General features: G+C 42.5%; 6 protein-coding genes, 1 long non-coding RNA gene and 4 other non-coding genes across 17 annotated transcripts in view; 7 read left to right on the top strand and 4 right to left on the bottom strand.

Annotated features, from left to right (window-relative positions):
- EPB41 (erythrocyte membrane protein band 4.1) overlaps positions 1 to 25,991 on the bottom strand; it is a 158,874-nt gene extending 132,883 nt beyond the window's left edge. Inside the window, exon 1 of one of the 3 annotated variants that reach the window (XM_039334341.1) lies at positions 25,748 to 25,991. The gene's annotated coding sequence lies outside the window, so the exon portion shown is untranslated. The remainder of the gene's footprint in view (positions 1 to 25,747) is intronic. The other 2 variants (XM_039334344.1, XM_039334329.1) reach the window with 2 other exon arrangements.
- Positions 25,992 to 44,802: 18,811 nt separating this feature from the next.
- Positions 44,803 to 59,015, bottom strand: LOC120304135 (CCN family member 2-like). The gene is made up of 2 exons (XM_039334313.1): positions 58,084 to 59,015; positions 44,803 to 47,065 (listed from the first exon to the last, which is right to left on the bottom strand). Exons 1-2 carry the CDS (start codon positions 58,336 to 58,338, stop codon positions 46,754 to 46,756), a joined length of 567 nt encoding a protein of 188 aa, XP_039190247.1. The 5' UTR covers positions 58,339 to 59,015; the 3' UTR covers positions 44,803 to 46,753.
- Positions 59,016 to 88,365: 29,350 nt separating this feature from the next.
- On the bottom strand, positions 88,366 to 93,343 carry LOC120304136. The gene is made up of 2 exons (XR_005555640.1): positions 93,184 to 93,343; positions 88,366 to 88,735 (listed from the first exon to the last, which is right to left on the bottom strand). It is a non-coding gene; the product is annotated as an uncharacterized LOC120304136 (long non-coding RNA).
- A 191-nt stretch (positions 93,344 to 93,534) lies between these two features.
- Positions 93,535 to 111,217, top strand: LOC120304134 (tRNA selenocysteine 1 associated protein 1). Of its 4 annotated transcripts, none has more exons than XM_039334311.1 (13): positions 93,535 to 93,670; positions 95,806 to 95,903; positions 96,936 to 97,035; positions 97,654 to 97,706; positions 99,924 to 100,055; positions 101,671 to 101,790; positions 102,740 to 102,902; positions 103,051 to 103,084; positions 104,086 to 106,607; positions 108,089 to 108,169; positions 109,506 to 109,594; positions 110,598 to 110,682; positions 111,045 to 111,217. In XM_039334311.1, the coding sequence occupies exons 1-9, from the start codon at positions 93,644 to 93,646 to the stop codon at positions 104,217 to 104,219; spliced, it is 861 nt and encodes a 286-aa protein (XP_039190245.1). In that variant the 5' UTR covers positions 93,535 to 93,643; the 3' UTR covers positions 104,220 to 106,607; positions 108,089 to 108,169; positions 109,506 to 109,594; positions 110,598 to 110,682; positions 111,045 to 111,217. The 4 variants fall into 4 exon arrangements, with proteins under 4 accessions (XP_039190245.1, XP_039190244.1, XP_039190243.1 ...); XM_039334310.1 differs by having other exon boundaries at positions 104,068 to 106,506; XM_039334309.1 differs by having other exon boundaries at positions 104,068 to 106,607.
- On the top strand, positions 107,566 to 107,707 carry LOC120304153. Its single transcript, XR_005555651.1, has one exon. It is a non-coding gene; the product is annotated as a small nucleolar RNA SNORA16B/SNORA16A family (small nucleolar RNA).
- Positions 108,808 to 108,940, top strand: LOC120304147. Its single transcript, XR_005555645.1, has one exon. It is a non-coding gene; the product is annotated as a small nucleolar RNA SNORA44 (small nucleolar RNA).
- On the top strand, positions 110,796 to 110,868 carry LOC120304149. The gene has a single exon (XR_005555647.1). It is a non-coding gene; the product is annotated as a small nucleolar RNA SNORD99 (small nucleolar RNA).
- A 2,579-nt stretch (positions 111,218 to 113,796) lies between the features above and the next one.
- Positions 113,797 to 119,473, top strand: RAB42 (RAB42, member RAS oncogene family). Its single transcript, XM_039334306.1, has 2 exons — positions 113,797 to 114,204; positions 118,195 to 119,473. The coding sequence occupies exons 1-2, from the start codon at positions 113,939 to 113,941 to the stop codon at positions 118,610 to 118,612; spliced, it is 684 nt and encodes a 227-aa protein (XP_039190240.1). The 5' UTR covers positions 113,797 to 113,938; the 3' UTR covers positions 118,613 to 119,473.
- A 1,957-nt stretch (positions 119,474 to 121,430) lies between these two features.
- LOC120304133 (ras-related protein Rab-39B-like) lies at positions 121,431 to 125,231 on the top strand. Its single transcript, XM_039334307.1, has 2 exons — positions 121,431 to 121,906; positions 124,185 to 125,231. Exons 1-2 carry the CDS (start codon positions 121,686 to 121,688, stop codon positions 124,606 to 124,608), a joined length of 645 nt encoding a protein of 214 aa, XP_039190241.1. The 5' UTR covers positions 121,431 to 121,685; the 3' UTR covers positions 124,609 to 125,231.
- An 8,251-nt stretch (positions 125,232 to 133,482) lies between these two features.
- TAF12 (TATA-box binding protein associated factor 12) lies at positions 133,483 to 140,244 on the bottom strand. 2 transcript variants are annotated; one of them, XM_039334304.1, is made up of 7 exons: positions 140,113 to 140,220; positions 138,946 to 139,038; positions 137,419 to 137,670; positions 137,002 to 137,079; positions 136,691 to 136,805; positions 135,419 to 135,507; positions 133,483 to 134,667 (listed from the first exon to the last, which is right to left on the bottom strand). In XM_039334304.1, the coding sequence occupies exons 2-7, from the start codon at positions 139,012 to 139,014 to the stop codon at positions 134,632 to 134,634; spliced, it is 639 nt and encodes a 212-aa protein (XP_039190238.1). In that variant the 5' UTR covers positions 139,015 to 139,038; positions 140,113 to 140,220; the 3' UTR covers positions 133,483 to 134,631. The 2 variants fall into 2 exon arrangements, with proteins under 2 accessions (XP_039190238.1, XP_039190239.1); XM_039334305.1 differs by lacking the exon at positions 138,946 to 139,038 and having other exon boundaries at positions 140,113 to 140,244.
- A 1,201-nt stretch (positions 140,245 to 141,445) lies between these two features.
- LOC120304148 lies at positions 141,446 to 141,586 on the top strand. The gene has a single exon (XR_005555646.1). It is a non-coding gene; the product is annotated as a U11 spliceosomal RNA (small nuclear RNA).
- The last annotated feature ends 1,666 nt before the right edge of the window (positions 141,587 to 143,252 follow it).

The raw sequence follows: 143,252 nt of genomic DNA, 5'->3' as shown, positions 1-143,252 counted from the left end.
GGCGTGGTAACCTCCAACGCAGCTGGTCAATGTGCCTGCGGAGCACACGACTGTCTTCCAGGGCCACTTCATATGAGAGCAGCCCTGACATCTTGTGAACCACAGCTACCACCCACAGTGCCCCTGGTCCATAGTTGCATGCTCAAATCAGATCACCCACTTGCAAGTGCCTCGGTGGCTTAGGCTGCTGCACTTGTGAAGCAATCCTGTCTGGATGTAAGCGATCCAGCTTCGTGATCAACAGGCGCCTCCATCTTAGCTCAGCTGGGTTTTTGCCTGTAGAAGTGCAGGGCGTTGTACGTTGGCAGAGGAGGAAGTCTGCCAACCTGTGATGCCAATTGCATCTTTAAGGATTCCTTTGTTGTGCGAACCATGTGTTCCACTTGGCCATTAGAGGCCAGGTGAAAAGGAGCTGATGTGGCATGCCTAATCATATTTGCCCTCAGAAAGGACTGAAACTCTGAGGATGTAAATTGAGCCCCATTGTCTGAGACTATGTCATCTGGGAGCCCATGCATTGCAAAGATGCCTCTCAGCACCTGGATGGTCCTGGCAATAGTCATAGTGGACACTGGAACAACTTCTAGCCACTTGGAGTGACTGTCCACAACAATGAGGGAGAGTTGTCCCTGAAAGGGGCCAGCAAAGTCGATATGAATCCTCGACCAAAGGGCTTGTGTGGTCTCCCATCTATGTACAGGAGCAGGTGGCATTTCTGGCCTTGACTGCTGGCAAATGTGACACCTGTGGACCTGGGCCTCAATGTCTTTATCGAGTCCAGGCCACCAGAGGTAGCTACGCATGAATGCCTTCATCTGGACTATACCCAGATGTTCCTCATGCAGAGAATCAAGGACTCTAGTCTTCAGTGAGGTCAGGATTACTACCCTGCTTTCCCACAGGACACAACTCTTAAAGGTGGATAACTTCGTGCTTCCTTTTCCAGAAACTCTGGAAGTTAGAGCCAGGACACGTGTCAGGCCATCTTATGAGCACCCATTTCAACACGTGGCTCAATGTGTTATCAGTAGCTGTTTCTGCAGCAACATCCCCTGCATTGAGGGGAGACTCTGGCAAATCCTGGATAGACAGGATGTGGTTGGCCAGTGCAGGATCTGACTCTAATAGCTGTAGAAACAACCTACTAAGGCCGTCAGCGTGGCCCATTTCCTTCCTTCCAGGCAATAGTCGTAAGCAGAGAGGAATATTGACCACCTCAACATTCTAGGAGAGATGATTTGGGGTGTCTGCTTGTTCGTAGTGAACAACCCCAGAAACGGCTTGTGGTCAGTAAAGACCATAAAATGGCGGCCATACAAAAAGTCATGAGACTTCTTGATGCCAGCCACAATGGCCAATGCCTCCCTATATATTTGTGCGTAATTGCGTTCTGCAGCAGAAAGAGTCCTGGAGTAATAGGCTATAGGGACTGAGCATCAGCACTGAGATGATTTAACACAGCTCCAATTCCATATGGGGATGCGTCACATGCGATGCTGACTGGCAACTGCTCATTAAAAAGAGCCAACACCGCATTTGAGGACAACAATGCTTTAACTGCAGCAAAACTCCTCTTGTGGACATTTGTCCACTTCCATGGGGCCTGTTTGTTCAAGAGCTGGTGTAACGGCTCTCCACTGCGGCCTTGTGGGGGAGGAAAGCATGGTACAAACTAAGGCGTCCCAGGAAGGCTTGAAGCTCTCCCTTCGTCTTGGGACTGAGAGCCTGCTGAATTGCTTTGAGCTTGGATTCAGCAGGATGAATGCCTTCGGCATCTATATGAAACCCCAGGAATTCTGTGGAAGTGACTCTAATTTTGCATTTCTCCTGTTTGAGCTTCAACTCTGCTTCGCAGAAACGCTGCAAGACAGCCCAGAGCCTGTCAGCAAGGTTTTTGACTGATTCCCCAGCTATGAGGAAATCATTGAAATATGGGCATACACCCAGAATGTTGCGGAACGTGTGCTCTATCATGCTCTGAAAAATGCCGAACCTTCCCACCTTGAAAGCCCCCCGGTGGGTTACAATGGTTTGGGCCTCTGCCATAGCATCGTCCACCGGCAGCTGCTGGTAGGTCTGTGCCAAATCTAATTTGGCAAAAATGCAATCTCTCTGTAGTGAAGCCAAGATGTGGCTGACTACAGGCACTGGATAGGAGTGCTGCTGGGGAGCTTTGTTTAGCGTGCATTTATAGTCGCCACAAATGCGGACTTCTCCGTTGGCCTTAAGTGGTGTGACAATGGGAGTTTCCCATGGACTGCTGTTCACCAGCTCCAAAATGCCTTGCTGCAACAGTTTGTCCAGCTCTGCATTGATTCTCTGCTTCAAGGCAAAAGGCACCCGACAAGGCTTAATCATAATCGGTGCTATCTTAGGGTCAAGCCGGAGAGAAATTGGGGCCCCTTTGTATGCCCCCAATTCAGAGCTGAAAACATTAGCAAACTCTCTACACACCGCCGAAAGGCTCGCAGTTTGCAAACTGTTTAACCCAGTCACCTGAATTCCCAAAGCATAAAACCAATCAAGCCCAATTAAGTTAGTGTGGTTGCCCTTGACAACTACGACATCCAACGGGCCCTTGAAGTTCCTGAACTGCACCCTGAGTGTGGCCTCCCACTTGACGCTGACCTGGGAATTCTGGAAGTCTGTTAAAATGAGGTTCGATGGCCTGAGCTTAACTTGTTGGCCACTTTTACAACAAATCTGCTTGAGTGTGCTTTGGGAGATTATTGATAGAGCTGAACCCATGTCCAACTCCATGTTGGACGGAACCTCTTGCAACTTGACTTCGAGGTGTAGCTTCTCCTTGAATGGGTGATGGGCACCTGTCCTAAATGCACTCCTCCTACTCACGCAAAAACCTGCCCTGTTCTGACTGGGAACCCCAGTACCTTTCCGAGGCAACTCTTCCGATGAATGTTCTTTTCTGTGACCCAAACAAACAGCGGTGATGTGGCCCTGCTTGCCACACACCTGGCAAGTTGCAGTGCGAAACCGGCAGTCGGCCCGTTTGTGCTGGCCTCCACACCCGAAACACCGAGAGAAGGGAACTGCCTTGTCAGGTTGCCATTGAGGCCTTCTTTCTGGAGGTTGCTATAACCGATTGACTTCATAATCCAAGTCGGAGTCTTCAACCCTCTCAGCGTCCTCTTGGTGGACATTGTCCAAGCAAGGAGGGTTCTTGGAGAGCCACAAGGCCTTAACAGCTCCTCCGGCTACTTCTTCAGCCGTTATCTCCATCAACGTGTCTTGAAAAGAGACAGTCTCTTTAACAAAGATCTTCTGTTGAAGTTTTTGGCTCCTCAGACCACAAACTAAATGATCCCATAGCCATTCTTCAAGGTCCTTGAATTTGCATGGCCATGCAGCTTGGCAAAGAGTGGCTATGAAGTTGGCGGTGGATTCACCAGGACACTGGTCTCGCTGTTCAAAAGCGTGTCACCAAGCGATCACTGAAAGCTTTGGCTCAAAATGTTCCTTGAGCATTTTTTTTAGTTCTCGTATGCAATGGACTCAAGCAGCGCCAGTGCAACCAAGTTTTCTGCGATGTCAAATGTTGCTTGACTGCAAACACACAGCAGCATCGCAACCTTCAATCTGTCTTCCCGAACTTGGTTGACTCGCAGGTAGTTCTCAACCCTCGTGACGTAGGAGATCCACCTCTCTGGATGAGCGACGTCAAATTCTGAGAGTCAACCTATCTTCACCATGGTGAGTCTTTGGCGGCCTTTTCAATACCTCGTGCTGTACAGGCTTCCAACAGAGTTCCAGGGTGGTTCCTTGAAGCACTCTCCTCCAGCGTTTTCGTACTGGCAGGATAGTGAGTGTAGGTTGGACCGCCGTTCCCCGTAGTGACTCAGCTTGTCGAATTGCAGCAGCACAATCCCACCTTCGTCGCCAATGTTCTATTTATTGCTTGGTTCAGCATTGAAGAGGCAGCAGTACTAAACAGGTACTTCTTTATTGAAGGTCAAAACAGAAACTAACAAACATGGCACCGCCGCTATTTAAACATTCAGCTTTGGGCAGTGTCAGCCAATGAATGTACTGTATTCTCCCACTCAAATGCATACTAATCAACGTTGCAGACAGCAAGTCTGGCTAGCAGGCCACGTGGTCTGCTAACGGTCCTTGCACGGACCTCTGCAACTGTTCCATAAGTTTAACACAATACATTACAACCTGGATTCAAAGTTCCGACGGTTGGGCCCCCTCTGTGGTCATGCAGCTGGGCACTCGGCAATAGCAATGTCAATGTCCCCTAGTTACATGACCTCATTTAATTATGGTTTGACTGAAAACCAGAACTCTCATTTTTGGCAAAGCCCTGCCCTTAGTGAACCATTGGTTTGTTTAATACCATCGCGGCATCACTTTTACAATTGCTGCATTCGCTTAACAACTATGACAAAAAAGGTCATAAAATCAGATCACTCACCTAGATGACCTGTTTTATGATGATTACAACACACACACAACCAGAACAGGCAGGCTTTATTTTGGTTATATGTCAAGGATTACTTGTACTAGAAAGGCTCTCAAGTTTCCAACTATAGTTATAGCTTGCAGAACTTGTTGGATACCCTGTTCTCATGTTTAATTCTTTTTGATTTTGTTTTTCTGTATTTAAAATTTTGCATCTGTGTTTTATTGGTTGGGAACAATTTATATGCCTAGTGTTTTATAGAATCAACAGCAGATGCCATCCCAAAGAGAGGAGCACAATGTAAGGATTCAATTCTGCTTGTGCTCTTTAAAAGCCTCAAGTGCCCCTGCAAAAGTTTGCTACCAAACATTTGATGTTTTACAAGAAGATTAGTAATTAGATGATTTCGGAGCAATCATATTAACTATACTTAATTTAAATTTTATGTAAACGTCAAGGCAAATTAATTAACTGTCACTTTCATTCAGTTGTGTTGGATTTTGCTTTCTCCTAGGCTACCAAGGTGTATTTCTTACCCCACAAAAAATCCTACTGTATGCAAAACAGGATCCCCTTTTGCAACCTTTTGACAAGGAAACTCAATGGGGAAGCCAGATTCACTTAACAACCATGTTACTAGCTTAACAACTGCAGTGATTGACTTAACAACTGTGGCAAGAAAGGTCGTAAAATGGGGCAAAATTCACTTAACAGATGTTTCACTTAACAACATAAATTTTGGGATCAATTCTAGTCGTAACTCGAGGACTACCTGTACAGATTCAGCTTTGCTTACAGGTAGTCCTCAAACTTACAACCATTTGTTTAGCGATCATTTGGAGCTACAACGGTACTGAAGAAAAGTGACTTATGGCCAGTCCTCACACTTACAGCCCTGGCAGTATCCCTACGGTCACATGTTCATCATTCAGGCACTTGGCAACCAGCATGGATTTACGACACTTGCAACATCTTGGTGTCATATGACCAACATCTGTGACCTTCCCAGACAGCTTCTGACACGCAAAGCCATTGGGGGAAATCAAACTCACTTAACAACAGTGTGATTCACTTAACAACTGCAGTGATTCATTGAACAACTATGGCAAAAATGAGGCATGACTCACTTAAACATCTTGATTAGCAACAGAAATTCTGATCCCCATTGTGGTCATATGTTGAGGACTAGCTGCAGATATGCCAGGCTGTTTGTAACAGTCGGAGAAGGAGGAAAGCAATGCTCAGCAATTTTTATCTTTGAAGGGTGGCTCTAGGGTTTCTCTGGAGGCATTGATGTAAAGAGACAGGATGCTCCTGCCTCATTTTTTTTCCAGTTAAAAGGAGCTTTTAAATATAGATAGTCCTCAATTTATGACTACAATCGAGAGCGGAATTTGAATGGTCACTAAATGAACTTTTTAAAGTGGAGGATTATCTGTACTGCTCACAATGCTACAATCAAAGCGCCGCCTGGGTGCAAGCCAAGCTTCAACTGCATTGCCACAGGTGCCATTTTGCCTTCTAATTTTTTTATTATACCTCCTCAATTAGCTCTAAGAGTTCAAGTGCTCTGGAAAAATTGAAATGATCCCATGCACACAACTGTCTACTGCTCAGACAAGTTGAGATTCTCTGAAGATCAAACAGCTTGAAACTCACCAACACACACATTAAGCTAGGAGAGGACAGAAATTGCTGAGAATTTATAGCGAGAAACCAACAATATCTCCTTGAGAAAAGGATTAGGCTTAGTGCCACCCAGCCACGCAAACAAATCTGCTGTTTGCTCCTTTCTTTTGGCTGTTCTGAAAGGCAGACTTGGAAGTCAATCCAGGAAGTTTGCTGAACTCTGAAAATGGACAACAGGCAAACAACACTCCTAGCTGGAGAGTCAGTCTTTCAGGTTCCACAGTGTGTGAAAACACCCCCAAATCCATTGCAAACAAGGAAACTGGAGCCGGTTTTCAACCTGCTGCCAACTGGCAAAGGCCAGCCTTGAATTTATCAGCCAGCAGTGGGGAAAAAAATAATTTAAGGACGGGGTGTGATGCAAGGCAGCCAAATGCAAACAGGGAATTGTGCATTCATACAGTAATTGGAAAATGTATTTTCTGGAAGGCATTTGATTATTCCTTCCCAACAGGCCGATCTTAGCAGCTGTTCTATCAAGCAAATCCAGCCTAAGGTGTTCATATACCCTGCTGAGAATCAAGCATTGCTCTAAATCGGTGTTTTTCAACCTTGGCAACTTTAAGACACAGGGAGATTAAGTTGCATGCGGGCTGGGGAATTCTGGGAGTTGAAGTCCACCTATCTTAAAGCTGTGAAGGTTGAAAAACACTGCCCTAAACAAAATAATACTATGCTGCTAATTGTAGCATGGTAATTTGGGTTTCTCTCATAAGCAGTTTCCTGTGTACAGGTAGTCCTCGACTTACAACAATTGGGACCAAAATTTCTGTTGCTAAGCAAGATGGTTGATAAAAGAGCCACACTCAAGTTTACAGCCTTTTTGCCACAGTTGTGAAGCGAATCAATGCAGTTGTTAAGTGAATCAAGCAAATTTGGCTTTCCCTCTCAAGTTTGCTTGTCGGAAGCTGACTGGGAAAGTCACAAATGGCGATCACATACTCTGGGAAGCTGCAACCCTTGTAAATGCATGCTAGTTGCCAATGCCCGAATTTTGATTCCATGATCATGGGGATGCTGCAAAGGTGAGGACCAGGCATAAGTCACTTTTCTCACTGCTGCTATAATTTCAAACAGCCGCTAAATGTTTGGTTGTAATTTCTGTAATGCATAGTAGCAGCTACAGGGCTCCATTTACAATGGACTAATTGGGGCTACCAAGTCATTATTTGACTATAAATTTCACAACATACCACAATAAGAGCAAATGTCACAAATCCTTGACAGTGACCATCCAAATCATAGAACATAGAATAATAGGGTTGGAAGGGACCTTGGAAGTCTTCTAGTCCAACCCGCTGTTCAAGCAGAAGACCTTATACTTCATCTTTAATCATCAAATATAGAAAACCCCAATTCTGCCTTCTCTGGATTCTGCCATAAGAGGGAGAGAAGGGGGAGAACAAAGGGGCTTTATGGCCCTCACTTCCTTCAGTATACTTCTAAGGATTGAATGTGTTTATTGCAACCTCAAAGAGTTTGAATGTAGTTAGCACCAAAGAACCTTACCATAACAAAGGGGGCTATTTACCTTTCATGTAGTTTATCTGAAGTCTCCATCCAGACGGAAGAAAGGAACAAAGGGGTGGAATTGTGATACCTGAAACTATCACTGGAAGGGGGGGTGATTGGGTGGGACTGCTGGGGAACCCCTTAAAACCTTGAATGGGAGAGCTTGGACCCCAAGTCCTGTCTAGCACACCTGCAACCACTTCTTCTTAATAAAGGATTCCTGTTGGAAGAATTATTCCAAGAGTTCTGTCTTCTTAAGATGCACAGTGGGGTGGGTCCTTACATTAGACAGGACTTGCAAAATTAATCCACCTGGAAGGGAGACCCTTGCCGGGGGATTTTGCAAAAATTTACCATGTCAGACAATTGAGCAAGAGAGGGGGAAAACTCCCTGGAAAGAGAGCCGCTGACCAAATTGGAACCTTGTCAGATGTTGGGATCCGAGAGGTCAGATTCCTCAGGAGAAGAAGTGGTGGAGACATGGGACCACAAGCCTCACTGGTCAATGGGCGTTGGAAGGAAAAGTGAGTGGGGAAAGGAATCAAGAAAGGTGACCCTGAGACGGGGGACCAAGCAAGCAGAATGGAAGCAGGAGATGGAGAAATCCCTGCACGCAAGTGAAGAGGGAGGAAGCTGGGCACCGTACTCAGACTGGATCCTAGAGAAAGCTATTGACCTGATGAAGAGAACTCTCAGCTCCCTAAGAGAGGAGAATCCTGAGTCCTACGGCCGCCCCAGCTCCTGGAGCCGCAAAGGGAGAGACACCGAGGGGGACGTGGAACCTGCAACCCCGGGGACATCTACTGATCCAGTAGTCCCCACCCCCTACCGGACCACAGATGGCAATCTGGATGGAAGACACTACCACCAACAACGGAGGCACTGATCCATTCCAAGACGTCCACCGTTGGAGGTGAAATTCAAAGGGGAGCCATCACCCTCAGACAGATGGACAAACGGAACGGTGCCATTCAGTACTTGAGCAATATTTGAGATGTTTTTTAAATTTCCAACAGAGTGATTGGACGGACTTACTTCCTTTTGCAGAAGTTGCCTACAATAATGCAGTCCACTCCAGCACAGACTACACTCCTTTTCAAATAGCCAACGGTCAAAGTTTCAACCCTATGCCAGAGTTAACGCCAAACGAACCAACGATCCCTTCACTGAAAGAATGGATGGAAAAACTACAAAACACCTGGCCAATAGTTAGAAAAGCACTAGATGAAGCTAGGCAGGCATACAAAGCACAAGCCGATAAAAAAAAGGGTTGAGCCTACACCATTCATTATAGGAGAAATGGTGTACTTATCTACAAAATACCTAAAGTCCCTATAGCCCTGTAAAAAACATGGACCAAAATATATAGGACCTTTTCCAATTAAAAGAATCATAAATCCAGTAACAGTAGAATTAGAATTACCCAAAAATCTCAGGCAAATACACCCAATTTTTCATTGCAGCTTGCTGAAAAGAGAGCATCAGTCACCTCTACGGCCAAAAATCCCCCCCCACCACCTCCAATCATGGTGGAGGGTGAACAACACTTCGAAATAAAGGAAATGCTTGATTCTAGGAGATATCATGGAGCAACTCAGTACCTAGTTGCCTGGAAACACCTCCCTCTCTCACAAAACGAGTGGGTCCATAAACGTCATGTCAGAGCCCCGAAGCTATTGAAGAAGTTTCACACAGAGTATCCTAACAAGCCTGACTAAGTTTTATACCTGTTTTGTTTTCTTTCAGGTGGATCTCTCTTATTTTTAAGAGGGGCCGGATGTTAGAATCCAATTATATTTCATCTTTAATCATCAAATATAGAAAACCCCAATTCTGCCTTCTGTGGATTCTGCCATAAGAGGGAGAGAAGGGGGAGAACAAAGGGGCTTTATGGCCCTCACTTCCTTCAGTATACTTCTAAGGAATTGAATGTGTTTATTGCAACCTCAAAGAGTTTGAATGTAGTTAGCACCAAAGAACCTTACCATAACAAAGGGGGCTATTTACCTTTCATGTAGTTTATTTGAAGTCTCCATCCAGACGGAAGAAAGGAACAAAGGGGTGGAATTGTGATACCTGAAACTATCACTGGAAGGGGGGGTGATTGGGTGGGACTGCTGGGGAACCCCTTAAAACCTTGAATGGGAGAGCTTGGACCCCAAGTCCTGTCTAGCACGCCTGCAACCACTTCTTCTTAATAAAGGATTCCTGTTGGAAGAATTATTCCAAGAGTTCTGTCTTCTTAAGATGCAAAGTGGGGTGGGTCCTTACAATTTTAGACAAATGGTTGGCCAATTCTTCCTAAAAACCTCCAGCAATGGACTACCCACAACTTCTGGAGGCAAGCTGTTCCACTGGTGAATTGTTCTCACTGTTAGGAAATTTCTCCTTAGTTCTAGTTTGGTTCTCTCCTCATTGCTTCTTGTCCTGCCTTCAGGTGCTTTGGAGAATAGCTTGGCTCCGTCTTCTTTATGTCAGCCCCTGAGATATTGGAACATTGCTATCATGTCACCCCTCGTCCTTCTCTTCATTAAACTAGACCTACCCAATTCCAGCAACTGTTCTTCATACAGTCTCCAGTCTCCTAATCATCATTGGTCTTCTCTGCACTCTTTCCAGGGTCTCAACATCTTCTTTGAATTGTGGGGCCCAGAACTATACAAGCGTGCAGTATAAAGCAGTACTATTACCACCATCACCAGATGGATTCGTAGCTGGCTGACCGGCCGTACTCAGCGTGTGGTCCTCAATGGAACTGCATCTACATGGAGGGAAGTGTGTAGTGGGATGCCCCAGGGCTCTGTTCTGGGCCCAGTGCTCTTCAACATCTTCATCAACAATTTGTACGAGGGGATAGATGGGGAATTCATCAAATTTGTGGATGACCCCAAGCTGGCAGGAATAACCAACACTCCAGAAGACAGGCTTATGATACAGGAGGACCTGGACAGACTTGAACACTGGGCGCTATCTAGCAAAATGAAATTCAATGGTGAAAAAAGTAAGGTTCTACATTTAGGCAAGAAAAACCAAATGTACAGGTATAGTATAGGGGGCACCATGCTCAATAGTAACTGTGTAACTGTGAGAGGCATCTCGGAGTCCTAGTGGACAATCACTTAAATATGAGCCAGCAGTGTGCTGCAGCTGCCAAAAAAGCAAACACAGTGCTGGGGTACATTAATAGAAGAATAGAATCAAGATTACGTGAAGTATTAATACCACTTTACAATGACTTGGTAAGGCCACACTTGGAATACTGCATCCAGTTTTGGTCACGATAATGTAAAAAAGATGCTGAGACTCTAGAAAGAGTACAGAGAAGAGCAACAAAGATGATTAGGAGACTGGAGGCTAAAACATATAAGGAATGGTTGCTGGAATTGGGTATGTCTAGTTTAACGAAGAGAATGACGAGGGGGGACATGATAGCAGCGTTCCAGTATCTCAGGCGCTGCCACAAAGAAGAGGGAGTCAAGCTATTTTCCAAAACACCTGAAGGCAGGACAAGAAGCAATGGGTGGAAACTAATCAAGGAGAGAAACAACCTAGAACTAAGGAGAAACTTCCTGACAGTGAGAACAATTAATCAGTGGAACAGCCTGCCTCCAGAAGCAGTGAATGCTCCAACACTGGAAGTTTTTAAGAGACTGGACAGCCATTTATCCGAAATGGTGTAGGGTTTCCTGCCTGAGCAGGGGGTTGGACTCGATGACCTCCAAGGTCCCTTCCAACTTTATTATTATTATTATTATTATCGATCATCGCACAGTCAGCCAGATGTTCAGACTGGATTTGGCATTTTGTCTACCTATCGAGTCCTTACCCAGGACCTGGGATAGGCAGATGTGGATGTTTGATGGTATTACAGGTATCGTCGCAGGATGGAAGCAGTTCCTAAGAAGGCCGCCTTTTGCAATTGACTAATAGCGAATTTGTCAATGCCAATGGTGTTCAAGTGGTGCTCCAGTTGTTTTGGGATTGCGCCCAAGGAGCTATGACTATTGGTACTACCCTTGCTTGCTTTTGCCACAGTCTTTCTATTTCTATTTGTAGGTCTTTGTATTTTGTTATCTTCTCCAGTTCTTTCTCTTCTATTCTGCTATCTCCAGGCACTGCCACGTCCACTATCCCGACTTTTTTGTCTTTCTTATCGACAATTGTGAAGTCTGGGGTGTTATGTTGCAGGTGCTTGTCTGTTTGAATTCTGAAGTCCCAGAGCAGTTTAATTTTATCATTTTCTATGACTTTCTCTATTTTATGATCCCACCAGTTTTTGCTTACAGGCAAATGATATTTTTTGCAGATCTTCCAATGCACCATTGTTGCTACTTTGTCATGCCGCTGCTTGTAATCAGTCTGTGCAATCTTATTATTATTATTATTATTATTATTATTATTATTATTATTATTATTATTATTATTATTATTATACACTCGGTCTTTCTCAGATATCCCAAGGTCACCTAGCAAGCAGAAGCTCACATTCAAAACAGAACAGGCTGGGAAAATAATGCACAGAAAGATGTTAAGAGGAAAAGGATTTGCAAAAGAGTGCACCCCTCGGGGAAGACTGCCAAAGAACGTGTTCCCCTGTGGAAAAGGCTTGTTAAAAAGTTTAGGCCTTTTAGACACAGATTTTTAAAAAAGTTTGCAAATAGACACTGGGCTGAGATTAAGCTTGGTATGACCAAGTCTTTCTCTTTAATGATCTTCCACCCATTGTTTCTGGTCCTCCACTCAGGTTCTTTGGAGAACAGGTTCTTCTCTGTGACAGTCCTTCAAGCACTAGAAGACTGCTATCATATCACCCCCAGTCCTTCTCCGTTAGACTAGACCAATGGTTCTCAACCTTCCCAATGTCGCAACCCCAACCATGTGGTCGTAAGTCGAGGACTACCTGTATTTCCCAGTGGATGGGCCAGGAGGAGGCGCACACACTCTGCCTCCTCTCCTGCGCCTCGGCCCAGGAGCGCCGCGCATGTGTGGTGCTGCTCCCTGCGCCGGCCGAGGCGTAGCTGGCAAGTGGCAGCGACAGCGCAGGCCGACCACCGGCTCGGCCACCAGCTGGCCCAGCCCAAGGGAGGTAAGCCACCCACCGGGCCCCACGCACACCAGCAACCCATTCTGCACCCGCCGCTGCCCCGCTAGCCTTACCTTGGCCACCGCACACTTGGTGTGGCAGCAGGCAGGCCCAGGCGCTCCTGGGCGGCTATGGCACACGGCAGCGAGGGCGCAGGGACCACCGGCTGGGCCACCAGCTGGCCCAGCCCAAGGGAGGTAAGGCACCCGCCGGGCCCCACGCACGCCACCAACCCTCCCTGCGCCCGCCGGCCTCCCACCTCCCACCCCTGGCCCTCTTTTACTTACTTTTAGTAGTTGCTCAGCAGGGAGGGAAGCTTTCCAGAAAGTTCGCCTTGCAGCACCGTTTGCAGACTGAGGCTTTTGGCGGGCTCAGCAGGGCAGAGACAGCCTGGACAATTCCTATTGGCTTTTGAAAGCCAATAGAATTAGACTCTATTCAAGAGAGTCTATTCTATTGGCTTTCGAAAGCCAATAGATTCTATTGGCTTTCGAACGCCAATAGAATAGAGTCTCTTGAATAGAGTCTATTCTATTGGCTTTCAAAAGCCAACAGAATAAGAGGGAGTAGCACAGCTAAAGAAAAGGGGGAAAAATGGTGGACAGCCTTGTTTGGCAACCCCCGTGAAATGGTCGTTCGACCCCAAATGGGGTCACGACCCATAGGTTGAGAACCGCTGGACTAGACATATCTAGTTACCTCAATCATTCATCCTATGGTTTAGCCCAGTGGTTCTTAACCTGGGCGATATTGCCCCCCAGGGGCGATTTCATTTTTCAGGGGGGCAATGGAACGAAAAGGGGCAACACGGCAAAGGAACAAAAAGGGGGCGATATGGGGGCGATGGAGCAAGAAGTTTTGGGGACACTTTTGAGACTTTTTTGTACAGTGAATCGCTGTATATCTGTCGTACAAAAAAATCAGATCGCTCACTATTAGTGGATTCAATTGTGTTTTCAAATGTTCCTCCAGCTAGCTTCAGTACAGAACGCCGTACACATGTGAAGACGCATCGCTTATCTTCATGCGCATTGCGCAGCAGCCTCTACCCATACAGTGGCCCACCATTGGCCAGAATATGGGAGATATGGGGAAAAGACTGGAAATAAATTATTTGCATCAATATGTCCTGATGACAATTTTAAAGAAAACAAAAAAGTGTTTGCATAAATTGAAGAATTATTTCCTATGTTGTGATTGAGAGGTTATGTTGGGGGAGGGGGGTGATGACTGCCCCAGAGGTTGTTGGGTGTGAGTCCCTCCTCTTGAGGTTGGATTCAAGGGTTCAGTCGGGCTTGTTGTTGACATACCTGCTTCCCAGCTATGTGACAACAGCCCTGTCCGAGCTGCTGGAGGGGGTAGCCGGGTTGGCGGTGGAATTCCCCAGGCTTATGGTGCTGGGGGATTTCAATCTGCCATCACTCGGCAAATCCTCCGGTGTGGCTCAGGAGTTCATGGCTTCCATGACAACCATGGACCTGACCCAGATAATTCAGGGTCCGACCCATAGGGGAGGACACACGCTCGACTTGGTATTCCTCTCGGGGCAGTGGAGACGTGATTTCGATTTAAGGAGTATAGTTACTTCTCCCTTGTCATGGTCGGATCACTTCCTGTTGAGGTTAGATTTCTCGGTCCTACCTCCCCACCACAGGGAGGTGGAACTGATTAGGTGGTTCCACCCCAGGCGTTTAATGGACCCGGAGGGGTTCCAAATAGCGCTTGGGGGTTTTCCTGATTCCCTCTTCCACGAACTGGCTGAGTCCTTGGTTGCTGCTTGGAATAAGGCGGTATCAGGGGCGTTAGACCGGATCGTGCCTTTGCGACCTCTCCGTGATTATGGATCCCGGAAGGCACCTTGGTTTACCGAGGAGCTACGGGAGATGAAATGTCAGAAGAGACGTCTAGAGCGATGCTGGAGGGCTAGTAACTCCGAATCCGACCGGACACTTTTAAGAGCCTATATTAGGACTTATTTAGTGGCGATACGAGCGGCAAAATGTTCGCATTTTTCCGCACTTATTGCGTCTGCAGAATCTCGCCCCGCCGCCCTGTTTAGGGTGACCCGTTCCCTACTTAATGTTCAGGAAGCTGGGGAGCCCTTACAGGGTAGGGCAGAGGAATTTGTGCAGTTTCTATCAGACAAAATCGCTCCGATTTGGACAGACCTAGACTCCGATTGGGCAGGGCCTTCTGAGATGACTGGGGCAGGTCTCAGCCCAGTTTTATGGGATGAATTTGAGTCTGTGACTGCTGAGGATGTTGACAGAGCGGTGGGAGCAATGAGCGCCTCCACTTGTTTATTGGACCTGTGTCCTTCCTGGTTGATCTCGGCTGCCAAGGAGGTGACACGAAGCTGGCTCCAGGTGTTGATCAATGCTTCGTTGAGGGAGGGGTCTTTCCCGCAATCCTTGAAGGAAGCGGTTGTGAGGCCCCTTCTCAAGAAGCATACCCTGGACCCGCTTAACTTAAATAACTTCCGTCCAGTCTCCAATCTCCCCTTTTTGGGGAAGGTTGTAGAGAGAGTGGTGGCGCTCCAGCTCCGATGGTCTCTGGATGAAGCGGATTATCTAGACCTTTTCAATCTGGCTTCAGGCCCGGCTTCAGCACAGAAACTGCTTTGGTTGCGCTGATGGATGATCTCTGGCGGGCCCGAGACAGGGGTTATTCCTCTGTCTTGGTGCTACTTGACCTCTCAGCGGCTTTTGATACCATCGATCATGGTATCCTTTTGCAACAACTTGAAGGGGTGGGAGTGGGAGGCACCATTTTATGGTGGTTCTCCTCCTACCTCTCTGGCCGGTCGCAATCGGTATTGGTGGGAGGGCAGAGATCAACCCCGAGGCCCCTTGAATGCGGCGTGCCGCAGGGGTCGGTCCTCTCCCCCCTATTTAACATTTACATGAAGCCGCTGGGTAAGATCATCAGGCAGCACGGGGTGAGGTTTCATCAGTATGCTGATGATACCCAGCTATGTATCTCCTCCCCGAGCTCTCTCAGTGAAGCGGCTGATGTGATGGGCCATTGCCTTGAAGCCGTGAGGGTCTGAATGGGGGTTAACAGACTCAGGCTCAATCCTGACAAGACCGAGTGGCTTTGGATGTTGCCTCCCAAGGATCATGTTGACTGTCCAGTGTTGACTCTAGCGGGGGGAAATATACCCTCTTCGGAGTGGGTTCGCAACTTGGGTGTCCTCCTTGATCCACAGCTGAATTTGGAACATCATTTGACGGCTGTGGCTGGGAGGACCTTTGCACAAGTTCGTCTGTTGCACCAGTTGCGACCCTATCTGGACCGGGAGGCTCTCCTTACAGTCACTCATGCCCTTGTCACCTCACGTTTGGACTACTGCAATGCGCTCTACATGGGGCTACCCTTGAAAAGTATTCGGAGACTACAGTTGGTCCAGAATGCAGCCGCGCGAGTGATAGTGGGTGCTCCTTGATACACCCACGTTATACCCATCCTCCGTGAGCTGCACTGGTTGCCTATTGGTCTCCGGGTCCAATTCAAGGTGCTGGTTATTACCTTTAAAGCTCTATATGGCTCAGGGCCAGGCTATTTGCGAGACCGCCTACTACCTCATAGTTCCCTTCGTCCGGTTAGATCCCACAGGCTGGGCCTCCTTCAGGTCCCGTCAGCCAAGCAATGCCATTTGGTGGGGCCGCGGAGGAGGGCTTTCTCTGTGATGGCACCCACGTTTTGGAACCAGCTCCCCCCGGAGATTAGGACCGCTCCCACCCTGTTGGTTTTCCGTACGCTGCTTAAGACCTGGCTTTTCCGGCAGTCCTGGGGTTTATAAAATCTGACCCCTGGATGACTGTTATTGTACTGTTTGTTTTGTCATGTTTTATGTTGTTTTTATTGTTAGCCGCCCAGAGTCCTGCGGGAGTGGGGCGGTTTATAAATTTTAAAAATAAATAAATAAATGACAACTTCCTCATTGGGTCAAGGGGGCGATTCGTTCAAAAAGGTTAAGAACCACTGGTTTAGCCTACACATCTCTTATCATCTCTGTTGCTCTTCTCTGCACTCTTTCTAGGGTCTCAACATCTGTTTGGCATCATGGTGAGCAGAACTGGATGCAGTGTTCCAAGTGTACAGAAACTCACCAGTGCAATAAAAAGCAGTACTATCACTTGACGTGATCTTGAAACTGTCCCTCTGTTGATGCAACCTAGGACTGCACCCATACTCAAGAAGCTGCATATGTTTCTTCAAAGCTTTGTTTGGGATTGCAAAATCCTTCTAAAATCACATTTGTAATGCAACTAAATGGGAGGAAAAATTATTAAGATCTTGAAATTAAATTAAATGCACAGCAATGATTTACGTTAATGGTATTTGGTTTCGATTGCAGCAAACTAAAGCCTGATTCCATTTTGTCCCAAGTCTCTGTTCTTGGCTCTATCTGCTTTTAATGACAGTTCCTAGCAGACCAGTTCAAGACTGCACAATAATGCTCAGCAGGAGAGTAAGGAGTGCCCAAGAATTTTTCTAAAAGCTTTTTTGCCCCAAGGAAGAGAAGAGTTTTGCAGGATCCAATCTGGGTCAGTCAGCCAGGACCAGAGGTTTAGTCTTCTGAGCTTTTGGACTCATGCTGGAGCCCATCCTCAGGGAACTTCTCTCTCATTCTGGTGAGAGAATTTCCTAGAAATCGATTTGATCCCGCAACAATATCCTGCGACACATATATCTGCCTTCATTCAGAAGAGAATTTAACAGGACAGAATAACAGACCTTGAAGGTCATCTAGTCCAACCCCTTGCTCATACAGGAGACCCTGTGGTATTCCAGACAAATGGTTGTCCAGTCCTTAAGGTTAATATTCTGAGTTTAGAGAAAAGACAGATTGCAGAAAGCATCTTTTCCAGCCTATCCATAAGGAGTCCAGGAGAAAAACAGCAATTGTACTGAAGTAAGAAAAATCACATTTGATCCACAACGCTAAATTCCTGATTTAGTCTGAGGCTCATCCTAAGCTCATGTGTTCTACTTCTTTTTATTGCAACCATTCAATTGTGCGTGGCTGTTTAGGCTATCCCACTGATTTCACAAGGACTTTTATACACACTGATTTGGGGCTTTTCCTGTAACTAATTAACTTGTTCCACTCGATTGGCCCAGTGAGTCACTTGTCAGCTTTTACCACATAAAAAAGCTACAGTAAAAGCAGCCTCAGAGCAGTTGCCAAACCTCTACTGAATATATTTTGCCAAAACAAGAAAATAAAAACGATCAATGGTTATATGGATTCATTCTCTTAACAGAACTAATGCACATAAAACAGGAACTGAGAAATATTTGGCTTAAAGGAACATGTACGCCTGATAGTTTTACTGCTCGTTTTAACACAGATTTGGAGTTCAGGGAATGTAAATAAATAAATATAACAACAACAACAACAGTTGGAAGGGACCTTGGAGGTCATCTAATCCAATCTCCTGCTCAGGCAGGAAACCCTATACCATTTTGGACAAATGGTTGTCCAGTCTCTTAAAAACTTCCAGTGTTGGTGCATTCACTGCTTCTGGAGGCAGGTTGTTCCACTGATTGATTTTTCTACCTGTCAGGAAATTTCTCCTTAGTTCTAGGTTGCTTCTTTTTTTGATTAGTTTCCCTCCATTGTTTCAAGTGCTTTGGATAATAGCTTGACTCCCTCTTGTTTGTGGCAACCCCTGAGGGTTTTTTTTAACACTCAGATCTAGAATGCAGGCTTGCTAATCTCCAACCAAGTGTCCTAGCCACACAAGCCATTATGTTATTATTTTATTCTATAATAATAAAACTTAACAATGGCTATATTGTTAATGGCAGGTATTAAACCTCTAAAAATGACTTATTTACTTTCTGAAACAAAAAGTCCCTGACAGCTGAGATTTTTGAGCTGAAATATGCTGAATTTCCTTTAAATAATTTATTTACATTCTAGGATTATCTGTTTCATTTTCTTGCAATTAAACTACAAACTAACTCTATTAGTATCTTGTTATAATGTTGCCTTTCAGCTTTGGTAGTCATAATACAGCTTATTTATAGCATTGACTGATACAGAGTATACCAATATAACAAAAGCAAGATATAACATTGGACATTTGAACAAAATTAAAATAGATAAACTGCTATTTAGAGAGAGAAAAATTGTATTAATTGGTTAACATAGCGTAAATTTGGACTGTACTAAGTTTTGCCTCTGGGCTCCAGACCTCCAATGTTGTTGTTGTGGTAGTGTATCTCAGGGGTGTCCAACCTTGGGAACTTTTAAGTTCGGTGGACTTCAACTCCCATAATTTCCTAGCCAGCCATGCTGATTGAAGAATTCTGGGAGTTGAAATCCACAAGTCATAAAGTTGTCAGGTTGGACATCTCTAGTTGCATCAACAGTGCAAATTAAAATGCTTACAAGCCCCTAAATTGCAATACAGTCAGATATGGAGTTCTGAAAAGCCTTTAAGATCTGACTCTGATCCCAGATTCAGCAGATCCCCATCCTTATGGTCTATGAGTGGCTTTTGATACAAGCCTTAGGATATAGGGCAGCGGTGGCGAACCTATGGCACGCATGCCAGAGGCAGCACTCTGGCATGTGTGCTGTTGCCCCAGCAGAGTTTGCCAGAGTAGCGAGCACATGGTGTTTGGAAGTGACAGGGCAGGAACTGAGCGAGCATGCAATGTTGGCCCCCTGGGGATGCCCCAGAGATGGCGAGGGACTGGCCCCAGCCAGTGGTCACCCAGTCTACTGTGACCACTGCAGCCACGCCCACCCAGTGGGCCACACACCCTGCCCCCCCTGAGGGCACCACAATGCTGATGCAGCCCTGGCACTTTGCAATAAATAAGTGAGTTTTAGGTTGCAGTTTGGGCACTTGGTCTCTAAAAGGTTCGCCATCACTGATATAGGGTGAGAATGGGGTTTGGGGAACCCCTTTAATATTGTTTATTTCTGGATGTCTGGATGTCACATGACCATCATTTGCAGCCTTCCCACAAGCAAAGTCAATGGGGAAAGACTGATTCACTTAACAACTGCATAATTCACATAACAACTGCAGCGATTAGCTTAACAACCATGGATAACAACAGCAATAAGTACTTAGACTTATATACCGCTTCACAGTGCTTTACAGCCCTCTCTAAGCGGTTTACAGAGTCAGCCCATTGCCCCCCAACAATCTGGGTCCTCATTTTACCGATCTCAGAAGGATGGAAGGCTGAGTCAACCTTGAGCGAAGATCAAACTCCTGACAGTGTGAGCAAAATTATCCTGCAATACTGCATTCTAACCACTGCACCACCACAGCTCTTCAAGTTAGATCATAAAGTCAGGCGTAAAGTCCCTTAACTACTGCCTCACTTAGCAATGAAATTCTGATCACAACTGTGGTTGTAAGTTGAGGACTATCTTTAAACTAATATCATCTGCTGGAACATCATAGCATTGACAATCAAATCCTCCTTATTCTGGAAAGAAAATGAAGTGATAATAAGACTTTCAAATACTTCCAGGCCCTTCCCTAGCATCGGCACCATGTCTGAAGGGTTAGCGTAGACAACCTCAGCACATGGGGTAAGTAATCGAGCACAGCCAATTTCTTTCCTTTTCTTTGAGAGGATGTTCTCCTTCAGAGCTAGCAATTTAAACGGCAATGTTGTTCATTTGACTATCTAATTCAATGGTTAAAAGGTTGAGATTCAACCGGCAAGAATGTCTCTTGTTGAAAGCAGTGGCTTTACAAACTGGATCTACGCAGCCAGTAGTAAGTATGCAGGGCTCAGTAATGTTTAGATCCTAGTAATTTGCTGGTTCTGATAAACTTGGCATAGCTGCTGTGCTCCTGTTAATATGCAAACAGGTGCTTGTACAAGCTTAAATGGCAATACAAGCATCAGGCCCAATGTTCAGGAATGTATCACTATAGTTTAATGCAAGTTAAACTAAAGCTTAGGATTTGCATTTGTCATTCACAAAGCACCCTACAATTCAAATCGTGAAATATCCGTTTTTAATACAGTATCCCGGATCACCAAAAATTTATGCTTTGCAGCCACGTGAACTAAACTGCTGAGAATCAGCACCATCAGAGGAATGTCAGAGTTTGCAGAAATAAAAAGAAGGAAATTAAAGGGGGGGGGGTTAACTTCCCATTCATAAGAGCAAACTCATGAGAACCGAGCATGCTTCCTCATTACAAAATACTGAGTCTGGCTAGGTAAGTGTCTGGTTAGCCAAAAAAAATAAAAGAAACACTTCAACTGCAACTTTTTGTTGAGGTTCCCATTTTGAAGAATATTAAACAGAAATCTATTTGCACACATCAGCAGCCACATGATATTGACTAAGTTATTTGTTTCTTTATCTTTCTTTCTCTTTCGTCAATCAGCAATGTGTTTAAAAAGTCCCCAGCTTCTTTTCCACTTATCTGTCTGTTTACTGGCCAGGCTGCATTTTCCAAGCAACTTGCAGCACGTTCAACTGGCAATGTCAAAACTGCTGATGAATCAGCACTGTCAGAGCCAAACCAGAACTTTCTCAAAGTTTCTAAGAAGAAAAAATAGATAGCATTTTTCTGTCAAAATTTGCTTAATGTTTTTCCCCAAAACATCTTTTCTTTTCTTTTTTTTGACATTTGCATTTCTGATGCAAAATTTTTAAATATTTCCCTGGAAACATATTTATCCAAGTGCTTACTAAATAAGAATGGTAAAAATCAGAAGAAGTCTGGTACAGCCTTTTCCAACTGCTGTAACCAGTTTCATTGAGAACATAAGCTTTCATGCGGCTCACCATTAGACGCATAGAGGGGCTGGATTGATGTAGGCTTTAAATTGGGGTGAGGTGAGAGGAAAGAGAGGGACAGACAGGCTGGTGGAGCAGATGCAGGTTATACATGATCCAGAGTAAAAAATATTAACAACTGTAATGTGTTTAAAACTCATTGCTTTTGACCTTTTGGGATCATCTGAAATCTTTTGATGTACAAATTCAATAACATCCTTGCTCAATGGGACTTTTAAATTCCTGTTTTGCCAAAACAGTCACTTTGAGGTGACTATAATGTAAATAACAGTGATTTCAGCCTGAAGAAAACTGACATGTGAAAGCTGGAAAAAAATTCTGATCCCCATAAATGCTTTTTAAATGCTTCCCAAAGGGAACAACAGGCCAAGAACCTCAGCTTTCCATTTCTTATTATATCTGTTAGCTGTGCGCTTTCCCTATGCAGCTCTCAAACAACCCATTTTCCCTCCCCCCACCCAAAAGCATCCCCAACTACTGAAATATTTATCTAAACCAAATAGGATAAGCTCTTGTGATAGGCTTAAAAGGCAGCTTGCTTGTATTTGTGCCATCACAATGATACAGAATTCAAGTATGGAGAGTCAGTCATAGGTCTGCCCACCCTACTATAAAAGCTGACCTGGGAATAAGTCTCATTGAATCCACAGGATTTACTTCTAAACAAACAAGAATAGGATTACATGGATTTTAACGTACAATTTAAAATCAAAAGCCAGCAGTCTCAAAGAACCTGATGCTAGGCTTGCAAGAGAATCAACTGAGTGAAGGACTCAAGGCCAAACAAGGTGACCTGCCATTATTCTCTGCTGGAATCCTTAGCTTTGTTTGACCACTTGCTAGCAGCTTTGTTGGGTAAGAAATTCTATAGCAGTGTTTTTCAAATTTGGCAACTTTATGATGTGTGGACTACAACTCCCAGAATTCCCTAGCCAGCTGGGGAATTCAGGGACTTGAAGTCTACAGATCTTAAAGTTGCCAAGTTTGAAAAACACTGTTCTATAATGAAGACATGCTGAGCAGAAGTATTTTCAGAAGTGCTGAAAGTTAAACACAACTAAGACCATGGTGCACACCTTTCAGGTGCCAGTGGAATTATAAATGACCATAAAATGTTAATACATATGCTAGTCAATGTATATCCCATATGCTAAATAAATAAATACCTAAGTAATATAAATGACCAGCTGAAAGATCAGAATTGCTCTTTGATAATTCTGCATGATTTATCTTTCCATGTTTAATGTGTTTCTTTTTCCAGTCTAAACTGTTCCATTTCTAAATGTCTGATAATCAAGAATACAAAATCTTATTCCCATATGTTATCAGCAAAATTGTACTGTATCATTCCATTATCTGGAGTCATATAGATCTGCTAGTATCTTCTTCTCTAATCAGCATGGTTAACCTTTGCAAAACCTTGAGATTCCTCCCAGCAAACACATAACTGCACTACCACCTCTTATTTCCCAGAACACTAGCCTTTGATTTACAACCCTAACTGAGCCTATAATTTATAGTCATAAATTGTGGCAGTTATTAAGCAGGTCATCACGTGACTGTGGCTGATTTTGCAACTGTTTTTGCAGTGTTCTTAAGTGAATGCTGCAGTTGTTTAAAAAAATGTCACAGTTGTTAAGTGAATGTGATGATTGTTAAGCAGACCCATTTTAGCAGTGGGCATTTTTTGCCTGAAACTAGAAATAAACTGGCAAAATAAATCATCAATTGCAGACACATGACTACTGCTGCAATAGTCGTGTGAAAAACAATTACAAGTCACTTTTATTAGTGCCATTGCAATTTCAAACGGTCACTAAATGAACTGTTGTAAGTTGAGGGATACCCTGTACCTGACTTAGAGACCTGTAAGAATCTGGCCTATGATTTTTAAAAAATAATAGCTAATCTTATATGACTTGTAAATTATGATTTTTTAAAAAAAATCATAGATTTACAAGTCATATAAGATTAGCTATAATTTGTTTTTTTATTCTTTCTGGGAATGTAAAATTATAATATATAAATATATAAACATAAAAAAACGAGTAAGCAAACCACAGCCTTGCCCATGTGTGTGTGAATGAAGTCTGGTGATTTCATTGAGAAATCCCCAGGATGTAAACTACACATGCTTTTCCACCGGGCTGGGTGTGGTTATGCAGCAGGATTTGAACCATAACAACTGATGAAGCACATCTCATGACAGACCCTGATGCTACAAAAAGTTTTTGAAAAATTAAACAGGAAGCCAGTCCAAGACCTTTTGCTTCCTTGAAGAGTTCCAATGTCACGCTTAAAATTAATGCTGCCTCATTTAGACAATCCTTCCTATTTTCCTCTATTGCCTGCTATGCCTGGTATTTCTGATTAAGCGAGCTCTGGTTAGGATTATGTTTGTTGTGAAACAGAAGTGTAAAAAGAAAACACAGTTTCTGCATTCTGGGAATATATAACCATCCTCTTACTAAAATTGGCACGAAGATGTAGTAAATAGTTAATCGATATGCAAAACTCCAGGGTATACAAAGTATGCTATAGGGTTAGCCTCTTCACAATTTAACCCATAAAGTGTAGGAGTAATACAATACTAACAAGGAAGAAGTTCTCAAATTATAAGGCAAACACATGGGAAAATAACCCAGTGGAACGTGCGACTGGCACTCTCTTAATTATCTTGAGAAGGAATTTTTGCATCTTTTAACATAAAATGGAGATGAACAAGAAACAGAGTGCACAGGATAAATATCTATAGAGCAGGGCTTGAGAAGGAAAGGCTCCAATTAAAATATCCTCATCCAAGTTTGCAAAGCTCCTTATGCAAATGACAGCCAGTAATTACATAATAAGCAGTTCCAATATCCAACATTAGAATTTCCAAACCAATCTCAAGTAAGCAAGCCATGCATTCTTTCAGGACTAAACATCGGTCTGTATCCCCTATGAGAACACTTCTTAGTAACTGCTCTGAATTATGAGACCTAGTTAGGAATACTGATCCTTCAGCCATGTGCACCATAAAGTTGTCATGTTCTAGCCTTGCAAAAATCAGTCTGCAGAGCTTCCTAAGTTTCAGGGTTGTTCTGTTCAGGATTGTCAAATCCAAGATCCCCCCTCTGTGATTGGTACTGTTAGTAATTGAGAGAACTCTCTCCATCTAGGGGTGTAGAGTACTTGCCAGCTAAGGATACATTACACATGCAATGAAGCAGCCGCCAGTTGCTGTATTACCAAAGCAGCATTAATTTTTAAAGTAACAGAAGTCTTTTTTGTTTTTAAGGGAGGTTGCCATATCAGACTCAAGCAGGATTCTAAATGCTTGTGCTGAGAGATGATCTTTAGCATTTCTTGGTTCTTTCAAAAAATCAAGATCCCTTCTTAGTTTCTGCCCCAGGCTGCTCCCCATCAGATTTAATTAATAAATATTGCATTGCTGCTGCCATAAGGTGGTTTTTTTTAATGGATTTATGTTAACGTGATTTTTAAGTCACCAAGGAAAGTCACTTATGTATGAGTTGGGTGACCATATACATTTGTTTAATAATCAAATGAGTTTCTTTGTACGATAGCTTTTATCATTGTCTCCGATTGTGGTATTACAGCTACTCAGCCCTTTAACCTGCACTTAAGGTTGGCAGGTCTCCTGTAAGAAAAGTTTGTTTTGCTTTCTGTCCTGTTGTAGACTGCTGAATTCCAGGCCAGTTAACAAAATGCACCCAGAGGCAGGGGAAACGCAGGCGCCTGTCCTTGCCCCCATCCATTAGAAACTCGGAATCTTCTTTTTTTTTTCTTTTTTCCCCATAAAGCACTTTTCTGCTGATTAATGGCATCGGGAACGTCACCGCGCCCCAGCGCTCAAAATGCAAAGTCATTCCAGCATCGACAGGAAGAAAATAAAAGCAGGTTACGCGAGTTAACAAGTTCCCCGGGATGGCGAAGGGTGGCGTGTTTGCACCCCCGCTCGATACCACTCTCGTGTCTAACCCTAAGAGGGAGCCAGCCTGACCCTCAGATCGGGGAAATCCCACCCAGTCTAATATCTCTCCGCCCCCACGTTGTCTTTTTTAATTTGCAGTTATGCGGGCGCCCCGCCCCGCAATAATCTACGAAATGCTAGATTTGGGGGTGGAGGGCGAAGGAATCGCTTTTCCACGCCCCCTCTTTTCTCCCACCTGCAAGACTTGGAAGGGAGAACCCCCCCCCATTCTGACCCCCACGCCATCTTCCGCATCCCTCTTACTTTTCCAGGAGGCAAAACTCCCCCAGTCCTCCGGGTCGGTATCCCACCTTGTCCTTCGCGATCTGCCCTTACCTGCGCCGCAGCTTCTTTGCCGAGCAGGCCGGAGCGAGCCCGACGGCCGTGGGAAAGTTTTAACTTCTTCGCCCCTTTAAAGGAGGCGGGGAAAAGCCCGCAGTTCCGCGCTTCCCCCTTCTTCAGCCTTCCAGCCTCTCCGGAGACTCCTTTCCACCTGCCCTGGGTGCCAACCTACCTCCTCTGACGCCACTCCAGCGGCCGGGCCACGCCTCACCCCCACCGCTCGCCGCGGTCATTGGCTAGCGGTCCTGCCCTTCATTTCCCTAGGGGCGCCGCGTTCCCGGAGCTCGCGGGTGCCGCAGGTGAAGCCGTGACGTCAGAGGCGAAGCGGCCAAGTCTCGGTTTGTTTTCATTTTTCTTAAGGAGAAACGGAGTAATGTCCGTCTGCAAAGTGAGGGCAAAATCAGGAGCCGGATGGTTGGGGTTTTTTTGGGGGGGGGTGTTAATCCCTCTCGCTTACAATATAGCTTTTTTTCCCCTTTTCTTTTTTATGCCAGCTTTTCTCCCATCTGCTGTCATCGGTTGACAGCACGGTGTGTGGGAATTGAGCCTTCATCGGTTAAGATAATGAATTTGGTTGCTTTACCTCCTTAATCCCGGCTTATCTTTATGATTTATGGTTTTTATCAGGTTTCTTTTCATCACATTGGGTAAAATAGCTTTTATGCTTGCTTTTTCCCCATACATTCTAGCCATAGGTGTTCTTTTGGATGTTTATGCGACAGATCAATTTTTTTTAATTATTTCCCAGTTTGAGAAGCATAAGACTTTAATCAGAAACCTTCTCAAGCAGGGCAATTAGTTAAATTGGTGTTTCTTAATCTTGGAAACTTGAAGATGTGCGGATTTCTGGTTGCCAAGGTTGAGAAACACTGAACTAAACCATACCAAACCCTTTTCAAGCAAAAGCTTTGATAATTCCCTTGCTGGGCAATTGCAAACACTGCTGTTCAAAGCAGGGTCTTTCTAATATTTCATTCTTTCCATCAAATGTCCCCAACAGATCTAAACTTGATGAGAATTCAGTCCTTTTTCTGATTCATTGCTCTTATTTCACTGAAAATATCTGTCAAAAATGTTGAGACTTTATTGCATTTTCCACCAAACATAGAAGGAGGTCTTTTATTAGAACCCTTCTATCCCAACCCCTCTATACAGTAGCCCTTGACCTATGACCACAATTGAGACAGAATATCCATTGCTAAGTAAGGCTGCTGTTAAGTGAGTCATGCCCAATTTTACAACCTTTTTGCCCTGGTTATTAAGCAAATCATTACAGTTGTTAAGTGGATCACTCAGTCGTTAAGAAAATCCACCTTCTCCCATTGACTTTACTTGTCGGAAGCCAGTTGGGAAGGTTGCAAATGACAGTCATGTGACCGCATGATGCTGCAGCCATTGTAAATACAAGCCCAATTTTGATCACATGACAATGGAAATGGTGTAATAATAATAAAGTTGAAAGGGACCTTGGAGGTCATCGAGTCCAACCCCCTGCTCAGGCAGGAAATCCATACCATTTCAGACAAATGGTTGTCAAGTCTCTTCTTAAAATGCTGGAGCATTTACAATTTATGGAGGCAGGTTGTTCCACTGATTAATTGTTCTAACTGTCAGGAAATTCCTCTTTAGTTCTAGGTTGCTTCTCTCCTTCATTGGTTCCCATCCCTTGCTTCTTGTCCTGCCTTCATTGGTTTCCATCCATTGCTTCTTGGAGAATAGCTTGATTCCCTCTTCTATGTGACAGCCCCTGAGATATTTGAAGACTGCTATCATATCACCGCTCATCCTTCTCTTCGTTAAACTAGACATACCCAATTCCTGCAACCGTTCTTTATATGTTTTAGCCTTCAGTCCCCTGATCATCTTTGTTGCTCTTCCCTGTACTCTTTCTAGAGTCTCAGCATCTTTTTTACATCGTGGTGACCAAAACTGGATGCAGTATTCCAAGTGTGGCCTTACCAAGGCCTTGTAAAGTGGTATTAACACTTCACATGATCTTGATTCTATCCCTCTGTTAATGCAGCCTAGGACTGTGTTGGCTTTTTTGGCAGCTGCAGCACACTGCTGGCTCATATTTAAATGATTGTCCACTAGGACTCCGAGATCCCTCGCACAGTCACTACTATTGAGCAAGGTACCACCTATACTATACTTGTGCATTTGGTTTTTCTTGCCTAAATGTAGAACCTTACCTTTTTCACCATTGAATTTCATTTTGTTACATAGCGCCCAAGGATCCTTCTGTATCTTAAGCCTATCTTCTGGAGTGTTGGCTATTCCTGCCAGCTTGTTGTGACAGGTGTAAGTGCAGGGATCACTCTTAAATCACTTTTTTCAGTGCCACTGTAACTTTGAACAGTTGCTAAACAAATGGCTTGAAGTCAAGGACTACCTGAAATTATGCATTATATGTGTGGTGCCTTTAAAGTCGTATATCCTCAGGATTTGGATGAAAACTGCCTTTTCCAAAAAAGGATCTACCCCACCGACCTGGACGATTAGACAATAGCCCTGGGTTACTAGTAAAAGTATAGCTTTCCTGAAAAGTCCTTGGGGATTGACTGTAGGACCAAAAAGGCACCTGCATGCATATTTCTGGATAATTTTTTGTGTAATTTGAACAAGTTTTCAAATATAATTTTAAACTTTACTGTGATCTGAATTCTTCAGTGTAGAATTCATAAGGACTCAGGGGTAGATATAGGAAAATACACAATGAAAATATGTGAGATCCTCAGTGGAGATATCCCAGAGGTGGTTTTTTGCAAGGCAACTGGACTTTCTTGTTTTTCTTTGAAGATGTTTCGCTTTTATCCAAGAAGCTTCTTCAGTTCTGACCTGGATGACTGAGAATCTCCATAGACACTTAGTGGAGATAAATGCCAGCAATATCAGGCTTAAGACACGATTTCTTACAATCTCCACTATTGTTGCTATATTGCATCAGAGTGCTTTGTCCTTTATAGCTGTATGAGTCACCTGTGGAGATGGTTACCAGCATTCCTGGGTGTGCAGCTAACGAGTAGGCTGGCTTGGTCGCTCAACAGCAAGACACTGGTGAAGCGGGCATAGCAGCGCCTGCATCTTCTGCGTCGCATGAAAAAAGCACATCTTCCTCCTATCCTTACCATCTTCTATAGGGGGACGATCGAGAATATCCTGTCATATTGCATTACTGTCTGGTTTGGAAGCATCCCTGCTTTAGACAGGAAGGTGGTGCAGAGAGTTGTGAGAATGGCCGAAAAGATCATTGGCAGTTCCCTTCCTCCCATCCAGGACATAGCCCAGAAGCGTTGCTTGAGCAGGGTCCGTAAGATTATTTGGGACACTACGCATTCTCTTCACGACCTTTTTCCTTACTACCTTCTGGGAGGGGGCTCCGTGATATCCGTAGCAGAACATCCAGATTCAGCCAGTTTCATTCCATACAGCATTAACCTTGTGAACTCTCAAGCTTCCTCCTTCCATTATATATTCAAGATGGACAGTATTTAATATTTATTTGTTATGTATATGTAGGGGTGTGGGTCTATACATATGTGGGTCTATAGTATGTTTAGGTGTGAGTCATGTATGTGTTTCACTTTGAGAGCGGGCAACTAAATTTCATTTTTGATGTGTGTCGTTGTGCCCACAGTAAAACAAAATGACAATAAAGGTTATCTTATGTAATTATTAATTGTAATAATAAAATGCTCCATTTATTTTGTGCAAGAAGATAAAATGCACAATCCCATAGAAACCTGAATTCCACATGAGCTGAGTTACTTATACAGGTAGTCCTCGATTTATGGCCACAATTGAGCCCAAAATTTCTGTTAAGACAGTTAAGTGAGTTTTGTCCCATTTTACAACTTTCCTTGCCACCGTTAAGTGAATCACTACAGTTTTTAAATTAATAACATGGCAGTTAAGTGAATCTGGTTTTCCCATTCACTTTGCTTGTCAAAAGGGGATCACATGATCCTGGGACACAGCAGCCATCATAAGTATGAGTCAATTGCCAAGTGTCCGGATTTTGATCGTGTGACCATGTGGATGTTGCAAAGGTTGTAAGTGTGAAAAATGGCCATAAGTCACTTTGAATGGTCACTAAATGAAGGACTACCTATGCTTTGTTTTAAAGCAGGGGTTCCCAACCTCTGGGGTGTGGCCCATTCAGAACTGGGTCGTGCAAGACTGGGTGAGCGAAGCTCCATTCATGGGAGGGGCAGGTCCTGGCACTCACATGAGCGGTGGACCCTTACATTCGCAGGCAAAGCTCCAATTGCACAAGCGGCTGGCGTTGGCATTCGTGCTCAAAGCTTAATTCATAAGCGTACCTGCCACTCACAGAAATGGAGTTGTGCGCACACACACATGCCTGCCACTCACATGAAACCATCTCCTCTCCCCTCCGGACCACCAAACTGAAAAGATTGGTGACTGCTGTTTTAAAGGTAACAGCACTATCAATTTTCACTTCAGTTTATCAACTGAACTGCCTTTCCAGGTTTTGTACAAATGAAGAAACCTGGTAATAAGTAACCAACTTTTCAACTTTAACTTATGTGTCTTAGTCTCTGTCCCATTTAGTTATTTCCTCTAATTCTGAAGCGTATTAGGCATCATGTGCCAAGGAGGGTTGCTGTCTGCCAGCTTTCTGTAGTGTGTGACCCAGACAAAGACTGAGAGGGAGAGACTTGCCCAAGATTACCCAGCAGGCTTCCATGCCTAAAGGAGGGTTAGAATTGGGATCTCCCTCCCTCCTACTCCTAATCCAGTGCTTTCATCACTACATCACACTGGTCCCGGACAGCCAGTATTAACATACTAAATATATTCACAGCAAACTTAAGTAGCCCCATTTACTTTGTTCCAGTTAGTGCCTGGAAGAAGAATTGCTGAGCTCTTATCACAATCTTTATACAGGTATATGAGCCCAAAATTTCCATTGCTAAGCAAGACAGTTGTTAAGTGAGTTTTGCCCCATTTTATGACCTTTCTTGCCACAGTTAAGCAAATCACTGCAGTTGTTAAATGAATCATCAGTCATTAAGTAAATCTGGTTTCTCCCATTGACTTTGCTTGTTGGAAGCTGGTTGGGAAGGTTATAAACTGTGATCACATGACCCCAGAACAGTGCAACCATTATAAATACGTATCAGCAGTCAAGTGCCTGAATTTTGATCACGATCATAGAGATGCTGTCGTGTGAAAAAAAAAGTCATACGTCTTTTTTTTCTCCAGTAACCTCGAACAGCCACTAAATGAATGGGGATAAGTCAAGGACTCCCTGATATACTTTTATGGGAGAGGGAAGGATTTGGTTGGCCTGTAAAACAGTACCTGTTGAAGCCCAATCTATCCTGTGGTTTTAGAATATGTACAGTGTATTTGCTTCCAAAAGATTGCTTTTGTCCTCATTAATCTCAGCTCCCTTTGCAGGCTGTTTTTTTTTTTCTGATTTCTCGGCTCTGTTGGCAAGACACCCCTACCACAGTTAACTAAGCCTCCAGGCACTCAGCTCTGCTTTCTGTGGTTGCATAGCACTGCAGGCCATAAATTAAGCAGAAGTGGCATTGCAGCTGTGGAATATCTTCCTCAAGAAAAATCTAACAAGACTCCCCTTTTTTTCCTGCTTTCAAACATACCTTATAAAGCAGGCTTCTTCAGTCAAGTTTTTTCCTGTTTTTAGTTCAGGGGTGTCCAATCTTTGCAACTTTAAGACTTGTGGACTTCAACTCCCAGAATTCCCCAGCCAGCCATGCTGGCTGGGGAATTCTGGGAGTTGGAAGTCCACAAGTCTTCAAGTTGTCAAAGTTAGAGATTCCTGTTTTAGAGATTGTCTCTGATGCCATTAAAATAATATTAAATTTTATCCCAGTTTATATAAACATTCAGGGAAAAAGAAGATAGATTTTGGTATGGCATTAGATAAGAGCATTGTGCAGCTGACTTCATGTTTTGTCTGGTGACTGTACTCTTGGAAATCAAATCTACTGTTGCATTAAAGGAATAGTGCTTAATTTAAAACTACTGGCTGAAAGGCTAATTTAATTGTAATTTCCTTTATTACAAAATCAATGTAGTCATTTCACTTCTATTCAGCAGTGTTGAGAATTACACTAACTATATAACTGGGCTAGGCTACAATTTGCCTAATCATGTTTTTTTTAATAAACCCCAGTTAAGACAAAAAATAAACTATTACAATACTGTAAAGCATCAGGATTAAAATGCCTGACTTTAAAAAAAAAATAAAAACACCTTCTGCAGTATGCCAGGTCCTAAATGCTGGTATATTTTGTATCTTTATTAAAGTACCTTTATTAAAAATGCAACTTTTAGTGTTAGCCTTCCTGTCCCATGTGTTTTCCATAGGTTGCTCTAATTCTATTTTTTATTTTAAAATTGCTTTTTGCATTTATATTCCACTTTTTAAAAGATAAGTATAGAAAAATTTATTTAAATAAAACAGTAAAAAACCCTACAGGTGAAATAATAATAATAACAACAACAACAACAACCTTGACATGGTTGTGGAGCTTGTGAGGAGCTGAGGAAGATGAGAGCTATGCCAGAGGTTCAACCATACTGGACAGGTCTCATCAGAGGAGTCAGACAAAGAGTGTCTCTCCCATAAAAAATATGGTGAGACGTAAATTTCAGAATGCCATACTGGCTCGGACGTCGCCCGGGTTAACAAAGTCCGCGCTAGATATTGGAGTTCCTGGATATCTGGTGAAAAATGGGTTACAGGACTCAGGACTGTTGGCTGAGCAACCAGGGCCAGCAGCTGCAGAACTACTGGAAGAAAAGGTGTTTACCCGTCGCAGATACACAGTGATGGAAAACAAAGAAATAATGATCTGTTACTACAGATCAAGTCCAACAAGACGAGGATATCTAAAACGAATGCACGAATTCTGGAAAGAACAACATCCAGAATCAGACATAACAGAACAGAGACTAGCAGATCAACGCCGATTTATAACACGAAATAAAGTATTTACAGAAACAGAATTGGACGAACTGCAAAGGTTTACCCAGGGCAAAGAAATCAAAGCCTTACAAGAAGTAATTCAGAATGTAGAGGCAAACCAGGGGGAGTTGTCAGTGAAAGAATCCAGTAGAGATATACAACTGTTCTCATTTGGAAACCAGGCACCTCTTCCTCAGGAAGAACAAAACCCTCTAACTAAAGAAATAAAAGAATTGAAACAAAGAATAACTGAGCAGCTAGAACAGCACAAAAACAACAGAATAAGGCTACCTGCATTGAAGCTTGTTCCAAAGAAACAGCTAGCACAAGCATTAAAAGATGCAAATATTGCAATATCAAGTATAAGCACCAATTCACTGCAAGAAACAAACCAACTAATGTACAGCACAGCTGCAGTTATAACAGAATACCTGGGATGTAAAATCAACAAAAAAGAAAAACAAACAAACAGTGCACCACAAAATTGGAAGGTTAGACTAGAAAATAAGATCAGCAAGTTAAGATCACATGCAAGCAAGCTAGAACAGATGAAAGAAAAGAAGCTGAAGAACAAGAAGACCAAAGAATACCTAATCAAGAAACACCACTTAGAAACAAGGAAGATCAAGGAAGCACTGGAAATAATAAAGCAGCAAATAACAGCTATAGTCAGGAAAATCAGTAGATATGATGCTCGAATTGCAAATTATAGGCAGAACCTCCAATTTCAATCCAATCAGAAACATTTCTACCAATCCATCAATGGAGAAACCGCAATGAATCAGTCAGTACCTGACAAGGAAGAAACAGTGCAGTTCTGGAAGCAGATATGGGATAACCCAAAGAAATACAACAAGGATGTGGCTTGGTTAAAAGAGGTGGATGCAAATAAAACAGAAGTTGAAATGAAAGAACTAGTAATAACAACAAAAATGGTAGAAAAAAGAGCAAGGAAAATCAAAAAGTGGTCAGCACCAGGTGAAGATGAACTGCATGGGTTTTGGTTGAAACATCTAACTGTTATACACCCACTCATTGCCAAGCAGTTCAACAATGTACTACAAGGAGGAGAAATTGAAAAGTGGCTAACAACTGGGAAAACCTACCTAATAATGAAAAATCCAGCAAAAGGGCAACACCAGGCAACTACAGGCCAATTACCTGCTTACCAACAACTTTCAAATTACTAACTGGTGTGGTAGCTGATGCAGTACAACAGCATCTAGTTGAAAACAATCTCTTTCCACCTGAGCAGAAATGAAACCGCCCCAATAGCATAGGAACAAAAGATCAACTCCTAATAGACAAAATGATCTTGGAAAACTGCAAGAGAAGGAAGACCAACCTGAATGTGGCATGGATTGACTACAAAAAGGCATTTGACTCTCTGCCCCATGACTGGATAATCAAGTGCCTAGAAATAACAGGAGTCAGTAGAAACATCAGAAAATTTGTGCAAAGATCGATGGCACAATGGAAGACACAGTTGCAGATCATGGTGAGAGGCTGGGAGAGGTTAATATCAAGAGAGGAATATTTCAAGGAGATTCATTATCACCATTACTATTTGTTATTGCACTGTTTCCTCTGTCAACAATACTGAATAACTCAGGACATTGCTATCAAACATCAAAAACATCTGCCAGACTATCCCACCTCCTTTATATGGATGATCTGAAGCTGTATGGAAAAACATCATTTGAAATAGAATCGCTGCTCAACACTGTCCGGATATATAGCCAAGATATTGTAATGGAGTTTGGCTTGGACAAATGTGCCACACTTACTATCAAACAAAGAAAAGTAGTGAAAACTGAAGGAATCAAGATGCCCCACGAAAATAACATTAAGAGTCTGGATGGGGAAGATTACTACAAATACTTGGGTATCCTTCAAGCTGACAACATCAAGCACACTGAAGTCAAGAAAAAGATTAGAGGTGAATACATCAAGAGAGTGAAGAAAATCTTAAAGTCCAAACTCAATGGAGGAAATACCATAAAGGCAATCAACACCTGGGCAATTCCAGTCATTAGGTACACAGCTGGAATAGTGGACTGGACTCAAGCAGAACTAAAAGCAATAGATAGGAAGACCAGAAAAATAATGACAATGAATCATGCCCTTCATCCACGCAGTGACATTGACAGACAGACAAGGCAAATAGGTGGGCGTGGAATGCTACAAGTACATCAGATGGTTGAAGAAGAAAAAGTGGCTTTGGAAGAATATCTGAAGAACAATGATGAAGATGCACTGAAATTAGTATATCAGGAAGGCTTACTGACTACTGGAGAGACCAAACTGGCCTACAAGAAAGACCAAATGAAGAACAGAATAGAGGCATGGGAAAACAAAGCACTACATGGCCAATACATTAAAAAATAGCTGGGAAATCAGATAATAACAAGACCTGGCAATGGCTAAGAGCAGGAAAATTGAAGAAAGAGACCGAGGGACTAATTCTGGCTGCACAAGACCAAGCCTTAAGGACAAATGCATATAAAGTCAAAATTGAAAGACAGCAACAGACAGTAAGTGCCGCCTATGCAAAGAAGCTGAAGAAACAGTGGACCACCTGGTAAGCTGTTGCAAGAAGATTGCACAGACTGACTACAAGCAGCAGCATGACAAAGTAGCAACAATGGTGCATTGGAAGATCTGCAAAAAATATCATTTGCCTGTAAGCAAAAACTGGTGTGATCATAAAATAGAGAAATTCATAGAAAATGATAAAATTAAACTGCTCTGGGACTTCAGAATTCAAACAGACAAGCACCTGCAACATAACACCCTGGATGTAACAATTGTCGATAACAAAGACAAAAAAGTCTGGATAGTGGACGTGACAGTGCCTGGAGACAGTAGAATAGATGAGAAAGAACTGGAGAAGATAAAAAATACAAAGACCTACAAATAGAAATAGAAAGACTGTGGCAAAAGCAAGCAAGGGTAGTACCAATCGTAATAGGCGCCTTGGGTGCAATCCCAAAACAACTGGAGCACCACTTGAACACCATTGGCATTGACAAATTTGCTATTAGTCAATTGCAAAAGACGGCCTTACTAGGAACTGCTTCCATCCTGCGACGATATCTGTAATACCATCAAATATCCACATCTGCCTATCCAAGGTCCTTGGTAAGGACTCGATAGGTAGACAAAAATGCCAAATCCAGTCTGAATATCTAGCTGTGCAATGATTAATAATAATAATAACAACAACAACAATAGCAAAGTTGGAAGGGACCTTGGAGGTCATCTAGTCCAACCCCCTGCTCAGACAGGAAACCCTATACCATTTCAGATAAATGGCTGTCCAGTCTCTTCTTAAAAACTTCCAGTGTTGGAACATTCACCGCTTCTGGAGGCAGGTTGTTCCACTGGTTAATTGTTCTAACTGTCAGGAAATTTCTCCTTAGTTCTAGATTGCTTCTCTCTTTGATTAGTTTCCATCCGTTGCTTCTTGTCCTGCCTTCAGGTGCTTTGGAGACTTCCTCTTCTTTGTGGCAACCCCTGATATATTGAAAGACTGCTATCATGTCACCTCTTTTGGGTCCAACATCTATGTTCTGTAATGCTCTAGTCCAGGGGTTCCCAACCTCTGGTCCGTGGAGGCAGGTTGTTCCACTGGTTAATTATTCTAACTGTCAGGAAGTTTCTCATTAGTTCTAGGTTGCTTCTCTCTTTGATTCGTTTCCATCCGTTGCTTCTTGTCCTGCCTTCAGGTGCTTTGGGGAATAGCTTGACTCCCTCTTCTTTGTGGCAACCCCTGAGATATTGGAACGCTGCTATCATGTCACCCCTCGTCCTTCTCTTCATTAAACTAGACATACTCAATTCCAGTAACCGTTCCTTATATGTTTTAGCCTCCAGTCCTCTAATCATCTTTGTTGCTCTTACTATCCTCTAAAAAATGCCTACTGGATTATTAGTAACCAGTTCTGATCACAAATATTTGATTTGGAAAAGAACAGAGAAGTGAAATGTTTAGAAGGTCATCCTTTTTTTCTTAGTAATAACCTCAAAACTTGTGTTCCAAAATCGGGTGTAGCCAAGACAAAACTTCAGTCAATGGAGCCAGTTAATCCATCTCAATCACATGAAAAATAACAGTTTAATTAGTTTAACACAGGCTTTGGTGCAGCATTGTACTATGGACAGAATAGTCTTTTGTTTAATGCAGGATTACAGTCACTTTAGACCAGTGTTTCTCAACCTTGGCAAGTTTAAGACATATGGACTTCTAGAATTCCCCAGGCAGCATGCTGGCTGGCGAATTCTGGGAGTTGAAGTTCACGCGTCTTAAAATTACCAAGTTTGTAAAACACTGCCTTAGAGCTATATTCAGTTCCTTAATTAGTTACTGACTGAATTTTGCTTTGAACTCTTTGCAAAAATTAGAATTTTGCCAGGAAAAAAAAATCCAATTCTTTGCTTTTAATTCAGCAAAGTCAGAACCCCTGGCAAACAGCTCCACCATTTGAAGATCTCTGAGAAAAAGGGGGAAAAAAACTTCCCACTTCTTCCTTGCCTTATTTTAACTGCAAAATGTCACAAGGGCTGCCTGAATACTGGATCGTCGTCTCCACCAAGAATTAGCTGGGCTAGGCTGATAAGTCCCTTGGCTCTGCTAGGGTTCAGGACTCAATACCAAGAAAGGATTCTCTTATCCTTTCAGAAGCAGCTGGCACACCCAGGATGGGCCCCCATCTGGTGAGCACACACATGCAGAGAAGGATAACCTGGAAGAAAATGATAGGTCTGGCTGGAGGGAGGCCCAGGGCTGGGATGGGGGGCTATCAGGAAGACATGTGTTGACTGCCGCTTGCAGGAACAAGTCATATGCAAAGCTCACTTTCCCTGCTGGGCACCTAAGCCATCAAGTCCTCTCTCTTATAATTAATTGCAGAGAATGGAATGGGATGGATGTCAAAGCACATGAATGATGAGCCACAGCTGCAAACTCTCCCTCCCCCTCCAATGCAGCAGCAAAACCTGAGTTTCCGAACAAGAGTGACTTTCTATGGCCTAGGTGAAAAGTGTAGAACTGTAAGTAAATCAGGCAATCCTAAAGGAAACAAACCCTGTTTTTTGGAAGGATAAATATTGAAGCTGGAGCACAAATACTTTGGCCACCAAACAAGAAGTCATTAGAAAAAAATTCTGGTGTTGAGAGAAATAGAAGGCAAAAGACTAAGGGGACAGCAGACGATGAGATGGTTAGATAGTGTCATTGACGTAAGGAACATGAATCTGGGCTAACTCTGGGAGACGGCATACTATGGTCCATAGGGTTGTAAAGAGTTGGATATGATTTAATTACTGATCAACAATTTGTTCACTCATTTAGAACTAAGTAAGCAGCCAAATGCCTTAGTTTGCTCCATTGGACTCATTGGGTTTTACTTCAAGGCAAACAGGTTAAAATGTTGGATTGGTACTGGGGAGACCCAAGGTGAAGATTATCTTCACCCATGAAAATTTCCTGGACAATATTGGTCAATTACTCTTTCAGCAAAATGTACTTCAGTGGGTTGTTTTAGGAATAAAAAGGGAGAGGGGTGTATGAGTGATGCTTTAACTTCCTAAAGAAAGGTGAGACATAAATGCAATAAATAAATGATAGCATGGAATAAGTGTTTTTAAAAATCCAACATGGATTTTTGCCACTTGGGTCATACTGGGACTGTTATCTACTATTTTGCTCAAGTGTCCTGTAAACGACATTGTAAATTATTTTTAACCAAGAAAGGACAATATTTAGAGCTCACAGTTGAAATGAGGGGTCCTTGATGCTGTCTGAGTTTGGTTGTTTTCTTGCAGATGTTTCATTACCCAACCTAGGTAATGTGCCCAGAGCACTGATGATAGTACCAAGTTTGGATAATGACAATCTGCAAGAAAACAATCAAACTCAGAGAGCACCAAAGACCTCTTATTTTTAACCAGTGGATGAATGGTTGAGCTTGTTGCCTTTCCTTTATGCAGGGCTGTTTCTAATGTGTCTTTATGTATACCTTCTCACAAATATGTTAAATTCAGTTCAATGGAGTTGAAACCTTATGCTCTTGATTGCTATTTGCTCTACTTAGCAAAGTGAACACTGTCACCTGGTGGCCAAGGTCTCAAAGGGGCAGAAATAACAAAGCATCTAATGCTTCTTATGTGGATGCAACAGAAAACATATTTTGGGTTGGTTTCATCTCTTTTTCTCCCTGTGTTGCTTGCTGTCCTTTCTATATTTGGAGTATTTACTGGTTTATTCAAAGGACAGAATCCAGAAGGGGGGGGGAAGTCATGTATTTGTTCTTGATTGCCAAGTTGAGTTGGGTTAGTTCACAATCAGCTGTTAGGAAGTCTGCTCCTACAAAGTCAAAAGCAATACATCTCTGGTTACCAGTTGCTAATAAACATGAACAGAAGGGAACAAGGCCTGCTGTGTCTTGGTTGTGGGCATCATAGGGGCTTCAAATTGCCCTGTGTGGAAGTGAAATACTGCAGATTTTATCAGCAACTGTGTTAATGGAGCTAACCTGACTGGTTGCCACTGTACCAATTCAGCTCAAAGGAAGTTAAGAACAAACAGACAATAGTAACAGCATCAAGACATTCAAGAGGTGGGGTGGAGGGCTCTAAGTAAGGATCTACCAAGAATATATTTTCTTCCAGGTCTTCCATAACCTCATCCAACATCTGCCTATCAGAATACTGTTTTCTACATGCACTGCAGCTTAAAGCGCTGAAGACTTGGCACTCTAGGAGGATATGCTGATGGAGTAAAGTCCATAAGCTGCTAAGCCTCCTTAATGCCTGCTTACATTTAGGCCACAACAACCAAGCAGCTGCTTTGCACATCTGTTCTGTGGCCATTTGAAGCTCAACATTTGGGGCTTTAGATTTTTGTTGGTTATCTGCCTTTCCACTGGCTTGCAAGCAGATATGACAAGCCAGGAAGTCAGCAACAGTGCTATTTATTCTGCAGGAACAGTTCTGGTCATTTAGAACTTGCTAAAGTATTTGGGTTTTATATTGGCTCTTGGGAGATGTTTAAAAACAAACAAGCTGGGGGTCTATTTTTTATACAGTTGGGATTTCTAAGCATTAATGAACAGCATCCTCTAGCGGACAGTGCTGGTGATACTACATGCATTGTAGTTTAAGCATATCCAACAGATTCAGAGAGGGAGGGAGGGAGGGAGAGAGAGAATATGAATGAATCACTAAGAAAATTGAGTTCAGATTATAAATGACGTTAAGTAGTTTGAGAACATTAACATTAATAATGTTAAAAAAACAAAACATAAACTCTGCTCAGCATTAATACTGATATGACATGGGGAGGATGTTGCCCATTTCTTCCCTAATGACTGCCAAATTTAATTTTTGGTACTAACAACATCCTATCTTAAGCTTTTCACCTAACCTTGAGAGTCCTTGTCTTATTCACGGCCTGCTGAGATCCCCTTGGTGTATCTAGAAATTTACACAGATGCTTGTTTCCCAGGCTGTGTAGGAGATGCAGATGGTTGCAAATAAATCTGTGGAAACCATGCAGAATCCACTTTGTATTGTTGATTCAATCCAGCCATGTGGATCAGCTTGAAAAATTGATCCAATTTGAAACAATCTCAATACTCTCATCTTGAGGTGCAGCAAGCACAGTTATCCTAATTTGACCATCTGAATCATGAATTGAGATTCTAAATAGAGAAGAAAAACTTTAAGAAAGAAATAAAAATACACACGAAGGATGGATGGTGAAGTTAATGGAGTTAGCAGAAATAACTTCTGTTAAAAAATGGTTTTGTCTAACTTCGTTTCTGCGTGGCAATCACTTTTGGATGTTTTGTTTGAAACTGAAAAAAATGAAATTTTAACCTCGGGATTTGATAATTAGAACTATTTATGACTACAGAAATACTGTGCTATGATTTACTCTAGTTCAAAGCATCATTATATTTCATGCTTGTATCTTTATCAAAGAAAGTTGGAAGTTACTTTTTTCTATACTTTTTTCCACTTCTTATCTGCACTCCACTATTTTATAATTTTAGAAAATTCAATAAAGTTGTATTAAAAGGGATAAATAAAGTGATCCATAGCAATTATATAAAGACTACGGGTGGGGGAGAGTAAATTAATTATCAATATTTGAAAGGGCATTGAACCAAAGAGTTATTATAGATACTCAGGGGTAGAAATGCAGAAGGTAATTACATCCTGCAAACAATTCATAGGCGATAGCAGCACTAACAGTTTAAGCAAGCTATTTCTTCTATTTCACCTTAACAGATTTGTGCATGTGGGAAAGAAAAAAAGGAATGAAAGGAAAAGTACTGTGGTAAGAAAACCTAGAAAGTTGAGAAATGGTAGCAATGGATGGAAACTAATCAAGGAAACTAACCAAGGAGAGAAGCAATGTAAGACTCTAGGAAAAGGATGCAGGCATCCTTTTGAAGCTGCAGGACACAGCTTGACAAACTCTGAGTTTATTGCTTCTTATATACTTGTTACATACACCAGCTTAACCATTAGATGCTGACAAAGGTTTCTTCATTGGAGAATGTCTTCATGTAAGCAACTATTTTCTAGTAACACATTACATGATCAAAGACCAAGTAAGAACAAATACAGGTAGATCAAAAGGAGAAAGAACTGATAAAGACAGGAAGAGATAGGAAGGACCTTAAGCATATTATCTGTTTAGGTAGGTGAGGCATTAAGTCAAAAGGGGATGACCTTCTGGCTGCTTCACTGAGACAAAGGGTATCAAAAGGTTATGATGTTTGTGGGGGGGAAAGCATGGCAGTTTGCTGCGCATGCATTTTTCCCCACATCTCACTCTTCTCTATTTTATTAGTGAGGACATTATCCTAAGCTGGAGTAGTTAGTGGGTCTTAGTCAGGGGACATATAACTTTGCATTTGTTTATACAAAACATAACTTGTTCCTGATGTAAGTTAATGGTAGTTTAGTATGGAAAATTGAAAGTAGAGAGAGAAAAAAAGACATTGAATAACCATATATGTGCATAATTAAACGATACCTCTTGAAAGGAGGTACAATTTAAAATTCTTTGACTGACATGTATACAATGAGGTTTTTTAGGTGAAGTAGTACAATTGACAATTTTTGCACAGGTAAGATTTGTAGGAACAGCTACAATTGGTGTATGTAAAACAATAGCATCAAAGGGTAACATATAAGAGATAAGACCCCAGTTTGACATAGTTGCATAATGAAATTCATTGTCTGATAGAAAATTGCTTAAACCAGTATAATTTTTAAAAACTGAAGCTGGAACACACACAGGTATAAGACAGGTAGAGAGTAGATTTTCCATATCATATGATTCAGAAATACAAAAGTCTGTCACTTGTGTTACATTAGCTAATTGCACCCAAATATTATATTTCATCCATGATTCTAAAGGATGAGGTGGGAGAACTTAAGCCCCCACACAGCAATTAAGAAGGAAAGAGAGGCAAAGAATGACTAAGGAATTTGCAGTCAAAACCACAAATATGGCAGTGCATAAATTCTCTGGTATAGCTTTTTTTCCCTGTTGCTGCAGAACCATCTGTGCTTTGAATGTTAGGTTTTTCACATCGCCCCAGGTTGTTGGTCAACTGCGATGGCGAGAGCGAAAGGGACGTTGTGCTGTCTGAAGAGTCACCTGCTTCATTTCCAGTATCGGGTTCTGGACTTGATGCCATGACATCTTTGGCTGGTCGCACACACCGGATTGGAATCCAGAGAGGGCCTGTAGGAGCAAACACAGCAGCATAGCCTCGCCCCCAAGTTAGTAAGGGAATTGGACCTAACCAAGTTTTATCAGGCAATTGCCAATAACATACCAATGGATTAGGGAGCACAGCTTTCTGCTGAAAGTTCCAAAGCGCCTTTCAGAGAAAGAGTCCTACTTTCCCCTGCAGGGTGACCCAGCCAGCAGCGTCCTACTCTCATCGTTTCAGGGAGGAGGGAGAGGAAGAAGAAGAAGACGAAGGCATCCGCCCAGCAGGCTGCTACCTCTGCCTCCTCGCGACGGAGAAGTGCTTTGAGGCAGATGGCAGGTTATAAAACTGACGCTTGGCTCAAAGGAGGGATGGGCAGGCCTACGAAGCCACTGCTCCTCCGTGGGCAGATGGATAGCTGGACAGCTAGGAAAGTTCCCTGACTCTTCTGCTGTGGAGGAAGAAAACCAAGCTTCGAGATCTCGCGAGCAGGCACGCAGACGCGACTGAGCTTGCAACAAGTCCAGCAAGCTTTACGTTGAGGTGGGCGGTTTATAAAAGGAAGGAGCAGTCTCCTCATGCTCCGGAGTGGGGGAGGGATGGTGGTATATTTGTTCGCTTCCCTGAAAAAGCTTCTCGGGCCATCTCCATTGCTAAAAGATAATGCCCTTGCTTTCCTATGATGTCGAAGGTGTCTTACATTAGGAAAAAAACAAAACACAATCCCCATGCAAAAACAGTCCACCCGTGATAACGCAAAACCTAATGAAGAACTACAATGAGATCTCCAGGTTGTTTTCCTTTGGTCAATAAGTCAAATTCCAAGTTAAACAAATTCAGATGGAAACAAATTTCTATTAAGTAGGTTAAACATTTACAAAACTTAAGTAAAACAATTCAGAGTCATTTCTTTTGGTTGATGGATATATAGGTCTAACTAAACAATTTAAACTCAACAATTTTTCCCCCCCAAAAATTGTCCAACAATTACTGTCTCCTCTTTCAAGTAAAAATTTGTAATCTGAAACTGCAAAAGTGGGTATTAAATTTCATCTTCATTTGCAAACCGGAATTCTAAGCAGAGAGGAAAAAAAGTTTAAAACGAACAGCCCCCCCCTTTCTTCTTTCTGTCTCTCTTGCTCTTAAAGCAACACAGCCAGTTGAAAAACAAAAGAGACAGGAAAATTTTTTGTTACAAACTTCTCACCACTAAAAAATAGTTTTCTCTCCTTCACATGCATTTTCCATAAATTCTCTCACACATTCTCCATGGGACTCTTCTCATGCAAACACTTACTATTATTTTTCAATTTACTTTTACAACAATAAAATCTGCAGTTTACTATTTCTTTCACAGCCTGGGAGAGAGTGAGTGGGAGTGGGGTTTGAGGGCTAACACACACTTAGGTATCAACAAATTAATTCATTCATTTTTATTCTAACTGCTTGCACAAACAATTCCACATACAAGTATTTCATTTCATACTTTCTCCAGGCAAACCATTTATTTTTAAATAAGGCCTTTTTGTGTGATGTTATCAGAGAGGGTTTTGACCCTCTTCCAAGTCTTGGAAATAACACAGAACAACACAGACAAACATATATACACAAATACTATTAAAATAACATTTATTTAGACATATGGCTTGTCCTGCAAGAAGCAAGAAAAATCATGAGATGATTCCAACCAAACATGTGGTTTTTATAGGGCCCTTTAACTATCTCCTATTTTTCTCATCATTCCAAGTCCAAGCGTAATATTCTGGGTGGCCACACATATACACATATATACACATATACATAAACAAAACACACACACATCAATTTGGGGTTTGAGGTTAAAACAGGCCTCTCCTTTTAATTAAAAAGGAGGGGAACATTTATGGTTACTTCCAATTTATCCCAGCAACTTCGAAAGACATTGGGGAAAGACTAAAAGGAATATTGAAGGTGTGAAGGGTGAGAGGAAAGTAGCAGCCTCCTCTCCTCACCTCTGACAAAAGAGAATTGAATAGAGCCAGATTAAAAGGGGAAAAAGGAAGAAAAAAAACTTGCTTTCAGTTCTTTGAATTTTCTTTTCTTTTTTTCCGTGGCTTTATCAGATAAACTAGCCAACTGGAGGTTTACAAAGTTTTTCAATGTTGTCTTGTTAAAGATTATTTATACTTCTACACATCAACACAAAGCACCACCAGACATTGTTTGACAGGGTTAAACTTAACAGCTACTTGAAGTTTCAAAACATCCCAATTGTTCAAAACACATTGCAGAGGAGTACATTTAATTTGTTTCTTTAAATTTCCCTGATGATTCCCCATATATTATTTTTTTTCTACTTCAAGATTGTTCCTCTAATATTTTCCTTATGGGGGTGTATGATGGCCGTAAGAAGGCAAAAGGATTAGCCTCTTCAGAAGGAGCTGAAGATCCAATTAAAGATGCTTTCGGAGGCACAGTTTTTACTTGATCCTAATCAGGTGTGGGGCTTGTAGTTAATTGTTGCCCTGCTGAAGCATCTGAGCCAAATTTTCCCACTGCTTGATGGCACTGATGCCATCGATATAATACCTATACTGGAGCCCGAGATTAAAGATGTAAAGTATGCCCTATCTTTTCCCAATCTCGTAACCTAAGCATCCAGCACTTAGGATATCAAGGGGAATGTTTCCCTACCTCATCCACCAGCTTCCTTATGTCTGCCTCAGGTGCTTTCACACCTGATTTGTGTAACAGGAATCTCAGTTCCTGTACATGTTTCTGCTGCTGCTGAGATAGATTGCAACCCTTACTTACCACTGAGGGGTCCCATGGGATAAAAGTGCACTTAGGGGTCTATTCCAGACACTGGTAAGTATGTTGGCTGTTGCTCCCTCGGAAGGGGGGGCTGTCCCAGTTGCTCCATGGGGGGCAGTCCCTGTTCAGGGGCCAGATGTAAGACGCTAAGAAAAAGATGCAGGCATGTCTTGAGCAGAGGTTTGAAGCTGCAGGACACAGCTTGACAAACTCTGAGTTTATTACTTCTTATATACTTGTTACATACACCAGCTTAACCATTAGATGCTGACAAAGGTTTCTTCATTGGAAAATGTCTTCATGTAAGCAACTATTTTCTAGTAACAGATTACATGATCAAAGACTAGGTAAGAACAAATACAGGGAGATGAAAGCAGAAGGAACTAACAAAGACAGGAAGAGATAGGAGAAGGAACTAAGCATATTATCTGTTTAGGTAGGTGAGGCATTAAGTCAAAAGGGATGACCTTTTGGCTGCTTCACTGAGACAAAGGGTATCAAAAGGTTATGAGGTTTTTGGGGGGAAAGCACGGCAGTTTGCTGCGTGTGCAGTTTTCCCCACAAAGCAAGACAGTTAGAACAATTAACCAGTGGAACAACCTGCCTCTTGAACTTGTGGGTGCTCCAACACTGGAGGTTTTTAAGAAGAGATTGGACAACCATTTGTCTGAAATTGTCTAGGGTTTCTTGCCTGAGCAGGGGGGTGAACTAGAAGACCTCCAAGGTCTCTTCCAACTTTGTTCTTCTGTTATTCTGAAAGATAAGACTGTCTGGATCAATTTTATGAATGACTGTGTGATTACTAAGAACAAATGTCATCTGAAATCACTTCAAGACTGCAATGCACATCTTCCAATGGCCTTATTAAGGAATCCACTGCAGAGATGTAGGTTACCCAAATCAGTGCTTTTCAGCAGATCAGGCATTTTGTAGGATCAAACCTTTTTACATATGTATATCATTCAAGATTTTCCAAATCTCCCGTTGTCACTAGCTTCTGAATATATTTCTTTAGTCGCTTCTGAACATATTTCTGCATGCTTGTTCAACATCTGCAGCAAGAGGATAATAGACCATTGTGAGTTAACATTTTCTGACAGGCTTCATTGTGCATGACCAAGATTATGTGAAGGAAAGAGCTGATGATAGGCATCCATATAGCAAAACTGCTAGTATAGATTCAGCAACCAAATGTAGATAGGACACATCAATGTGCTTTTGATACCTCACAGGGGAAAGAACATGGAATCTGGGTCTTCAGAGAAGATTGGGTGTGGTTGGTGGAGAATCAAGTACATTAGCCCTGTCTTAGAATGCAGCACCAGATATACCAGAGACTTCTGGACATGAAGTCTCTCGGATCATTTGTGATCAGCAAATACATTTTTAGATACATTCAATCTGCCAGGTTTAGAGTGGGAGCAGGACCCAGCATTACTGATTCTTTAGTTTGAAATGGTCCCCTTCCATTGACCGGTGGTAACTGGCCAGAAAGACATCATTATCTGCAGGACAGTCATAGTGGCAAGAGCAAGACTTGATCAACATTATTTTTTGAACAAATGACTCTCCCTCGGGGCACCGAAATTCCACTTTCATTGTGCTGGTGATATGTGGGGTACAACAATGATTGTCCATGCAGCTGCCACAGAACTTGGGCCAGTAGAAGTGGATGCTGGTGCAGCCGGTGAACTCAAAGTGGATTGCCTCGTGAGATTTAGGGTTTCGCAGGCACTTCTTCCCTTTCTGAAAAGAAAGAAAAAACAGATGTGGGTCAGCTTGGATGCATTCGGAGTTATCCCAGCCTTTTTCAACCTGATAGTTATCATACCATCAAAACTGTGATATATAACTTTGCATCAGAAGAAGGAGAGAAGGATTGAGCTGTAATCCTAGGCAGACCCAACTGTGAGGACTTGGGCTCTGGTACCAGAGATGATCAGGTGAAAGCCGGATCTTTTAGTTTAAGGGACAGTGCTTTACAGCAATCAAGTGGAAAAACAATGTATGTGAGAATCTGCCCTTGTTTTTTTCCATCTGTGGATTTTAAGCTGCCTTTCTGGAACTTTCTTGCCTGGACTACCACGTCTATATTCAGACTTTGGATAGAACTGGGATTATCTGTTCCATTGTGACTATCAACACTAATTTCAGCTCCAGATAACTAACAACTCTGGATATGTAACACATGTTGTCAGAATTGCAACTGCAAAAATTCATAAAATATCTGGAGGATGGTGATCTACACTCAGTGGTGAAGATTACACATTTTCAATTGGCCTTGATTGAAAAGCACTGTTTTAAGGTGTTAGACAGATGTGGAAACAACAATTTTCACAATGATAGTTAATAAAAAAAACTGTAATCCTATATGGAGCTCTCCATGGTTCTGAAAATGCTTTCTTTTACAGTACCCGAAACCAGAAGTGCCTTGACCAGTGATGGCGAACCTTTAAGAGACTGAGTGCCCAGACTGCAACCCAAAACCCACTTATGCATCGTCAAGTGCCGGGTGGATGTGGCCCATTGTCTGGGTGTGGCCCATTGGCTGGGGGTGGCAGCGGTGGTAACGGCAGACTGGGTGGGATTAAAAAAATCAATCAATCAATTCCAACTTTGCAAAATCTTTTTTTTCCCACGAGAAGTTGAAATTGACTGATTGAACCTTTTTTTTTTTTGCACACAGCGGTGGAGGCCTAAAACGAAAAGGTTTTCTAAAACCCAGCTGAAGGCCTAGGACTGGGGCGACAGTGCGCGTGCCACAGAAAGGGCTCTGAGTGCCACCTCTGGCACCCGTGCCACAGGTTCGCCACTACTGGCCTTGACTATTCTATAAGCTACCTGTATTAGTTGGGATCTTTGAACCACTCAACCAGTTCAGCCATTTGGGTTACTCTAAACCAAACCCATTCTATAGGTTTGTTATGAGAACAACATCTACACCATGAGAATGTTATCTTGAACTAATAAGAAGAAAAGCAGGGCATAAATATGAAAAATACAATTCAAAGCACATTTTCTCCAGCTCTCCAGTTTCCTATTTGCTCAGTTTTCTACTTACAAAATGTTTATTATGCAAAAAAACCATCATCCTCTGCAGGATCTTTCAGAATGTATAACTACAAAAACATCTAAAACATACTGTGACATGAGCTCCAGCTTCCTCTTTGCTGGAAATGCCGGATAGAATTTGTGAACGAAGTTTTAATCTGGAAACTGCAAAGGTTGGACTGAGGGGCCTTGATAACCTCTTCCAATTGATCTAATTAAAATAAATACAACAGGTACAATTCAATCCACCCTCTCATTCCAAGAGATGACTAAGACCTTGATCAACCCATTCACCAGGTCCTAAAGGGATGTGTCCTCTGAAAATCAATAGGGTTCATCAGGTGCCTGGGATGACCAATCAATTGAGTCTTTCTTCTTTTTTTTTATAAAGATTTTATTGGTTTTCTTTTGTATACATATGTTAATTTTTCCAATCAACGAGCTGTCTGGAATTAGCTATGCTAATACATATTTAATTCCTAATCCTTCATTCTTTCTTCTAACCAGCGATAAAATAAATCCCAAATTTGGTAGTAGTCTGTATCTTTGTCTTTCAGTCTCATAGTTAATCTGTCCATCTCTGCACATTCCAATATTTTTCTGATTATTTCTTCTTCTGGTGGCAATTCTTCATTCTTCCAGTATTGTGCGAAGATTATTCTCGCTGCTGTAGTGATGTGTAGAATTAAATATAAACTCTGCTTATTAATCTTTTCAGGCATTATACCTAGTAAAAAAAGTTCAGGTTTAAAATCAACATGTTCACCTAATATTTTTTCTAATCACGTATGTATCTTTCTCCAGTAAACCTTAGCTTTGCCACATGTCCACCAGATGTGGTAGTACGTGTCTACATTGTGTTTACATTTCCAGCATCTATCTGACATATTTTTTTTTATTGAAAAATTTTTTAAATTTTACAAAACAAATCCCCTCCCCAGACCCCCCCCACCCTCCCTTACCCTCCCCCACCTCCCCAAACCTCCCAAACCCTCCCCCAACCTTCCCAGAGTTGAGTACAGGCTTAATTAAAATTTTCCAGAAAAAGAAAAGAAAAACTTGAAACACATATAAATCCTAAACAAATCTAGATACCTTAAATTAAATAGATTATCTTCTCTAAAAAGTAATAATTACAATCATTAAACACATTATAATATACTCTAAACATTTTCTAATATGCTTATAATGTTATCCATCATTCTATATAAACTCCCTCCAAAACACAAATTTAAACATTACTTTGTTTAAAAATCTATACCTACAATATAAAATCTAATATAAATCATAGGCAAATCTGAATACATTTAATTAAACAAATTATACTCCCTCCAAAGCACAAATTTAAACATTACTTAAAACTTAAAACATTAGAATCCCCTTATACGCTTTAAAATCTTTACCAATAACAAATTCCATCTTAAAAATAATAATAATAATTAAAAAAAACCCAAACATTGAACACATTATAATATACTCCAAACCTTTTCATATCATACTTATATTATTATCCATCATTCTTTATAAACTCCCTCCAAAACACAAATTTAAACATTACTTAAAACTTAAAACATTAAAATTCCCTTATACACATTTAAATCTTTACCGATAATAAATTCCATCCACAATAGACACATTAAACATTTAAATCTTTACCAATAGTAAGTTCCAACCACAAAAAACACAGTCCTTATCAGTCTCGATTGTCCATGTAAAATTTTCATTCGATCTCCATCCTTATCAGTCTCTCTTATCCATAAGGCTCGAAAGAAATGCTTTGAGATCTGCCCTTAAAGGTTGCTCCGAAATTATAAATCCTGACTCTCCCGCTGGCTCAGAAGCCAATACATGTGAAGATTCCTTAAACTCCTTCTTCTGTTGGTCTTTTTCTTTACTATTATATGTTGCACAAGTTGTCCTCCGCCCCTTCCTCTCAGCTTGTTGAAGCCCCTCAGACTGAAATTTCCCATTTTCCATTTCTTCAGACAGCAATTTTACCCTTGAGGGTTGCTCCCGAAACTTTATAAGTCTTGCTTCTCCCGCAGGTTTAGAAACCAATAGATGTGAGGCTTCCTTAACCTTCTTCTGTTGCTGCTTCTCTTTACAGTTATATGTTGCACAAGTTATCTTCTGCTCTTCTATCTGAACTTGTTGAGGCCCCTCAAGCTGAGGTTCCCCAATTTTCATAAGTATAGGCTCTTCAGGGTATAATTCTACATTCTTTTCTTCCAAGGCTTTAAACTTAGTAGATGGCGATGAACATACCCCCAGGACCGAAGTATAAAAATCTTTTGCTTGAAAAACAGTATTAAGTCTATAACATGTCCCCAGGTAATTCACCACCATTCCAATCGGAACATCCCATCTGAACGAGATTCGTCTCTTTTTAAGTTCATCTGCTAAAAAAGCAAACTCCTTTCTTCTTCTTAAAATTTTAGATGGGATCTCCTTTAAAATTATAACATCTTGTAAGGTAATTTGAAATCTCTTTTTATAAAAAGCTTGTATAATTTCATTGCACAGGGATCTTTTCCCAAAGTAAATTACCACATCTCTTGGCAAATTCTTTTGCACTGCAACCACAGAATTAACTCTAAATAATTTTTCAATTTCACTAAGTATTTCCTCTTTTTCTTTATTCAAAATCACAGCAAAGTCCTTTGCAACCATCTCTTTCAGATCTCCTTGCAAAGACTCTCTCAAGCCTCTGATTCTTAAGGCGTATTCCATTTGTCCATATTGAAGCATAAGAATCTCATTTTCCATTTCTTTTTCCATACTTTCAAATTTTTCCTCCATCAATTCCACTTTTTCTTCTACCTCTTCCACATGGGAATTCAGCTTTTCAAAAACAGAGGCAACTCCTTTTAAAGCCAAAACTATATCTTGCCTCAAAATCTTATTATTTTCCTCTAAAATCTCTTTCATTTCTGCCCTAATTTGAGATATAACATTTCCCATCATATCTTGCAGATCCTTCACCATTATTGGCTGAGCCAAGAAAGAAGGGAGATCATTATAATAAAAAAGGGAGAAAAAAAGGAAATAAAAGGAATTAAATAAAAAGAAATCCATTCCATTTTTTTTAAAAAATACAAAAAACAAAACAGAAAAGTTAAACAAAAATAATAATGCCTCTAAGATCCAAAAAACCCGATCGCTATCTTATTTTCCCTTTCAGCAAGAAAAAAAAAATCATTAAAAAGAAAAAGAAAGGGAAAGAGAAACACCAGGAAGCCTGCCTTTAAAAATAAACAAAAATAATAATGCTTCTAAAATCCAAAAAAGCCGATCGCCATTTTATTTTCACTTTCATCAAAAAAAAGAAGAATAAAACATCCATTCCAATCATTAAAAAGAAAAGAAAAGAGAAAGGGAAAGAAAAACACCAAAAAACCTACCGATCACCATTCTAGCTTCCCAAAAGGAAAAAAAATAAAAATAAAAAAAACGCCGGAAAGTCTGCCGATCGCCATTTTACTTTCCCTTTCAGCAAAAAGTAAAAAGTAAAAAGAGGGAATATAAACGTAAAAATAAATCTTTAAACTAAAAATCCATATAAAGTCAAAGAAAGCAAAAGCTAATCCTCTAGTCAACTCTGTCCGCTTCTAAAAAACTCACCAGATCTCTTTAAATGCGGAGGTGATTGCAACGGCTTGTTTTGTCCCTAAGGACAAAAGCAGCTGGGAAGCGGAGACAGTCTGAACTCCGTGGGAGCACTCTTTTCACCCCCCAAAAATATTGGGGGTGTATAAGAGGCTCTACCACTATTCAGACAACCCTCTTTCCCCCCCCTTTGCCCGGGAGGGGGATTTTGAACCGCTGAACAGCTGGTGTCCGCTGTTCATAGCGATTCATTACACTTACCCAGGAGGACGGCTACAAAGTAGCCGCCATCGCCCGCGCAGATCCACCGGAAGTCATGGGCTGCTGGGTTTTGAGACAAAATAAGACTTTCACCCCGAGTGAACTAAGAGCTCCTGGGAGATGCTTCCGTCTCTCTTTGGCCATCCTGAGTCATCTTATCTGATATATTTTTGAACATTTTTGCAAGTCTTGCTGGTGGCAAGTGCCATCTATAAAACATTTTATACAAGCTTTCTTTATATGAGGTTGACATTGTTAGTTTATAGTTTCTCTCCCATAGCATTTGCCACTTTTCTAGTTTTATATTATAGCCAAAGTTTTTCACCCATCTTATCATTGTTTCTTTAACTTGTTTGCTTTCCATTTCCAAAATTAACAAAAAATTTTACATTTTCTTAATTAATTTCTCATCTGAGGTTAACAAAATCTTATCGAACACAGTTCGGTCTTTATAAAATCCGTACATTTTCACATCTTTTTCATATCTACTTTGTATCTGTAAATGTGCCCACCATGACAGGTTGATCCCCTAATTTTCCAGTTCTTGCTTAGATTTTAAATTCCCATCAATATTTAGAATATCTCTATATGTCCATATTTTTTCAAAATCTACCAAGTTCGGGTGTATAAATGCCTCCATCGTTGATAACCACCCTGGAATTTTTAGGTATATTTTAGCTTTAATTTTTTCCCATACTATTAAAGGGCATTTCTTATAAAGTGATTTTGAAAATATTTATGAGCTCTATTTTTCCCATACCATAAAAAAGCATGCCACCCCAGTTGTAGATCATGTCCCTCTAAATACAACAACCTTTTGTTTCTAAGCATTATCCATTCTTTCACCCAAGTTAACACAGATGCTTGATAATACAACGCCCATTCCGGCAGCCCGAATCCTCCATTTTCCTTAGCATCTTGTAGTGTTTTCATCTTAATTCTAGCTTTCTTCCCCTGCCTGATAAAGTTAAAAATTAATGAATTTAAATCTTGAAAAAAAAAATTCTCAAATTTTATCAGAATTGTTTGAAATAAAAATAAAATCTTCAGCAGTACGTTCATTTTTACTGCAGCAATTCTTCCTAGTATTGACAACTGCAGATTTTTCCATTTTTCCAAGTCTAGTTTTATTTGTTTCAATAATTTTGTATAATTATCTTCTTTTATTGATGAACATTTGGCCGAAAGATGGATACCTAAGTATTTAACTTTTTGCACTATCTGTACCTCTGTTTTCTCTAGCATTTGCCTTTTCTGTTTATCTGTGAGATTCTTAACTGTTACCTTCATTTTTTCTTTATTTATTTTTAATCCCGCCATTTCTCCATACTCTTCTATCTTTCCCCATAGCTTAGGGATCATCTCTAAAGGTTCTTCCAAAATAAATACTAGATCATCAGCAAATGCTTGCAACTTATATGTTTCGTCTTTTATCTTCAAACCTTTAATTTCTGTGTCCTGTCTAATCCTTCTATTTAAAACTTCCAAAGTAAAGATAAATAATAATGGGGATAGTGGACACCCTTGCCTCATGCCTTTTCTTATCTCAAAGCTCTCACTATAGTCTCCATTCACAATCACTTTTGCTATCTGATTGCTATATATTGTTTTTATCATGTCTGTAAAGTTCTTCCCTAAGTCCATTATTTGTAATTGCTTAATTGTGAATTGCCAGGAAACATTATCAAATGCCTTTTGAGCATCTAAAAATATTAATGCTAATTGTTTCCCTGGAATTCATAGTATTCTAATACGTTCATTATCACCTTTAAATTGTTTTTGATTTGTTTCTTTGGTACGAAGCCATTTTGATCTGGATGTATGAATTCAACTAAGTATTTTTTCAATCTCTCTGCCATTATTGAAGTAAAAATTTTATAATCCACATTAAGTAATGAAATCGGTCTGTAGTTCTTAATATACGTCAAGTCTGAATCTTCTTTTGGTATCAAAATAATATTTGCTTCTATCCATGTGTTTGGAAGTTTAGTCTCTAACAATAGTCCATTACAAACATCTTTCAGTGGTTCGCTTAATATATTTTTATAAAGTTCCACTGGGAGCTCATCTGGGCCCGGTGTTTTCCCATTTTTTTGTTGTTTTATAGCCTTTAATATCTCCATCATTCTTATTCTTTCTTTTAACATAGTTTTAAGTGTCTCTGGAATTTTTGGCAGTTTACTTTCTTCTAACTATCGAGCAGTTCTCTCTCTTGAAATCTCCTCTTTATCATACAATTCCTTATAGTATTCCTTAATTATCTTTTTTATTTCTTCATTTTTGAATTGTAAACAACCTTTCCCATCTACTAAGTTATGTATCATTTTCTTCTCTTTCTGTTTTTTAAACTTATAGGTTAACCATCTTCCTGGTTTATTGGCATTTTTGAAAAAGTTTTGTTTTGCTCTCTTTATATGTTCCGCCAATTTTTCTGAGTCCAACAAATTTAGTTTATGTTTTATTATTTCCATTTCTCTTTTCAAGGTCTTTTTCTGTGGGTTTCCTTGTAATTCTATCTCTAACTTTCTAAATTTTGCCTTTAGTAATGAATATTGCTGTCTTCTCTGTTTATTTTTCTTTGCCATAAACATTATAGCTATGCCTCTAAAATACACTTTGGCTGTATTCCATAGATTTTGTAATGATGTATCTTCTTCTTTATTTTCTTTAAAAAAGAATTCCATTTCTTTTTTTACTAGCTCTATAAATTCTTTGTCTTTTAGTATGGATTGGTTTAAAGTCCATCTTGGGGTTTTTTTGTATTCCTTTCCATGTCACTTTCAGAGGATTATGGTCTGCCCATGTACCTATTTCTATCTCAGTCTCCTGTATATCCATCCTCAATTCAGAAGTCATCCAAATCATATCAATTCTTGACCAGGATTTATGGCTATTTGAATAAAAAGTGTATTGTCTGTTTTGTGGATTAATTTCTCTCCAAACGTCTTGTATTCCAATTTCCTCTGCCATATCAAAAAATGACAAAAAATGTCTCCGGTTTGGCAGAGAATGAGACAGACGCAAGAAGCTGGAACTCCAGCTTCTCAGTCTGGTTTCACTTTGCCCAGCGTCCTTCTTAAAGGGATGGAAAGTTGCCCTGGTGGGGCAACAAAGAAAGAGAGATACTTCAGGAGCTTGGATCTGGTGGCAACCGATCTGAGCAAACTGGAGCCCCCTCTAAAGGGGCAGAAGAAAGGCTGCCAGGAGAGCTGAGGCAGCCCAAGTTGTCTCCAGCCAGAAACCATGCAAAACTGCTGATCTTCAACAACGAGCTGAGTCTGGGTGAGCTGAAGTCTTTTCCTTCTCCTTGTGATCAAAAATGTTGAGACCCTGATGGGGAGAAGCTGAAAGAGTAAAGACCCCCAGAGAGACTATTCAAAAGCGGCAGTTAACATAAAAGGGGGAAGCTATTGTATCAGAGACTGATAAATAAGCCGAGGTGGACATCTAGTGGCGAAAAAAGAAATGACAGTACCAAGAAAAGAAAAAGAAATGTTTCCATTACAAATGACCTTGACCAAAATCTGAGAACAAAGTAGCACCTTGGTTTGAGATTACAAGTGAAAAGACTGTTTATAGTTATACTTGTTGACGCTGGCAAAAACTAAATAGACACTATCTGGAGAAAGAGAACATTTTAGATTCAAGACGTGATTGGAGGAGGTGAACTTGCCTTGCAACAGTTAGCTCCTGTTTACATTTTGGATATTGGTTTAAGACTGTGAGCCACAAAATGAGCACATCCAATATTACCAGTCTTGCAAAGAAAACCTCTTCTGCGCCCTCTGTTGGACAATCTAGCCCAACAACTCAGAGTTCTGTTAGGACAATTTTGCAATGTGAAAAAGCAAATACCGCCCAAGATGAAATGCAGGCCTCATTAAAACTGATTCAAGAAATGATGCAGAAAAATCATGAAGAGACACAAAGCAAATTGGAGAAAGTAAGTGAAGAAATTCTGGATATAAAGACACAATTTGAAGCCCAAAATAAAAAGATTATCAAAAATGAACAGAAAATCCAGGAAATGGAAAATAAAACCGAGGACATTGATAAAAAGGTGGAAATGTTATTGCAAAAAAATGAAGAATTAGAACAAACAAATCAAGAGCTAGAGCAAGCTATGGCAATGGTAGAAATGGGAAAAGCAGAACATTATTTGAGATTCCTAAATATTCCTGAAGATAGTGAAGAAAATATAGAAATGGTGATTATTGAGTTATTGGCAGAACTCTTAAACGCAGATAGAGCAGATATACAAAATGAGACGGATCAGATATTCCGCATGAATTCAAGCTACGTAAGGAAAAATAAACTACCAAGAGAAGTACACGTGAGATTCATGAAGAAATCAACAAGAGATGAAGTACTAAGAAAAGTGAGAGAAGAACCATTACAATACAAAAATAAAGAAATTGTGGTCCTAAAGCAGATACCCAAGAGAGTAAGGGATATTCAGAGACACTACCATTTTCTAACTACAAAGTTGATTGCCAAAGGCATAAATTTTAGATAGCTAATGACAGAAGGCATTCTAATAAACTGGAACAATACAAGATATCGACTGGACTCAATGTGGAAAGCAGAGGACTTCAAAGTAAGAAACAGAGCAACTTTAGATGAAGGACTGTATCAACAACAAGGAGATAAGCAAACGGGAGAGACGGCCCAAGGCACAAGTAGAATATCAGAACGAGAAAGACGAGCAAAAGGGTGAAGGGGAAGGAATTGCCAGAGAACAAAGGACTACAAGATTGACTAGACTGAAATATAAATAATGGAAATGGAAATGGAGAAAAAAAATGGAATTTTTTCGGTAAATGTAAATGGACTAAACTCCCCATCAAAAATAAATAATTTTTTTAGGAAACGCCAAAAATTAAATACAGATATAATTTGTCTGCAAGAGACACACATAAAAATATAACATTATAAGCTACTGGAATACTCAAAAATTGGGAAGCTTTATTATACATCAGCACAACAACAAAAAAGAGGGGTTGCCGTATATGTTAAAGAGATAATAGACTCTAAATTAGTATACTCAGATGAAGAAGGAAGAATCATAATGGTTGAAATATATTTACATCAAAAGCAAATACTGTTAGTGGCAATCTATGCCCCAAATAACAATCAAGAATAATTTTATCAAAGGTTACACAGGAAACTAATAGAAATGGAATACCAAAATATTTGTTTAATAGGAGACTTTAATGCGATAGTAGATGGAACAATGGATTATAAAAGTAACAAAACAGGAAAACCTGTAAGAAGATGATTACCCAATTGAATCTTTCTTGTTATGCTAGGAGCAAACATGGAGATGATGATTACAGGCTAACTAGGCTTTAAACAGTGGCAGCTAAGGTAGGCTCACTGAGGATCTGACAACCAGGCACTGAGATTCAGCTCAGAGAGTTGAAAAGCAAAATTGGTACTAGATACCACTGCTTTATCTTTTGTCATATGTCCCTCTGCCCATCACTACCAAGATGCCACTGCTGGGCCCTTTCCCCATCAAACCAACACCCCCATATTCTGCCATCTCTCTCCCAGGTCCAAGGAAGCCATCCAGCTCCTTACTATAATGCACAATCAGATATATCTAACAACAACAACAACAACAACTTTATTGTCACTTTGAATGTACACCAATTGGCATACATCATACATATTTACCACCTCAATGAAAATTAGTTCAATTCAGCCTACTAATCTCAGGACATTCTTGACATAAATTATCCAGCTTGTCTCAATCATTTCTGGTCCCCACCAACTCTCCTCCCAGACCCTTGCAGAAGTTGATATCTGAAACTTGCACCCACTTCACTCAATTTCCACTGTACCTTGATGCTCCTGTCCAGAGAGGCATTGCAGATTTGAACCAAGCACAGCCTGCTCTCCTTCTCCAATTCGCACTGGGGGTTGTCATTGGTAACACAGACAGAGATGCCCATCCCACAAGTCTTAGAACAGGCACTCCATCCAGTGGTCTGCACCAAGCAGTTTACCTGAAGGTCATTCAGTGTGGACTTAAGCTTTAACTCATGCTTGTCAGCAAGTTTGTTCCTGTAAACTGAGATGGGCAAAAGAACTTCCATGAGCAAATTCTAAAAATTAAAAGTAAAAGAGATGTGATTTCTTTTTCACATAGCTTGCCTTAACCTCATTAATCCACTTGGCCAAAAATGGCTGTGGCAGCCAAAACATCTGAAAGGCACCAAGCTGAAGAAGACTGATTTAAAGACTTGACTTTCATTGAACTAAAGCCACACTGGCTTCACCTTATCCTGCAATAATGCACCATATTGGAGGGGTGTATATTTAAAAAGAAATCCACTTTATGGGCAAGAGGGACAGCATTAGAAATTAGTTATACATATGGGAAATTGGTCACTTACAGAGGAATTTTAAAGGATTGTCCAGCAAGAGACAGATACTGAAATATCTCTTTCTGAAAAGTCATTAAGATTGCTGGAGACAATGTTGTTCTACTCCACATTTTAATGTCTATTATTAGTCTCAGAGGCTCTCTTCTCATTATACCAATTCATTAGATTAAGTACAAGAGATGTGGTAGGGTTTTCGCAGTGGTGGCACCAATTTACAGAAATGTCATCTTTAAATCACTAGAGGGCGTGTGTGCCTGAATTACTTCTGTCTGTTCTGCTCTTGTTTGAAAACAGGACTAATTCACGCATCACACTAAGCTTTCATCTGTCACCCATGTTTTAAGGCAGTGGTTCTCAACCTTCCTAATGCTACGACCCTTTAATACAGTTCCTCATGTTGTGGTGACCCCCAACCATAAAATTATTTTCGTTGCTACTTCATAACTGTAATTTTGCTACTGTTTTGAATCGTAATGTAAATATCTGATATGCAGGGTGTATTTTCATTGTTACGAATTGAACATAATTAAAGCATAGTGATTAATCACAAAAACAATATAGCAATGCTGGCTGGAGAAGCTTATTCTTCCTTCCTCAAAAATGTTGGGAGGGAGGGAAGGGGAAGGAAGGAAGGAAGATTGAAGGGGAAAGGAAGGAGATGGAGAAGGAAGGAGATTGAAGGGGAAAGGAAGGAAGGAGAAAGAGACTGAAGGCGAAGGGATGGAGATGGAGATGGAAGGAAGGAAGGAAGGAAGGAAGATTGAAGGGGAAAGGAAGGAGATGGAGAAGGAAGGAGATTGAAGGGGGAAGGAAGGAAGGAAGGAAGGAGAGAGATTGAAGGGGAAGGGATGGAGATGGAGGTGGAAGGAAGGAAGGAAGGAAGGAAGGAAGGAAGATTGAATGGGAAAGGAAGGAGATGGAGAAGGAAGGAGATTGAAGGGGAAAGGAAGGAAGGAAGGAAGGAAGGAAGGAAGGAAGGAAGGAAGGAAGGAAGGAAGGATTGATCTTTGGAGAGTCATGTTTTCTCAGATGGTGATGAACTACAGCTCCCTGCCATTCCCCACTCTTCCAGTGCTTTTTAGGGCTGCTGGGGATGGTAGTCTGGAGCCCCCCATCCTCATCCCGGCACCTCTTGCCCTCTCCCAGCCACCCCCCCGTGACCTGCCCGCCCCTCCAGCCTCCTGAGTGCCATCGCAGCGGCAGGATCGTGGGAGCCCCTTTCCACGCTGCGCAGCCCTTCACTGCCACAACCCTTCCCCAACTCATCACATGTGAGAGGGGCGCGGCCGGAGTGCCAGCTCCCGCTCGGAAGGTGCCGTTTCTCCCCTCCCAGCCTGTCCAGCTGGCCTCCGATGCACATGTGGGCATCGCCCTCTTCCCCACCACCTGGCCGCTTCCGAGGCCCGGAGCCCGGCAAGCCGGGAAGGAGTCGCTCCTACCTGCCAGTCCCAGGGCTGCGCCAGGCACCAGAGGTCCGAGGCGACCTCCGACGGTGAGGGAGGTGGGCCGGGCGGTGCGGGGGAAGCTCTGGCGCAGTGTGGAGGACGGCCGTGGGTGGAGCGTGGCCGGGCAACCAGGAGGTGTGGGGACCGGCTCGGCACCACAGCTCAGCTCAGCCAGCAGTGGTGGCAGCGGCGGAGCAGCCCAGCGGCAGCGCCAGCAGCAGCCCAGGCTCGGCTCAGACCGGCTGCTCACACAGCTGAGCCAGCCCGGGGCGGCATCGGGGGCACGTGTCAAGGCCCTGGGCTTGCCATGAGCTGGAAGATGGGGAGGACGCAGCCAGCAGCTGGCCGATGTCCGCATGGCCCCCATGAGCACCGCCCGACTCCCGACAGTCAGCTGGGAGTCAGGTCGGCGTTCGGACGTCAGTGGGGAACCGGCAGGGCCGCTACACACCAGCCGGCTCCCGACAGCCAGCTGAGAGTCGGCCCGGTGTGCGCACGTCAGCTGGGAGTCAGCCCAGCCTCCGCTTGTCGGCCAGGCTCCTGGGAATCAGCCAGGAGTCGGCCTGGCTCCCAGCCAGCAGCTGGGCGTCAGCATGGCCGCCGCAGGATGGCGCTGCGGTGGCAGGAGCAGGCGCTGTCAGAGGAGAAGGACACCCTGGAGGCGGAAGAGCCGGCGGAGGAGGGTGGCGGCAGCCGGATAGAAGAGCGGTGTCTCGGTTCCTAAGACCATGGGAAATATGTGTTTTCCGATGGTCTTAGGCGACCCCTGTGAAAGCGTCGTTCGACCCCCAAAAGGGTCGCAACCCACAGGTTGAGAACCGTTGTTGTAAGGGGTCTTTTGACTGCTTCCTTCACACACCTACTCTTTGCAACACTTGTTCTGTGCTTTTACCTAGTGGTGGAAGGGACAATCAAAGGGAGGGAGACGTGCCCCATCAGTGCAAAGGGGAATGCAGCCAATGGACCCATCTATGCAGATGCACTGCAGCTGACAACTGGGCTGGAAGCTTTCTCCATTTAGATAGGTTTTCCCCATCAGGACACAGGAGGACCTTTCATGAGCTGGAGGAGGAACACAAAGGTATGTGTAAGCAGGAGTTTAACACAGAATGTGTATAGTGCACATAAGCAATCATCTCACTTACAATGGGTAGCATTAAACAGAATGGAAAGCTATGCATATTTTATTATAAATATAGCCGTATTTTCTATAAAAGCAGTCAAATGTCAGCAAATCCATCATTAATACCAGGACATTGTTCTTTGTTTTAGACAGTTTAATCATTTTTCCTCCCTTCTTTTTCTCTGCTTTCATTTTAATTACAATCCAGTGAGTCTTTTGATGTCTGTAACTTTTGCTATTTTCCAGTCAAATGGCATGACATTTCTAGTGTATTAGTCCCCAGCTTGCCAAATTCCATGTCAAAGGGTAGCCATTTTTAGTATACTGTACTAAAAAATGGACACACAGACTGCCACTTATCTAAACAAAATAAAACTTACAATTTTATTAATGTTCTCTCTTTTTGGCTACTCTTCATGACCTTTGAATGAACTAAAGTTCTCCTTCTTCCATGCCAAATAATGCCCCCACTGCAGAGCAATAAAAACAAAAATAGATGCATTTCCATTCATTCAAATTCCCATTGATTGGAAATGAATGAATACTTGCTTTAGTTTGGTTTGATTTGGTTCATTTAGAGTTTTTTTTCCCTCTGAACAGAATGCATACGCACTAAAGTCTTTTAAAAGAGGTTAATCTTGGAACATAGAATTATGGCTTTGTAAAACCAATGAAATGGGAAGTGTATTGAACAGTATTCCCCAACTGGGGTAATTTTGAGCTATTGGACTTCAACTCCCAGAATCCCCCAGGCAGCATAGACACCATTAAGAATTCTGGGAGTTGAAGTCTATATATCTTAAGATTGTCCATGCTGGGAAATACTGTTATAGATCATTCATATCTAGAGACAACATAAAAAATTATTTCAGCCCATTATCCATCTCAGCACAGGTAGTCCTTGATTTACAACAGTTCAGTTTAGTGACCATTCAAAATTGCAACAGCAGTAGAAAAAGTAACATATGACCATTTTTCATAAATGACTGTTGCAGCATCACATGATCAAAATTCACATATTTGGCAACTGGTTCATATTATAACGTTTGCAGGTTCCCAGGGTCATGTAATCACCTTTTGTGACCTTCTGACAAGCAAAGTCAGTAGGGAAGCCAGATTCACTTAAGTTAACAACTGCAGTGATTCACTTAACAACTGTGATGAGAAATGTTGTAAAATGGGGCAAAACTCACTTAATAACATAAATCTTGGGCTCAATGGTGGTCAAGGACTACCTGTAACTGGATAATGCTTTTGCCCTTAAAGTGCAGATGAAATCTATCTTCTTATAACTGAAGCCCACCAAAGAACAAGCTTTTTGTAGCCTCAAAGCAGGGGTTGGCAACCTTGGCTCTTTTATGACTCGTGGGCTTCAACTCCCAGAATTCCTGAGCCAGCCGTGCTGAGGGGAAAGGGAGAGGTTTCCAAGCTGAGCCATACTGGTTCAGGAATTCTGGGAGTTAAAGTCCACCAGTCATAAAAGAGCTAAGGTTGCCTACCCCTGCCTCAAAGCATTGGGGAGGGTCACTTAAACCATCAGATCCAATTCTCTGCAGAAATCCAAATCAAAGCATCCAATCTTGACCTGCAAAAACATCACCGAAAGGAACCCACCAACCCCCTCCACCATTGGCTCCACTAAACTGATGTTAAGAAGCTGTTTCTGATATTCAGAAAGAATCTGCCTTTCTGAAAATTAAGAACATTATTCGGCCCTCTGTCTTGGGATGATACCAGAAGAAGTTTCCTCTGTGCAATATTCTTTCGGGGACTTGAAAAATGCTATCATATTTCGCCTTCTACTGTATTCCCATTTTTCAAAGCTAGGCACAGCCAATTCCTTCACTCTCTCCTGCTTTGCCATAGTCTGCCTGCCTTGCCCCCCCCCCCATCTCTCTCATCTAACACAACAAATAAAAACAGCAAGATAAAACAAAACCCTTCCCACTAGGCGCCAGACCAGCCATACTATTGAGCCCTGATTCAACCCTATCCTAGCCCAATGCTTGGGGGAAAGGCTACATCTTCAATCATCGCCTTTCTTCATTGCTATTCCAAATTGGTCCCCAGAAAGGGGGCAGTTGGGGGACCAGCACAGAAATGGGGTGGAACAATCACTATCCATGACGTGCAAATTATGCTCTTTTAAAAGGAGAAGAACAGGGGCAAACTACTCACCTAAGCAGATGCCTCTGTCTTTCTGGGTTTTGGAAAAGTCACAGTAGAGCCCTTTGTGGTGATCACAAGGTTCCTGCAGCAAGCACAGCTCCCCAAGCTGCAGGGAACATACTTTGCAGCAACCACAGCCATCTAGTGAAAGGCTGTTTCCAAGAGGGCAGGGGGGACTCTGTGTGGGACACTGGCAAGGAGATGCCACCTAGAAAAAGAGACAGAGATCCAGCAGTGCATGAGCAACAATGAGCTCAAATCTTTTTTTTATTATTATTATTAAAATGCCACTCAGACACTGGCATAAGAATTCCTGGGTGGCATGTGGCAGTTTGCTGCTGCCATCCCAATCTTCTGCAGGAGGAAACAGCTTTCAGTTCTTCTGGCTACAAAAAGAAAGTAAGAGGTAGAAGAGATGGGACTCCCTGATAGCCACATGGAACATCCAAACAGTGTTGTGAAAAGATCAGAAGATCTGGATGTTCCCCCAGGTTTCCAATTAGGATGGTTGAGACCTTTATCGGTTATACTTGGGGTGTGGATGCTCTTAGTTGGACTTGCCATCTTTTCTTCTTCTTTAATAATGATGATGATGATATTGGAAGGTATCTTGGAGGTCATCTAGTCCAACCCCCTGCTCAGGCAGGAAACCCTATACCATTTCAGACAAATGGCTGTCCAGTCTCTTCTTAAAAATTTCCAGTGTTGGAGCATTCACCACTTCTGGAGGCAGGTTGTTCCACTGATTAATTGTTCTAACTGTCAGAAAATTTCTCCTTAGTTCTAGGTTGCTTCTCTCTTTGGTTAGTTTCCATCCGTTGCTTCTTATCCTGCCTTCAGGTGCTTTGGAGAATAGCTTGACTCCCTTTCCTTTGTGGCAGCCCCTTAGAGATTGGAACACTGCTATCATGTCACCCTCGCCCCTCTCTTCATTAAACTAGACATACCCAATTCCAGAAACCATTCCTTATATGTTTTAGCCTCCTAATCATATTTGTTGCTCTTTTCTGTACTCTTTCTAGAGTCTCAACATCTTTTTTACATCGTGGCGACCAAAACTGGATGCTGTATTCCAAGTGTGGCCTTACCAAGACATTGTAAAGTGATATTAACACTTTATTTTGTTTCCTTCTTTGTTATTTTGAGTTTTGTTTGGTTTTGTTGTCTATTGGCCAGAACCAGTTTGGAATCAGGCAACACCTAAAATACGTTGCTGGATCCATATCATATCTTAAGACATGACTCAGACAATTCCTAGTTCTTGTATGGAACTCAAACTGCCTAAGGACACCAGTCAAAGATGTGGTTTGTTGTATTGTGTTATTCTTTGATGAACTGAAACATAATACAGTAATATCATTATTGCACTGCTGTGGCCCAAATCTTATTACAACTAAACCATCATTGACTGGGTTTTGACAACAGAGGTTTCTGAACATTTTGTTTCTTGCATTCAGTCTTGTCTGATTCTTGAAAACTGGATTAGTCCCTGCAGTTGTTTGGCAAGGTTTTTCAGAAGTGGCTTGCCCTTGCCCCCTTCCTCCTGTGGAGTGAAAAAGAGGGACTGGCCGAAGGGCACCTAGTGAGCTTCATGTCCAAAACAGAACTCATGGTCTCCTGGTTTCCAGCCTGATGCTGTAACCACTACAGGTAATCTTTGACTTACAACTATTCAGTTAGTAACTGTTCAAAGTTACAAAGGCACTGAAAAAAGTAACTTATGACTGTTTTTCACACTTAAAACCGCTGCAGCATCCCCAGGGTCATGTGATCCAAATTCAGACGGTTGGCAACTGACTCATATTTATGATGGTTGCTGTTGAGTCCTTGGCGAAAAGCAGACACGAGAAGCAGTTGTAGTTCTCAGGTTTTCTTTTATTCTGTGTTCAGCTTACAGGTGAAGGCTTCAGCAACGCCCAAAACCTCCCAGCCTCTTATATAGGCAATCCCCGGGTCAATGTGTTACTTTTCCCGCGCCAGCACCCGCGCATGCGCACAGGCGCTGGCGACAGCCTGTCTGGTCCCGGGCAGCTTGCACCTGCCCGGGACTGCCTGCAAACGCCTCGAGCCCGTTTGCAAGGCTCGGGACATAACACCTCTTTCCCCCGGGCTAAGACTACTACCAACATACAATTATTTCTTGATGCAATGTTCTACTCCCCAGTGCTTCTACTGTTTACTGGCTTTTGTTTGGCCAGCAATGTTATGTAATCCTCTAAGTATTTAGGAGATTTCCTTGCTCTCTGTGACCTTCTCAGCTCTGGGTTTCTGACAGGTGTTCCCTGACTGAGGGGAGACGTGAGCCTGTTCTCCTTATCATGCCTTGGTGCCTTCCAAGGACTGTGCCCCAATGCCTGGCCTGCTCGCTCGCCCACCGGGCTCGTCAGGCCAGGGCTTCTGTCACTTTGTGACCTGGTTGACCTGCCTAGCTGTAGGCCCTCGGGCCCCTTGAAGTGATAGCCACTGCTGGGCGTCTCTGTAGAACCTCCTAGGTCCGTCCAAGACCTGTCAGGAGGCTGTCCATTCCCCAAACCCCGTTCTGTGTCCGGGCTCGTGTGGGTTTCTGTACCTTCCCAAAACTCAGTTACTCCCTGATTTGGGCTAGAGGTGTTGCGGTCGGGACTTGGTTCCTCGACCACCTCCCTGTATGTTTGACCCCCTGTAGGACTTGGGGTAAGGTCAGGCCAACTCTGGGGATTATGTGCCAGCTCTCTTGCGGGGTATGATTTATTGGGATGCTCCCGGGTATCCTCCCTGACTGGAGTACTGTGCTGTGCAGGTGAATAGTGATTGTACCCCCGGGGTGACTCCCTGGCTGGAGTAGGTGTGAATGCCTGGTAGTTGGATAGGCTCTTAGAATTCCTGTTTGGGGCACTCGCGGAATCTTGGAATGGTCTGTTTATGGCTCCATCATTGGAGGTGGGCAGCAGCTCGTGCCCCTCCCTTTGCTCTAAAGGGTCCCCTCCCCCCCTGGAAAAGACCCAGGGGTCTCATCTGGAAGATCCCGCCTAGGGCGGAGTTGGTCGATGTGCCGACGCAGGACACGACCGTTGTCCAGGGCTACCTCGTAGGATAGAGGACCTGTGACCCTGGAAATAGAAGCGGGGACCCATGTATGACCAGGCCCGTAATTGCGAGTCCAAACCGGGGCACCCACAAGTAATTGTCTAGGTGCCCGAGGATGTGAGGTAGATGAAGGCAGTCTGTCCGGATGCAACCGGTCAAGTTTTGTAGTAAGTTTGCGCCCCCAGCGAAGTTCAGCTGGGCTTCTCCCTGTAGAAGTGGACGGTGTGGTGCGGTAAGAAAGGAGAAAGTCAGCCAACCTGTGATGCCAGTCCCCATAGGTGAGTCTTTTCAAGGCGTCCTTTGTGATGCGGACCATGCGTTCAGCCATACCGTTGGTGGACGGGTGGAAGGGTGCAGACGTGGCATGACGAATCATGTTAGCCTGTAAGAAAGCTTGGAATTCGGAGGAAGTAAATTGAGGGCCGTTGCCAGACAAAATGACATCTGGAAGCCCGTGTGTAGCAAAAATCCCCCTCAGTACCTGAATAATCTTTGCAGTGGTGGTGGATGAGACAGGTACAACCTCAAGCCATTTTGAATGACTGTCAACGAGGACCAAGAAGAACTGGCCCTGAAAGGGCCCAGCGTAGTCAATGTGCACCCTAGACCATGGGGACTGTGTATCCTCCCATCTATGCACAGGAGCTTGGGGCATCTCTGGGCGAGAGCGCTGGCACAGGTGGCATGCATGCACCTTAGCCTCAATGTCCTTATCTAAACCAGGCCACCACAAGTGGCTGCGCGCAAGGGCCTTCATGCGAACAATGCCAGGATGACCCTCGTGGAGGGACTCTAAGATCCTAGACCTCATTGAGGTGGGAATGATAACTCTGTTTCCCCAAAGCAGACAACCCTGAGAAGTGGACAACTCGTTCCTTTTGGACCAGAAACTCTGAAACTCAGGACTAGGGCAGTGCTCAGGCCATCCAGACAAAACCCAAGAAAGGACACGTGAAAGTGTGTGATCTGTGCCTGTTTCAGTGGCGACATCCCTGGCATTCAGAGGGGACTCGAGCAAGGCTTGGATGGATAGAATGTTGACAGCTGGCTCAGGGTCAGCTTCTACTACTGGCAGGGGCAACCTACTGAGGCCATCAGCATGGCCCATTTCTTTCCCAGGCTTGTGGAGTAAGGAAAAATCATATGCAGACAGAAAAATAGACCACCTAAGCATTCTAGGGGAAATGATTTGGGGAGTTTGTTTACGTGTGGTAAACAGTCCCAGCAGAGGCTTATGGTCAGTGAAGACCGTGAAATGCCTGCCATACAAGAAATCATGGAATTTTTTAATTCCAGCAACAACAGCCAGAGCCTCCCTGTCTATCTGAGCGTAGTTGCGCTCAGCAGAAGACAGTGTTCTGGAGTAATATGCAACAGGAACCTGAGTTCCATCAGACCTGAGGTGGCTCAGGACGGCTCCTACCCCATAAGGGGAAGCATCACAAGCGATGCACACAGGAAGGGACTCATTGAAGTGTGCAAGTACACTGTTAGAAGTGAGTAAGGCCTTGACCTTATTGAAACTAGCCTCATGTGTTTGTGACCATTGCCACACTGCTTGTTTGTCTAATAGCCTGTGAAGAGGCTCAGCTACACTAGCTTTATGTGGAAGAAAGGAATTGTAGAAATTCAGGAGGCCCAGAAAGGCCTGAAGTTCGGCCTTAGACTTTGGCCTAGGTGCTTCTAAAATGGCAGTTAGTTTGGATTCAGCAGGGTGAATCCCAGCAGCATCAATTTTGAATCCCAGAAATTCAGTAGAAGGCACCCCAATTTTGCATTTGTCTTTTTTGAGCTTGAGGCCTGTTTTCCTGAATCTTAACAGAACAGCCCTTAGCCTTTCAGCTAGAATGTGTGTGGAGTCTCCTGCAATTAAGACATCATCAAAGTAGGGGCAAACCCCCGGTATGCCCCGTAGTGTGTTTTCCATTACGCTTTGGAAAATCCCAGGAGCGACATTCACTCCAAACTGTAGCCTTTTTACCTTAAAGGCTCCCCTGTGGGTCACAATAGTCTGAGCTATAGCAGCATCATCATCAACAGGCAGCTGTTGATACGCTTGAGCTAGGTCAAGCTTTGCAAAAACGCGCCCCCCCTTGAGGGAGGCCAGAATATGACTGACCACAGGAACAGGATAGGCATGTTGCTGCAATGCCTTATTAAGAGTGCATTTGTAGTCAGCACAAATGCGAATGTCCCCATTTGCCTTTAGAGGCGTGACAATGGGGGTCTCCCAAGGGCTGGAATCAACAGGTTCTAGATTCCCTGTTGGATCAGTTTGTCTAACTCAGTGTCAATTTTACTCTTTAAAGCAAAAGGGACCCTTCTTGCTTTAATTCTAATGGGCGTGACAGTGGGGTCTAGTTTTAAGGACACAGGGGGTCCCTTGAATGTGCCCAGCTGGGGGCTGAAGACATCTGCAAATTCTTTGCAGACTTCCTGTAGGTCGAGTGTTTGTAAGCTGTTGAGCCCCGTGACGTGTATCCCCAAGGCTTCAAACCAATCGAGTCCTATGAGACTCGTTCGTTCACCCCCTACTACTAATATGTCTAGTGGACCTTCAAAATTCTTATACTGTACGTTAAGGGTGGCCTCCCCCTTAACACACACTCTCGAATTTTGAAAGTCTGTTAACACAATGTCAGAAGGCCTTAATTTAGCCTGAGTTCCACTGCCGGAACAAATCTTCCTAAATGTATGTAAGGATATGATTGAAAGGGCAGACCCCGTGTCTAGTTCCATAGTTAATGGAACCCCTTGTAGCTTCACCTTGAGTGACAGCTTTTTCTTGATGGGCTTGTGTGTGCCTGTCCTGAAGATGCTTCTTCGCGAAGCGCAAAAACCTACCCTATTCTGGCTGGGGACCCTGGTACCTTTCAGGCGCAGTTCTTCCTGAGGTTGTACCTTTCGTCGGCCCAGACACACAGCTGCAATATGTCCTTGTTTCCCGCACGCCCGGCAGATAGCGGAGTGGAACTTGCAGTCGGTTCTCCTGTGGTGACCTCCACAGCCGATGCACTTGAGGGGAGCTGCAGAGCTTCCTTTCTGATTCCCTTCCTTCATGGGGTGGAGACGGTCGACTTCCTCGTCCGGATCCTCCTCGGAGTTCCCTTGGACGTCCTCTTGGTGCACGGATGCAACATCTGGACTGTTCCTGATCGGCCGCATGTTTTTGACGGCGCCGCCTGCTGCTTCTTCTGCGGTGACCTCTCTTAAGGCATCTTGGAAGGACAAGTCTTCTTTGGCGAAAAGCCTCTGTTGTAGATCTCGATGCCTTAAGCCGCACACGAATTGGTCCCTCAGTCGTTCTTCGAGGTCCTTGAACTCGCAGTGCTTGGCGGCCTTCCTCAATGCAGCGATGTATTCTTTGGCTGACTCTCCGGATCGTTGATCCCTCTGCTCGAAGGTGTGGCGCCATGCGATGACGGACATCTTGGGCTGGAAGTGCTCCTTCAATAGCTTCTTTAGATCTGCGTAGCTGACAGACTCTAATGGGACAGGTGCTGCAAGGTTCTCTGCGATTTCGAAGGCGTCTTGACCGCAGACACAAAGCAGGGTGGCAGCCTTCAAGCTATCTTCCCTCACTTGGTTTACCTTGAGGTAATTTTCCACCCTGACTACGTATGACTCCCACCGCTCTGGATGTGAGACGTCGAATTCCGAAAGCCTTCCAACTTTTGCCATTTTCAGGAGACGGGTCTATCAGCCAGCCTACCCCCGAATGCGCACTGGATTGGCGGGTAGCTGCCGAGTCAACGCCGTTCCGCCGCTCAGGACTCACTTGGGTAAGCTTACACCTCTTCCTTTCCAGGCGATGTAAGGCATCCCACCCTCGTCGCCAGTGTTGAGTCCTTGGCGAAAAGCAGACACGAGAAGCAGTTGTAGTTCTCAGGTTTTCTTTTATTCTGTGTTCAGCTTACAGGTGAAGGCTTCAGCAACGCCCAAAACCTCCCAGCCTCTTATATAGGCAATCCCCGGGTCAATATGTTACTTTTCCCGCGCCAGCACCCGTGCATGCGCACAGGCGCTGGTGACAGCCTGTCTGGTCCCGGGCAGCTTGCACCTGCCCGGGACTGCCTGAAAATGCCCCGAGCCCGTTTGCAAGGCTCGGGACATAACAGTTGCAGTGTCCTGCAATCACGTGGTCCCCTTGTGCAATCTTCTGACAAGCAGAGTCAATGATTGTTAAGATTCACGTAACAACCCTGTTACTCACTTAACAACTGCAATTACTCACTTAACAACTGTGGCAAGAAAAGTCATAAAATGGGACAAAACTCATTATCAACCATCTCACTTAGCGATTGGGCTCAATTGTGGTCATAGGTTGAGGACTACCTGCATGCCAAACATGAACACTGGTGACCCCTAACTCATTCTTAATACAACAACAATAACAACAACAATAATAATAAAGTTGGAAGGAATCTTGGAGGTCATCTAGTCCAACCCACTGGTCAGGCAGGAAACCCTATACCATTTCAGACAAATGGCTGTCCAGTCTCTTCTTAAAAACTTCCAGTGTTGGAGCATTCACTGCTTCTGGAGGCAGGTTGTTCCACTGGTTAATTGTTCTAACTGTCAGGAAGTTTCTCCTTAGTTCTAGATTGCTTCTCTCCTTGATTAGTTTCCATCCGTTGCTTCTTGTCCTGCCTTCAGGTGCTTTGGAGACTTCCTCTTCTTTGTGGCAACCCCTAAGATATTGGAAGACTGCTATCATGTCACCTCTTTTGGGTCCAACGTCTATATTCTGTAATGCTCTAGTCCAGGGGTTCCCAACCTCTGGTCCGTGGACCGTACTGGGCTGCGGCATGCCAGCAACTGGTCCGCACAAGCAAGCAAAGCCCCATCCACAGGATGCAGGCAGCACCCAAAACCATGCACCCTCCGGTCCGCAGAAAAATCGCTCTCCATGGAACTGGTCCCTGGTGCCCAAAAGGTTGGGGACCTCTGCTCTAGTCTCACCGGCTCAGTCTACAAGCTGAAATAGGATTGACGAGGTTAATGTGGACTTTTCAGGGTGGGAAAATTAGCCACGTCAATGTTCTTCCCACTCCGTTTGATTTCATTACTGTCCAAATGTGTAGGAGAATCCAGCTCCATCTCTGCACCTGTCTTAGTTGCAAAAAAAGCCCCTCTTGCATCAGGTCAGTGAAGCAGACCAATCTCACCTCAGGGAATGAACTAACATCTCAACCCTGGCAAGGATCAACTGATGATTCTCATAGACACATTTGAGGGGATTAGTTGAGGAATGGGCTATGAAGGGCAGCACATGTTTGGAAGAAGAAGCAGTGGATTTATGAGATTCCAAGACTTGACTGAAATAAACACACATAGTTTTCTGCCCACATCAAAGTCAAACAACATGGACTAGTTGTAAGAAGGCTTCCTAGACTCCTCACCCTCTAAGCTAGGGATGTATAATCTTAGCAACTTTAAGACTTGTGGACTTTAACTCCCAGAATTCCCCAGCAAGCATGGCTGGCTGGGGAATTCTGGGAGTTGAAGTCCACAAGGTTGGACACCTCTGCCCTAAGCACTTGAAGACTTGTTTTCTTCTTCATAGTAAGACATCCTGCATTGTTGATGATGCTATTATAAAAAAAACAATGCCATGACAATAACAACAATAATAGCATATTTCTTGAATTTATATTCCACATTGGGGGGAGTTTGGTTGATCAAGGAGGCTTGGGCAGGGATCAATTTCCATTAAAAAAAACATAATATGGCTTTCTGGAACATTTGCAGTAAGCTTATCTGTCCCTCTATTGCTACATCTTCTCTTACCATACTCAACAGCTGACTTTGAAGACTTCATGGCAAGAGAATGAATTTCACGACTTCACAACTGATGAAGTTTCTTGGATGAGAAATGAAATATTTTGTTCTTCTTCCTCAAGGGGAAAAAAAACAGTCCAGTTGCCTTTCAAAATAGCACTTTTGAGAAGTCTACACCCTCCCATTTCCATTGCTATATCTTCATAGAAATATACAGTACATACCCATCCAGTACAAGGACCAATGAAAAGAAGGTCAGAATAATGATTGCCCCAGAGTTGTCAAACATCCTGAACTTCTTGCTCTGGGCATCCCTCTTTGTTGCCTTCTGAACAGTAATGAACTCAAACTCATCTTTAAATAGACCTCCGAGAGAGGGCTGGGTCTTCAGCTGAGTGACAATCTGAAAGACAGCCAAACACTGAGCACAGGAGAATTTTTTTCTGCATTCCAGAGAATTCTTACTACTGGCGGAACTTGGCATGTACACATAGCACCACCAGAACGCGCTACGACGTGAGCAGGCAGGAATGCTGTAGTTGACCACAAATCTCCCAAAACCAAGTGGACAAGAAGGAGAATCTCAACAACCAGATGTGCATACCAGCCAGAAAGCCAACATCGCACCATCTGGATCACAAGATCTCTCCCTTGGTCTATCTGCAACACCGACGACTCCCCAGCAGGTGGGCACACAAGAAGCCATGATTCCTAAGCTCAATGCAATGGCAAAGGAATTCCAGCCAAACCTTCAAGGCCCCTCGTCTGCACCACGGGAAATTACCCTCATCAAGGAAGAAAACTGCCAGCCATCTTTGGCACATTCCCCTGTTCTTGGGAGCAATGCCTATGAGGATCAACAAGAAGCAACCAATTGTGCTCCTAACGACCTCAACACCGTACCACCTCAGCCTGACGCCAAATCCTATACAGCACCAAAGTATCTTCCAACATTCTGGAGAAGAAGGTTGGATTTGGGGGAGTACAAGATCTGCTCCAAATGCTGTGAGTCTACAGAACACGTAGCCAAAGCTTGCACAGTGATGGTGAAGTGTTACCTATGCAAGAGTGACAAGCACCCAGGAGCCCTGCATCCAGACTCTGAGCAGGTACAACAAGCAACTTCTACTCCTCCTTCGACCAAGGAGCCTCAGCCTGGCTCCGAAGTGCACCCAGAGGCGACTGCATCAACTGCACATTACCATTTCCAAGTGAACTCCCAAGTGAAGAAATGCCTCTCACAACATACACTGTCCCGCAGAGGACAACGGGGAGGAAAGTCACCAGATTCCGCATAGTCGTTAGATGGGAGTTCACAGTTCCTACTGCCGCCATTGCTAGAATGGGATGCCTTACCAGACGATCGCAGTCAAATTCTAACACCAGAGGTAGCACGCACCGTACCTCACCTGGCATCACTTCCCTGCCCTAGATCCTGAAGCCGAAATCCTGCTTCTATTGGGAGTAGACGCCCCTGACACCTTTGCCTACCACAGAATGGTCAGAGGCCCAACAGGCCCCCAATTGCCTTTAAGATGGAACTTGGATGGGTCATCTCAGGAACGGTCTGTGTTGACCGGCTTCAAACTCCAACCCAGGTGAATATCTCAATGACCTCCATTCTCAATAATGGGAGAGCATCCCACCTGAAACCACGTCAAGCACACTTCATGCTTTCGGCAACCAAACCTGTTTTGGGAGCGACAGTGTTCCACACCAGCAAAAATCACAATGACTTAGCCTTGTCGATAGAGGACAAAGAATTTCTGCAGCTACACACACTCTCCAAAAACACCACAGACTGGGATGAGCCGCTTCCGCTAGAATAGACGTTAAGACTGGGAGACATGGCGTACATCCCTAGATTGTCTCCAAAACATCCGCGTGTGACGCACGTATGTCTTCATTTCACCCGCCGCCGCACAAAGGAAAGAATTGCATGCTTTCTCAGATGCGTCAATGGAGGCAACAGCAGCCATAGGATTCATCACAGTCTACGGCAGGGAGAGCCACATTTACGTCGGCTTCGCTATGGGAAAGGCGAAACTGACACCATAACAAGGTCACACCGTATCAAGGTTGGAACTCTGCGGTGCTGTACTGGCCATAAAACTCACCAATCTGACAAAAAAATGATAGACCTTGAGCTACAATCCATCACCTTTTAGATGATCAGCAAGGTGATATTGGACTACATCCACAACCAAAACAGATGCTTCTATGTCTACGTAAGCAATAGAATAGAAAGGATTAAAAGATCTTCAAGTCCTGAGCAATGGCAGTATATGCCAACAGATCAGAACCCTGCGGACCAGGCTAAGCGGTCCATTCTTGCATCACAGTTGGCAGAATCGATCTGGCTAAAGGGTCCTGAGTTCTTAGCTTGTCCAGACAGCCTGATGTCACAGGGACCAGAATACTATGAGCTTCTAGATCCAGCTCCAGATTGCCAACATGCAACCTCAGGCACCCAGCAAATCGCTCAGACAACTGTCCAGACTATCTTCTTGTCGACAATGGTAAAGGAAACAAAGAAACCATCCTCTAACCGTTTCCTAGAACCAGCCCACTTTGAACGCTCCTCCTTACGGAGACCCCTCATATTGGGCAAAGCAGTGATCATCCTATTCACATGTCTTAGCATCCAAGGAACTAACTTGTAGGAGCCTGCAAAGAACTACAGATTAATAAAGGCATTTGCAATGACCCAGTAATTGATAAATACCTAAAGGCCCAAAACTGTGTATGGACATTCAATCCTCCCCATACATCCCACATGGGAGGAGTGTGGGAGTGCATGATTGGCAGAACGCTCTCTCCGCTGTCCAGTTTCCCTCTGTCAGAAGACCCTGGAAAGGGTCAAAAGTCGCCTTGGAGGGGTGACCACCACTGAGGAGGACCCTCGATAGATCAGGGAAGGGTGGCAGCCCTTCCGTTTGATCTGAGGCAGTTCCTTTGGGCCAACAAAGAAAAGATCGGCCATTAACATGGCCGATCATCAAGCCATTCCAGCCAAAAGCCAAAAGCACTACTAAGCACGATGAAAGCAACATGGAGGAATTGGGTGAGACCTTACCTTACCTTTCTTGCTCCCCAATTACTTTCCTGTAAAAGCCTTTGGAAAGCCTTTTTTCCCCCTCTTTATTCTGCGGCTCCTGCCTACTCTGGAAATATAAAGCTAAGGGGGAAAAAAGAACCAAACTAAATGACTAAATATTTGGACTTGTAATTTTTGGATACCTGGGGTCCCAAAAGGTTTTTTATTCCTACAGAGATCTATTATTTTACCTATTTGCTAAGCTGAAAAAAAAAGAATATTTCTTTCTTGCTTTTTTAAACCGGATAAAAGCCTAACTTTACATGTTATTGGCGAAATATGGTACAGCAAGTGAATTTTTTTTCTGACTGGGAGACTTGTGAGACTAAGATTTGTCCCTGACATTATCAAAAAAAATAAGAACTTGAAACAGCTGGGTGGTGAAAATAACTATAGTGGAGGTGGAGATGGGGCGTTGTCTTACCTGAACGCCTTTTCTCAGCATGATGATGGATAATCCACGGATTGGGTTTCCTGAAGTCCCTTCTGCCCAATAGACTATGTCTGAAAGTTAGCCATGCCTCCCACTGGGCCATGCTGCCCCAGTTCCGACAAAGGCAAAGCAGCAAAGTCCGACGCCTTGGATCCCTGACCCCTGACACAGGACCTGACAGTCACTAAAGGGCGGGAGTGGATTATCCATCATCATGCTGAGAAAAGGTGTTCAGGTAAGACAATGCCCCTTCTCCAGCATGAGGATGGATAATCCATGGACTGGGACGTACCAAAGCCTGCTCTGTCCCTATGGGGGGGGAACAGTCAGGGCATGTGGTCCACCAGACGATACCACTCTTTGTAACACCCTGCAGCCAAAAGAAGCGTCAGCAGAAGCAAATTTATCAAGTTTGTAATGCCGTATAAACGGAGAGGGGGATGACCAGGTCGCCACCCGACAAATCTCAATAGGCGCTTGAGTCACCCAGGCTGCAGAAGTCGCAGCATTGCGAGTGGAATGAGCAGTGATACGGTTAGGGATGGATAAGGACTGGGATTGGTATGCCTTGGCGATACAGGCCTTTATCCACCTTCCAATGGTGGTCGGCGAGATCTTCTGTCCTATGGAAGAAGGCTGGAAAGAAATGAAAAGTGCTTCCGATTTACGGAAGGCAGAAGTCTGCTTTATGTAAAGATGCAGTGCTCTGCGCACATCCAAGGTATGCCACTGGCGTTCTAGAATGTGAGACGGCCTAGGGCAAAAGCTTGGCAGAATAATCTCCTGGGAGCGATGAAATAATGTGTTTACTTTGGGAATAAATGATGGATCCAGCTGAAGGGTTACACAATCAATACGAAAAACGCACAGATCCTCCCTGACAGAGAGTGCTGCTAGCTCGGATATGCGTCTGGCTGAAGTCACTGCCACCAGAAAGGCTACTTTCATTGACAAGAGTGCAAGTCACAAGACTTAAGAGGCTCGAACGGTGATCTGGTAAGAGCTTGGAGAGCACATGAAAGATCCCAAGAATGGACTGTGGGTGGTTTTGTGTTGATCACCCCCTTAATGAAGGAACGAACCATTAGGTGATGGGCCAGAGAAGAAGAATCATCGCATGAGAGTACCGTGGCTAGTGCCACTACCTGCCTCTTGAGGGTATTCAGAGAGAGGCCTTTGTCGACCCCATCCATCAAATATTCCAAGATCCTAGGCACAGTAAGCGATGACATATCAATTTGGTTCCTGGAACACCAATTGAAAAAGCCCTTTCAAGTGGAGTCATAAATTCTATTGGTAGACGGATGCCTGGAAGCCTGGATCATGGTGATAACCCTTGCTGGATAAGACGCTTGAGTCAAACGTTGCCGCTCAAGTGCTAGGTGGTTAGCTGAAGCCATTGGGGGTCGGTGTGTTGAAGCGCCCCCTGATTGAGTGCTATGTGATCCGGAGGCAGCCTCATGGCGCCAAGATGGAAAGGCTCATGAGGTCGGCAAACCATGGATGCCTTGGCCAATGTGGAGCAATGAGAATAACCTCTGTCCTTTCCTGTAAAATCTTGTGAATAACCTCAGGCATTAGAGGAAGAGGGGGAAATGCGTACAGTAGGATCCGGGGCCATGGACTGCATAGAGCATCCACCCCCTCCACTCTCAGAGATGGAAACCGGGAGAAGAATCTCGGAAGTTGAGAATTTGCCAATGACGTGAACAGATCCAGAGCTGGTTGCCCGAACCTGCCTGCTATCTCGGCGAACAGGGGCGGATTCAGATGCCACTCAGAATGGTCTACCGTTGCCCTGCTCAGTGCATCTGCCTGTTTGTTTATCACCCCTGAAATATGGTCCGCCTTAATGGAGGAGAACTTGTCTCGGCCCAGGAGCATAGCAGCCTGGCCTTGGTCATGAGCGACTCGGACCGGGTGCCCCCTTGACGGTTCACATGAGCTTTGGCCACTATGTTGTCCATTAGGTCAAGAACATGCTGACCCTCACTATGTCTTTGAAGTGTTTCAATGCCAGGTGTATGGCTCTGAGCTCCAGCCAGTTTATATTGTGCTCCAGGTCCCGTTGGGACCAGCGACCCTGAGCCAACTGGGATTGGAGATGAGTTCCCCAGCCAAATGGGCTGGTGTCAGTGGTGAGAATAAGTCATGACAGTTCCTTGAAACTGGAACCCCTGGCTACTGAATGGGAGGTCCACCATCGAAAGAGACTTTGACACTAGAGGTGTCACCCACACTGACCTGTTGGAGGAGGCAAGCTTCTACCTCTGAAAGGGAAGGAGGAACCACTGCAAGACCCTTGAGTGCAACCTGGCCCGAGGCATTATGGAGATGCATGAGATCATCTTGCCTAAGAGTTGGGAGAGAGTAATCAGACAAATAACCTGGGCGTGTTGTACCTGCCGTACCAGGGCCCGGATACTGATCTGGTGGTCCGGTGACAAGTAGACCATGCACCTTGCCATATCTATTACTGCACCTAAGTGAAGAAGATGCATGGAGGGAACTAACTGGCTCTTTAGAAAATTCACAGAGAATCCATGGTTCTGAAGTACCTTGATGGTGAGGGCCATGTCCGACCTTGCTGTCTGAACTGACATGGACTGAATGAGGATGTCGTCCAGATAGCACTGGACCCATATTGAGACCTGTCTCAGATGGGCAGCTAAGACCGACAGGACCATTGTAAACACCCTTGGGGCCGATAACAGACCAAAGGGAAGAGCTCTGTATTGATAATGACAGGATTTGTAACAAAATCAGAGAAATTTGCGATGCCCGAGAAGGGTTGGGATATGTAGGTACACCTCGATTGACATCAGGAAGTCGTTCCTCCTCATACTGGCTAAGATGGATTGCAGGGTCTGCATTTTGAATTTTTTGTAAATCAGGTAGGTGTTTAGTCTTTTTAGATCGAGAATGGCCCTCCATCCTCCTGAGGCCTTCGGTACCACGAAAAGTATGGAATAAAAGTCTTTCCCTCTCTGGTTGGCCAGAACGGGTTCCACGGCTCTGATCTCCAAAAGGTGATGTACAGCCTCTTTCATGAGGCTTATTTTGCATGGGTTTGAAGGGACTGGGCATGAGATGAACCGATCCGGTGGTCTGGAGAGAAATTCCACAGCCAGACCATGTTCTATGGTGGATAGAACCCAAGTGTCAGTGGTGGTGCTTTCCCAACTGTATGTGAATAGAGAAAGCCTGCCACCTATGGGGGTCCCTCCCTGGAGTCACTTATTCCTCCTAAAGGGATGCCTCCCCCATGCCTCGAATGGGCCGTTTTGACTGTCCCTGTTGTCTGGGTTTGGGGCCAAAGTGGTCTGATTGACGATCGGACCTGGAAGGGAAGAAGTGAGCTGATTGAGTCCATTCCAGTGTGGAAGTGTTATGAAAAGATTGTTTACGGTAAAACGGGGAAGTCTTTCTGTCCACTCGTCTGGCCTGGAGGACTAACACCTTCTTCTTATCCTTGTTCTCCACCAAGTAGGGTTCAAGAGCTGACCCCTGGAATAAGGAGCGGGGGCCAGGCGCCATTTGGACTTTAAATCTGCTCGCCATTGTTTCAGCCAGAGCAACCATCGAGTGGAAAGGTTAGCAGCAATTGCCCTGGCTGAAAATCTGGCCACCTGGAGCATAGCATCGGCCGTGTATTCAGCCGTCGCCATCAACTTACCCTTTTATCGCTCACAATTCCAAAGGTTATGACGGGTACCTAGTACTGAGGCAGTTGATCCATGAAAAGGTTAGGGTTCGGCTTATAAGTCAGGGGGGGAAACTGTTGTGTATCACCCTTACCGGATTATAAGATCCGGTTTATTGATAGTCTCTCATTTTTGCTCCTTAAATTAAGCAAATTACCCAAAGCTATGGGGTTTCAAGGCAGCAAAGGATATTTCCCCCACTTGTTCAATACAATGGCCAATCAAGACTATGTGGGACCACTCCCTAAAACCAAGTATTACAGCCCTGAAACCATGATGCCCGGGGAGAGAGAAGAATTCATGAAATGGCACTCTGCTAATACAGGTACTGTGTTTAAACTAAAGAAGGCTCTGGCTTACTATTGCAGACAAGATGTAGATATTTTAAGAGAGGCCTGTATTCGATTTAGGGAACAGGTGATGGAAATGACTGAGCGTGAGTGTTTCAGGGGGGTCGGAGGGGATATTGTTGAGGAGATAGCGGTTTGATGCATTGACCCCTTCCAACATATCACATTGGCATCTGTCTGTATGGCCCAGTACCGGTTCATGTATTTGAAGAGCTACACCATTGCATTAGTTCCTTTGGACAGTTATCACAAGACACAGAAAAGGTATTCAGCTCCAGCGATTCAATGGTTGTTGCATATAGAGCACACTGAGAATCTCAATATCCAGCATGCTCTGAAGGGGGATGAAAAGCAAGTAGGCAAATATTTTTTGGATGGTTTTGCTGTCATAAATGGAACTCCCACAGCTTTTGAATTTCACAGTTGTTTTTTTCATGGGTGCCCTGTCTGCTACTCTGAAAAAGACTTTAACAAATTACTTGATTCAACATATGGAGGCCTGCACAACCGTACTAAGATTAAAGAAGAGTACCTCAGGGACCAGGGGTATGCTGTGCGCAGCATCTGGGAATACGAATGGAGGGCCATGGTGGAGGATGACACCTCTTTGAAGCAGTTTCTAGTTGAGAATAACCTCCCAACTCCTTGAGATGCTTTTTTTGGTGGTAGAACAAATGCTACATGCCTGTACTATAAACCAAAACCTGGTGAACAAATCTTATACTATGATTTCACCAGTTTGTATCCGTTTGTGAATAAGACCAAGGAGTACCCAATTGGCCATCCGCAAATCATCTACCAAAACTTTGGGGACATAAAGCAATATTTTGGGTTGGCCAAAGTCAAAGTGTACCCACCAAGGAATCTCTATTTCCCAATCCTACCCCACAAATCAGGGGGCAAATTAATGTTTAGTTTGTGCGCAACCTGCACAGAAAAACTGCAAACCACCCCCTGTAAACACAGTGATGAGGAAAGAGCTCTGACTGGGACATGGTGTACTGTTGAATTGAATGTAGCTTTAGAAAAAGGTTACAGAATTGTTGAAATCTATGAGATCTGGCATTTTGAAAGAACATCAAATGAGCTATTTTCAGGTTATATGAACACACATCTCAGACAGAAACAGGAGGCCAGTGGTTACCCTGACTGGTGCAAAACAGAACAGGATGAAGAGCAATATATTCAGGATTATGAAAAGATGGAAGGTGTCCACTTATGACGTGACCACATTGAAGTAAATCCTGCTAAAAGACAGATTGCCAAACTGTTTTTAAATTCGCTGTGGGGCAAGTTTGGCCAGAGCACCAATCACCTGACCACATCCGTGGTGACAAACCCTGAGAATTTATTCAAATACCTTTTTGTGCCCTATTATGATGTTTCCTCATGTGAGTTTGTGGATACAGAGACAGCCGTTGTGACGTGGAAAACAGCCAAGAACCACCCCACCAAATCCACATGCACTAATGTATTTATCGCCAGCTTTACTACTGCTTATGCACGGCTCGAATTATACAGGCTACTGGATAGGCTGGGCAATAGGTGCCTGTACCATGACATCGATTCAGTCATTTTTGTGAGTAGAGAGGGGGCGTGGACACCTCCTCTGGGTGATTATTTAGGACAGCTGACAAATGAGATTCCACCAAACACTACGATAACAGAGTTTGTTGCAGCCGGTCCCAAAACACATGCTTATCCTTTGTCCAACAGTGAAGCGGTGCTAAAGGTGAAGGGAATCACACTAAACTGTGGTAATAGCAACAAGGTTAATTTTGACAGCTTGAAAGATTTGGTAGATGATTATTGTCTGTCTGGTGCAGAGAGAAAAAAGGAGATCAGGGTAGAAGAGTTGGGGATTGTTAGGGTTAAGAAACAGTGGACCCTAGAAATGTGGGTCCTCCGAAAAACTCTAAAAGTAGTGTATAACAAAAGGTTATTAAAGAGTGACGATTACTGTATGCTGCCTTACAGTTATTAAGGATGGTGGAAAACATTTCACAATTTGTACACCCTTTCTCCTGTATTATAAGCGGTCCATCCAATTCTGGCAAATCTTTTTTTATCAAACAAATGTTAGAACATGGCGATGTTGTGTTGTCTCAAATGCCTCAGAATATTGTATGGTTTTATAGTTGTTGGCAACCTCTGTGCAAAGAACTGCTTAATAAATTCCCTTATATTAAGTTTATGGAGGGGCTTCCGTCTTCTTTTGAAGATGATGATTTTTTTCCGCCAAATCAAATCACTCTAGCCGTGATAGATGATCTCATGGCATCAGCCGGTGACAGCGATTAAATAGAGAAGGCTTTTACACAGTACATCCATCACAGAAACCTGAGCATTATTCTCATACTACAAAACCTGTTCTTTCAAGGTAAGAAAATGAGAACAATAGCTCTGAATTCCAAATATTTGGTTTTGTTCAGCAGCCCCCGTGATCAGATGCAAATTGTCACACTGGCCAGGCAGATATACCCCACTAACACAAAGTATTTTTTAGAAGTATTCCAAGATGCCATTCGCAAACCACATGGATACCTTTTGGTAGATTTGGCAGCCACCACTCCAGAATCCTACAGGTTGAGAACAGGCCTCTTCCCGCCTGATTGGCCTACTGTTTACACAATGAAAAAGAAGTGTAAAAAGCAGTAGCTCAGTTATCTTAGCACTAGTTCATTTAAGATGTCAGAGAGGGTACGTAGAAATTGGGGGGTTTTAAAAATCTTAGTAAAGGCCAGACCAAGACAGAGAAAAGCCATCTTATGCAATGCTAATAATGACCTGGTGGGCGCAATAGCAGAAATAGCTCTGAACACCCTAAAAGGAAACCTTCCTCTGAAACCTTCACAATTCCGGTCTCTAAAGAGAAAGAAAGGTGTCATTAAAAGTTGAGTGATAGAAAGGTCTCACTCAAAAAGAAGAAGATCATACTTCAGTCGGGTGGTTTTATCAGACCCTTACTAGGGACAGCTATTCCGCTGTTGACTAGCCTGTTAGCTGGATAAACCATGGATCATGCTGAGAAAATGTATCTGGTGTCGCGTCATCAGATGGAGCAACTACAGGACAGGCCGCCTACTATAGGGGCTATAGCCACTAACCGGTTGGATGATGAGATGCGTACCATTCTTCAGAGAGCTGATTTGTGTAAGGATGACAAGATTAAGCTCTACAATTCTGCCCTGCAGGCAAAATGAGCCTGAAAAAGACAGACTGAATCTCATTTATTCATTGGAAGAGCCTCGGCCACTTCCAACATTACCAGAACAGCCGCCACAGCCATCTCTGCAGGACACAGCAATGGATAATAATAATAATAATAATAATAATAATAATAATAATAATAATAATAGTAAAGTTGGAAGGGACCTTGGAGGTCATCTAGTCCAACCCCCTGCTCAGGCAGGAAACCCTACACCATTTCGGACAAATGGCTGTCCAGTCTCTTCTTAAAAACTTCCAGTGTTGGAGCATTTACTGCTTCTGGAGGCAGGCTGTTCCACTGATTAATTGTTCTCACTGTCAGGAAGTTAGGATGAGATCCTAAGGGTGTGAGTACCCGTTACAGGAAAAATGCAGAACTTTTGCTGAACAAAATGAAACAGCATCAGGACGTCTCAACCTGGGATGATCATGGTACCTTTTTATACAAAGGGGTCCCTATTCCTGGTACTAATATTTTAGACTTGGTGAAAGGAGCCTCGCAACACCGAGCCCCTACTGAGAAGCGGAAACCTAAAGGCTGGGATGACTTTATAAATGCTATGGCTGAAGTGAATGTTCCAACCTCTGTGTTGGGGTCTACAACTGTTAAAGAGCAAATAGAAAAGTTGAAAGATTGTTTGATTGTTAAGGATGAAACTGCTACTAACCCCATCTCTGTTATGACACCCCCTTTTGGGACTCAGAAGCCTCTGATTACCGGTACCCCCTCTAGCCCTTGGACATTAAATCCTAGAAGTAGGTTCAAGTTTGGTGACTGGCTCAATTTGTAAAATGAATAAAAACACAGTGAAACAAGTAAAAACGTTTAAGTCTTTTTCTTTATTTTGCAATAAGGCATGCATTGGTGACATTTATAGGTTCCAAGCCCCCTTCCCACCTTTATAGTTTTTACAAACAGCTTTACCATGTGATCATTTTTAATATCGGCATTGGAGTACATCTTTAAAATATTTTCATAGTCCACTCCTCTAGTCCGGTTCAGTAGAAAAAACGCACAGTGTTGCCCGCAGGTCACAGCGCTGGGGTGTTGCAGTTGACGTTGGTGAAATGTGTACTACTCAGCTTGCTGCTCTAAAAACATCACTATAGAGCCAGGAAAGTCAGGGCTATCCAGCAGCCTTCCATAAGAATCAAAAAATTCACCATATTTATTTATTTATTTATTTATTTATGAGACTTATATACCGCTTTAAGTACAAGCACTCTCTAAGCGGTGTACACCAGTAAGCAATGTATATATATATACATTGCCCCCAACAATCTGGGTCCTCATTTTACCTACCCCGGAAGGATGGAAGGCTGAGTCAACCTTGAGCCGGTGAGATTTGAACCGCTGACCTGCTGAACACAGTCAGCTAAAGTGGCCTGCAGTACTGCACTCTAACTGCTGCGCCACCTCGGCTCATATCCAGGAGATGGGAAGTAGAGGGCCAGCCAGTGTTCACCAGGCAGAGTGTGAGGGTGAGTATTTACAATTAATCCAAAAGGTCTTTTGGAGATATATCGCTGGGGTAGCAGGTCACAAGGATAGATCCCTAGAAAGGCAGTATTTCCAGAGAACAATTGGAGGAGCTGCAGTGTGTCCATACATATAATCAAAAAGCACATTCCTTGTGTGACTTATTTCAATAAAGTTTTCAAAGATTGCATAGAGAATCATGTTGATGGTGTTGGGGAGGGGTTGTGCAAATCTAATTTCAGCTCTGAGGTTACCGTTCCTGATCAAAGAATAGTACTCAGAGCACCCCTGATCAGGACTCAAGTCAAAACAATACAAAATATACCCTTGGTTAAACTCTTCCTGGCTGATTATCAGTGGCCTGTCTTTCATGCCTTTGCCTGTGGCTTGCACCATCTGCATGTACTCTCTCACAAAAAGACCATGTTCATAATCAGTCTGAAGAGGCTTTGCGGGGATCTGCTCGCCATCACAATACTGGGCACAAAAATTGAAATTGCAGTGTTGAAAATTGAACGGGTTTCTTTCATAATTCCCACTAAAAGATGCATTGTCCACAAACCCAATCACCAATTGTTTAGGTAGCTGCCCCAGAAATAGTTTTTCCTGATTACACACAAGGCTACCTGCAGGAATACTGTAAACCTTCATCCCCACTCGATCAATGGGGTATTTGGCATTGGAGGTGAGCAAAGTTTCTGCATGGCCAAGGTGTACTCCCGGGGCTACTTTTACACGTTTTACAAAGAGAGAAGCTGCCAGGAGTTGCACTTCATCACACAAAATTCATTTCTGCTTCTTGTGAGTTTGACTTTCACATCAACGCCGTTAATCAGCACTCTGTCTTGAAAAAAACAGATCGCTATGCAGAGATCCTAGCAAATCCCATTTACGACTACCAGCCGTGTGTCTTGCTCTCGCAGAATCAGAATCAGTTTAATCATGGCCCGATAAGAATAGCAATGATGGCTCTGTGTAATGAGCCAATCTCCCAAGGTAACATCCAGCTGGTTAAACAGTGATGCTATAGGGCAATTGGTCAGGCCCACCCTTGCCCCATCATCAATATCCGTCCCATCCGCCTTTACAATCTTGCAACTCACATACAGCAGGGTGTTGTTTAAATCCGTGTAATGCTCACCATGCCCCATGATAAAAAATTCCAGGGGAGCGTTGGGTGTTAGCGCTGATAAAGGAGGGATCACGACATAGGTACTGTTTTCAATACTGGTCTGTGGTGCCAGTTGAAAAAGATCCAGTTCTGATTTAACACATTCCTCTGAAGCAGAATGAATAAATGACATATTGTATTAGAATATGTCTTCCTTGTCACAGGGCTTCCTCTTCTGCGCACGTCTCCTCTTGGTATGACGGGCCTTTTTCACAAGTCTTCTCTTTTTAAATGGAATAGGCGGGCCCGATGCATAATTCTTCCTGGCTATGAACAACCCTGATCCATCCTGCACCCTTTCAACAACTTGGGATACAAGATGCCCCACAACATCTCTGGCAATGTTTTTGGCAGCAGATTTCACATGCGGCTTAATGATTTCTAATCCACGCCTCAAAAAAGGCATTGCTTTTCAAAAAAGTCCACAGAACAGACTCCCTAACCCTGTTCCATACATAATGGGGGCTCCTCGGAAGCCTGGAAGGCCTCCACCAACTTGTGCCCTGTAGTAAGCCATGTAGTTTTGAAGGCTCCCGTGCTCCTTGATTACAACCATCCTTCACTTTTCCGAGGCCTAAAATGAAGCTTGACAATCACCTTCCCGTGATAAAAATGCACGTTTTTGTCCTGGTTGGTTTTGATTTCTATAGTAACGGTACGTGATGTTTGCTGACTGGTACATAATGTAGACGGTCATAGGTTATTGTGATGAAATCATTGTCTTGCCCTTGTACAGGCACACAGTGCAGTAATGGCACATAGTAGTCACCCACTATCTGGAGCTCTACAATGTCTGTGTAAACATATAAGGTGCTGAATCCAGGGAACGTACTTAACAGATGTCCAAGTTCTCCACTAACTAGAATGGTATGTGGTTCATCCCTCTTTAAGGTTAATTTTTCGACCAACTGCATCATACTGTAGGGTTGTCTTAGGGCCGTCCTTGGCATTTGATATAATCTTGTTCATATTTTCTAACAATTGTCGGATGCTGCTATAGTACCCACTTCTCAAAGAAAAATGCCATCTCTTTCTCTCATTAGCAATTTCAAAATAGGAAGTTAATGTGCGCCAACTATGCGGATACTGTATCTCTGCTAGCCCTACTTCCCATGACCCTGGAAGATCCAACGATTTTGCTAATTGTATAGTAAAATTAGAATTTCTGTTTTGGGGGGAAATTGCTGCTGATGCATTGCTGGGAAGGGTGATGTAAAACTCTGCCATATCAAAGATGTTGTACTTCAATCTCCTTAACCCAACTATTGAACTTCTCTGGCCATCCAGTCCATTTGACTAGAAATTCTCTGTGTATCCCCCGCCCTCTTTTTTGCATAATTTTCTCTATTCTGTATATGCGCTGTTGGTCAGCAGGAACCTTTTGGAGCTCCTCAAAGTAAAAAGCCCCCTTTACAGGGTCACAGTGTAATCATTTAATCTATACACCACTCTTTCCCCCCTTGTCTGCAGTTCTTTGATGATGAATATTTCATACATATAGGTTTGCTGATGGCCCTTTTCAAACTTACCCTTTAGTCTGGATACCCTGACATGATCTCCCATCTTAAGACATTTTTCCTTTCTTTTCCTTTTTAAAGCTACCCCATAAAGTCTCATCCACACACCCCTTTCGTTAGACCAGTGGTTCTCAACCTGTGGGTCGGGACCCCATTTGGGGTCGAATGACCATTTCACGGGGGTCACCAAACGCAGTCTGCCATTTTTTCCCCTTTTCCTTAGCTGTGCTACTCCCTTTTATTCTATTGGCTTTTGAAAGCCAATAGAATAGACTCTCTTGAATAGAGTCTAATTCTATTGGCTTTCAAAAGCCAATAGGAATTGTCCAGGCTGTCTCTGCCCTGCTGAGCCCGTCAAAAGTCCCATACTGCAAACGGTGCTGCATCAATTGAGTAGTCCTCGACTTACAACCGGTTGAGTAGTCCTCGACTTACGACCGGTTGGGGGTCACGGCATTAAAAAAATTGAGAACCACTGCATTAGACAAATTTACGGTGTTAGGAGCAGTCCCGATGCTATGGTGGTAAGTGTTATTGTACCCCTGAATAGTATCTGCTAAAATGTCCACATACCGATGGGTATTTCTAGCTGTGAAATATCTCCAGAGTTTGTTTTTTAGGGTTCTATTAAACCTCTCTATAATGGCTGCTTTAGTTTCACTATGAGTGACAAAATGATGAATGCTGTAACGTGCTAAAAGTTTCTTCAGCGGAATATTCAAGAACTCTTTACTTGCATCTGTCTGTATTTTTCGGGGTGCATGTCCTGTTTGAAAGATATTCTGGAAGGTGGATGTAACTTCCCTCCCTGATTTATCAGATAAAGGGGAGGCCCAGGCATATTTAGATAACACATCGATAACTGCTAAGATGTACTTTTTTCCATGGTTCTCCTTAGAAAATTTGGAGACATCTATGAGGTCAGCCTGCCATTGATGATCTAAGCCAGACACTACTGTTTTATTTCTAGGAAAATTAATTCTTGCAGGCTTATGAAGCGTATAAGCGTCTTCCCCTGACAGCCATGTCTTGACTTGCTTCATGGTCAGGTTTTTATCATGTTTTCTAGCTTCCTGAAAAAGGGTATTCATACCTCCATAACTCCCTACACACCCCGGTGTATAATAAATACAGCTTAGAAGCTTTTCATGCATCGTTATACTGAAAGACCACTGACAGATGTTCAAGTGTTGACATTAATACAGTCTTTTATTGGTTATACAGAGTTCAAAGGGTGCATGACTCCACCATCAGAAAAATATCCCTCATCACCACTATCAGAATCAGAAGATAAAGGACTATAACACGCTATTTTACAATACTCTGACCCACCTGTGCCCCACAAATCATGTCCGCAGTCACAAGCAAACCAGTCTTTACACAAATTGCAGCTCTTTAACTCACAGGGTAGATAGCGTGGTCTCTGGGATAGCTCATAATCCCTGTTATAGTCTAGATCAGAAAAATCTGCAGAAGCTTTGTGACCACGGCGATTACCACAGGAATATAAAAGCAGGGTGTCTTGAGGTGTTTGCTGTCTAGGTGTTACTAATTCAGAGTCTGCAAAATATAAAGCACATCCTGTTAGTGTGCTATCCGCTCCAGCATCATTTACATTATCATAAATAAAAACATATTTACTTACCATTGCTGGGAGATAATGTAGCATCATTCACCATTTCACAGACTGTCCGGTAAGTACTCTGCATCTCATCATTAAAGTTACAACACACCATGCTACAGCCATGCAACACAGGTCTGAATAAAACATTTTCTTTATCATAACCCCTGCAACAGATTTTGTTGCATTCTGCCGGCTGGGGCCTTGTATCAGAGTGTCTGACACTAGCTTTTGCTGTTGGTGTAAAAACAGCTTTGGAAACAGAGATTGCCATCTTCAAAAACTGCTGAGATTAAATTGCTAGCTGTTCAGGCCTGCCTGCACAAACTCCCCTGCCCCTTGCAATGACACGCCCTTGAGCATTGCGCATGCTCAGATCATGGGGAGCATGACATGCCCGGGCATGCCCCAAATAAGGCCTAACCCCCTTTTTTTACTAGTGGACAGACAGAAACACGCATGCCCGGAATCGCGGTCCTGACATGCCTGAACAAGTTTTAAACCCCTTCTTGCCGCCTGGCTGCCTCTTGTGAGCATTTTAATTCCTGCTAATATTCTGTTGGAATATTCATGAACAGGAAGAGTCATGTGGTAATTCAGTCAGCCAATGTGAAGAAAGTGCTACTGAGTCTGTGCAAAAGATTATTGAGTTAGGAGCTGGATTTCCAGTCTCAGGTTTTGTCTCTGGTCTGTCTCTGTAAGAAGTCTTCATTAAGCTATGTTGCTGTAAAGAAGAATGGTATTGTAAATATTTTTATATAAATATAAAATTATTTGAATCAGCTAAATGCAGTCAACTGTGAGAGCTTCTGATTTATTTTTCACCAATAGAGAAATTAAAATTCTCTAACATATTCCTTTTCTGTTGCTATAGGGGGGCAGAATAAATTTTATTCAGGGTGCAAATGGCAAAATATGTATCTTTAGATTTTTTACAAAGGTAAAAACCAGCTGTGGGTTTTAAAAGGAGCTGTGGTTTGTTTGCTTTTTCCCCTGCGTTCAAGGAAATGATTTTAAAGCCCCTAGAAATAAATATCTTTTAGAAAAAAAATACATTTTAGAAAAAAGGGGTTAAATGCAGGCTCTGGCTGTCTTTCAGGGGCTTCTTTTTCCCCAGCTTTTGAGGCACTGATTTTTAAAACTCCACAAAAAATTAAAAGCATCGTTAGCCTAGAATGATTAGAAATAAAAAGCCTTTTTTTATTTTTTATTTCACAATTCCTCAAAGTAGAGCTTGTTTCCCAAAAACACAGGCCTCTGCTAATTATTCACTTTACTTAGCTCTTTTTTGGTTTTGAATGTCCATAGAATTAGTCTAGGGTTAACCTAATCATGTAGGTTAACCAGAGGATTGACTGCCAATCTTGATGGGATTAGGCCAAAACGTCACATCCGGAGGGTGGGAGCTGAGCACGTCACTTCCGTTTGGGGCCATGACCTGCTGACGTAATCAGCACATGGGTTTGTTTACTTTGATGACGTCACTGATCAAAAGTGCTGATAATTTTCATTAAAAAAAGGTATACATTATTTCTACTGAGACAGCTCATAAAAATTTATAATTTTTGATTACATGCTGTAATGGGAAATGGTGCTATGTTCGCTCTAGGTCCATTCCAGCCATTGTTATCAGAATTTTCCATTTCTGACATTTTATTTTATGGCTGTAAACCGATCCACTCTGAAGAGATCAACTTCAATGGTGGTTTTTAAAAATGGGAAAACCTCCAATAACTGAAACTTAAGAAGTAAAATATGTTTCCACAGTCATTAAGACAATCTCCTCCCTGCCCCTGGGCACAAGAATGCAGAGATTCACCCAGTCCGTTTATTAGAGCAGTACAAAAAATGTGTCTGTAAGTGGTCTGCAAGCAATCAATCTTAAAAATTCAAGTAATTAACATTCGAAAAAGATTAAGTATATTTATAAGACAAGCTGACTAGGACCCACAAAGGAATTCCAAAAGAACAATCTGTGTCTAAGTTAAAGGTGAGGTGGTATCTGTAATTACAAGAGCCAGTTTTTTGAACTGGTTAAGGCATCAGGCTAGAAACCAGGAGATGTGAGTTCTAGTCCCACATGAGGCACAAAGCCAGCTGGATGACGAATAGGCTGGTCACTTTCTCTCAGCCCAGAAAGGAGGCAATGGCAAGCCATCTCTGAAAAACTTTCCCAAGAATACTACAGGGACTTGTCCAGGTAGTTTCCAAGAATTGGGCATGACTAAATTATATACACAGATAGTCCCTGACTTACAACAGTTCGTTTAGTGCAGCGGTTCTCAACCTATGGGTCGCGACCCCATTTGGGGTCGATTAACCATTTCACGGGGGTTGCCAAGCAAGGCTGTCCGCCATTTTTTTCCCCTTTTCCGGCGGGTGCCTTACCTCCCTTGGGCTGGGCCAGCTGGTGGTCCAGCCGGTGGTCGGCCTGCTCTGTCTCTACCACTTGCCAGCTATGCCTCAGCCGGCACAGGGGGCGGCACCACGCATGCGCGGTGCTCCCGGGCAGGGAAAGTCCTCGACTTACGACCGGTTGGGTAGTCCTCGACTTACGACCGGTTTAGTCCTTGACTTACGGCCGGTTGGGGTCGCAGCATTAAAAAGGTTGAGAACCACTGGTTTAGTGAATGCTCAAAGTTATAACAGCACTGAAAAAAATGACTTATGATAGTTTTTCACAACCGTTTCAGCCTCCTGATGGTCCCATGACCAAAATTAAGCTACTTAGCAACTGAAGGGAGGGAGAATTGTACTTTCAGACTTTCAGTATTACAATAAAGTAGATTTTCACACCTGAAGCCCTTATAAATAGAAGAACACTGACACTGACATCCCCTAAACTCTGTTGAAGATGTTACCTAGCCTAGTAGCAAAATGCCCTGAAACGAAACCCACAAGCTCGTAGAACAAACTTTCACCCTCATCCTACACCTGACCTACAGATATTTGCCACTATTGCAAAGTAGATTTAGCTCATTTGGTTGTGATTCCTATGTGGATGACCCATGTGACTGACATCAATCTTGCAATTGAATGGAAGCTCTAGTTTAGGGGTCTTCACACTTGGCCCTTTTATGACTTGTGGACTTCAATTCCCAGAATTCCTCAGCCAGGCACGCTTGCTGAGGAATTCTGGGAGTGGAAGTCCACAAGTCATAAAAAGGGTCAAGTTTCATACATAAACATCATAATAGATGTGATAAGGCACGATAATCAATTGGATGAAATCTGAATTTTGTTTAATGAACTGAAATGATTTAAGACTTAACATTATTTTGCTATCTTAAAGAGATTGATGGATTGATGGATTATGTATATGGTAGATTAACATTTTATTTTAATTAGGATATGTATTGTGTAGTGGAAGAAGAAATAAATGATACTGGTGATAAAATAAGGGATGCGAGAGATTAAAGATTAGAATATATCTGGAAGGGATACCTGAATTGATAACTTGTTGATTTAAAGTTAAATTTGATTATGATAATTATAAACTTACAAAGTTTTAAAACAGGTTTAGCAGTTATAGAAATTTAAATTAGAAATGGAACATTTTAAACATATTATGTTATTTGAGGGAAATAGAGAGGGGACATTGAATGTATCGATTTGAGATATTTATATATGCTTTTATGTTTATGCGTGTCCTGAGTACTTTTTCTTAAGAATCAAAAAACCAATAAAATGTTTTACAATAAATAAATAAATAAATAGGCCAAGTTTCAAGACCCCTGATCAAAGCGTATCTGACCAATAAACCCAATTTCTTCCTAAATATATTGGGTTGTGATGTATTTTGCAGATACCAGTAAAAAATAAATTCTGAAGACTAGAAGACATCCAAGGTCCCTTCCAGCCCTTTGATTCTATGGCAAATTGTAAAGGATGCATTCAAAGTGATGCAAACACAGCCATACAACTAGCTAAGATATAATATTGTGGATTAAATTGGATTGAGTGATTGGATTGGATTCACTGAACAGTTTAATCTACAAATTTACTCTCTTGAAAGGACTATAATACTGTGAAAGGTAGAAGGAAAGAGCAGAAAAGAACCAATAAAGGAGAATATTTGTAGCTCAGATTTGAAATGAGGAGTCCTCAGTGCTCTCTGAGCTTGGTTGTTTTCTTGCAGACCAGGGTTCTTCAAACCTGGCCCGTTTATGACTGGTGGACTTCAACTCCCAGAATTCCTCAGCCAGGCACACTGGCTGAGGAATTCTGGGAGTTGAAGTCCACCAGTTATAAAAGGGCCAAGTTTGAAGACCCCTGTTGCAGACCCTTCATTACTCAAACTAGGTAACATTATCAGTGCTAGTTTGGGTAATAACCTAGCTCAGACAGCACCAATCCCATTCTCCTTCTCTTAGCTTACAGCACTTACCCTCGGATCCCACCATGGAGAAAGGCGGTAGGTCAGCCAAGCTTCAGGGCGAGAGGGAATTCACTTAACCCGTTGAACCCGGCCACTGAGCCCCTTTCCCATCACGCCGGGCCACCTGGCTGAGAACGGCCCCACTAAGCCCTCAGGCTGGCCAAGAGGGACAGCTGAGCTCAGCTAAGCTGAGCTGAGCCGATCTCCGGGGCACAGGCTGTGCAGCGACTCCTCCGCAACGTCAGGGGCCGCTGTGCACAGCGCCGAGGGGACCCTGCCGCCGCTCCGGCCTTCTTTCGCCTCTCGCCGGGACGCGCGGGAGGGGGGGAGGGGGGAGAGGGCTCGCGCCGACGGAGAAAGCGAGGAGGGGGCGCGGAAGCGCGGTGAAGCGGCGGCGGCGGGGTTGAGCGGGGCAGGCTTCCCCGTCGCCCGCCCCTTAGCCCGGGCGCCCTGGAGCGGCGAGAGCAGCATGGCCGCCAGCCTGTGGATGGGAGACGTGAGTGGCGGCGGCGGCGGGGCTGAGCCGCGGGTGGGTTGGGGAGGGGCGCCCGGCTGACCAGACCGCCGCCTCCCAGGAACCTCCTGGCGGGAAGAGAGCTTGGGCTGAGTGCTCGCTCCCCGGGCCTCTCCACGGGGCGGGAGCAGAGAGTGCTGCCAGCGGGGCCCGCGCAGGTCGCCGAGGGGCTGGATGCGGGGAGAGCCTCTTCGGGAGGGGGGGGCTGAGGAGGGATTCCTCGCGGATCCAGGTGGAGATGGGGCTCGTTGCCCTCCGGAATCGTGAAGTGCCAGAAGTTCCCCCTCGCTGGGTGGTTGGTTCTTGAGAAAGAATGAGAAGCGCCCCTTCCCCCCGAGATCCAGACGCCCCTCTGTGGGGGGGATGTCTTGGAGACCCCAAGTCCTGGCTCTGCTCCCAGACCGGGAGAGCCGGTGGGCTTTTGATGGCTCCCAGCGGCAGAGTTGCTTTGTCCTGCTGCCTGGACTTTGCTGTGGCTTTTGATTTGGGGGGGAGGGGATGTCGTAAGCCCAGAGTCTTCTGGAAAGGGGTGTCCATAATGATGTGGGTGCTCCATCACTGGCAGCTTTTAAGAAGAGGATGGACAGCCACTTGTCTGGAATGGTGTAGGGTCTCCTGCTTGAGCAGGGGGTTGGACTAGAAGACCTTCAATGTCCCTTCCAACTTCGTTATTCTATTCTGTTCTGAGACACGTATATCTATATGTGTGTCTTCAAGTCAGTATTGACTCCTGGACTAGTCCCTGCAGTTTGCTTGGCAAGGTTTTTTCAGAAGTGGTTTGCCATTGCCTCCTTGCTGGGGCTGAGAGAAAATGACTGGCCCAAGGTGACCCACCCGCTCTGTGCCCATGTCTTCTGCTTCTAGTCTGATACTTTAACTACGGTACTATCTGGATCTCTACCATAATACATTTAAGTAGTAATAATAGACCATGATAGTCCCAGTGCAATCAACATATTGGGTGCCATACCAAAAATTCTTGGATAACGCTTAGAAAATCTGCACATTGATCAAATTTCCATCTGTCAATTTCCATCAAATGCATAGAGTGCTATCCTGAAGTAATCCTGTTTGTAGTCTCCTCCACCTACGGCTCTCTAATTTTGAGTAACACTTTGTGCCTTTGAAATGAGGGAGGTGGCCCACGAATGCCAAAATAATGTGTTCAATTTCAAGGTAGCACGGAGCTCTTTCATGTTCAGTTTCAAATAGGGATGCAAAAGGAACAGGAAGTAAAGAAATCAACAAAGGAAGAAGGATTTTATTTCAGTAACACATGTTAAGTTTTAATTTCAGTAGTGGTTTATAATACTGATGGATTGTTTCATGGAACAGAGACAGGCTACATCAGTGGTTCTCAACCTTTTTAATGCCGTGACCCCCAACCGGTCGTAAGTCGAGGACTACTCAACTGGTGCAGCACCGTTTGCAGAATGGGACTTTTGGCGGGCTCAGCAGGGCAGAGACAGCCTGGACAATTCCTATTGGCTTTTGAAAGCCAATAGAATTAGACTCTATTCAAGAGAGTCTATTCTATTGGCTTTCAAAAGCCAATAGAATAAAAGGGAGTAGCACAGCTAAGGAAAAGGGGGAAAAAATGGCGGACTGCGTTGTTTGGCGACCCCCGTGAAATGGTCGTTCGACCCCAAATGGGGTCCCGACCCACAGGTTGAGAACCACTGGGCTACATTATTCCCTTGCTTTTAGATATTTTTTAAAAGACAATACACACAGGTAGAGAAATTTATCTCTGTTGTGGATGGTTTAGCTATCATTGAAATGTTTTCATGCTTAACAAAGTAGAGGACCATGCAGATGTCTTGGGTCTTCCATCATTCCACTATATTTGATTTGATTTGATTTGCTTGGAGCTATGTTTTGACAGCATGGAAATGTGAAAACTACTGCATCTTCATTTTCCCTTTCTTCAAAGAGTTTAGCAGCTTCATTTCAGGAAGCTTGTTCTAATAACAGGTGTACTCCTGGATAACTTTAGATAGCCTCCTGCAGGCAAGAAGATTCAAGTAGCATCTCTTAAATGGCATTTAATTATATCATTCTTATTGTTGCTGCATTATGTTACTCTTGTCTTATTTTTTTTCTCTTTCTCTCTCTAGCTGGAGCCCTATATGGATGAGAACTTCATTTCAAGAGCTTTTGCTACTATGGGACAACTAGTTTTGAGTGTGAAGATAATTCGGAATAGATTGACAGGGTATTGATTTATTTTTTATGTATTGGCTATTGTGTATATTCAGAATAGATTGATGGGGTTATTTGCTTGTTTTTTATTTATTAGCTGTTGATGTGCATATTCAGAATAGATTGTTGGGTTGTTTTTCATTTATTGGCTATTGATGTACATATATTTTGGTGGGAAGGAGAGGTTATTTTAAACCCATCTATAGATTGTGTGATTTGGATACTGCTTTAATTCCTACCTTGCGCTAGACCAATGGTTTATTGAATAAGCCACTATATTGTAACTGCTATGTGAAGCATAAACTATAGTATATTATGGTTCCTATTCCACATTAGGCTAAAATTAAGCAAGCCATGTTATGACTTTGGGGCATCTATAAAATGATCCCCTGCTAATTAATCCTAATGCTTATCCAGAGTCAGTCCATTAGATCAGTCTTCTTCACTGATTGATTGTAGCTCCTAATCCTTTCTAAGAATGGGAGCACCCCCAAAACCTTTCTGCCAAAATTGTTAAAGCAATCAAGAGACAGATGATGAATGATTCCTTTTCAAGTGCATGTAATTTCAGTCTGGTATCTATATGAATGCCGCCTTAATTTGTCTTGAGAACATCACTCTGTAAACAGGTTGCCACTACTGGAAAAGCTGTCATCCTGGTCGCCATCTCTATGGCCTCTCTTGCAGAACATAATTGACACGTTGTTTGAGATATGATTGCCAAGTCCTGATCTCTCACTTTGCAGTAAAACAGAACATAAAGAAGAATTATGCTGGATCAGACCAAAGGCCTATCTAGCCCAGCATTCTGTTCCCACAGTGGCCAAGGGGATACCTCTGGGAAACTCATAAGCAGGACATGAGAGCAATAGCGCCCTCCTGCTAGTGTTTTCCAGCAACTGGGATTTGAGAGGCGTACTGCCTTGACACCGGAGGTAATATATAGCTATTGTGGCTAGTAAACATTGGTAGCATTATTCTCCACAACATTTTTCACTGGCCTGCACAAACACAGGCAATGAATGACTTATTTTTCTCCTTCCAGGATTCCAGCAGGCTATTGCTTTGTAGAATTTGCCGATCTGGCCACAGCAGAGAAATGTTTACATAAAATCAACGGGAAGCCCCTTCCTGGCGCCACCCCTGTAAGTAAAGGAGCTCATCTGAAAAGCCGACCTAAATCCTAAGCACCCACATTTGTGAGGGAGCCCCACTTAAGTCATTAGAATTTATAAATCATCACACTTTTCAACCCACCTCCTGGGGTTGTGGGAAAAATAGGGAGAGGAAGGGATATTAGTATGTTCCCCATCTTGAATTATTTGAGTAATGTATAAAAATAATGAAGGCAAGATATACATATTTTATCCTGCCTTCTTTGTGTATTGGTCAACTCAAAGTGGCTTTCATGCCTAAACAGGGTTAGAACTCAGAGTCTTCTGATAATTAGCCCAAAATCACTTAGCCAATATTCATTCCTAAGGTGGGACTAGAACTCACAGTCTCTTGGTGATTGCCTCAAGGTCACCCAGCACCCATCTTGCTGCACAAGATGGTGTTATGTGTTTAGGTCCATTGAAATAATCAGAATAGTAAGGGAAGGTGCTTATCACAGTAACATGTTTCAATCTGTACAAATATATATGAGTATTCCAAATCACAGTGTAGCAAAACTCAAGTTATTTTTTAAAACTCTGTAGTTGTTATTTCCCTTGAACTGTCATGTTTAAAATGTGTTTTTGCATCTTTACTTTGTATTTCAGACAAAGCGCTTTAAATTAAACTATGCCACATATGGGAAGCAGCCTGATAACAGGTAAGCTAAACTCTAAGAGAAGCATTTCCATGTTCTTATCTTTTATGGGGCTCCAGTGTGATGTTCAGCTTATTTTTCCAAAGAAAATCCTGAAGAGCAATCCTCACACAAGTGTCCCAAGCAGTGGGGTTATGTGGTACTGCTGGTGGATGAAAATTCCCTGGCAGTTGTACAACATGTTTTTCCAGCTTATGTTGCTAACTCTGCTATTATCCAGTGCAGTGGTTACTGTGGGTGCATATTACTCATTAACTGATAACCTCAGCAATCACTTTCTTAGCTAAAGCAGCAAATAGGATTGTGGCACCTTTCAAACTCTGCAAACTATTAAGTTTTAATGGCACCAATAGCCTGCATTCCAAAGAAGTGAGCCCTTAGTTCACGCATGTTTTAGTCCATTGAAAAGCAGTGCCATGCCAAAGCCATTCCATTCTTCTAGGAAAATAAATGGGTTTTACAAACTAGAGAAAAGGTTGACTAGGAAATTCTGGGAGTTGAAGTCCACACATCTTAAAGTTGCTAAGTTTGAGAAGTAGTGGCCTAGATTATATTTGGGTGGGGTGGGGTGGTGGAAACAGCAATAAACTTTGAGGCTGTTTCTATTAACTGTAAAAGCATTTGGAGCCCTGTTCATGGTTTCTTCTGGTATTATTAAAGACTGCCATTCAGTGAAATGCTTAGGACAGGGATGTCAAACTGCCGCCCCACGGGCTGGATACATCACGCAGAAGCCACGCTCACCCCAGCTCCGGTAAGGGGAAAAAAGTTGCGCTACGTCATGACACATCATGTGATGCGGTGAGTTTGATACCCCTGTCTTAGGAACATGAACATAGCTTCCATATCTTGTTATTAAAATTATTATCATTTAATGTTCAGAAGTTAACTACGATAGAGGACATAGTAAAACTTTCTATAATAAAACATAAGAACTTATGGCAAATCATGAAAAGTTGTTGGGAGTTCTGCTTATCACAGAAGAACAGATGGTACAAAGCTCCTTGATACCACATGGGTACAGTTCCAACTTACACTGAAAACTAAAGGGTATTCAAAGGGAGGTGTTTGCCCTAAGAAAATTCACAAAGAGAACTTTTCAGCATACTTTTTCACCCAAGTGTCTAAATAAATGTAGCCCTTTTTCCTTATGTATATTTCTGAATAGGTATTTGGAGATATCGAGAGACAGGAGAAATGTAAAATGAAATTAAGCAGTTGCTTAAAGCAGTGTTTCTTGACGTTGGCAACCTTAAGTCTTCAAACTTGGCCCTTTTTTATGACTTGTGGACTTCAATTCCCAGAATTCCCTAAGAAGCAAAAACGCCAGAAATTAAAGTCGGGGTTGGGAAATACTGGCTTAAAAGTTTTGGTTAGATTGAGCACAACTACAGGTTACAACTGTCATTGATTTTCTTGAAAAGAAAGAAAAAAACAGCCTCTTGCTGCATTTTTAAAGAGAAAGTTTAAAATTATGGCACACGAGTTAAAATAGGGTTTAATTCATTTTTAGTCTTCCTTCCCTGTAGTTCCCTGTTTTTACTACAGAGGGCACATACGCATTTATCTCCTACCTACCAGATTCTTTGGCCTGAATTCTTAAATCAGTGGTTCTCAACCTGTGGGTCGGGACCCCATTTGGGGTCGAACGACCATTTCACGGGGGTCGCCAAACAAGGCTGTCTGCCGTTTTTTCCCCCTTCTCTTTGGCCATGCCCCTGGCACCCGGTGATGTATAAGTGGTTGGAGGTCACCACAACATGGGGAACTGTATTATAGGGTCGCGGCATTAGAAAGGTTGAGAACCACTGTCTTAAATACTTCAAAATTCTCTTTAAAAAAAGCTGGTTAAGAACTCACCTCCAGCAAAGCAAAACACCAGCCTCCAGCAGCACTTTTATTTCCAAGAATGTGAGCAGATTTTCAAGGAGGGTGGCTTGATGGTGTTAAATATGATTGAATATTAAAGCTTTCTCAGTGTTTTGACTGGTTATATACCTCACAGCTGCCTTTTTAGAGCTGGGATATGTTGAAGCTCTGCAATCATTCTGCAAAAATGCCACCACTGGTTTTTAGTTCAGTACAGACCCATTGCGCCCACCCCCACCAAATTTGAACATTCCTGGCTGATCTCCTAAAAATAATTCACAGATGCTAATTGAGTGTTGTTGACGGCTGCCTCTGGACAATTCCTATTCTTTCTCTATTTTCTTTCCACAGCCCAGAGTATTCCCTCTTTGTTGGGGATCTTTCCCCTGATGTTGATGACGGGATGATATATGAATTTTTTGTAAAAGTATACCCATCATGTCGGGGTGGAAAAGTGGTCGTGGATCAGACGGGCGTTTCCAAGTAAGCTTTTCTAACATGTGCTTTGCATTGTTTCCTCCTGTTTTGCAATGGATGAAGCAAAGCTGTCTTTGGGTAAGACAAATCTGAAAAGATTTAGCTGGAATTCTATACTATTCCGTAATTAATATTAAGATGCTAATCCAGGGCATGGAGGTAAGAGATGTGTAAAAGTTTTGATGCCTCTGTAGTTTATCCATCCAGTGTAAACTATTATCTCTTAACTTTTATATTTATTATGGTAGATGTCTCTCTGAATTGTGTGATGAAGGCTTATTCATTGCAGTGGCCCAACAGAGTTATAATAACCTGCCAGCATCCATCCCAGTGCACAGATTATTTTATTCAGAACACTTGCAGTTATTCTTTTGTGTATCTTCACTTAGTGTAGGTAGTCTGTGACTTACAGCCATTTTGTTTCATGACTGTTCAAAGTTACAAACACACTGAAAAAAAGTGACTTCTGACCAGTTCTTACACTGATCTCCGCAGTCATGTGATCAGATTTTGGTTGCTTGGCAACTGGCATGTATTTACAATGGTTGCAGCATCCTGCGGTCCTGGAATTGTCCTTTGCAACCTTCCTAGGGAGCTTCTGACATGCAAAATCAATGGGAAAGCCAGGTTTGCTTAATGACTGCATCATTCACTTAACAACCATAGTGATTGACTTAACAACCATGGTAAAAAAGTTAGAAAATGGGTCATGATTCAATTAAACAACTATCTTGCTTATCGATGGAAATTTTGGGCTCAGTTGTGATCGTAAGTCGAGGATTATCTGCACAGGATAGCTCTACAACATTTCTATAGAGTGAAGGCCCTCTTTTAACTTAAGGAAACCATGCCAAATGGAACAGAGATCCTGGGTCCCCCCCATCTTTGGTTTAGACCAGGGGTGAGGAACGATGGCTCTTTTATGACTTGTGGACTTCAGCTCCCAGAATTTCTGAGCCAGCCATGCTCCCCACCTCAGGTCTAGATCAGGGGTAGGCAACCTTGGCTCGTTTATGACTATAAAAGGGAGTCAGCTATGCTGACTCAGGAATTCTGGGAGTTGAAGTCCACGAGTCATAAAAGAGCCACGGTTGCCTACCCCTGGTCTAGACTAACAGAACTTTTGCATGCCCATTCCTCATAGAGGGAATCTTGTCAGCCTTTATAAAAGAAAGCTAAGCCTTCTAGAAGAGAATAATCCTGACCATTTGCAATGAAAAGCCAAGACAGAACTACATTTTCAGTGTCATTAAATTTTAATGTAATAAATATGATTCCCTAAATAGACATTTTGTAATTTTCCTCTGTGTTATATCAAGTATAAACATGTTTTGAAGGTTTCTGGGGACTCGTGCCCCTGGCCTCCAGGGAGCGTATGTTCCCCTTTATACTCTTAATGAATTAAACCTACTAAATTAAGCGCCATAAAATTTCCAGGGTTTTTTTTTTTTTTTTTTGAGGAGTGGTTCAATAAAATGAGTGTGACAAACAAGCCAACAGCACTTCAGAAAGTTCTACTAGATCTTAGAAGGCGCAAGCTTACCATGACTTGCATGATTGGGAATCTCTATGCAAGTTTGCCTTCCCTTTTACCTTCCTTGCTTATTCTGTGATTTTACAGAGGCTATGGTTTTGTGAAATTCTCAGATGAATTGGAGCAAAAAAGAGCACTGGTAGAGTGCCAGGGAGCTGTTGGCCTTGGTTCTAAGCCGATACGCTTGAGCGTTGCCATACCAAAAGCGTAAGTATAGATGGAAGGTGGGCTTAATTCAACAGTGCCACTTGTTTGGGTCATACACTATGATTCTGCCCTTATGTTGGAAGCCATGATGACTTCCTAAAAGATCTAAAAAGTTTTAGATAAGTACATTAATTTAAGGGTGGATTCCTTGTAGAGCTACCTTATAAACGTGACTGAAAGCCTTAGTACGCGGGCTGGATGCATCATACTGAAACCGCGCCCACCCCATTGCCGGCAATGGGAAACATGACATCGCGAGTTTGGCATGCCTGCCTTAGTAGAAATTCAGGCAACCTGTGACCCTCCAGGTGTTACAAACTCCCAAGCAATGCCAGCCAACCTGGTCTTACACTGAAGATGCTGAGAGCTATAGTTCAGCCCATGTGGAGTGTCATAGCTTCCCTATGTCTAAGATAATGAGATGCAGTGAATAAAGCTGCCACAAACACTATTCAGCAGAATACAGTTATGATTTACTAGACAACCTGTGGCCCATTGGGTCATTGTTTCAGTAATATTTCCTTACCTAAACAAATAAACAGAATGACCACAGGTGGACAAAAAAGCAGTGCGAACAAGTTCTGACTTCCTATCAGCTTCCCTATTGAATTTGCTTGTGGGAAGCCGGCAAGGAACTTTACCAATACAACTGGTCTGAAGGTCCTTGAAATTTCCTTTCCTTTAGAGACCTGAGTCCCCGATTTTGGATACAAACTTTTAAGTTAGCCCATTTGAGATACCTTGATTCAAAAATCATTGCCTTATAATGCACAGTTTTACCCAATTGAAGGTTACAAACAGGCAGACTTTTTAGTAATATATAGATTTGATGGAATGACATGAGTGCAGATTCAGGATTTTTATCATAGATTAAATTTTGTTCAGAAATGTTATAGAATCCTTGTCAGTGACTCTCTCTTTATTTCCCACCCTTGTTTTTTTTTCCAAGTAACCGACTGAAGATGGTGGAGTACAATCAGATGTACAATTATAACTATAACCAGTACTACCAGCAATATCAGAACTACTATGCCCATTGGGGATATGATCAAAACACTGGCAGTTACAGCTACAGCTACCCACAATATGGTTACACGCAGAGTACCATGCAGGTGAGGGTAAACATTTCTAGGCATTATTATTCCTTACATCAAAACTATGCAGTCCTTATCTTATGTACGTCTTCATAAAGCTTTTGTTAAATGTTTCTAAATAAACATTTTTTTATTCCTTTATAATTTTTAATTCTCACTATTGCAGACATATGAAGAAGTGGGTGAAGATGCATTAGAAGGTAAGGTTGCTTATTGTAATTTCTCGTTAGAAGTAGAAATTAATTTCCTTTTCTAATTTGGCAGTTCGAACCAAATCACTTCTGGGCCAGCAGAAAGCTTTGAAATATTGGATATTCTAGATGTATTATGAGTAAATATATTTGCTAATCCAAACAAGTATTTGCATTTACAAATACAGAGCTGCTAGTGGGAAGAAAACCCCAGTTGGTCAAAAGTGTGTTTTTGATTGTGCTGTATCATCCTTGTGTGGTGACAGTTAGAATACAGTATTGCAGGTTAACTCTGCCTGCTGCCAGGAGTTCATTCCTGGCTCAGTCTTCCATCCTTCCCAGGTTAGTAAATTGAGGACTCAGATTGTTGGGGGCAATATGCTGACTCTGTAAACCACTTAGAGAGAGCTATAAAGCAGGGGTTTCCAACCGTGGCAACTTTAAGACTTGTGGACTGGCTGAGGAATTCTGGGAGTTGAAGTCCACAAGTCTTAAAGTTGTCAAGGTTGAGGACTCCTGCTGTAAAGCACTGTGAAGCGGTATATAAGTCTAAGTGCTATTGCTATATGTATGTAACTCTCCTAAGATTATACTCCAAAAGTTTGAGAAACAAAAGTTTCTCTCAAATGGATTAAAAAGCTCTCCATCATTTTCTAAGCTACAGTGCTTGAGATGAATACATGGAGAATGGCCCAATTTTGACAACTGTATCTTTATTTCCCCATTTGCTGTATAGTCAGGCATTTTATTTACACAGACTCTTTGCACTAAGTTCAGTGAAATCTTTCTTAATCGTCCTTTTTTATTTCGTCCAGTTTGGACAAAACATTAAACCAATGTTTGAGGTGCTGGCTTGTAGATTGTTCAAAGAGGTTGCCTGTGCAAGTAAAATTCTGATTGGAGCTTATTAAATCAAGATACAACAGCCCAAACCAGGAAGAATTCTGTATTTCAGCATTCACACAAATGTCTTCCGAAATTCACTCATGTAGGCTTCTTTCCGTTGGCAGATCCAATGCCCCAGATGGATGTGAGTGAAGCTAACAAGCAGTTTATGGAACAGAGCGAAGAACTCTACGATGCCTTGATAGAATGCCATTGGCAGCCTTTGGACAGTGCTTCTTCAGAGCTCCAAGCTGTATAATTGCCGTGTTGCTGATATGCTCCCTCCGAGCCGTGTGCCAGTGGGCCTTGGATTCCTGCCAAGCGCATGGAAGTTGCAGCTGCAAACGGACTCACCCCTCTCTCTCCTCCAGATTCTCAAGTCAAGGATGCAGAGAACAGCTTTGGGTTCTTCCTGGACTCGTGGAGCAGCAGATAGTAGCAGAGGGGGATTGTGGTCACTTATTTGAGATGAAATTAGAACTTGGGGACTTAGTTTTATTTCTTCTCCCTTCCCACCCTATTGATCCTAAGACAACACTTGTTTATCCTAGCCAAGAAGTTCTAATTTATGAACTAAATAAAAAAAGATGGGAAATCTTAATTCCAACTATAATAAAAAAAAAATTATCTTTTACACAGTAAGGTGGGGTATCTGGTGTTCTCCATAGGGTAAATGGGATCAGGAGTCGGTTCATGGATTAGTTCCATGAGCGCTTTCTTTTTATATGCTGAAAAAAACTCTGTAGAAATGATTTTGAAGCAAAACCACAGTATGGAAAAAAAATCTTTGAGAGAGCAGATGGAATAACTTGGACAAATATTTAGCAGTTTCTGAAAGTGGTCCAAACTGTACATTTTGAAGCATGTAGAGGCTACTTCTGTTAAAACAACCAGATATTCTATTTTAATATGAAGAGTCTAAAGCGATCAGAGAAATTTTAGTTGTGTACTCCATAGCTGGATAATATCTTTATTGGGAGCCATTGAAAGGATGCAACAGAATTTCCTAGGACTTCAGAACTCTATTAGAAAAAAAAGAGCAAAAAAGTCCACAAATGAGGTCCGGTATTTCACTCATGAGTTGCGCTGGTGTGCAATTCGAAGTCAGTCTTAATATGAAGATAATGAACTAAATGCAGTAATTATTGACAAAAGTTCCTAGTGTCTGATTACAGGTGAATTGGATTGAGATGGGCAACTATATTGAATAAATAATCTTGTGTTCAAAGAATAAAAGTTGCTTCCCTCACTTTTGAATACACAGATACTGTCCTTTATATATTATAAGATGCAGAGAAGGGCGGGGATTTTGACACTTTGAACAAGTTTTATAAACTGGCATTTTTAGTATCTCTAGATAGGACTACAGGCCATATCAGCCTGAGGTGTTTTGCTTGTTGCTGTACAAGTTGTACAAGTTGTATTGTTAATACAACTACACTGCGTTTATTGTAGTGAGGATTAAAGGAAAATTGCTATAAGCAAATGAGTGTTAACGTGTGTTAACGTCTCCAGTGGATGTCCACCTAGTTCATTTCTGCAGGGAAAGGAAAACGTGAATATTTACAACAGGGTTTATTTCCAGTTCAGAAATTTAGAGAAATTTATGCAAATCACTAAGTCTTACCAGGTAAGAATAACCTGTCAAAATGGTGTACCTATGAAATGGAATATTCAAGTAAACATGAATTGTATGATTTTTTTTAAAAAACGTCAGGTAATATTGTATCTGAAAATCAGAATACATGACCTTTCATGGGATTGTGGATAGGCTGTAGATCTCAAACATTTGATCCACAAGCAGAACATTTGAGATTTGATTTGTGTCTAGATATAAAGACAATGGGATGGGTGGATGGAACATGGAAAAAACATTTTTTTTTAAGTCTACATATTCTTTGCACTTTGGTTACAAATTCTGGTTTTCATGAACACAAAATGGCAGCTTTAGGCAACATATTAAGTTTAATATTTCCTCTAGTTAGAGATAATCCTCACACCCACAAGTATGGCTATATATACTAAGGAGGCATACATATTTTGAATAGGTCCCTAGCATGTATAAGATACCAGGAATCCATTGAATTGGCAGTGCAGGAATTTTGTACCTCATTTTCAGCAAGGGATGGTTGAAATGTCTTGCTAAAAGTCTAATTTTTCTGTTTGCAGAAAAAGGCAACAAACTCTTATTTCCAAGCCATTTGGTCAAATATTTTACAGCTCTTTTGTTTGTGCCTTCCCAGTTGGAACAAGCTGGGTTGTTCTCTCTTTAATTTCAACGTTAATAATCTATTGTTCAAAATAAGCCTATCCATTTTTTCCTCTTGTTCATTCGTTTGATATAATAAAATCTTTTCATAAGAACTTGAATGTATGTGCGCCCTGTTGACCTGACGTGGATTTGGAGAAACTACATTTCCCAAGAGCCCTTTCAGGACTCTCTTTTTTTTTTTAAAGGAGCCAATCGAATTAGACGTTAACAGGCGCTATAAAAGGCGACGTCGGCGAGTCCCCCGTTCTTTCCGTGCTCGGCGACCTAGAGGCAGGTTAGCGGGGCTTCTTTTTCGTAGCGGGGCGAAACGTCTCCATCCATCGCCATCCTCTTAATTAATTCGAAGCGATTCCTGTTTGGCGGCTTAATTTCATAGTAAGAGAGTACTCCATCCCAGGGAAGAAGGGAAATGCGGGTATTGGGGCTTGGTTCCGAGTCTGGCCGCTTTCTTGCAATTTGTCTCCCACGCGAGATTCCCTAATTGGGTGGGGAATGGTGCTTCCCTCCCGTGTCAGTGTTGCTTTGGCGGTGGGAGACTAAAAGGAGTGCGGTCTCGCAGGTCGTCCAGACACCCCCCCCCCCTTTCATCTCAGAATCTGCGGAAGCCCATTTAGTTTGTCAGAATCCTGCCTTTCATAGAAAAGGTCTTCAAAAGGGGATTCTTCTATCAGGCCTACAGAGTCCTCCAGCCAGCTTCCTTTTCTAACATTTTTATGGATGTAGTTTAAGTGGTGCAATTAAAAGATCCTTTTTCAGACTCCCTGGAATTTATACCAGGTTGCTTCATTTAGCTTCATGGGCATTGCTATCTCCATTAACGGAGTCCATGTTGGCTGGGGAATTCTGGGAGCTGAAGTCCACACATCTTAAAATTGCCAAGGTTAAGAAATACTGTTCTAGGGGCTAATATCTCAGCTGGCCTTGAGATCAAATCTAACTTTCCACACCTTCCGTGTTGGATTCCCACCTTCTCCAGTTGCTGTGTCTGGTGCTTTTCAGCATGCAGAATTCTAATACATTTTTCAAGTTCAATCTAAATCATGTTTTTCAAACTTGGCAACTTGAAAATGCATGGACTTCAACTTCCAGAATTCCCCAGCCAACAGGCTGTTTTAAATCATGCATAAAACAAATTGTCAAAAAGCAGTAAACAGATACCTAACCAGCAATGTTTAGGAAGGACCAAATCCTAATGGATCAGGCTGTTAAAAGTGGTGAGGAAGTTTGTATTTTCAGACTTGGAAGATTCTGTTAATGTAACCTTACAGTAAGCTAATTTAGCTCATCTTGTGTTTCCTGTCTGGTTTACCTGGGAAGGTTGAGCATTTTTTTTACATGGCCCTATCGAAGCTGCATCTGTCTTACCTGTAGCTGATGCAGTCAAAAAGGAGCCTAAAATAATATTTTTCTTTGACGGTCGCTGTTTGGTTTGTTCTCCCATAACTCTTCAGCAACATTTTGGGGGAAATACATGTTTTTCATATTCACTGATGGCATTTTGTAGTTTGAAAGCAAAGCAACATAGACCATGAGTTCTGGATTTATAGGAGCTAACTTTATAGATGATGTATATACTGCAATCAAGGAAAGAAACTGCAGATAAAATACTTCGTAACTTCTTGTTATATCAAGAACAAAATTAAAAATAAAAGATAGTAATAGTTTTGGATGTAATCTTCCCAAATCCTTTTTTAAAAGAAAACCTGGTGCAGTAATGAATTACGTTTCTCCTTCAATTGGCAAATTTTTATATTTTTTTTCTTGGAAATATTTAAAAAACAAGATAAATCTCTGTGCCTAATTTTGGAGTCCTGTAGTAGCTTGGCTTCGTCTAATTCTCTTTTTCTTCCCATCAGCTTTCAGCAGGAAAGGAAATGAGGTGGACTGCTGCTTTGGAGCTGGACATGGCTGTTCATAAAAGCCTCTCCCAACTTGACGTAAGAACACTTACAAATTATCCTCAGCAGAGGGTTATAGCCGATGTAAGTCTAGACCAGTGTTTCTCAACCTTGCCATTTGAAGATGTGTGGACTTCAGTCCCCAGAATTCTTCCACCCCCAGCCAATATGAATTCTGAGATTTGAAGTCCACCTGTTTTAAAATGGCCCAGACTGAGAAATACTGGTCTATACGCTTCCTCTTAGTTAATTCGAGAGATCTCAAATTGAGGTGGGGGGGTGATGATCATTTAATCTGATAGACAAAGTTTAATAAAAATTCATTCTGCTTTATTTGTTAGGTTTATATCTTGCATTCTATTCAACTCATCTGTGCAATTCTGGACATTTCCTTCACATCAACCTTGTGAGGCAGGTTGGACTGATAAAGAACTGGCCCAAAGCCATCTAGTTGGCTCTCGTGCCTAAAGGATGACTAGAATTCATAGTCTCCTGATTCTTGGCCCAGCACCTTAGCCTGCTACACCAGAGTGGCTCTCTAGCTTCACCCCAGTAAAATAACTGCTTTGCAGTATTCATAAGAGGGACGTGATTAACATAAATTCATCGTTTTAGAAAGTCACCATTCAAAAGTTTGAGGATCCCCGAGTTCCTTGGGTCAAGTCAAGAAAATGGATTGGCATGTTAAACCAAGAGTTGTGGTTTAGCCAGTAGCCACAAGGTCTCCAACAACATGCAAGAATAAGATGAGAAGGACTTTGACTTCCCAGCCATTGGTAGCTGAGGATGTCACTCGACCTTTCTACACTCTGAAGCATTAACCTGTCCACAGGATTGAACACCTCTTTATTCTTTTGCGTGCTCCTCTAGAGCAAGGTTAAAGATGTGTGGGCTTAGAATCAAGGCGCTGGAAGGGACCTTGGAGGTCTAGTCCAACCCCTGCCCAAGGCAGGAGGACTTAAAGCTGTTGAAGTTCAGAAACACCGCTGCAGACTTTTGAGGAATTCATTTGCTCTCTCTCTCTCTCTCTCTAGGTATAAACTAGAGATGGTTCCCATGGGACATATTCTCTTCAACTTCTTTCTATTCTTTTTTGTTTCCATGAATCTTAAGGGCTTGTTTAATCTGAGGTATTTTTTTAAGATCTTGCAAGCAATGTTGTTTGGTGTTTGTAAGCCAACCTGAATAGCTTTCATTCAGAGACTCTTTTCCAAGTAGTATTTTCATTTAATAGTAACTGTCTAGAAATGTGGGGTCTAATGCTCATTTATGTTTGGGATTTTTAAAATCCTAATGAAATTCAATCATTCCTGCTTTTGCTTAGACAATCTCGAATGGTTTTAAATTCAGATTTGGTTGTTTTTATATGTTTCAGTTACCGTCTGGAAGTTCTCGATGATTGGAAAAGATGCCATTATCCTCATTTCCCTTGTAACCGTCAAAGCTAGTAGCTCAGCCTGCAAGGTACTCTCTCTGTTTATGTTTTTCATGGAGATGGGTGGTGTTTCTATGTGATACCGAGAGAAGGTGGGATGAAAAGAAAGTAGCATTTCAGACCCTCCCTATCCCTTTCCCATCAGATCCAATTACTGATCTCATGGTCAAAAAGGAGGCAAAGTAAAACAAGCTGGTCCTAACATCTTTGCTGGGGTAAATCCAGCATTGAACTGGGCTGCCTTGAAACAGATGGTCATACATCCATAGTTGATCTTCAAGCATAAACGTGTGCTTGCTTTGAGTGAACCACTCTTCAAAAGAGTGCCAGGTTGGGGAGAACTAAAGTAAAGTGATGCTGGCTTGTTGGTGTACTCTGAAAAATAATTAAAATTCACTTTGAGCAGTGATGCTCATATTTGTATGGTAGCTTTTCCGTTCTTAGGTTCTAAGTGGTCAAAGGATCTTTAAATGGAAGTATTTACTGAATATAGGTAGTCCTCAACTTACAACAGTTCATTTAGTGACCATTCAAAGTTACAACAGCATTGAAAAAAGTGACTTGTGACCATTTTTCACACAGCCATTGCAGCATCCCCATGGTCATGTGATTTACATGCTTGACAACTCACGTTTATGACATTTTGCAGTGTCCCTGGGTCACGTGATCCCCTTTTGCAACCTTCTAACAAGCAAAGTCAATGGGGAAACCAGATTGACTTAACAACCATGTCACTAATTTAAGATCTGCAGTGACTTGCTTAACAAATTGGGCGAAAAAAGGTGTAAAATGGGGCAAAACTCACTTAACAAATTTTTCACTTGGCAACAGATTTTGGACACAATTGTGGTTGTAACTTAAGAACTAGCTGTATAGTAACTTTAAACTGCCTTCCTCCATGTCTCATTTTAACATCCTACTATTAGTGTGCACTGCATTTAATTTACCATTTTATGGAAATTAGTTTAATTTAATTTAATTTACCATTTTATGGAAATTAGTTGGCTCTCAGTGCCCACATTCTTTCTACAGGAGAACAGGACAATGTGGTGACCTTCCATTTTTCTTCTGGAGAAGGACTTCTGGTGGAGTGGACGGCTCAGCAAATGATAGCAATGTAAATATGAGTGCTTCCTGCTGATCATAGATCTGCATTACATAGTATAATACCCAGTAGCCACTTTTTAAGTAACTCTGAACATGTAGCATATGAGATCTACACCACCTCTGCCTTGTCTATGATGACACATTTGCTGATGGTGACAGCTGGATGAATCCTGCGGATATGGGGCTGAGATGAGGCAGGGGTGTTGTTTGTTTCCAGGAATCAAAGTTGTTCATCTCTTTGCTCTCTAACCTAGTATTTGGAAGTGCAGAGAGGGGATACTTGACGCATACACAGTGGGATAGTGTAAAAGTGGTTCAGGAGGGCAATGAAAAAAACTACTTGGGGTAATTTTAAAAAAACTTTTTTTTTAGGTCTTCAGAGATTTCCTTGGAATTTGCTATAGGCCTGCTGATAAAGCCAAGGGCTTGCTGAAGATAGGAAAAAACTCCACAAAAATTTCTGAAATTTCTTGGAACAGCTTTCTGATAATAGTTGTCTTTTTTGTAATTGTATGGAATTAAAAGGATTGTGTCTTTTTTCCCCAGTGTTGTGCATTCTTGTTCTCTCTCCTTGCCCACTCCTTGACATAAAATGCATCCTATGCACTAACATAGATTAATCCTGGCAGCCAAACTGGCAACTAGCTTTGACTTGTACTTAAGATTGCAAGTTTTAATTAATGTATTTCAACTATTCATTGAAATAGGTTCAGAAGACAATCTAAAGCCTGGATGGGCTTGCTTTTGAACATTTCTTGTGTGCCTCAATTTGAATTAAAGCATCTTCTTTTTCAAAAAATAAGACATGATTATAGATGTTTATCACTTGTAAGCCACCCAGATTCCACCTTATAGGGGAGGTGAGCAGCATAATAAATGTTAGAAAAGGTTGTAAATCAGCAAACAATACAGGCTGGGTGGCTAATGGCTGGTCTCACACAGATGCCAAGACATAGCTTATGTGAATGTATACAAGTGGTCCTCAACTTATGACAATTCATTTAGTGACTGAAGTTACAGTGGCACTGAAAAAAAGGACATGACCATTTTTCACATTTAAGACTTGCAGCATGTGATCAAAATTCTGACACTTGGCAACTGACTCAAGATGGTTGTTTTCCATGATCATCATTTGTGACCTGACAGCAATCAGTTGAGACACCAGATTCACTTAACCATGTTGCTAATTTAACAACTGCAGCGATTCACTTAACTGGCAAGAAAGGTCATAAAATGGGGCAAAATTAACACTTAGCATCGGAAATTTTGGGCTCAATTGTATATATCAAGGATTAACAATATAAATTGTTATAAATCAAGGATTAACAATAAACTGCAGTTTGTTAGACATGCATAGAAAGTGTACAAGCTGTAAGCCACAGCTGACATCACTGGCAGGATGGATGCAAGTGTCAAACTCAAGTGAGCGCCAGCATTTTTCTCCATGCCTTGTGATTCCAAAGCCTCAAAAACCATACGCATACAGAAACAGAATACCTGATGCTTTTCATGCACAGTTGATCTTCGATCACCTGGATTTTGAAAAACTACAAGGAACAGGAGGGCTGATAAGATGTAATTGTTTGGTCAATTCTATTTTTAGGACTGCTGTGTCTTTCACAACCATGTCAGATAGAAATTCAGCACACCTGGGTAACGAAGCATAAGCAGTTGGAATTTTTTTGCATGTGTGGGGTGTCTGAAGGCCTGCTGGGGAAAAATAAGCAACCACTCTCCAGCCTGGAGGAAGCAACTATTCCCTGCCATGAAAGCATGAGAAAGTTTTAAAGTAATCAAAAAGCAAAGAAGGGGATAAAAACTTAAAAATGCACCCATTTTGCTTGTGAAGTTTCAACTTCTCCAGTCATCAGAAGAGGTGGCTATCTATAATGGCTGATATAATGGACTATTAAGATGGTGTTGGATGTTCTTTGCAAACTAATTTTCCAATTGCTTTATCAATATTTTTGCTAGATGGAAGGTATGCCTTTCAGATGAAATGAAGTTGGAAAGAAAAAGCAAGAGGGCCCCCCTTGCTCAAGGACTTTTGTCCTATATGTGCAAAATAGATGGAGTGAATTAGCCCTCATGCATAATATTAGGAGCTGCTGGCACATGACTGGGGGCTGGGGGAAGAGATTAGATAAGCGCTGGAGGCAGCTAAGGAGAGCAGGGAAGGCAAAGAAGACTTCCCATGGCTTCCTAGTCCTGCATTAACTCTGCTTTTGGAGATGAGGGTTTGCTGCATGGTAAGGAACACAAGTCCTCCAGAAAGGTCTTCCTTTAAGCTCTTCCCCAGAAGCTACTACAAATCTAAATAGTTTATCAGTTAATGTCTGGAAGAATATAGATAACAAAACAGCAAGACTGATTTATTTTAAGAGACTGGCATGTAAAGGAAAGAGGAACTGGGGAAGAATGCATGTTGTTCTTAAGAGCTGTGGGTGCGGATGTGATACAGTCAATTTGCAAAGGGGAAGAAAACTGGTAGATTTCCTTTACCTCCTCCCCTTTTTTCTTTTAGAATTTGAGTGCTCCTAAAAAACATTGGTATAGGTTTGCGTCATGGTCCTCTGAATCAAGCAAGAAGCCCAGCTGCTACTAGATGGAACATCTACATTCTCTTTGATGAACTTGATTTCTACAGAAGTGGAATCCACTGAGTTCTAAAGCTGATCTTTGAAATCTGATCTTCTGGGATGTCCCAGAATTCTACTTTATTCCACAATTGCAGCAATTCAGAGAGCTTGGAGATGATATTCTGGAGAAGTCTAGTAGACACAGTTGTTTATGCACACGTATCTGAAATAATAGACTTATGTATTTATATATTCAATTATTGTCTCTGCCTAACTCACAAAGGTGACTCTGATTAAAACAGGACATCAAAGAAAAAAAAATCTAAAACCACATAATGTCCAAGGCAATCCATGTTTCTGTATAATCATCCCTTAAAAACAGAATTCAGATCACCTCAAGGCTTTGTTGTTTGGAGAAGCCAAGCTAGAAGGGAATGTGATAGGTGGAGCTGAGGGAGGAGGAGCGAAAGGAATTCCTCCTAAGAGGTGGGTTGGCTTTTCCTTGCTCCAGAGGAGATAGTAGTTTGGGGGGGGGGAGTCTCGAGGGTGGAGACCTCTGTATCTTCATCCTGTAGAGTTCTGTCAGTAGAAGAACTTTGTTGAGATCAGCAGAGGAGGGACAATCAGGTTCTTCTCAAGGTTCCACGCCAAGGCTGCTCTCCTGCTCCCACTGTCAACCTTTCCACAATGGAAGTATCTACTGAGACAAAATTGGGGCTGATAATGCCGGCCCACCCACCCAGTGGCAACTGGCACTACCAGTTTCGGATCCTCCTGCTGGGTGATTCCACCGTGGGCAAAACATCTCTGCTGCGGCGATACACAGAGCGATGCTTCATCCCAACCCCATGTCCCACAGTGGGTGTAGAGTTCTACAGCAAGATGATGGAGCTCCCTCCAGGAATCAAGGTGAAGCTTCAGCTCTGGGACACTGCTGGTCAGGAAAGGTTCAGGTAAGGAGAGCCCAGAAGGGTGCTAAATGATTCAAGATTGAAATATTCTAGCCCTCGAGATAAAATGTTTCAGAGCAAGGATATTTAAAGGTCAAAACATTGGGCAAGTTGTAAGGGGAACCCCATTCAGAACCAAAGCAGAACAAATGGAAGGCCACTGATGGTGGTACCTTTCAACAAGGATAGGCTTGGCACCTCCACAGACCTAAAATGGCCAGCTATTTCCACCATTTTGTTGAATTCTTACGTTGCTCCAAAAGTGAGAAGCAGCATGATGTTGTTATGGAGTTGTTGGGCTATGAGCAAGGAAACATAGATTCTAGCCCCTCCCGCACCCACAGAAGGTCTTCAGTGAACACTTAGACCAGTTATTCTCTCAATTTCTACCTAATGGAATTGTTGGGAAAATGGGAAAGGATTATTATGAGCTCCGGGAGGAAAACTGATATCAATCTACCAGATAATACATAATACATTTAAAAAACAAATTAGCTGTCCTGCTGAGGACCACAATTTCAGTTCACAAGCTACATCAGCAGACCGACCAGAGATAAGGTCTTGGAAACTGGAGGCAAATTGTGAGCAATTTCAGAAACCTTCAGAAACCAGGGTTTCTCAGCTACCAACCTCAGAAGGCACAAAATACTTATGCAGCAAATAAGCTGCAAACTTCTGCTTCTGAAGTTCTGGTTTATAGACTTACTTTCTGTAAGCAGCGGAGAATATTAACCATGGAGCTTAGGAATTATCACTCTTAAGAATTGCCCCAGCATTTAAATGGAGATCTAGAATTCTAGATATGGTTCTTCAAAATGTGATAATCCAGCCACCTTCCCTTTAGGTTTAGAAGTTCTCCTTTTATTAAGGAAGGTTCCAGGAAGACTGTCTCAAACTCCTGCTTTGGTTATGAATTAATCCCCTGAATGACTTGGCCTTGAGAGCTTTCCCCACCCTCCTCCTGATTACAGCTGGCATCTGTTATCTGAAGAGGTGTGGGGCCAGCAGCTGAAAGAAAGGGAACCTGGGAGATGTATGATATGATTGAAGCTGAGATTTCAAGTCTAATCTGGAGATAGAAGACAAAAGAACACAATGTTGGGGCACCTTAAAGACATCCCATTTATTAACTGGTAAGTCTTCACAGACCTAACCTGTGTCATTAGATTCACAGAGTAATGGACTATGAACTGGTTAAGTTAATCTGATAATGAACTGTTGGTCATTAAGGAGCTCCTGGATCCTGTTTGTGTTGTGAAACACTGGTGGGACTACCCCTTGGGAGATAAAAGGGAACAGTAGTTTTGTTTTCATACAATTCTTGTTGGTTCTGGTATATTTTTAAATAAGGGGCAGGAAAATTCCAGATTACAGATAGTCCTTGATTTACAGCCGTTCATTTAGTGACCATTCAAAGTTACAACAACACTAAAAAAATGACTTATAACCGTTTTTGACACAACCATTGCAGCATCCCCACCGTCATGTGATCAAAATTCAGACTCTTGCAACTGGCTCATATTTATGATGGTTGCAGTGTCCCAGGATCATGTGATCACCTTTTGTAACCTTCTGACAACCAAAAGCAATGGGAAAGCTGGATTCACTTAACAACCGTGTTGCTAACTTTACAACTGCAATGATTCATTTAACAACTGTGGCAAGAAAACTCATAAAATAGGGCAAAACTCACTTATCAACTGTCTTGCTTAGCTATGGAAATTTTGAGCTCAATTGCAGTCTAAATCGAGGACTACCTGATCAGGGACATTGCTCAGGAACAAATCACTTTGCATGCCCAATGTCCCAGGTTCAGTGTCCTCCCCACACCAAGATACTGTCAAGTTTCTATTACTTACTTTTTTTTATAACACACATACTTGGTAATATAATCTGGATTAGTTACAAATAGCATCTTTGTGTACTGCTTATTGGATATATCTGAAGCATGCAGTTATAAGCATTATAAAACACTCTCAGTTTTGTAATCTATAATTCTTGTGTAGAACTGGTGCTTGCTTCTGATTGCCAGCAAAAAAATGTTCCATAGCAACCAATGGGTTTGCTTAATGACCTGCACCAAAAAAGTTATAAAATCAGACAAGATCACATGGTGACCTGCTTTATGACTATCATGACTTATGACTGAAATTGCAGACTGAAATTACAGTCATAAGTCAAGGACCACCTGTATATCATCTCAATAGGATTCACCTATGTTTACATCTAAATAAATTGCTTTGCAAACACCACTCCAGATCAAGGTCAGTGAGCACATGATGGAAGGAAACAGTATCCAGACAAGTGCTTCAACAAATAGTTCTGATATCTTGCAGTAGTAGGATGTTTATCATAGGTCATAGACTTAGACAACATAAAAACCATAGCATAACAGACATAATAAAAAGTCTTAGGATAGTGCTTAGTTTACATAGCTTTTAGAAAAGCACGCATTCTACAGGCCACAGTTATAAACTCAGCGAAGGAGTTATTTTAGGATATTTATTTGTCAAGCAAGGTTGTACATAAAAAAAATCCTATAAAGAGATATTAGTAGCCTATCATGAAAATAATAATAATAATAGTAGTAGTAGTAGTAGTAGTAGTAGTAGTAGTAGTAGTAGTAGTAGTAGTAAAGTTGGAAGGGACCTTGGAGGTCATCTAGTCCAACCCCCTGCTCAGGCAGGAAACCCTACACCATTTCGGACAAATGGCTGTCCATTCTCTTCTTAAAAACTTCCAGTGTTGGAGCATTTACTGCTTCTGGAGGCAGGCTGTTCCACTGATTAATTGTTCTCACTGTCAGGAAGTTTCTCCTTAGTTCTAGGTTGCTTCTCTCCTTGATTAGTTTCCACCCGTTGCTTCTGGTCCTGCCTTCAGGTGCTTTGGAAAATAGCTTAATTCCCTCTTCTTTATGGCAGCCCCTGAGATATTGGAACACTGCTATCATTTCCCCCCTTGTCCTTCTCTTCGTTAAACTAGACATACCCAATTCTAGCAACCGTTCCTTATATGTTTTAGCCTCCAGTCCCCTAATCATCTTTGTTGCTCTTCTCTGTACTCTTTCTAGAGTCTCAACATCTTTTTTACACCGTGGTGACCAAAACTGGATGCAGTATTCCAAGTGTGGCCTTACCAAAGCATTATAAAGCGGTATTAATACTTCACGTGATCTTGATTCTATCTCTCTGTTAATGCAGCCTAGCACTGTGTTGGCTTTTTTGGCAGTACAGCGCACCGCTGGCTCATATTTAAGTTATTGTCCACTAGGACTCCGAGATCCCTCTCACAGTTACTACTATTGAGCATGGTGCCCCCTATACTATACATGTACATTTGGTTTTTCTTGCCTAAATGTAGAACCTTACTTTTTTCACCATTGATTTTCATTTTGTTAGATAGCGCCCAGTGTTCAAGTCTGTCCAGATCCTCCTGTATCTTAAGCCTGTCTTCTGGAATGTTGGCTATTCCTGCCAGCTTGGTGTTGTCTGCAAATTTGATGAGTTCCCCATCTATCCCCTTGTCCAAATCGTTGATGAAGATGTTGAAGAGCACTGGGCCCAGAACAGAGCCCTGGGGCATCCCACTACACACTTCCCTCCATGGAGATGCAGTTCCATTAAGGACCACTCACTGAATACAGCCGGTCAGCCAGCTACGAATCCATCTGGTGGTGATGCTGTCTAACCCAGATTTTTCTATCTTATTGTGATCTACTTTATCAAATGCCTTACTGAAGTCCAAGTAAATTATATCTTGTTATAGATTACAATAAAGATTAATAATTCTGTTCTCTAGATTAGGGGTCTCCAAACTTGAAGACTTGTGGACTTCAACTCCCAGAATTCTTCAGCCAGCCATGCTGGCTGAAGAATTCTGGGAGTTGGAAGTCCACAGATCTTAAAGTTGCCAAAGTTGAGAATCCTGCTCTAGTTAACTCTGATATATTGGAGAAAAAGCTAATGTATCAATTTGGCCTTTTCCCCCTCTTAGGTGCATCACCAGGTCTTTCTACCGGAACGCGGTTGGTGTGCTGCTGATCTTTGATATGACCAATCGAAGGTCTTTTGAGAGTATCTTTGATTGGTACAATGAGGTGACCAATGTGATGGACAAAGTAATTTTCCTCCTAGTTGGCCACAAATGTGATCTTGAATCAATGAACAGGGTCACCCTGGAGGAAGCAGAAGGCTTGGCCATGTCTCTAGGCACATCTTTTATAGAAACATCTGCCAAAACTGACACCAACATAGACCTGGCTTTTGAGACTATCACCAATGCTATCTATGAGGCTCTGAGAAACAAAGAGTTTGACCTGCAGGAAGGCTGGGATGGCGTGAAAATCATTTATAAGAGGAGAGCAAGCAGTCTGCAAAGGAAGAAGCCATCCAAAGAAGCATGCCAGTGTTAACTCGGTTAGAACTGGATGTTACAGGACACTGGCTATTCAAAATAGAATTCTTCCTTAGATGAAACACAGACTTAATCCATTGGGTTGATCCTTACCAAAATGAGACCATCCACAACCTGTGACCCCCAAGTACTTTACTACATCTTCCGGAGCTCTTTCTAATCTCATCTCAGATCTTGTTTCCTGCTGAAAATCAGTGACATATTTTCCCGTTGTCTTTAGATACAAAAGAAAAGAGCATTTTTTTTTAATTCTCAACTTGAAATGTTTTTTTTTTTTTAGCATCAAAACTAAAAAGATATCACAAATGAAAGCAATGTACCAGGATAATGTTGCAGGATCCAATCTGGGTCGATCACCGGGACTGGAGGGAGGTTTAGTCTTCCAGACTTTCAGATCATGCTGAAGCCCATCCTCTGGGAACTTCTCCCTCACCAATTTCTCTCTCTTCTCCTGGGATGGGCTCCAGCACGAGTCCGAAAGCTTGGAAGACTAAACCTCTGGTCCCAGTGCCTGACCCAGATTACATCCTAAAAAGAGATCCTCTGGGAAATCTCAGCCCACTTTCACATCACCATCCTGTTAATTGCAGCTCATAGTCTCAACCTGGACAGGCTTTCTGGCCCTCGTCCTATATCCTTATTCATCCAGCTGCTAACTTCATCCAGCCACTAGATGGAAGGGACAAGTTGTGAGAAGGATTGCAGACAGACAGATGTAGTGCTGAGTCAGGAGTAAAAACCGCTGCACTAATCCCAGCGTCATCGTGCAGCCTTGTTCTGCATTTTGCAGGTTAGAAACAGCTTCTTTCCATTATTCACTATTTTACCTTGCTGTGTAGAACTGGGGAGAATCTTATGGTTGTCAAATGTTTTGAGGAAATCTTCATTTCCACAATCCTGAAAATATCTGATGTAAAAACATTTACTTCCCTGTTAAATGGTAATAATATATAATAATATGTATAGCTTTGTTTATTGTCATTGTCTTCACTGGCCATTTTTCCATGCTAGGTAGTGTTCACATCACAATAAATGATCTCTCAGTGTGTAATTCTTGAAATGAAGGAAACAAGGGTTTAGAATAGGGATCTTCAAACTTGGCCCTTTTATGAATTGTGGACTGAGGAATTCTGGAAGTTGAAGTCCACAAATCATAAAAGGGCCAAGTTTGAAGACCCCTGGTTTAGAACACTGTTCTTCCTATTGCTGAAGGAAAAGTGATGCTTTCTCTGGGTTTTATGGTAAACACTAACTCTAACAGTAAAATAAAATCACTTCCTAAGTTGAAATCCACTCAGGATCTGTTGGGGACATATCCCTACAGCTTCCATGTGATTTGGAAGTAGTTTTCCTGCATTTTCTTGGAGTGGTTTGCTTGATCTTCCCAATTTAGCCCACAGCAGATGGATTTCCTAGTGGTTTCTCAAAGCATTAATATGAACCAACCCTGTTTGCTTTGCTTTCTATATTAGCCAACATTGGTTAGGTGTCATTTTCTATCTGGGCACCATACCTACCATCCTAGCTGAAACTCACCCACAGAAGTAGCCATGAGAACCAACATTTATATATAAATACTCGGGTAATGCAAGATTGTATCTCATACACAAATACAGACAGGTGTTATAAATTCCACTCCCTTTTTACCCATATGATAAAGTACATCATTTAAAGTTGATTCCTAAACTTTGCTCGCCATAAATAAGTCCCACTGAAAGAAGACAGCTGGGAAAGTCACAAATGGCAAATACACAATCCCAGGATGCTGCAACTATTGTAAATACACATCAGTTACCAAGCACTCAAACTTTCATCACATGACTCTGGGGATGCTATCATAGGTGCGAAGACCAGTCATAACTCACTTTTTTCCATGCCGGTGTAACTTTGAACAGTCACTAAATAAATAATAGTAGAGGACTATTTGCACATGGGATTTCTATATAAAATGCTGAGTTTCTAACACTGAGTCTGTTCCTTCCACAGAAAACACATACATGCCAGGATTTTGGGACAAACAGCAATAGCAATAGCACTTAGACTTACATACCGCTTTACAGTACCTTATAGCCCTCTCTAAGCAGTTTACAGAGTCAATATATTGCCCCCAACAATTAATTTTACCGACCTCGGATGGATGGAAGGCTTAGTCAATCTTGAGCCCCATCAGGATCGAACTTCAGGCTGTGGGCAGTATTGCAATCCTGCATTCTAACACTGCGCCACCAGGGCTCCAGGACTAAATTCATACATTGCACTAAACAAGTTTTATTCAGTTTTGGTGAGATGGCCCAGCAGTATTTTCTTTTTCACAGCCATGGTGCATATATGCAGTGCCTTTTTAAAGGGACATCTACCGTATTTCCTGTAAACTGGCTTTATCCAGGACTGCAATACACCAAATGCATGCGAGGACACAGATACATGTGCATCAACACATAAACAGAATTGACTACCAATTAGGCAACTACATGTTAGCCTAGCTTGTTACTGTGTAAATTATTGTTCAACTACATGGGGTTGGGTGTGTACACATTTTGGCTGTGTTTGCACAACAACCTCCTCTGAGTTTTAGGAGGCTTTTGTTCACTCAGCTGCCTAAGAAGGCTACTTTGACTAGCGTCCCTGAAAGAAGAGAAACCTTGTTGAAGGCTGTTGAATGTAGGTGAAATGTGTTCTTGCCTGGCCTGGCTTGGCCTTCGCTAAACACAGCCCATTTTCAGGGAGGAGCAGGACAGGGAGAGTGTGCACATCCTGCCTCCCTTAGGAGCAGTCTGCCTGCCCAAACATGGAATAAGAGAGCCACAGCCTCAGGCGGTCAAAGGGAGAGCAATTACCTGTGCTAATCTCAAACAAGTCTCAACCAGTTTCCTACTTGGGTGAGAACTTTTTCCACTGTTTGGGACTCCAGGTTGAACCCCAGATTCGAGTGTTCCTGTTTTATTTTGAGCCAGCATGAGCTTTCTCACTCCGCTCCACCAGTGCACACGCATGCACGCCCACAGACCGACACCGACACAGGCACACAAGAGATAGCAGCTTCCAGAGGCTCTCCTTCTTCCAGCCTACCAATGGCTGTGGATTCTCCCTGGGACTATCAGTTCCGGATCATCATGCTGGGTGATTCCACGGTGGGGAAATCGTGTCTTCTGAAGCGCTATGCTGACGGGGTCTTTGTGGAGTCCATGAACCAAACGGTGGGGGTGGACTTTTATGTCCACTTTCTGGAGATGGAGCCCAAACTGCGTTTCAAGCTGCAGTTCTGGGATACGGCGGGCCAAGAACGGTTCAGGTGAGTCATGGGAGAAAGGCTGGTCTGGGATCTCTCAGCCAAAAGGCCAGAAATGATGGGCCTTTTCCAAGCCTTGGAAGATGTTAATGAGATGAACTGATAAAGCCTGCAAATGAAAGGAGGCTTAAGCTTTGCTTCCTAGTTGTTTGGAGGACTAAAAACTTTAGATTCCCAGCACTGTTTTTAGTTAGATTCTCATAGAGTATGAAGACAGTCAGTGTAATGCAGACGCCCCCAACCTTTTAGGCATCAGGGACTGGTTCTGTGGGGAGAGGTTTTTTCGTGGACCGGAGGGGACGTGGTTTCATGTGCTGCCTGCATCCCATGGATTGGGCTTCAATTGTTTGCGTGGGCTGGTTTCTGGCAGGCCGCAGCCCAGTTACCAATCCATGGCCTGGGGGTTGGAGACCTCTGGTGTAATGTACAGGCAGTACTTGACTTACGACAAAAATTTTGTCGCTAAACAAGTTAAGTGAGTTTTGCCCCATCTTACAATCTTTTTTGCTGCACTTGTTAAATGAATTGCTGAAGTTGTTAAGTGAGTAACATGGTTGTTAAGTGAATCTGGCTTCTCCATTGACTTTGCTGGTCAGAAGATGCAAAAGGTGACCACATGACCCTGGGATACTGCAACAGTTATAAGTACATGCCAGTTGCCAAGTGTCTGAATTTTGGTCATGTGACCATGGGATGCTGCAATAGTCATAAGTGTGAAAAACAGTCATAAGTCATGTTTTTCAGTGCCGTTGTAACTTCAGCTGGTCATTAAACGAGTGACTGTAAGTTGAGGACTACCTATATTGATGCTTTTTATTATGGAATGTTTCAGTATTAGTTTTTTATGATTGTTTTTATGATGTGCCTCCCAGTGTCAAATTTCCGAGAAGGGTGGCTGTGTAAATGTGAGGAATAAGTAAACAAAGGAACAGATGGGACACACGAGGAAAAGAATAAAAGAGCAACGCCATGATGAGGATCTTACTAACTGCAACATTCTGGTGATTAGATGTTCCCAGGGAAAGAACAAAGCTATTTAGTTTCAGACAAGCTAAGAGACTCCAGCTTTTTTTCTTCCCCTTACAAGAAGGGAAAAGCCATTTAGTTAGTGACCATTCAATATTACAATGGCACTGAAAAAAGTGACTGGTTTCTGCACCATTACATGATCAAAATTCCGGTATGTGTGTGTGTGTATGTGTATGTATATATATGTGTGTGTAGGTCTTTGGTTGTTCGGGTTTTCTCCCGCATAAAATTGGAAGTGTCTTGGCGACGTTTCGACGAAGTCCCATTCGTCATCTTCAGGCTGATGTTTTCAGCTTCGAGGAGCACGAAGCTGAAAGCACCAGCCTGAAGATGACGAATGGGACTTCGTCGAAACGTCGCCAAGACACTTCCAATTTTACGCGGGAGAAAACCCGAAAAACCAAAGACCTACATACAAACACCCGCGAAAACCTCAGAAAACAAATATATATATATATATATATATATATGAAGTTTTTCAGGCAGACCGGTCTGACTGATTACACCTTGACATTTTTTAACTGCTATACTGCAGTTATACTTTAATTGCTTTAATCTAAGTATTCAGGTGAGACAGGGAACTAGAGTCCCTCCCTATAGATGACTCGTGTGACCACAGATTTCTACCACCACACCCTAAGGAACATGAAATACCTGAACAATATTACAATTCACACATTAATAGAGAACTTGAAAGCTTAGTTTAACTTGATTAGTTTGACTGAACGCTTTAGTTCAGGGGGTTTCAGACTTTTTGGGATTCTGGAAGTTGTGAGTTTTGTTTAAAAAGAATCTAGAATCCCTGATCAAGGACAGCCAAGTGATGGAAAATATGTAATGAAATGAGACTTGTACTTATTCTAATGTATTTATGCAAATGTATATATTAAAAGTTATTGGAATTTCACAAAAATAGATGCCCAATTAATGTCCCAGAAAGTTCCTCCAGGCAATGTAACTGTAAACAGCAAAGTGCATATTGTAAAAGCAAAATTAATTTTAAAAAACACTAACATTAAACTGGAAATAAAATTAGAGAGGGTAATATTTTTGCCAAATAAAACAACCTTCATTGACTGGGAAGCAATTACTTTTCTTAAGAAAAATAGAAATGGATGTTCCTGGCTCCATTTGGATGAAAGCGATAGATTTATCCTTATTCTCTCGTTGAACGCAACCCTGCTCTAATTTAAGATATTTCTGACTTCTTGCAATGTTTCCATGCTCAGCAAATTTTCTTTCTGTGATGTAGATCAGTGACACGTTCTTACTACCGTAATGCAGCTGGGGGAGTCCTGATGTTTGACCTAACCAATCGGGCATCATTTGAGAACATCAGGAGCTGGCACCAGGAAGTGGTAGACACAGTCAAACCTCACCACCCAGTTTTCGTGCTGGTGGGGAACAAGAGTGATCTGGAGGCTGAACGGAAGGTGAAACAAAGGGAGGCTGAGAAGCTGGCTGTTTCCCTCGAAGCAAAGTATATCGAGACCTCGGCGAAAAGCAGCAGGAATGTGGAGGCAGTTTTCCAAATGTTAACTCTGGGCATCTACAAGGCCTTGAAAAGTGGGGTAATGAAACCTGGTCCACAGTGGGATGGAGTGAAAACCAAACTGCCATCGCCGATTCAGCCAGAGGTTCCTTCTCAGGAAAAGAGAAAGACGTGTTCCTGCTAGCTAGCTAAAGACAAGAACCACTGCACCACTGGTACAATGTTCTTGTGTTAACAATTTTGCAAAAGAATTTACACATTTTGCTACATTGTGGGTTGTGAAGCCATGATTTGTTGACTAATCCACTGTGGTTTAAGTACTCACAATCTGCAGAGTCCTTAAATGATTTATATGTGTGCAATGGGGTTTGCAGAGCAGAAAAAGCTCAAAGCAAATTTTGTAAGTCTACCTTGTGGGCACAAATCTTGAAGACTCCATTACAGAGGCGTACAATCTCATTTAGTCTTGCAAGTCACAAATGTAAAGAAAGTGTTTAAAAGTGATCAAGTGTAGCTGCCAGGCTAGGGTTGAACTCGTGAAGAACCAAGCTGGGATACCCATGAAACATGGTACCTACTATAGTTTGGTGTGGCAGCTGTGATCAACTTTCCATACATATCTCTAACACTAAACAAGGATTCACTGTCAGAGCTCAGCTTGTCTTTCCTTGGCAGTTACCTCACACTTCTAGTTTCTTGGTCTACTTCACATGACAGCTGTTATTTAGAGAATAATTTTCTGTTGCAGGAGCTACATCTTGTGTCTTTAAAAAACTGGATCATGTTCATTAAATTTCTTTCCATAAATTACAGTGGTAAGGGTCCTTTCCCAATCTACCCATTGTCACTGAAGTGGTGGGGATGATACAGAATCTTTTTTTAAAAAAAAACTCAATGTTGACTCAGCTTTTCATCCCTCCAAGGTTGATAAAATGACGATCAAGATTGTTGGGGGTAATATGCTGATATTGTAAACCACCCACACAGCATTGTAAAGCACTATGGGGCAGTATATAAGTCTAAATGCTATTGCTATTAGTCAGTGACTTCTGAGCCGGTTATTATTTATTCATCATTCTCAAGCTACCTTGGCTGAAATCTTTCAGAGTGAACCTTGATCTGTTTAGAGTGAATCTCATGAATTCCATCTGTACACGTCTGTTCACACCTTCAGATAAACACAGGACACAGTGTTGCACATCATCACTACTCTGTGATATTAAAGGATGGTTAGCATTATGTCCAAGTGACAATATATTGTCCCCAATATAATTACAGTTAACACAGTCTTACACTGCTTCAAAATTTGCTGTGTCTGATACTCCAGTGAAGAGTCAGCTTGAAATATGAGAGACAAACATAAGCATCATATAAGAAACCCAATCCCATATATCACTTTCTAATCTGATTGGTAACCAACTCAGTTATTTCAATTTCTTTAACTGGCAGATTTTAGATTGTGCTTTATCATGTAGTTAGAAAAAAAGAGAACATTGTTTTCTGCTTTTGTAAAGTAAGATGTAGAACTAGTAGTTGGTGCCATGGCATATAAACTTGCTATCTCTATTAAGGTGCCCTCTTAATGCCAAGCAGAGCAACAAATGAAAAGTAGCAGAGCTTGAAATAAATTTCTTCCAGGTAAGACTTGGTGGCACTGCTTGTCACTTTTCCTTTGTAATTTTCCTTTGTTTTCCTCTTCAGACTAGAACAAGTACAGTACACACAACAATTTTAAAGATGAAAGAAGTACTTTGTAGACTTAACAAGTTAAAACATGCTTAATTCTACAGCAGTGCAATAATAATGTAAAAAGGAATCTTCGCCTTTTTAAGTACTGATAATTTGATTTTTAAAAAAAAAGCCGTTGTACTTTAAAAAAGAGAAGAGACTAATGCTAATGGACTAATGGAAAGATTGAGGGCAAGAGAAGAAGGGGACGACAGAGAATGAGGTGGCTGGATGGAGTCACTGAAGCAGTAGGCGTGAGCTTAAAAGGACTCCAGAAGATGGTAGAGGACAGGAAGGCCTGGAGGAATGTTGCCCATGGGGTCGCAATGGGTCGGACCAAATGATATACGTAAGTATCACAATATTTACAGGTTCAATCAGGCTGTCAGAATCCAATTATATTTCATCTTTAATTATCAAACATAGAAACTCCCAATTCTGCCTTCTCTGGATTCTGCCATAAGAGGGAGAAAAGGGGGAGAGCAAAGGGGTTTTATGGCCCTCACTTCCTTCAGCACACTTCAAAGGACTGAATGTGTGTTTATTGTGGCCTCTAAGCGTTAACATATCAAAGAAGAGTAATTGCCTTTCATGTAGTTATCTGAAGTCTCCATCCAGACGGAAGAAGAAAGGGGATGGAATTGTGATACTTGAAACTATCACTGGAAGGGGGGTTGATTGGGTGGGACTACTGGGGAACCCCTTAAAACCTTGAATGGGAGAGCTTGAACCCCAAGTCCTGTCTAGCATGCCTGCAACCATTTTCTCTTAATAAAGGATTCCTGTTGGAAGAGCTATTCCAAGAGTTCTGTCTTCTTAAGATGCAAAGTGGGGTGGGTCCTTACATTAGACAGGACTTGCAAAATTAATCCACCTGGAAGGTAGACCCTTGCCGGGGGATTTTGCAAAAATTTACCATGTCAGACAACGAAGCAAGAGAGGGAGAAAACTCCCTGGAAAGAGAGCCGCTGACCCAGTTGGAACCTTGCCAGATGTTGGGATCCGAGAGGCCAGATTTCTCAGAAGAAGAAGTGGTGGAGACACAGGACCACAAGCCTCGCTGGTCGATGGGCGTTGGAAAGAAAAGCGAGTGGGGAAAGGAATCAAGAAAAGTGACCCTGAGACGGGGGACCAAGCAACCAGAATGGAAGCAGGAGATGGAGAAATCCCTGCACGCAAGTGAAGAGGGAGGAAGCTGTATGCCGTACTCAGACTGGATCCTAGAGAGAGCTATTGACCTGATGAAGAGAACTCTCAGCTCCCTAGGAGAGGAGATTCCTGAGCCCTACGCCCGCCCCAGTTCCTGGAGCCACAAAGGGAGAGACACCGAGGGGGACGTGGAACCTGCAACCCCAGGGACATTTACTGATCCAGGAGCTCCCACCCCCTACCGGACCACAGATGGAAATCTGGACGGAAGACACTACCACCCACAATGGAGGCACCGATCCATTCCAAGACGTCCACCGTTGGAGGTGAAATTCAAAGGGGAGCCAACACGCTTGGGGTTTTTCCTAACCCAAGTCCTCAGCTACATGGAGGAATATGGGCAGGACATCCCCAGCGACAAAGCCCGCATCCGGATCGTGCAATCTGCCCTGGATGGACCAGCTGCAGATTGGGTGGTGAACCTGCATGACTCCAATGCCCCAGAACTCAGTAACTTCAACCGTTTCATGTCCTCGTTGAGAAGACGATTTGAAGACCCCCTGGCTGATCGCAAAGCCCGTGAAAGAATAACAACGATGAGGCAGGGCAAACGCCCAGTGGCTGAGTATACACAAGAATTCCGAGCCATTGCCAGCAAACTGAATTGGCCAGAAGACATCCTCCTTGGCCGTTTCAAAGACGGACTAAACTATGATCTATATGATGCTTGCCTGCCCCGAGGAGACCCACATCGACTTGAGGAATGGTACGTCTTGGCAGAGGAAGCAGAGATCGACATATTGAAGAGGCATCGCCGAAGAAAACAATGGAGCCGCCCCCCGCCTGAGCTGACACACCAACCGGTGAAATCATCGGATACAGCCAAGAAGCAGATGGGGTGTTTCAAGTGCGGAAGAGAAGGGCATCGAGCTGTAGAATGCCGCTCAAAGGCCCCCCAGCACAACCCAGACAGATCCCCAATCAACAAACCCAGAGGGTATTCAGCTAAGCCAAAAGAAACAGCCATGAAAATGATGGAAATTGCAGAAAACCCCACCTCTGCTCACCAAGGGGAAAGAACTCCAGCCTACACCACAGGGACGGTGGATGCCTCAGATGACAGCTCGCAAGGCGAACCCCTGGTAAGTGGACGCATCACACCCATCTTCAAAACAGTGACTATATTAATCCCCCCCATGCCCGAAGCTGTGAAGGTGAAAGCCTTAATAGACTCTGGCTGCCTCATTAGCCCAACACTGAATCTGGGCATCCCATCCCTCATCTCATTTGGCCAGCTAGATGGATCCATAGCAGGGGGGGTGCCAGCTACCCTAGCCACTCTGCCAATACACCTCTCCCTGGGCAACCATGAAGAGGACTTAACGTTTGTGGTGACCCCAGGTATGGAATGCCCAATGATTCTAGGGATGGAATGGTTGAAAAAATGGAACCCCTGGGTAAATTGGAGGACGACAGAAATCAAATTCCCGAAGGGGGACCCTATGGACTTAAAACCCCAAGGGAGGCTACCAGAATCAAGAATAGAAAAAGCATCCATAGGAGAGGAAAAAAGATTAACAGAAATACCAGAGGAATATAGGGACCTTGCTGAAGTCTTCAGTGAGGAGAGGGCGAATGAGCTTCCCCCCCACCGACCCACAGACTGTACCATTGAATTCAAGCCTGGGGCAAAACTCCCGAAACCCAGATTATACTCCATGAGCCCAAAGGAGAAGGAGGAAATGGAAAGATTTATAAAAAAAAACCTGGAGAGAGGTTTCATTGAACCAGCTAAGCCTAAAGTGGCTGCCCCGGTCCTTTTTAGAGAGAAGAAGGATGGCTCTTTACGTTTATGCGTGGATTATAGGGCCCTGAACACAATCAGTGAAAGCAACCTATACCCGCTGCCCCTCATGAAAGACATGCTGTCACACCTATCGAAAGGGAAAATTTTTTCTAAACTAGACTTAAGGGAAGCTTACTATCGCGTGAGAATCAAGGAAGGGGACGAATGGAAGACTGCATTTAACTGCCCCATGGGGTGCTATCAATTCAAAGTCTTGCCATTTGGATTACAAGGGGGCCCTGCAGTCTTTATGCAATTAATCAATGACGTTCTAAGGGAGCACCTGTTTAAGGGGGTCCTTGTTTACTTGGACGACATTCTTATCTTTACCGAAACAAAAGAAGAACACGTCAAACTTGTCAGAGCGGTTTTAAAGAAGCTGCGAGCCGCTCACCTATATGCCAAACTCTCAAAATGCGAATTCCACCAGGAAAGGATAGACTACCTAGGCTATCGCATATCCCCACAGGGCATTGAAATGGACCCAGAGAAGGTCAGAGCAGTATTAGAATGGGCACCACCCCGCACAAGAAAGCAACTACAAAGTTTCCTGGGCTTTGCAAATTTTTACCGCCAATTCATCCCCTCATTTGCACAGATAGCCTTGCCCCTCACAACTTACTAAAAACGAAGGGAACATCCTCAGTAAAACCTAGCCAGCCACTAACATGGACAATGGAGTGCCAAGCAGCGTTTGAGAGACTAAAGAGACTTTTTTCTGCCGAACCAGTACTAAGGCACCCAGATATGGACAAGCCCTTCATAATACAGGCAGATGCAAGTGATGTGGCAGTGGGGGCTGTGCTATTACAAGAAAATGATGATGCAGTATTGCAACCCTGTGCATATACATCTAAGAAACTCACGGAAACAGAACAGCGCTGGCCCGTATGGGAGAAGGAGGCTTATGGGATACGTTGGGCATTACTCACGTGGCGACAGTTCCTGGAAGGCAACAAAATCCCCTTCCAGGTATGGACTGATCACAAAAATTTAGAAGCCCTGAAAACTTCCAGGAAACTCAATCCCAAACAAGCCCGCTGGTCCCAGCATTTTCACCAATTCCAATTTAAGCTCAAACATTTACCAGGAAGAAAGAACTTCCTGGCAGATGCACTATCTCGCATGCCCCAATATAACAGCGCACGAACCACAGACTCTAGACCAATAATGGCAGAATCACAACTGGCAGCGCCAGTAACCACAAGAACCCAAGCCAAAATAAAACCACAACTGGACAGCCAAACTGGGATTGAATTCAGAAAAAGTTTGGAAACAGATGATTGGTTCCAGAAAAACAAACATGTGTGCACAATGAGAGACGGATTGCCTTGGGTAGGGGAAAAGTTATATATACCAACAACTCAAAGACTAACTTTCATGCAACTTTGCCATGACACAAAATCAGCAGGGCATTTTGGATTTGTAAAAACTTTACACTTAATTAAACGGCAATTTTGGTGGCCATCAATAAAAAAGGACATAGAAAGTTATGTTGCCAGCTGCCCAACCTGTGCATCAGCAAAGAGGTTGCAAGGGAAATCGCCAGGGCTGTTACAACCAGTGGCAAGTCCCTCAGCCCCCTGGAGGGAAATAGCCATGGATTTTATAGTGGAATTGCCTGAAAGCAATGGGAATACTGTTATCTGGACAGTCACGGACCTATTTTCCAAACAGGTGCACTTTATCCCTTGCCAAAAAATTCCCACTGCAAAGGCCTTAGCAAAACTTTTCATCCAGCACATTTACAGATTGCACGGGGCACCCCAACGCATCATCTCTGATAGGGGAGTGCAATTTACGTCTGCATTTTGGAAGGAATTTTTATCCCTCTTAGGGACCACTCAGGGATTGACATCTAGCCACCACCCTCAAGGAGATGGACAAGCGGAACGGTGCCAGTCGGTACTTGAGCAATATTTGAGATGTTTTTTAAATTTCCAACAGAGTGATTGGACGGACTTACTTCCTTTTGCAGAAGTTGCCTACAATAATGCAGTCCACTCCAGCACAGGCTACACTCCTTTTCAAATAGCCAACGGCCAAAGTTTCAACCCTATGCCAGAGTTAACCCCAAAAGAACCAACGATCCCTTCACTGAAAGAATGGATGGAAAACCTACAAAACACCTGGCCAATAGTCAGAAAATCACTAGATGAAGCTAGGCGGGCATACAAAGCACAAGCCGATAAAAAAAGGGTTGAGCCTACACCATTCATTATAGGAGAAATGGTGTACTTATCTACAAAATACCTAAAGTCCCTACAGCCCTGTAAAAAACTTGGACCAAAATATATAGGACCTTTTCCAATTAAAAGGATCATAAATCCAGTAACAGTAGAATTAGAATTACCCAAAAACCTCAGGCAAATACACCCAGTTTTTCATTGCAGCTTGCTGAAAAGAGAGCATCAGTCACCTCTACGGCCAAAAATCCCCCCCCCACCACCTCCAATCATGGTGGAGGGGGAACAACACTTCGAAATAAAAGAGATCCTTGACTCTAGGAGATATCATGGAACAACTCAGTACCTAGTTGCCTGGAAACACCTCCCTGCCTCACAAAATGAGTGGGTCCATAAACGTCACGTCAGAGCTCCGAAGCTATTGAAGAAGTTTCACACAGAGTATCCTAACAAGCCTAACTAAATTCTTTACTTGTGTTTTCTTTCAGGTGGATCTCTCTTATTGTTAAGAGGGGCCGGATGTCAGAATCCAATTATATTTCATCTTTAATTATCAACCATAGAAACTCCCAATTCTGCCTTCTCTGGATTCTGCCATAAGAGGGAGAAAAGGGGGAGAGCAAAGGGGTTTTATGGCCCTCACTTCCTTCAGCACACTTCAAAGGACTGAATGTGTGTTTATTGTGGCCTCTAAGCGTTAACATATCAAAGAAGAGTAATTGCCTTTCATGTAGTTATCTGAAGTCTCCATCCAGACAGAAGAAGAAAGGGGATGGAATTGTGATACTTGAAACTATCACTGGAAGGGGGGTTGATTGGGTGGGACTACTGGGGAACCCCTTAAAACCTTGAATGGGAGAGCTTGAACCCCAAGTCCTGTCTAGCATGCCTGCAACCATTTTCTCTTAATAAAGGATTCCTGTTGGAAGAGCTATTCCAAGAGTTCTGTCTTCTTAAGATGCAAAGTGGGGTGGGTCCTTACACAGGCATAAGGAAGAGGGAGTTTTCCATGCTTCTTATTGGTAATTAATGTAGCTTTCAGTAACAAAGAATGTAGACACTAAAGACATTGCAGCTGATATTATTTCAGATTCCTAGTTTTAGATCTACTGATTATGTAGATGACATTGGAAAAGACAAATGGCATTACAAGTTGTTGATATCAGGATTAGGAGAAACTAACTGAAGTATGGTATTTGTTGTGACAACAGTAATAATTTCACCTTACACTGATTTTGCAGGTGCATTTAAAATAAACAGTCCACTTCAGTGTATGGGTGCAGCCCACACACATATATCACTAGCATGGCTGCTGGTCAGAAATGGTGTGAGTTCTATCTTAATACATCTGGATGGATTAAATGTGCTCATCTAAATCTATTCAGTGGTTATTCCATCTTTTTTCCTTAATCAACTTTTTTTCAATGAAAAAACAAAACAAAAACCCCTTAAAAATGCACTAGAAGCTGGGTTATGAATGTGGCCTCCTACAGCTTCCATTAAATTGCATGAACAAGCAGACATATATCAACAGCCCTGTATGAATATATCTCCTGTATCACATGGAAATGTCTTCACAGTTAATAGCTCCTGATCAGAGCCAGAAGCTGGGTACAGTGGCTAATCCCAGAGGCAAAGAGATGAAAGAGCCCACATGAGATGGGCAGTTTTAACAATGAGATAGAGCAGAAGTCCATGTGGCTGTATTGGTTAAGACAGTGTTTCTCAACTCTGGCAACTTCCTTAGTGTGATGGCTGGGGAATTCTGGGAGTTGAAGTCCACATATCTTTTAAGTTGCCACGGTTGAGAAACACTGGGTTAAAGAAGTGGACTGTGTCTTGGGAAGATGCAGCTCCAATCCCCCTGTGAAGTTCTAAATTACTTTTAGGCTGCTCGTTATTTCTCAATTCTATAGAGTTTCTGAGGATAAAATGAGAGCTAATATACCTTTCTACTAAGCATTACCCTGAGAAAAGGGAAGATCTAAAAGAACAGAAATGTGAATGTTTCACACTATTCATGGCTGGTTTCCCTACTAGGAGAAGCACTGTGGCCCACCTAGCTTTTGATGCCATTTTCTTATTCAAAGAACTCAATAATTGTGGATGCTGCCTTGGCATAATTCACAAGACACCTTAGAAAAGCAGATACATAAGGTATTCATTTATTGTTACATTTTCAACTAATGGAAACTTACAGAGATTCTTCTTTAAAGTCCCTGTTGGGTGGCTCAACACAAAGCTGATGCAGTCAGACCTTATACAGAGAACCAAAGACAATGAGGATGGGGAACCCAAATCAATGGCTGTTTCCTTCATTCAGAGTCTTGGCCAAGCACCCCCCTTGGCTGCTCCAATGTAGCTTATCAAGTGTGAACTGGGGAGGGAGGACATATATTTTCGGCAAGAGTCTGCTTCAGAAACAACCTTCCCCTCCAGAAGTAGTGAAGTAGCTTTCACAATGCACCACAATATCTGAGCCAGCAAATACTTCTATGCCAGTAAAATGCTGGGTGTCAAGTGTGCTTTTAGAATGCAGAACCCTCCTGGGAATCAAAAAATATATTTCACTCACTTACAGGAAAAAAGGAACAAACCACAAATTGTATCCAAACTTCTGGATGTGAAGGGTGAACGATCCCCACTTCCACAGCCATTTGTCAGAGACTATCTTGGGAACAGTAAGGCAGTTTAACTAGGCCAGCAGACTTTTTTAATTTTATAGCTCAAATCTGTTTCTACTGCATTTTTACAGGATTTGTGGTACAAAAAGAATTCAACTTTGCCCCCAGGCCATCCTGACTGTTAAATAAAAAGGAAAGAAATTTGTTTCCAACTGAAACACTCCTGTCAATACTGTGGTCTTCTTCTGAGATCCCTCATTCATTTTATGAAAGAAATCCAAATACCTTGAATAGCAACATTACAAGTAGGGGGGGAATAAAAAAAAAATCTATGGCCACTTCTAATACTGTTCTCAAAAATAGCAAAATATTTTATCCCTTGGACAATCATAGACACGGTGTATCACTTAGAAGGAGAAAATAAAAGTCTATGCTTCAAGATAAGTTCCTTTGGGGGAATAGATATGAGGAGACCTATTGATGTTTGGCAGATCTTCTCTAATAACCCTTTATTGCTGCACTGTGAAAATATATGCTCTCTGTGAAGCATTGCAAAAAAATAATAATTATCCAACAGATGACCTCAAGGACACTCCACAGCTTCAGAGGCAGACTTTTTTTTTCTCTTAGAAGAGTCTCTTTTTTTTCTTTTTGATTTCTGTCTTTTCCCAGAGTTACTTCTTGGTTGTTTTGCGGATCAATGCCATTCTCTGAAAAGGGGGAAAAAAAGACAGTATGAACATGGATTTCTTGATATAATGGAAAGTGTGGATGGTCTTGGGGGATGAGGGAAAGAGATGCGTGGATGACTTCTATTAGACTTGGTAAGTTAAATTAGGAATATGATTAATGGAACTCAAACAGGTAATTTACAATTCACCCAAGAATCCATCCCTCCAGAATATCAGTAGCTATTGAGTATTCAAGTTTGATTGAGGCTCCAATTAAAGAGGTTCATCTCCTTTCCGCCCAGTTTAAACTACTCCCAAGGCATATCATTCCATATCTCCAAAATTGCCCTTTGAGTTTGGAGGAAAGATTCTGTTTATTTACCTATTCCCTTTTAGACCAAAATAGTAATTTCAGGGTAGGCAGTCCTGGTTCAGAACAACATTCCCCACAATTTTTTTTTAAATAGAACTGCAATGAAGTATTAAGTGGGAAAAAAGAGTGTAGCTCAGAAGATGTTATTATTTATTCTATGGTTAAATCATATACACAATTAAGAAAAGGGATTCAGGCATGCATCGTGATTTTTTTTAAAAAAAAGCTAAGGTGGAATTTGAACAGTAGAAATTGGACATGAAACCTCAATTTGTTAGCAAGCTGATTTTTCATTTGAGATATTCCCTTTTCTTGCTGTTTGTCATTGGTTTCATGGAGCAGAAACCATCTGCTTCACATGGCATCATTTTACTTAGGTGTGAATTATTTGGGGGGGGGAGGGGAAGAGATCCTTACCTGTTTGTGAGCTTCTGTAGTGCAGGCTTTTTTGTACGGCCTGATTTCTTCAGAGCCAAAACCTGGGATCCACATATTCCACTGACGTTCTGGGGGCAGCAACAGCATCAGTGTGGTTTGTAGTTGAAGAAAGAAAATCATAAGCAGAAGACAATTTAAACAAGTGATAAACAGCCATGAGAAGAAGGTTCAATCATTTAGAAAGCAATGAATTAATATTCTAGTATGCAAAATTATATCAATGAGAAACAAGCAAAATGGATGCCTTTGCAAGAATCAGACTTCCCAGGGGTCCCTTTTTATATTCTTTTTGACAAACCCATGAGGCACCTAATAAAAAAAAATACTTTGAGTTCTTAAGTCTGCCCAATATGATTTTTGCAATCTGGGCTGACAGATGACTGACAGGAGATAGGTTTAAATGCAAAGACAGGAAAAGTGAACCATGATGCCATTTATACTTAACAGTAACAATCTGGAAATCACTTTTTCAGAAGGATGAAGCCTCATTTGTGATTCCTTTTCATGCCTTGCCCCAATGGGACTGTAGCAATCACCGGAAGGAAAGGTGCACCTATGCAAAAGTCACCACCCCACATTACCCTTTAAAACAGTGCTTACTAACCTTAGCCATTTTAAGATGTGTGGACTGGCTGGGGTATACTGGGAATTGAAGTCCACACATTTTAAAGTGGCTAAGGTTTGGAAATACTGCTTTAAAACATGACAGCAGTGCAAGAGTCACAGAATTGAAACTGCCAAGCTGCTGATTGCAAGCTTTTCCATTCCACTGTCCTCCAGAGGTTATAGGCTATCACATCCACTGCACTTGTCTCATGGAAGCTGCATCCCACAAGTGGGGATGGGGTGGGATACTAGAGAAAACTTCTAGGTTTAACCTGGGAGCTCCACATAGCATTTGTCACTATGTTTCAGATAGTGACTCACTGGAGGAGCAAGGAAGAAAAAACAAGAAAAGAATGACCAGTAGCAAGATGGACAAACTCAGCTAAGGTGGTAATAAATGCACCAGTGGAAGATTTGACAGAACTGTTTAGGGACAGATTAAGGAGAAAATCTTTCTATATAGTCACTAGGTGTCAAAAATAACTTGATGGCACAGTATCAACATAAGTGGAGGGGAAAGTGATTGTTTCTGTAATGTAGCCTAGGTTATGTAGCTCTGCAGGTTATGGACAAAACAATCCAAAACAACTAATAAGTTAGCTGTCAGCTATCATGAAATAGATACATTTATATCTTTACACTGACCAAGATGCAGCTGGACATCCTTTACTTCCAAAGTGTTAGACTTGCGATGCCGTGCAAGCTGGCAGGCAGCGGTCACCACGCTTTCAATGAAGTCATCAGCAATCTGCAGCAACATCTGTCAAAATGGAATTCAGCATCAGCAAGAATGGCTGCTGCTGTTTCAGAAGGTTATTCTTCTGATAATTCAAGGTACTGACAGAGCATTCTTTGGACACACACACCCCCAGTGAAAAATTGAAAAGAATAAAATGGCACATTTTAACCAAAGAGAGGTTTAGATGTTTGTGATGCTCATTTCAGCTAAGACCAACCTCCTCTACATCTTCATCCAGCTGTTCATTTGGATCCACTTCTCTAACCAGATCCTGCAGTTTCTTCTTTGTTAATATCTATAGAAAATATTAGCATATTTTACCAGGTTCATCCTGCTATAGTCACCTCTGTGCAATTAAAATCAAAAGATCTTGCTTAGAAGCACTTCCAGTCAGCAACATATACGATAGTGCTGCTAAGTGGATCCTCTAAAGCAGAGGTGGGGAACTATGGCCCCTTTATGACTTGTGGACTTCAACTCCCAGGAGTTCTGAGACAGCATGGCTGGCTCAGGAATTCTGGAAGTTGAAGTTCACAGGTCAGAAAAGGGCCATAGTTTTCCACCCCTGCTCTAAAGCCACCTCCACCAGAGCCCTCCAGATGTGCTGACTACATCTCACATCATGAACAATTACCTGATTACTTTCAGGACTGAGGCGCCCCCCACTGCTAGGGGTCCCAGGCATCTTTGCTACAGAGGTATTGTTTGCCATGGAACTATGAGGAGGAGTATTGCCTGCTTCTGGTTTGATTGAAGAAAAGTTTGATAAATTGATCAAGGTAGACGGACCAAACTGGTTCATAATCTGCTGAGCTTTAGTCTTGAGGTCATACAGCTTATCCAGGTCTTGCTTCTTTTTTGGATTATGTGGACCCAAACCAATCAACTAGAAGAAGAAACAGGTCTCACAGTTAAAAACAATTGAATTGTCAGTATCTTGGACATGTTAACTGAGTTCAGGAACCTGTTACTAAGAAAAGCAACTTATCAGTGAAAATATAGCAAGTATTGTAAACAGCCCATTTCTTAGTTTTTTTTCCTGAACCATAAGTTAGTAGTATATTAATACAGCTCAGGCTGTATTAGTTTACTTTAACACTGCAACTTGTAATACCACATCAAGACCAAATCATGCTGTATGTGTATAATCAAAAATAGTAAGTTCAATATAATCTTTATTACTTCAATTTTAAGAACAAGATCCAAACAGAATAATACACAAAAGAATATTTAGAATATTACTATGTTATTATTTATTATCATGTATTTACTTTATTCAACACACTGTGATAAAAAGACAATGATACTAAGTTTTGGAGGGAGAATCCAGAACTGCTTTCAATATAATCAAATATTTTTTGTCAAAGGAGAACCCATCTGCCATTGAAAGCGAGGAAGGGTATGGAGCTCAAAGCCAGAATAAACTTTAGATTCTCTTTCCTATCCAATACTGGGCAAAGTTTAATTACTTTGCCTCATTCACATTTTGCTAGGAAACTGGTTTGCATAGAAAGCGTTCCCTCTGATTTCTAAATTGATAGGGTAGTTGTAATAACTTCTTATTGAGAGGAAGCATTGTGTTAGATTCAACATGGATTAGTCTCTTCCAGAACTATTTGCATGGCTCTCTCAATATCTATTTCCCAGGAAGCCGTATCTTCTCTCAGGTTTATTTTAAATAAAAAATTTATTTAAATAAAATAACTAAATATTGGCTTTTTCTTCAATCTCACCTATTGGAAAGCTTCACAATTTAGGTTTGTTGCACAGTAAGTAGGTACAATCCAATTTATCATTCATGGATTAACTGTTGTCTTAAAACCAAATTAAAACTAGGTTCTTCTGGGTATGGGATATTTATAAAATATTCAATAGTTCCAACAAGAATAAAATGCTAAAATAGAAATTGATAGAATAAAGCAAACCTAAATTCTAATTTGTACAAAGACTCTGAAAACAGATTTTAGTCACATATTCAATGTCTTGACAATAACACACAGATCATATTCTGTTAATTAACAAGAAAGCAATATATTCTTGCAAAGTTTACCATCAGATTTCAGTCTTGGCAAATGATTAAAATTAAAAAGACACAAACCTTCAGCTTTTCATTATGATTCTAGCATGCCATGCGATGGTCACTTCAAGCCAATTTACTTACAGCTATCTGAGTATCTAGATCTTTAATTACATCAGAAACTGCTGTGGGGCCATTGAATGGAGAGGCCATTTTCAAAAAAGAAAAAAAATGTTCCTGCAAGTAAATAGTCGGAATTAACCTACATAGCAGTTGCTCCCTGGCTGTGAATACTTATCAAATTCTTTCAGAGCATTCTGCATTCCTGCCTCCAGCCTGAAAAATAATAGATACTTTGACATGCAAAAAAAAACCCCACCAGAACCCCTATATCTCCTTTAAAAATGGTCTTATAATCTTGGAGGTTATTGTTCCAAACATTTTGCCAAAGTCAAGGTGACAAGATATCATTGATAACACAAGCATGAATTTACAGAAATCAAAGCAGCAGTTACCAAAAGACAATCTCAGTGATATTATGTTCATCAAGTAATTAAAAGTTCAAAAGTGACTTAACAGCTTTGGTTTGGTACTGGGTGGTTATTATTACTGGGTTTTCTGCATTACTTGAGTAGATGTACATATGGACTATCACAAAATACAGTACCAATAACAATAATGCACTAACACAGGGGTCTCCAACCTTGGCAACTTCAAGACTTGTGGACGTCAATTCCCAGAATTCCCCAGCCAGGAGTTGAAGTCCACAAGTATTAAAGTTGCTAAGGTTGGAGACCTCTGCACTAACACAATTTATTTTTCAAAACACGAACAAGGATAAAAGGCGACATACGGGTGTTTGAAAACAAAGACCTACGAAAGCAGGGGATGCTTGCTGTCAAGAGAAGAGTGGGAAGTCTATTTAAGACAGGGGTCTTCAAATTTGGCCCTTTTATGACTTTATGAACTCCACAAGTCATAAAAGGGCCAAGTTTGAAGACCCCTGATTTAAGAGAACCCGAGTGATGGGGAGGGAGTATTGGGCTGACGGTGTGTGCGCGTGTGCATAAGTTACAGCCCTCCCCCAGCCACGGGAGGTTGGCGGCCAGGCACCCCGCTCAGGCCAGCGTACCTCAAGGTCTATGTGGGGGGGGGGGGAAGAAAAGGAGTTCTTGGGCTACACTTAGATATGGCGCCCACGCCGAACATTAAAGTGGAAACGGGCATCTCCGACTCCTTTTTCTCGTAATTTTAAGCGGGGTTTCATCCCAAGCACCACCACGCTGTTTCTGTCACGGCCGACTCACTCACCGGCGCCTTAGCTTCTCATAGCGTCCGGGTTCCTTGGTCCAGCTGCCAGCCGCCTTCGCCAGGGCTTCGCCGACAGAACACTTCCGGAGTCACGACCGCGAAACCACGGAAGTGTTGGGAAACGCCCCTTTTATCAGCCCCCGCGCCAACTGGCCTGCTCATCCACCAATGGGGAAGTCTCTTTCTGCCCTTCTTTCGTTGGGCGGCCCTGGCTTGACTGCGCAAGCGCCAGAACTCCCGCCGCTAGTGGGAGTTGTAGTTCAAGCGCCCGCAAAGAAGTTTTTCAAGGGTCTTGTTGTGCAAGAAGCGGACTCCGCCAAAGCGCGGGAATAAGATGAGGAAATAAAAGACTCTTGTTCTGCGCCGGTAGACAGCACTGCCCGCTCGCAGCACGTGCCTGCCCAGGAGAACTGTAAATTTTAAGAGGTTCATTTGGGCAAACTAAAATTAGTTATTTTTGGTGAACTTCTTTGGGTTAGTTATTCTTCAGCACATTGTGCCGACTTCAGCTAAGCATTTGTGCGAACAGAGCAGAGAGAAGAATGAGGGACACCAATGGATTTTGCACGAATATCTTGGGAAAGGGAAATAAATACCTGCATTCCTCAAATATAACCCAAGATTTGGAGAAGGGAGATTGCGGTTCCAATTCCAAATGAGCTAGAACTGCGTTCGCACGACCCACTGAATCGCAAACTAGATGAGCCCCTTTTGGTTATGCAGCCCAGGCATGCCATCACTTTATGGTGCAGCCAGCCATACAAATTTAAGAAATGGAGCCCATTCGGCCGTGGGTCAGCGTATTGTGCGAATGCAGTCAGGCTCTGCATTCAGGCTGACTCGAGCTTTCATTCGGAAGGTCCCTGTGCATTAAAGTTAAGTCAACTTTCAAGTGAAAAGAAAAACCAGGAGACAAATATAAATGAACACGATTTACTTTGAAAGGAATTGCCTTGTACTTCAGCGGAACTGATTTATTCCAGCAAAGATACTTTATTTTTTTTCAGTCCGGTCTGGTGTGCCTATTAATTAGCGAAGGTAAATCCCCTCCGCTTCCCGCGCTAAATTTGTATTTGACAGGTCTATCTGAACTCCGAAAACTCACTCCCAGCCCTTCTACCCAGAATTCCGCGCTATTTTTGCATATCGTCTAGAAAAAGAGAAATGTTGCCGTGTTTTAAAATTAAAACGGATTTAGACCGTCGTTAACTACACTTATTACGTCAAATCTCCGTGGAGATGACTAGGGTAGCTGTAATTTGGAACCCTTCTCCCTGTGATCTAAAGAAATGTTGCGGATCAATTGCAGCGGCGTTCGCAAAGCATGCCCTTAAAAAAGGGCTTCTGCTGTGAGTAGCACATGGATGGGGTGGCTGCGGCTCGCTTCTTTCCATGCGGAATCGCTATCAAGAGATTTCGGAAGCATAATTTTTGCGAAGGGGGGTAGCTGGTAATTGCTTGTTCTGGCTCCCCGTTTTACGACTGTTGAATAATAGCTTGTGACTAGTCTGCTTTAAAAGTTGGCTGTAGTTCAGTTTGGCCATTAAATGAAGAGGAACCGTGGGAAAAGTGTGGACGTTGAGAAATATCAAAAAAAGGTTAGATTCACGTCCGAGACCGTCAGTATTGTTCTGCAGTGTGCTATGGTTCATGGGGCGCAACTGAATAACAGCAATCCCTTTTGGAGACTTATTGCCTCATTCCTAGACTGAGAAAAGTGATTTTAGCCCTGGTCCTCACACTTAATGACTGTCAAAAGGGACAACTAGTCCTCACTGTTATCACTCTTGCAGCATCCCCAGAATAATGTCATAAAAATTTGGATGCTGGGCACCTGTTATGCCTTTAGGACATGCAGCGTCCTAGGGTCACATGATCACTGTTTCAATCTTCTGACAAAATCAAATCATTTTATGATTGCATCTGTGTGAACACTAAGCTAGGTAACAGCATCTGTTGGCCTTGAGCTAACTACGGCTGGACTTGGTTAGTACTTGTATTGGAGACCACAAGGGTGTTCCTGGGCTGTAGACTAGTCTGAGGAATTGGAAAAAAAATTCCTGAGGGAGAAAATAACTTCTTTATGTTGGCCGTGAAATATTCTACACTATCAGTGCAGCAAGGGTCCCCAATCCCCAGTCCATGGACCAGTACCGGGCCACACAAACAAGCAAAACTCCATCTGCAGGATTTAGGCAGCAACTAAAACCACGCCCCTTCCAGTCCGTGGGAAAATTTCTCTCCACGAAACTGGTCCCTGGTGCCCAAAAGGTTGGTGATCTCTGACCTACAGTGTTCCTTTGCTACTGGACATGGCGGCAGGGGCTGCAAGGAACTCTTGTTGAACCATATTTGACCACTATTTATAAAGCCATGCATGGCATAGGGCTGGGTTCCCTGTACGACTCCTTATCCTCAACTATTTCTGCCACGCAATACCACAGAGTGGGTATACTCCAGGTCCTTCTAATAAGCATTGTCATCTTATGGAACCTAGGAAGCATGCTTCCTTGTCACAGCCCTCACTCTCTGGACCAGCATCCCCCTGTAATGTTTTTTAGGAATGTCCTTGGGAGGCGAAAGGAAGATACCCTGCCTAGGGAACAATCAGGTAAAAGGAGGGGAAGCCCACAACTGAATAATGGGCAGAGAAAGAAACTCCTAACTTTTCAGGTGGTAAAAAGAGGTGGTGGGGGAGTTGTATTTTCAGACTTGCATGATTCTGTAAATACAGATAGTCCTCAACTTATAACAATTGAGCCCAAAATGTCTGTTGCTAAGTGAGACAGTTGTTCAGTGAGTTTTGCCCCATTTTACAACCTTTCTTGTCACAATTGTTAACTAAATCACTGCAGTTGTTAAATTAGTAACATGGTTGTTAAGTGAATCTGGCTTCCCCATTGACTTTGCTTGTCAGAAGGTCGCAAAAGGTAATCACGTGACCCCAGAATACTGCAACCATCATAAACATGAGTCAATGATCGTATGAAAAACAGTCACAAGTCACTTTTTTCAATGCTTGTAATTTTGAACAGTCACTAAATAAAGTGTTGTAAGTCAAGGACTACCTCTATAGCCTCACAATAAAATAGAATTAGCTTATCCTCTTGTATTTCCTGCATGATCTACTTGGAAGACTG

This window comes from Crotalus tigris, unplaced genomic scaffold, assembly GCF_016545835.1.
Source record: "Crotalus tigris isolate CLP2741 ecotype Arizona unplaced genomic scaffold, ASM1654583v1 scf7180000017628.32516253702:7417878, whole genome shotgun sequence".
NCBI lineage: Eukaryota > Metazoa > Chordata > Lepidosauria > Squamata > Viperidae > Crotalus > Crotalus tigris.
Note: the sequence above shows the minus strand (reverse complement) of the source record. Positions and strands in the feature narration are given on the sequence as shown.

Excerpts from the sequence above, each read along its gene's own strand:
- LOC120304135 (XM_039334313.1), bottom strand. The coding sequence starts at position 58,338 with ATGGAAGTTCTTTTGCCCATCTCAGTTTACAGGAACAAACTTGCTGAC. Across the intron at positions 47,066-58,083 it reads CTCTGGACAGGAGCATCAAG|AAAGGGAAGAAGTGCCTGCG; the intron begins GTACAGTGGAAA and ends CTTTCTTTTCAG.
- TAF12 (XM_039334304.1), bottom strand. The coding sequence starts at position 139,014 with ATGGCCTCTCCATTCAATGGCCCCACAGCAGTTTCTGATGTAATTAAA. Across the intron at positions 137,671-138,945 it reads ATCTAGATACTCAGATAGCT|TTGATTGGTTTGGGTCCACA; the intron begins GTAAGTAAATTG and ends TTCTTCTTCTAG. Across the intron at positions 134,668-135,418 it reads CTACAGAAGCTCACAAACAG|AGAATGGCATTGATCCGCAA; the intron begins GTAAGGATCTCT and ends CCCCCTTTTCAG.
- LOC120304134 (XM_039334310.1), top strand. The coding sequence starts at position 93,644 with ATGGCCGCCAGCCTGTGGATGGGAGAC. Across the intron at positions 93,671-95,805 it reads CCAGCCTGTGGATGGGAGAC|CTGGAGCCCTATATGGATGA; the intron begins GTGAGTGGCGGC and ends TTCTCTCTCTAG. Across the intron at positions 101,791-102,739 it reads AGCGTTGCCATACCAAAAGC|TAACCGACTGAAGATGGTGG; the intron begins GTAAGTATAGAT and ends TTTTTTTCCAAG.
- LOC120304133 (XM_039334307.1), top strand. The coding sequence starts at position 121,686 with ATGGCTGTGGATTCTCCCTGGGACTATCAGTTCCGGATCATCATGCTG. Across the intron at positions 121,907-124,184 it reads GCGGGCCAAGAACGGTTCAG|ATCAGTGACACGTTCTTACT; the intron begins GTGAGTCATGGG and ends TCTGTGATGTAG.
- RAB42 (XM_039334306.1), top strand. The coding sequence starts at position 113,939 with ATGGAAGTATCTACTGAGACAAAATTGGGGCTGATAATGCCGGCCCAC. Across the intron at positions 114,205-118,194 it reads GCTGGTCAGGAAAGGTTCAG|GTGCATCACCAGGTCTTTCT; the intron begins GTAAGGAGAGCC and ends TCCCCCTCTTAG.